The 119116-nt window shown below is 50.4% G+C and overlaps 5 protein-coding genes across 7 annotated transcripts; 3 read left to right on the forward strand and 2 right to left on the reverse strand.

Moving 5' to 3' along the window:
* The first annotated feature begins 17884 nt into the window (after nt 1-17884).
* PAQR4 (progestin and adipoQ receptor family member 4) lies at nt 17885-37542 on the forward strand. 2 transcript variants are annotated; one of them, XM_069984743.1, is made up of 3 exons: nt 17885-20894; nt 36198-36416; nt 36499-37542. In XM_069984743.1, exons 1-3 carry the CDS (start codon nt 20651-20653, stop codon nt 36930-36932), a joined length of 897 nt encoding a protein of 298 aa, XP_069840844.1. In that variant the 5' UTR covers nt 17885-20650; the 3' UTR covers nt 36933-37542. The 2 variants fall into 2 exon arrangements, with proteins under 2 accessions (XP_069840844.1, XP_069840845.1); XM_069984744.1 differs by lacking the exon at nt 17885-20894 and adding an exon at nt 33520-33570.
* A 4818-nt stretch (nt 37543-42360) lies between these two features.
* PKMYT1 (protein kinase, membrane associated tyrosine/threonine 1) lies at nt 42361-69820 on the reverse strand. Of its 2 annotated transcripts, none has more exons than XM_069984746.1 (8): nt 68605-69820; nt 67777-68173; nt 56182-56678; nt 54186-54292; nt 53821-53993; nt 50026-50273; nt 44913-44999; nt 42361-42907 (listed from the first exon to the last, which is right to left on the reverse strand). In XM_069984746.1, the coding sequence occupies exons 2-8, from the start codon at nt 68131-68133 to the stop codon at nt 42727-42729; spliced, it is 1650 nt and encodes a 549-aa protein (XP_069840847.1). In that variant the 5' UTR covers nt 68134-68173; nt 68605-69820; the 3' UTR covers nt 42361-42726. The 2 variants fall into 2 exon arrangements, with proteins under 2 accessions (XP_069840847.1, XP_069840846.1); XM_069984745.1 differs by having other exon boundaries at nt 44913-45002.
* ELOB (elongin B) lies at nt 69414-73162 on the forward strand. The gene is made up of 4 exons (XM_069984749.1): nt 69414-69572; nt 72322-72456; nt 72530-72638; nt 72714-73162. The coding sequence occupies exons 1-4, from the start codon at nt 69570-69572 to the stop codon at nt 72824-72826; spliced, it is 360 nt and encodes a 119-aa protein (XP_069840850.1). The 5' UTR covers nt 69414-69569; the 3' UTR covers nt 72827-73162.
* A 6215-nt stretch (nt 73163-79377) lies between these two features.
* Nucleotides 79378-92590, forward strand: LOC138801685 (cytospin-A-like). The gene is made up of 14 exons (XM_069984750.1): nt 79378-80394; nt 81601-81687; nt 83525-83944; nt 85407-85444; nt 85518-85572; nt 85641-85702; nt 89276-89409; nt 89600-89696; nt 89766-89832; nt 90024-90090; nt 90650-90752; nt 91635-91751; nt 91829-91888; nt 91961-92590. The coding sequence occupies exons 2-14, from the start codon at nt 81645-81647 to the stop codon at nt 92048-92050; spliced, it is 1353 nt and encodes a 450-aa protein (XP_069840851.1). The 5' UTR covers nt 79378-80394; nt 81601-81644; the 3' UTR covers nt 92051-92590.
* Nucleotides 92591-105387: 12797 nt separating this feature from the next.
* CD2BP2 (CD2 cytoplasmic tail binding protein 2) lies at nt 105388-116353 on the reverse strand. Its single transcript, XM_069982419.1, has 6 exons — nt 116162-116353; nt 107470-107605; nt 106702-106859; nt 106069-106609; nt 105893-105987; nt 105388-105780 (listed from the first exon to the last, which is right to left on the reverse strand). The coding sequence occupies exons 1-6, from the start codon at nt 116228-116230 to the stop codon at nt 105670-105672; spliced, it is 1110 nt and encodes a 369-aa protein (XP_069838520.1). The 5' UTR covers nt 116231-116353; the 3' UTR covers nt 105388-105669.
* Between the last annotated feature and the right edge of the window lie 2763 nt (nt 116354-119116).

The raw sequence follows: 119116 nt of genomic DNA on the forward strand, positions 1-119116 counted from the left end.
GTATCTAGGAGTATAGTGATAGTGATTAGTATGTATAGTATCTAGGAGTATAGTGATAGTGATTAGTATGTATAGTATCTAGGAGTATAGTGATAGTGATTAGTATGTATAGTATCTAGGAGTATAGTGATAGTGATTAGTATGTATAGTATCTAGGAGTATAGTGATAGTGATTAGTATGTATAGTATCTAGGAGTATAGTGATAGTGATTAGTATGTATAGTATCTAGGAGTATAGTGATAGTGATTAGTATGTATAGTACATCTAGGAGTATAGTGATAGTGATTAGTATGTAGGTGACATCTAGGAGTATAGTGATAGTGATTAGTATGTATAGTATCTAGGAGTATAGTGATAGTGATTAGTATGTATAGTATCTAGGAGTATAGTGATAGTGATTAGTATGTATAGTATCTAGGAGTATAGTGATAGTGATTAGTATGTATAGTATCTAGGAGTATAGTGATAGTGATTAGTATGTATAGTATCTAGGAGTATAGTGATAGTGATTAGTATGTACAGTATCTAGGAGTATAGTGATAGTGATTAGTATGTATAGTATCTAGGAGTATAGTGATAGTGATTAGTATGTATAGTATCTAGGAGTATAGTGATAGTGATTAGTATGTATAGTATCTAGGAGTATAGTGATAGTGATTAGTATGTGGTGACATCTAGGAGTATAGTGATAGTTAGAGATGAGCGGATACTATTCGATGGAATAGTACGCTATTTGAGGTATTCAACGGTGGTCAAATATTAGAGCCAAAACAGAGTAAAAATTTGATTCGCCCTCCCACATCACCTGGCACTTTTTTCCAGCCAATAAACATGCAGGGGGAGGGACAGGCATTAGGAACAGGCAGGTTATACCAGGTTATACCAAAGATTTTATGTGAAGTTAGGTAGAAAGGGTTCCCCAAAAGCCCTTGTTAGGGCTAAAAGTATTAAAAAACAGAGATTTACAAGCTGTTGTGAGACAGGCAGTGTGTATACACTATATAAGCTGTTGTGAGACAGGCAGTGTGTATACACTATATAAGCTGTTGTGAGACCGGCAGTGTGTATACACTGTATAAGCTGTTGTGAGACAGGCAGTGTGTATACTGTATAAGCTGTTGTGAGACAGGCAGTGTGTATACACTATATAAGCTGTTGTGAGACAGGCAGTGTGTATACACAGTACAAGCTGTTGTGAGACAGGCAGTGTGTATACACTGTATAAGCTGTTGTGAGACAGGCAATGTGTATACACTATATAAGCTGTTGTGAGACAGGCAGTGTGTATACACTATATAAGCTGTTGTGAGACCGGCAGTGTGTATACACTGTATAAGCTGTTGTGAGACAGGCAGTGTGTATACACAGTACAAGCTGTTGTGAGACAGGCAGTGTGTATACACTGTATAAGCTGTTGTGAGACAGGCAGTGTGTATACACTATATAAGCTGTTGTGAGACAGGCAGTGTGTATACACTGTATAAGCTGTTGTGAGACAGGCAGTGTGTATACACTGTATAAGCTGTTGTGAGACCGGCAGTGTGTATACACTGTATAAGCTGTTGTGAGACAGGCAGTGTGTATACACAGTACAAGCTGTTGTGAGACAGGCAGTGTGTATACACTGTATAAGCTGTTGTGAGACAGGCAGTGTGTATACACTATATAAGCTGTTGTGAGACAGGCAGTGTATACACTATATAAGCTGTTGTGAGACCGGCAGTGTGTATACACTATATAAGCTGTTGTGAGACCGGCAGTGTGTATACACAGTACAAGCTGTTGTGAGACAGGCAGTGTGTATACACTATATAAGCTGTTGTGAGACAGGCAGTGTGTATACACTATATAAGCTGTTGTGAGACAGGCAGTGTGTATACACTGTATAAGCTGTTGTGAGACAGGCAGTGTGTATACTGTATAAGCTGTTGTGAGACAGGCAGTGTGTATACTGTATAAGCTGTTGTGAGACAGGCAGTGTGTATACACTGTATAAGCTGTTGTGAGACAGGCAGTGTATACACTGTATAAGCTGTTGTGAGACAGGCAGTGTGTATACACTGTATAAGCTGTTGTGAGACAGGCAGTGTGTATACACTGTATAAGCTGTTGTGAGACAGGCAGTGTGTATACACTGTATAAGCTGTTGTGAGACAGGCAGTGTATACACTGTATAAGCTGTTGTGAGACAGGCAGTGTGTATACACTGTATAAGCTGTTGTGAGACAGGCAGTGTATACACTGTATAAGCAGTTGTGAGACAGGCAGTGTGTATACACTGTATAAGCTGTTGTGAGACAGGCAGTGTGTATACGGCTATTACAATGTGTAACGCAAAGCATTCGCCATGTCCAGTTGATTTTGCTGTTGTGGACCGGCAACCTGAAGTCGTGAGGACTGACGATGTGGAGACCCAATTGCCGTTAAGCCAAACAGTTGACATGCCCAGCGTGCAGGAGGAGAAGCAGAGTGAGGAGATAGAAGAGGAGTGACTGGACGATGAAGTGAACGACCCGACCTGGCAAGGGGTGATGTCCAGTAGGGAAAGTAGTGGAGGTGTGGACTCCCGTGCCGCACCAAAAAAGGCGCAAAGAGGCATAGGGATGTCCAGAGGTAGAGGACAGACGAGTCCATCGAAGGTAGGCAAGAGTCACCAGGGTCTAAGCTTTTCCCCGAAGCAGCCAGTCACGCCAATCACCCCCCTTGAGGTCACGCAGTTCTTTGGTGTGGAGGCTTTTTAAAGTTTGCGCGGATAACAAGCTGAGCGCGGTGTGTACACTATGTTACTGCAAACTAAATAGAGGCTCGGAGAAGAGCAACTTGACCACCTCGGCCATGCGGCGTCACCTGGAAGCAAAGCACTGGGCTCAGTGGGAAAGAGCAAACACAGGAGAACCTGCACCCGGCGTTGCCACTGCTGACTCTTCCCCTGTTCTCTCTACTAGCGCTACAGTCCAGACCACCAACCAGGACACCTTGCCATCTGTCTGTGCTTCGGCCACTTTGGTGCCTTCTTCACCTTTCCCTTTGCCTGCGTCTGCTCCTTTGCCTGCACCATCATGCGCCTCTTCACTGCAATTGTCTATCACTCAGGCATTTGATCACAGGTGTAAGTACGCCTCTACTCACCCCTCTGCCCAAGCCTTAAACTGCCACATCTCCAAATTGCTGGCCATGGAGATGTTGACGTTTAGGCTTGTGGAGACGTAAGCCTTCTGTGACCTTATGGCAGCTGCCGCACCTCGGTATTCCATCCCTAGCTACCACTACTTTTCCAGGTGTGCCGTCCCCGCCTTGCACCAGCACATGTCACGTAACATTGGGCGGGTCCTGAGTTACGCGGTTAGCGTGAAGGTCCACTTGACCACCGACGCGTGGACAAGTGCTTGCGGCCAGGGACGCTATATCTCACTGACGGCACACTGGGTGAATGTTGTGGAGGTGGGTACCGGGTCTCAAGCAAGGACAGCCTCCCCCTGCCCAAGATTGCCACCATGGGTTCTGACAACCCCTCCCTCTCCTCCTCCGTAAAATTGTCCTCAGCGGTGAGCTGAAAACGCTGCAGAACTGGCGTGGGGAGACGTCAGCAAGCCGTGCTTAAGCTTATCAGCCTGGGTGATAAGAAACACAGCGCCCCAGAGGTAAAGGATGCCATCTTGCAGCAGGCAGAAATTTTGGCTGTCACCACTGCAGCTGGGACCAGGCATGGACGTGTGTGATAATGGCCGTAACTTGGTGGCAGCTCTGGAGCTTGGAGAACTCCAACACGCTCCATGCCTGGCCCACGTTTTTAGTTCGGTGGTGCAGTGCTTTTTAAAGACCTACCCCGACCTTCCGGAGCTAGTGGTGAAAGTGTGGCACCTGTGCGCCCACTTTCGGAAGTCCACCGTGGCGGCTGCTAGCCTTAAAAAGTGACAAAAACACCTGCATTTGCCTAAACATCGGCTGTTGTGCGATGTCACCACTCGCTGGAATGCTACATATAATATGTTGTACAGGGTGTGTGAGCAGCAGAGAGCTCTCATGGAATACCAGCTCCAAAATCCACGGGTGCCTTCAACTCAGCTCCCTTAGTTTGCCAACCATGAGTGGCCATGGATGGCAGACTTATGCAAAGTTTTAAGGATATTGGAGGAGTCCACCAAGAGGGTCAGCTTTGATGATGCCATAGTGAGCGTAACCATCCCACTCCTATGCGTTGTTAAAGAATCCCTCATCGCCATCAGGGAGAATGCCTTGCATGCACAGGAGGCCGGGATAGGAGGAGATGTGACGAAACTAGACAGTCAGACTACACTCCTGTCAGCTTCTCAGCGTCGATTCCTGGAGGAAGAAAAGGAGGAGGAGGATGTTGGTCAGTGAGGCTAGCAGTGCAGTTGTGTGCGACCCATTGGTCCAGCAAGGATGGGGTGAAGAGGAGGCAAAGAAGGAAAAGGAGGAGGAAATATTGAGCGATCCTTCTGGTCGCAGTCACATGTTTCAGCTCTAGGTCATTTCCTCCTCCTCCTCCTTCTCCACTACCATAGAAATGGGCCATTTAAAAAAAAATTATCAAGGCTCACTTGAAGGGCCATGTTCATAATTTTTTTAAGGGCTCACCTCATGGGCTTAATTTCATACTGTAGGCCTCTATACAATATTTTGAGGGCTCACCTCATGGGCCTAAGTTCATAGGCCTCTATACAATTTTTTTGAGGGCTCACCTTATGGGCCAAAGTTCATAGGCCTCTATACTATTTTTTTTAAGGGCTCACTTCATAGGCCTCTATACTATTTTTTTTAAGGGCTCACTTCATAGGCCTCTATAAAAAAAAATTTCAGGGCTCCCCTCATGGGCCTCAAGCTAAGTTTTCGAGGGCTAAACTCATGGGCCTCAAGCTAATTTTTCGAGGGCTCACCTTATGGGCCTTGTGAGAAGATAATATTTGTCATTTTAGAGGACAGATACATGTCACCGAGGTGCCTGGCCTTGGTGAAGTAAACTGGTAGCTTTAGACAGTAACTGTAGGTTATTGACACTTTTATTAAATGCATCAGCTGTTTTCACAGCTGATCCGGGTCCGGCTTTACTGGAGCAGTCAAAGCGACGGGTAGGACGACTAAATAGCATGGGGAGAGAGACTCTATTGCCGTGTACAGTAATCCCCACACCAACTTTGCTTTTTGTGATTTAAATGGCTGCATGATAAATTTTCTTTTGCTCAATATTTGGCTTTCTGTCCAAGCTAATGTAGAGGAAATAAGTTGTCCGAGTATTTTTTCCATTATAGAAAGCAGTTATATTGTGTTTGGAGTCTGTAGTTGATAGTCTGTGATAGTGGCGTAATACTGAAAGTAGATATATATATGCAATATATTCATGTGCGCAATTCACATCACTGGCTGGGCAATATATAACTCTGCAAACAATTGTATTTCATAAGTGTACTGAATAAACCAGAAACAAACATACGCTAATATTACGCACCACCTATTAGTAGGCAAGTACCGCTAGACCAAAAGCTCCACTTTACATTCATGTACCCTGGCATGCTCTCCCTGCTGTCCCATATGCATCCAGGGGTGTTGGCATCATTTCCTGAGGTTTCATTGGCACCTCCTGGTGGTCGAATCTTGATTTCCAGGTCCCAAGGATTTTTCTCCCATAGACTATAATGGGATTCGATATTCGTATGAATAGTGGAATATCGGTAGCTATTCAAATCGATTTTCAAATTATCTAATATTTCACTATTTGCTCATCTCTAGTAATGATTAGTCGGTATAAGGGTAATGTATAGGGCTAATGATTAGCTGGTATTGGGGTAATGATCAGTATGTATAGGGGTAATGATTAGTATGTATAGAGGTAATGTATAAGGGTATTTATAGGGGTAATGATCAGTATGTATAGGGGTAATGTATAAGGGTATTTATAGGGGTAATGATCAGTATGTATAGGGGTAATGTATAGGGGTGATGAGTAGTATTTATAGGGGTAATGATCAGTATGTATAGGGGTAATGATTAGTATGTATAGGGGTAATGTATAGGGGTAATGATTAGTATGTATAGGGGCAATGTATAGGGGTAATGATTAGTATGTATAGGGGTAATGTATAGTATGTATAGGGGTAATGATCAGTATGTATAGGGGTAATGTATAGAGGTAATGTATAAGGGTATTTATAGGGGTAATGATCAGTATGTATAGGGGTAATGTATAGGGGTGATGAGTAGTATTTATAGGGGTAATGATCAGTATGTATAGGGGTAATGATTAGTATGTATAGGGGTAATGTATAGGGGTAATGATTAGTATGTATAGGGGTAATGTATATTAAGTATAGGGGTAATGATTAGTATGTATAGGGGTAATGATTAGTATGTATAGGGGTAATGATCACTATGTATAGGGGTAATGATTAGTATGTATAGGGGCAATGATCACTATGTATAGGGGTAATGATTAGTATGTATAGGGGTAATGATTAGTATGTATAGGGGCAATGATTAGTATGTATAGGGGTAATGATCAGTATGTATAGGGGTAATGATTAGTATGTATAGGGGTAATGTATAGTATGTATAGAGGTAATGATCAGTATGTATAGGGGTAATGTATAGTATGTATAGGGGTAATGTATAGGGGTAATGTTTAGTATGTATAGGGGTAATGATCAGTATGTATAGGGGTAATGTATAGGATGTATAGTAGTTATGATTAGTATGTATAGGGGTAATGTATAGTATGTATAGGGGTAATGATCAGTATGTATAGGAGTAATGTACAGTATGTATAGGGGTAATTATCAGTATGTATAGGGGTAATGTTTAGTATGTATAGGGGTAATGATCAGTATGTATAGGGGTAATGTATAGGATGTATAGTAGTTATGATTAGTATGTATAGGGGTTATGATTAGTATGTATAGGGGTAATGTATAGGGGTAATGATCAGTATGTATAGGAGTAATGTACAGTATGTATAGGGGTAATGATCAGTATGTATAGGGGTAATGATCAGTATGTATAGGGATAATGATCAGTATGTATAGGGGTAATTATCAGTATGTATAGGGGTAATGTATAGGGGTAATTATCAGTATGTATAGGGGTAATGATCAGTATGTATAGGGGTAATGTATAGTATGTATAGGGGTAATGTATAGGGGTAATGATCAGTATATATAGGGGTAATGATTAGTATGTATAGGGGTAATGTATAGGGGTAATGATCAGTATGTATAGAGGTAATGATCAGTATGTATAGGGGTAATGTATAGGGGTAATGTATAGTATGTATAGGGGTAATGATCAGTATGTATAGGAGTAATGTATAGTATGTATAGGGGTAATGATTAGTATGTATAGGGGTAATGATCAGTATGTATAGGGGTAATGTATAGGGGTAATGTATAGTATGTATAGGGGTAATGATCAGTATGTATAGGAGTAATGTATAGTATGTATAGGGGTAATGATTAGTATGTATAGGGGTAATGATCAGTATGTATAGGGGTAATGATTAGTATGTATAGAGGTACTGTATAGTATGTATAGGGGTAATGATCAGTATGTATAGGGGTAATGATTAGTATGTATAGGGGTAATGATTAGTATGTATAGGGGTAATGATCAGTATGTATAGGGGTAATGATCAGTATGTATAGGGGTAATGATTAGTATGTATAGGGGTAAAGAATAGTATGTATAGGGGTAATGTATAAGGGTAATGTAAAGTATGTATAGGGGTAATGTATAGGGGTAATGATTAGTATGTATAGGGGTAATGATCAGTATGTATAGGGGTAATGATTAGTATGTATAGAGGTAATGATCAGTATGTATAGAGGTAATGATCAGTATGTATAGGGGTAATGATTAGTATGTATAGGGGTAATGATTAGTATGTATAGAGGTAATGATCAGTATGTATAGGGGTAATGGTTAGTATGTATAGGGGTAATGATTAGTATGTATAGGGGTAATGTATAGGGGTAATGATCAGTTTGTATAGGGGTAATGGTTAGTATGTATAGGGGTAATGATCAGTATGTATAGGGGTAATGTATAGGGGTAATGATCAGTTTGTATAGGGGTAATGGTTAGTATGTATAGGGGGAATGTTTAGTATGTATAGGGGTAATGTATAGGGGTAATGATCAGTATGTATAGGGGTAATGTATAGGATGTATAGTAGTTATGATTAGTATGTATAGGGGTTATGATTAGTATGTATAGGGGTAATGTATAGGGGTAATGATTAGTATGTATAGGGGCAATGATTAGTATGTATAGGGGTAATGATTAGTATGTATAGGGGTAATGTATAGGGGTAATGATCAGTATGTATAGGGGTAATGGTTAGTATGTATAGGGGTAATGATTAGTATGTATAGGGGTAATGGTCAGTATGTATAGGGGTAATGATTAGTATGTATAGGGGTAATGTATAGTATGTATAGGGGTAATGATTAGTATGTATAGGGGTAATGTATAGTATGTATAGGGGTAATGATTAGTATGTATAGGGGTAATGATTAGTATGTATAGGGGTAATGATCAGTATGTATAGGGGTAATGTTTAGTATGTATAGGGGTAATGTATAGGGGTAATGATCAGTATGTATAGGGGTAATGGTTAGTATGTATAGGGGTAATATATAGTATGTATAGGGGTAATGTATAGGGGCAATGATTAGTATGTATAGGGGCAATGATTAGTATGTATAGGGGCAATGATTAGTATGTATAGGGGCAATGATTAGTATGTATAGGGGTAATGATCAGTATGTATAGGGGTAATGTATAGGGGTAATGTATAGTATATATAGGGGCAATGATTAGTATGTATAGGGGTAATGTATAGGGGCAATGATTAGTATGTATAGGGGTAATGATCAGTATGTATAGGGGCAATGATTAGTATGTATAGGGGTAATGTATAGTATGTATAGGGGCAATGATCAGTATGTATAGGGGTAATAATCAGTATGTATAGGGGCAATGATTTGTATGTATAGGGGTAATGATTAATATGTATAGGGGTAATGATTAGTATGTATAGGGGTTATGATTAGTATGTATAGGGGTAATGTATAGGGGTAATGATCAGTATGTATAGGGGTAATGATCAGTATGTATAGGGGTAATGTATAGTATGTATAGGGGTAATGATTAGTATGTATAGGGGTAATGATCAGTATGTATAGGGGTGATGGTTAGTATGTATAGGGGTAATGATTAGTATGTATAGGGGTAATGTATAGGGGTAATAATCATTATGTATAGGGGTAATGATCAGTATGTATAGGGGTAATGATCAGTATGTATAGGGGTAATGTATAGTATGTATAGGGGTAATGTATAGGGGTAATGATCAGTATGTATAGGGGTAATGTATAGGATGTATAGTAGTTATGATTAGTATGTATAGGGGTAATGATCAGTATGTATAGGGGTAATGATTAGTATGTATAGGGGTAATGTATAGGGGAAATGATCAGTATGTATAGGGGTAATGTATAGGGGTAATGATTAGTATGTATAGGGGTAATGTATAGTATGTATAGGGGTAATGATCAGTATGTATAGGGGTAATGTATAAGGGTAATGTATAGTATGTATAGGGGTAATATATAGTATGTTTAGGGGTAATGTATAGTATGTATAGAGGTAATGTATAGTATGTATTGGGGTAATGTATAGTATGTATTGGGGTAAAGATTAGTATGTATAGGGTTAATAATTAGTATGTATAGGGGTAATGATCAGTATGTATAGGGGTAATGTATAGGGGTAATGATCAGTATGTATAGGGGTAATGATTAGTATGTATAGGGGTAATGATTAGTATGTATAGGGGTAATGATTAGTATGTATAGGGGTAATGTATAGTATGTATAGGGGTAATGATCAGTATGTATAGGGGTAATGGTTAGTATGTATAGGGGTAATGTATAGTATGTATAGGGGTAATGATCAGTATGTATAGGGGCAATGATTAGTATGTATAGGGGTAATGTATAGTATGTATAGGGGCAATGATTAGTATGTATAGGGGTAATGTATAGTATGTATTGGGGTAAAGATTAGTATGTATAGGGGTAATGATTAGTATGTATAGGGGTAATGTATAGGGGTAATGATTAGTATGTATAGGGGCAATGATTAGTATGTATAGGGGCAATGATTAGTATGTATAGGGGCAATGATTAGTATGTATAGGGGTAATGTATAGTATGCATAGGGGCAATGATTAGTATGTATAGGGGCAATGATTTGTATGTATAGGGGTAATGATCAGTATGTATAGGGGTAATGATTAGTATGTATAGGGTTAATGATTTGTATGTATAGGGGTAATGTATAGGGGTAATGATTAGTATGTATAGGGGTAATGTATAGGGGTAATGATCAGTATGTATAGGGGTAATGTATAGTATTATAGGGGTAATGTATAGTATGTATAGGGGTAATGATTAGTATGTATAGGGGTAATGATTAGTATGTATAGGGGTAATGTATAGGGGTAATGATTAGTATGTATAGGGGTAATGTATAAGGGTAATGTATAGTATGTATAGGGGTAATGATAAGTATGTATAGGGGTAATGATAAGTATGTATAGGGGTAATGATTTGTATGTATAGGGGTAATGATTAGTATGTATAGGGGTAATGATCAGTATGTATAGGGGTAATGTATAGGGGTAATGATAAGTATGTATAGGGGTAATGATTAGTATGTAAAGGGGTAATAATCAGTAAGTATAGGGGTAATGTATAGTATGTATAGGGGTAATGATCAGTATGTATAGTGGTAATGATTAGTATGTATAGGGGTAATGTATAGTATGTATAGGGGTATTAATTAGTATGTATAGGGGTAATGATTAGTATGTATAGGGGCAATGATTAGTATGTATAGGGGTAATGATCAGTATGTATAGGGGTAATGATCAGTATGTATAGGGGTAATGTATAGTATGTATAGGGGTAATAATTAGTATGTATAGGGGTAATGATTAGTATGTATAGGGGTAATATATAGTATGTTTAGGGGTAATGTATAGTATGTATAGGGGTAATGATTAGTATGTATAGGGGTAATATATAGTATGTTTAGGGGTAATGTATAGTATGCATAGGGGCAATGAATAGTATGTATAGGGGCAATGATTAGTATGTATAGGGGCAATGATCAGTATGTATAGGGGTAATGTATAGGGGTAATGTATAGGGGAAATGATTAGTATGTATAGGGGTAATGATTAGTATGTATAGGGGTAATGATTAGTATGTATAGGAGTAATGTATAGTATGTATAGGGGTAATGTATAGGGGTAATGATTAGTATGTATAGAGGTAATGATCAGTATGTATAGGGGTAATGGTTAGTATGTATAGGGGTAATGATTAGTATGTATAGGGTTAATGTATAGGGGTAATGATCAGTTTGTATAGGGGTAATGGTTAGTATGTATAGGGGTAATGATTAGTATGTATAGGGGTAATGATCAGTATGTATAGGGGGAATGTTTAGTATGTATAGGGGTAATGTATAGGGGTAATGATCAGTATGTATAGGGGTAATGTATAGAATGTATAGTAGTTATGATTAGTATGTATAGGGGTTATGATTAGTATGTATAGGGGTAATGTATAGGGGTAATGATTAGTATGTATAGGGGTAATGTATAGTATGTATAGGGGTAATGATTAGTATGTATAGGGGTAATGTATTGGGGTAAAGATCAGTATGTATAGGGGTAATGGTTAGTATGTATAGGGGTAATGATTAGTATGTATAGGGGTAATGGTTAGTATGTATAGAGGTAATGATTAGTATGTATAGGGGTAATGATCAGTATGTATAGGGGTAACGTATAGTATGTATAGGGGTAATGATTAGTATGTATAGGGGGAATGTTTAGTATGTATAGGGGTAATGTATAGGGGTAATGATCAGTATGTATAGGGGTAATGTATAGGATGTATAGTAGTTATGATTAGTATGTATAGGGGTTATGATTAGTATGTATAGGGGTAATGTATAGTATGTATAGGGGTAATGTATAGTATGTATAGGGGTAATGTATAGGGGTAATGATCAGTATATATAGGGGTAATGTATAGGGGTAATGATTAGTATGTATAGGGGTAATGTATAGTATGTATAGGGGTAATGTATAGGGGTAATGATCAGTATGTATAGGGGTAATGTATAGTAAGTATAGGAGTAATGATCAGTATGTATAGGGGTAATGTATAGGGGTAATGATTAGTATGTATAGGGGTAATGTACAGGGGTAATGATTAGTATGTATAGGGGTAATGATTAGTATGTATAGGGGCAATGATCAGTATGTATAGGGGTAATGATTAGTATGTATAGAGGTAATGATCAGTATGTATAGGGGTAATGGTTAGTATGTATAGGGGTAATGATTAGTATGTATAGGGGTAATGTATAGGGGTAATGATCAGTATGTATAGGGGTAATGGTTAGTATGTATAGGGGTAATGATTAGTATGTATAGGGGTAATGATTAGTATGTATAGGGGTAATGATTTGTATGTATAGGGGTAATGATTTGTATGTATAGGGGTAATGATTAGTATGTATAGGGGTAATGATCAGTATGTATAGGGGTAATGTATAGGGGTAATGATTAGTATGTATAGGGGTTATGATTAGTATGTATAGGGGTAATGATCAGTAAGTATAGGGGTAATGTATAGTATGTATAGGGGTAATGATCAGTATGTATAGTGGTAATGATTAGTATGTATAGGGGTAATGTATAGTATGTATAGGGGTAATGATTAGTATGTATAGGGGTAATGATTAGTATGTATAGGGGTAATATATAGTATGTATAGGGGTAATGTATAGTATGTATAGGGGCAATGATTAGTATGTATAGGGGCAATGATCAGTATATATAGGGGTAATGATAAGTATGTATAGGGGTAATGTATAGTATGTATAGGGGTAATGATCAGTATGTATAGGGGTAATGATCAGTATGTATAGGGGTAATGTATAGTATGTATAGGGGTAATAATTAGTATGTATATGGGTAATGATTAGTATGTATAGGGGTAATATATAGTATGTTTAGGGGTAATGTATAGTATGTATAGGGGTAATGATTAGTATGTATAGAGGTAATATATAGTATGTTTAGGGGTAATGTATAGTATGTATAGGGGTAATGTATAGTATGTATAGGGGTAATGGTTAGTATGTATAGGGGCAATGTATAGTATGTATAGGGGTAATGATTAGTATGTATAGGAGTAATGTATAGGGGTAATGATTAGTATGTATAGGGGTAATGTATAGTATGTATAGGGGTAATGATCAGTATGTATAGGGGTAATGATTAGTATGTATAGGGGTAATGTATAGTATGTATAGGGGTAATGATTAGTATGTATAGGGGCAATGATTAGTATGTATAGGGGTAATGATTAGTATGTATAGGGGCAATGATTTGTATGTATAGGGGGAATGATTAGTATGTATAGGGGTAATGTATAGGGGTAATGTATAGTATGCATAGGGGCAATGAATAGTATGTATAGGGGCAATGATCAGTATGTATAGGGGTAATGATTAGTATGTATAGGGGTAATGATCAGTATGTATAGGGGTAATGTATAGTATGTATAGGGGTAATGTATAGGGGTAATGATCAGTATGTATAGTGGTAATGTATAGGATGTATAGTAGTTATGATTAGTATGTATAGGGGTAATGATCAGTATGTATAGGGGTAATGATTAGTATGTATAGGGGTAATGTATAGGGGAAATGATCAGTATGTATAGGGGTAATGTATAGGGGTAATGATTAGTATGTATAGGGGTAATGATCAGTATGTATAGGGGTAATGTATAAGGGTAATGAATAGTATGTATAGGGGTAATATATAGTATGTATAGGGGTAATGTATAGTATGTATTGGGGTAATGTATAGTATGTATTGGGGTAAAGATTAGTATGTATAGGGTTAATAATTAGTATGTATAGGGGTAATGATCAGTATGTATAGGGGTAATGTATAGTATGTATAGGGGCAATGATTAGTATGTATAGGGGTAATGTATAGTATGTATTGGGGTAAAGATTAGTATGTATAGGGTTAATAATTAGTATGTATAGGGGTAATGATTAGTATGTATAGGGGCAATGATTAGTATGTATAGGGGTAATGTACAGGGGTAATGATTAGTATGTATAGGGGCAATGAATAGTATGTATAGGGGTAATGATCAGTATGTATAGGGGCAATGATTAGTATGTATAGGGGCAATGATTAGTATGTATAGGGGTAATGATCAGTAAGTATAGGGGTAACGTATAGTATGTATAGGGGTAATGATCAGTATGTATAGTGGTAATGATTAGTATGTATAGGGGTAATGTATAGTATGTATAGGGGTATTAATTAGTATGTATAGGGGTAATGATTAGTATGTATAGGGGTAATGATCAGTATGTATAGGGGTAATGATCAGTATGTATAGGGGCAATGATTAGTATGTATAGGGGTAATGATTAGTATGTATAGGGGCAATGATTAGTATGTATAGGGGCAATGATTTGTATGTATAGGGGTAATGATCAGTATGTATAGGGGTAATGTATAGTATGTATAGGGTTAATGATTTGTATGTATAGGGGTAATGTATAAGGGTAATGATTAGTATGTATAGGGGTAATGTATAGTATGTATAGGGGCAATGATTAGTATGTATAGGGGTAATGATCAGTAAGTATATGGGTAATGTATAGTATGTATAGGGGTAATGATCAGTATGTATAGGGGTAATGATTAGTATGTATAGGGGTAATATATAGTATGTATAGGGGTAATGTATAGTATGTATAGGGGCAATGATTAGTATGTATAGGGGCAATGATCAGTATATATAGGGGTAATGATCAGTATGTATAGGGGTAATGTATAGTATGTATAGGGGTAATGATCAGTATGTATAGGGGTAATGTATAGTATGTATAGGGGTAATAATTAGTATGTATATGGGTAATGATTAGTATGTATAGGGGTAATATATAGTATGTTTAGGGGTAATGTATAGTATGTATAGGGGTAATGATTAGTATGTATAGGGGTAATGATTAGTATGTATAGGGGTAATATATAGTATGTATAGGGGTAATGTATAGTATGTATAGGGGCAATGATTAGTATGTATAGGGGCAATGATCAGTATATATAGGGGTAATGATCAGTATGTATAGGGGTAATGATCAGTATGTATAGGGTAATGTATAGTATGTATAGGGGTAATAATTAGTATGTATATGGGTAATGATTAGTATGTATAGGGGTAATATATAGTATGTTTAGGGGTAATGTATAGTATGTATAGGGGCAATGATTAGTATGTATAGGGGCAATGATTAGTATGTATAGGGGTAATGATCAGTATGTATAGGGGTAATGTATAGGGGTAATGATTAGTATGTATAGGGGTAATGATTAGTATGTATAGGGGTAATGATTAGTATGTTTAGGAGTAATGTATAGGGGTAATGATTAGTATGTATAGGGGTAATGATTAGTATGTATAGGAGTAATGCATAGGGTTAATAATTAGTATGTATAGGGGTAATGATCAGTATGTATAGGGGCAATGATTAGTATGTATAGGGGTAATATATAGTATGTATAGGGGTAATGTATAGTATGTATAGGGGGAATGATTAGTATGTATAGGGGTAATGTATAGTATGTATAGGGGTAATGTATAGTATGTATAGGGGTAATGTATAGTATGTATAGGGGTAATGTATAGTATGTATAGGGGCAATGATTAGTATGTATAGGGGCAATGATTAGTATGTATAGGGGTAATGATTAGTATGTATAGGGGCAATGATTAGTATGTATAGGGGTAATATATAGTATGTATAGGGGTAATGTATAGGGGTAATGATTAGTATGTATAGGGGTAATGTATAGTATGTATAGGGGCAATGATTAGTATGTATAGGGGTAATGTATAGTATGTATAGGGGTAATGTATAGTATGTATAGGGGTAATGTATAGTATGTATAGGGGTAATGTATAGTATGTATAGGGGCAATGATTAGTATGTATAGGGGCAATGATTAGTATGTATAGGGGTAATGATTAGTATGTATAGGGGTAATGATTAGTATGTATAGGGGTAATGGTTAGTATGTATAGGGGTAATGTATAGTATGTATAGGGGCAATGATTAGTATGTATAGGGGTAATGATAAGTATGTATAGGGGTAATGATTAGTATGTATAGGGGCAATGTATAAGGGTAATGATCAGTATGTATAGGGGTAATGTATAAGGGTAATGTATAGTATGTATAGGGGTAATGTATAAGGGTAATGTATAGTATGTATAGGGGTAATGATCAGTATGTATAGGGGTAATGTATAAGGGTAATGTATAGTATGTATAGGGGTAATGTATAAGGGTAATGTATAGTATGTATAGGGGCAATGATCAGTATGTATAGGGGTAATGTATAGGGGTAATGATTAGTATGTATAGGGGTAATGTATAGTATGTATAGGGGTAATGATTCGTATGTATAGGGGTAATGATCAGTATGTATAGGGGTAATGATTCGTATAAATAGGGGTAATGATCAGTATGTATAGGGGTAATGATTAGTATGTATAGGGGCAATGATCAGTATGTATAGGGGTAATGATTAGTATGTATAGGGGTAATGATTAGTATGTATAGGGGTAATGATTAGTATGTATAGGGGTAATGATTAGTATGTATAGGGGTAATGATTAGTATGTATAGGGGTAATGGTTAGTATGTATAGGGGTAATGATCAGTATGTATAGGGGTAATGATTAGTATGTATAGGGGCAATGATCAGTATGTATAGGGGTAATGATTAGTATGTATAGGGGTAATGATTAGTATGTATAGGGGTAATGGTTAGTATGTATAGGGGTAATGTATAGTATGTATAGGGGCAATGATTAGTATGTATAGGGGTAATGATAAGTATGTATAGGGGTAATGATTAGTATGTATAGGGGCAATGTATAAGGGTAATGATCAGTATGTATAGGGGTAATGTATAAGGGTAATGTATAGTATGTATAGGGGTAATGTATAAGGGTAATGTATAGTATGTATAGGGGCAATGATCAGTATGTATAGGGGTAATGTATAGGGGTAATGATTAGTATGTATAGGGGTAATGTATAGTATGTATAGGGGTAATGATTAGTATGTATAGGGGTAATGTATAAGGGTAATGATCAGTATGTATAGGGGTAATGATCAGTATGTATAGGGGTAATGATTAGTATGTATAGGGGCAATGATTAGTATGTATAGGGGTGATGTATATTGTCATACAGTATGGAGGTCCCTCCAGTAGACATCGGGTACGGGACCTCCATTTCCTGTCACAGAATCGGGGCGGGGTCTCCTCTGTCATACATATTCGCGGCGGGTTCTTCCACTCCTGTTACAGATGCGGGGGCGGGGTTTTCCTGTCATACATATTTGGGGCGGGCTCTCCTCTGTCATAGATATTTGGGCGGTTTCTTTTCCTGTCATAGATGTGGGGGCGGGGTTTCCTGTCATAGATGTGGGCGGGCCGCTGTATTGTATGAGTCTCTGGTTGGCGTCGCAGCTCTCTTCCCATTGGTTGTCTATCTTTGCTTCCTCTCTTTCCGTGTAGGGCGTGGTTTTTAGTTGCTGGGAAACCTCCGTTTTGCACAGCTTTGGTACAGATAGGCGGAGCTATTCTTCTCATGGGCGGGGTTTTACTTTCGCGCGCCAATCAATCAAGAGGCGGGAAACAATCAACTGAAACGACGAATGAGGGAATGGGCGTGGACTGAGGAGAGGGGGCGTGTCTATCGGCGGCGGGTGAGGGAGTGGGCGGGGCCTTGCACCGCTGTCCTGGAGCGGCCGAGGACTCCGGGAGAGGAGGCCGGAGAGACAACCGAGAGTGCGCCGCTCCTCCCCGAGACCTCCATCAGTAAGAGACCTCCTACCGGGAGAGAACCGAGACCTCTAGCAGTAAGAGACCTCCTACCGGGAGAGAACCGAGACCTCCAGCAGTAAGAGACCTCCTACCGGGAGAGAACCGAGACCTCCAGCAGTAAGAGACCTCCTACCGGGAGAGAACCGAGACCTCCATCAGTAAGAGACCTCCTACCGGGAGAGAACCGAGACCTCCAGCAGTAAGAGACCTCCTACCGGGAGAGAACCGAGACCTCCAGCAGTAAGAGACCTCCTACCGGGAGAGAACCGAGACCTCCAGCAGTAAGAGACCTCCTACCGGGAGAGAACCGAGACCTCCAGCAGTAAGAGACCTCCTACCGGGAGAGAACCGAGACCTCCAGCAGTAAGAGACCTCCTACCGGGAGAGAACCGAGACCTCCAGCAGTAAGAGACCTCCTACCGGGAGAGAACCGAGACCTCCAGCAGTAAGAGACCTCCTACCGGGAGAGAACCGAGACTTCCATCAGTAAGAGACCTCCTACCGGGAGAGAACCGAGACCTCCAGCAGTAAGAGACCTCCTACCGGGAGAGAACCGAGACCTCCAGCAGTAAGAGACCTCCTACCGGGAGAGAACCGAGACCTCCAGCAGTAAGAGACCTCCTACCGGGAGAGAACAGAGTCCTCCAGCAGTAAGAGACCTCCTACCGGGAGAGAACCGAGACCTCCAGCAGTAAGAGACCTCCTACCGGGAGAGAACCGAGACTTCCAGCAGTAAGAGACCTCCTACCGGGAGAGAACCGAGACCTCCAGCAGTAAGAATCCTCCTACCGGGAGAGAACCGAGACCTCCAGCAGTAAGAGACCTCCTACCGGGAGAGAACCGAGACCTCCAGCAGTAAGAGACCTCCTACCGGGAGAGAACCGAGACCTCCAGCAGTAAGAGACATCCTACCGGGAGAAAACCGAGACCTCCTACTGTGAGAGAACCGAGACCTCCATCAGTAAGAGACCTCCTGGGAAATATCCGAGACCTCCATCTGTAAGAGACATCCTACTGCGGGGAGGACCAAGACCTCCAACAGTAAGAGGCCAGGTACCCGGAGATATCTGAGACCTCCATCTATAAGAGACCTATTAGGGGGGGAACCGAGACCTCCATCAGTAAGAGACCTTGTACAGTGAGATATCCTAGACCTCCATCTGTAAGACACATCCTACCGGGAGAGATCCGAGACCTCCATCTGTAACAGATCCCCCACACCGAGACCTTCAAGTATAAGAGCCATCCTCCTGTGAGAGATCCGAGACATTCTATGGGGAGAAATCTGAGACCTCCATATGTAAGAGATCCCCTTACTGAGACCTCCAGGTATAAGAGACATCGTACGGGGAAAGATCTGAGAGCTCCTCACTGAGACCTCAATCTGTAAGAGATATTCTACTGGGAGAGATCTGAGACCTCTATCTATAAACGGCCTCCAGGTATAATGAGACATTGTACTAGGAGAGCACCATCTATAAGAGACATCCTACTGGAAGAGAACCAAGACCTCCATCTTTAAGAGACATCCTACCAGAGGAGAGCCGACACCTTCTGTAAGAGACTTCCTACCAGGACAAAACCGAGACCTCCATCTGTAAGGGACATCCTACCAGTAGAGAACTGAGATATCCTACTGGGAGAAGACTGGGTCCTCAATCTGTAAGAGACATCCTACCGGGAGAACACAGATGTCCATCTGTAAGAGACCACCTCACTGAGACCTCCATGAGTAAGAGACCCCCTCACCGTGACCTCCATCTGTAAGAGACATCCTACCAGGGGAGAACCGAGACCTTCTGTAAGAGACTTCCCATCAGGAGAACACAGAGACCTCCATCTGTAAGAGACATCGTACCAGTAGAAAACCAAGACCTCCATTTGTAATAGACATCCTACTGGGAAAGCCCTCCTCCTCAACCCTCACTGAGGCCTCCATCCTTCTTGAAGAAGACACCTGTTATAGGATTGATGACAGCTGATCTTAGAGAGCGTTTTCTGTGATAGGACCCTCTGAGGTGGGCATAGGTGATGCCAGGACTGTGCGAGGTGCGGCTGGATTGGATTGATCTGGGCAGAAGGTGACGGAGGGGTGAGGGGGTTGACAGAGTTCAGAGACCGAGATAGTTGTTAGGTGTGGAGAGACCTCTGGGGTGTTGTGTGAGATTAGCTGCGGAGAGATCTCCTTGGTCAGGTGGCGTGTGAGATTAGGAGCGGAGAGACCTCCCGGGTCATGTGACGTGTAGGATTAGGAGCGGAGAGACCTCCTTAGTCAGGTGGCCTGTGGGATTAGGAGCGGAGAGACCTCCTGGGTCAGGTGACGTGTGGGATTAGGAGCGAAGAGACCTCCAGGGTCAGGTGACGTGTGGGATTAGGAGCGGAGAGACCTCCCGGGTCAGGCGACGTGTGGGATTAGGAGCAGAGAGACCTCCCGGGTCAGGCGACGTGTGGGATTAGGAGCAGAGAGACCTCCCGGGTCAGGCGACGTGTGGGATTAGGAGCAGAGAGACCTCCTGGGTCAGGTGACGTGTGGGATTAGGATCTGACACTCCCCCTGTCACCTGGGATCTCCAGAGACGCCCTCTGGCCAGTTCCTACTGCTGTCTAGACTTGCTGCTATGCTCCATGCGGGCCCCAAAGAGCTGTCCAGGAGGGGCCCGGTGTGCGGCTGATTTCTATGAGAGGAAGGCACTGTGTGAGCTTATGGCATTCTTAAGTGGCCCCCGGCTCCTGGACTGGGCCAGTTCCCCCCCGCACCTGCAGTTCAACAAGTTTGTACTAACGGGCTACCGGCCAGTGGCCAGCGGAGCAGAGTGTGTACGGAGCCTCTTCTACCTACACAACGAGCTGGGCAACATCTACACCCACGGTGAGGACTGTGTATGCTACTGTACTGTACATATCCCACCACACTGCATGTATCTTCCACCACACTGCATGTATCCCCCCCCACCACACTGCATGTATCCCCCTGTACTGTACATATCCCACCACACTGCATGTATCCCCCCCTGTACTGTACATATCCCACCACACTGCATGTATCCCCCACCATACTGTACATATCCCACCACACTGCATGTATCCCCCTGTACTGTACATATCCCACCACACTGCATGTATCCCCCACCATACTGTACATATCCCACCACACTGCATGTATCCCCCCTGTACTATACATATCCCACCACACTGCATGTATCCTCCCTGTACTGTACATATCCCACCACACTGCATGTATCCCCCCATACTGTACATATCCCACCACACTGCATGTATCCCCCACCATACTGTACATATCCCACCACACTGCATGTATCCCCCACCACACTGCATGTATCCCCCACCATACTGCATGTATCCCCCACCACACTGCATGTATCCCCCACCATACTGTACATATCCCACCACACTGCATGTATCCTCCACCATACTGTACATATCCCACCACACTGCATGTATCCCCCCCGTACTATACATATCCCACCACACTGCATGTATCCTCCCTGTACTGTACATTTCCCACCACACTGCATGTATCCCCCCATACTGTACATATCCCACCACACTGCATGTATCCCCCACCATACTGTACATATCCCACCACACTGCATGTATCCCCCACCACACTGCATGTATCCCACACCATACTGCATGTATCCCCCACCATACTGTACATATCCCACCACACTGCATGTATCCCCCACCATACTGTACATATCCCACCACACTGCATGTATCCCCCCTGTACTGTACATATCCCACCACACTGCATGTATCCCCCCCTGTACTGTACATATCCCACCACACTGCATGTATCCCCCCTGTACTGTACATATCCCACCACACTTCATGTATCCCCTGTACATATCCCACCACACTGCATGTATCCCCCCTGTACTGTACATATCCCACCACACTGCATGTATCCCCCCCTGTACTGTACATATCCCACCACACTGCATGTATCCCACTGTACTGTACATATCCCACCACACTGCATGTATCCCCCTGTACTATACATATCCCACCACACTGCATGTATCCCCCTGTACTATGCATATCCCACCACACTGCATGTATCCCCCTGTACTATACATATCCCACCACACTGCATGTATCCCCCCCCTGTACTGTACATATCCCACCACAATGCATGTATCCCCCTGTACTATACATATCCCACCACACTGCATGTATCCCCCTTGTACTGTACATATCCCACCACACTGCATGTATCCTCCCTGTACTGTACATAACCCACCACACTGCATGTATCCCCCCTGTACTGTACATATCCCACCACACTGCATGTATCCCCCCCATACTGTACATATCCCACCACACTGCATGTATCCCCCTGTACATAACCCACCACACTGCATGTATCCCCCCTGTACTGTACATATCCCACCACACTGCATGTATCCCCCCCATACTGTACATATCCCACCACACTGCATGTATCCCACTGTACTGTACATATCCCACCACACTGCATGTATCCCCCTGTACTGTACATATCCCACCACACTGCATGTATCCCCCTGTATTGTACATATCCCACCACACTGCATGTATCCCCCCTGTACATATCCCACCACACTGCATGTATCCTCCCTGTACTGTACATATCCCACCACACTGCATGTATCCCCCCTCTACACATCCCACCACACTGCATGTATCCTCCCTGTACTGTACATATCCCACCACACTGCATGTATCCTCCCTGTACTGTACATATCCCACCACACTGCATGTATCCCCCCTGTACTGTACATATCCCACCACACTGCATGTATCCCACTGTACTGTACATATCCCACCACACTGCATGTATCCCCCCTCTACATATCCCACCACACTGCATGTATCCCCCTGTACTATGCATATCCCACCACACTGCATGTATCCCCCTGTACTATACATATCCCACCACACTGCATGTATCCCCCCCTGTACTGTACATATCCCACCACAATGCATGTATCCCCCTGTACTATACATATCCCACCACACTGCATGTATCCCCCTTGTACTGTACATATCCCACCACACTGCATGTATCCTCCCTGTACTGTACATAACCCACCACACTGCATGTATCCCCCCTGTACTGTACATATCCCACCACACTGCATGTATCCCCCCCCATACTGTACATATCCCACCACACTGCATGTATCCCCCTGTACATAACCCACCACACTGCATGTATCCCCCCTGTACTGTACATATCCCACCACACTGCATGTATCCCCCTGTACTGTACATATCCCACCACACTGCATGTATCCCCCTTGTACTGTACATATCCCACCACACTGCATGTATCCTCCCTGTACTGTACATAACCCACCACACTGCATGTATCCCCCCTGTACTGTACATATCCCACCACACTGCATGTATCCCCCCCGTACTGTACATATCCCACCACACTGCATGTATCCCCCTGTACATAACCCACCACACTGCATGTATCCCCCCTGTACTGTACATATCCCACCACACTGCATGTATCCCCCTGTACTGTACATATCCCACCACACTGCATGTATCCGCCTGTACTGTACATATCCCACCACACTGCATGTATCCCCCCCATACTGTACATATCCCACCACACTGCATGTATCCCCCTTGTACTGTACATATCCCACCACACTGCATGTATCCCCTCTGTACTGTACATATCCCACCACACTGCATGTATCCCCCCTGTACTGTACATATCCCACCACACTGCATGTATCCTCCCTGTACTGTACATATCCCACCACACTGCATGTATCCTCCCTGTACTGTACATATCCCACCACACTGCATGTATCCTCCCTGTACTGTACATATCCCACCACACTGCGTGTATCCCCCCCCTGTACTGTACATATCCCACCACACTGCATGTATCCCCCCCCCGTACTGTACATATCCCACCACACTGCATGTATCCCTCCTGTACTGTACATATCCCACCACACTGCATGTATCCCCCCCATACTGTACATATCCCACCACACTGCATGTATCCCCCCCCCTATACTGTACATATCCCACCACACTGCATGTATCTCCTCTCCCCCATACTGTACATATCCCACCACACTGCATGTATCCCACCCGTACTGTACATATCCCACCACACTGCATGTATCTCCTCTCCCCCATACTGTACATATCCCACCACACTGCATGTATCCCCCACCATACTGTACATATCCCACCACACTGCATGTATCCCCCCTGTACTGTACATATCCCACCACACTGCATGTATCCCCCCTGTACTGTACATATCCCACCACACTGCATGTATCCCCATTGTACTGTACATATCCCACCACACTGCATGTATCCCCCCTATACTGTACATATCCCACCACACTGCATGTATCTCCTCTCCCCCATACTGTACATATCCCACCACACTGCATGTATCCCCCCCTGTACTGTACATATCCCACCACACTGCATGTATCCCCCCCGTACTGTACATATCCCACCACACTGCATGTATCTCCCCTCCCCCATACTGTACATATCCCACCACACTGCATGTATCTCCCCTCCCCCATACTGTACATATCCCACCACACTGCATGTATCCCCCCCATACTGTACATATCCCACCACACTGCATGTATCTCCTCTCCCCCATACTGTACATATCCCACCACACTGCATGTATCCCCCCCCCTGTACTGTACATATCCCACCACACTGCATGTATCCCCCCTCTACATATCCCACCACACTGCATGTATCCTCCTGTACTGTACATATCCCACCACACTGCATGTATCCCCCCCTGTACTGTACATATCCCACCACACTGCATGTATCCCCCCCGTACTGTACATATCCCACCACACTGCATGTATCTCCCCTCCCCCATACTGTACATATCCCACCACACTGCATGTATCTCCTCTCCCCCATACTGTACATATCCCACCACACTGCATGTATCTCCCCCATACTGTACATATCCCACCACACTGCATGTATCTTTCCTCCCCCATACTGTACATATCCCACCACACTGCATGTATCCCCCCCGTACTGTACATATCCCACCACACTGCATGTATCTCCCCTCCCCCGTACTGTACATATCCCACCACACTGCATGTATCCCCCCGTACTGTACATATCCCCCCCCATACTGTACATATCCCACCACACTGCATGTATCCCCCCCATACTGTACATATCCCACCACACTGCATGTATCTCCTCTCCCCCATACTGTACATATCCCACCACACTGCATGTATCTCCCCTCCCCCGTACTGTACATATCCCACCACACTGCATGTATCCCCCCCGTACTGTACATATCCCACCACACTGCATGTATCTCCCCTCCCCCATACTGTACATATCCCACCACACTGCATGTATCTCCCCTCCCCCATACTGTACATATCCCACCACACTGCATGTATCTCCCCTCCCCCATACTGTACATATCCCACCACACTGCATGTATCTCCTCTCCCCCATACTGTACATATCCCACCACACTGCATGTATCCCCCCCGTACTGTACATATCCCACCACACTGGATGTATCCCCCCCATACTGTACATATCCCACCACACTGCATGTATCCCCCCCATACTGTACATATCCCACCACACTGCATGTATCTCCTCTCCCCCATACTGTACATATCCCACCACACTGCATGTATCTCCCCTCCCCCGTACTGTACATATCCCACCACACTGCATGTATCCCCCCCGTACTGTACATATCCCACCACACTGCATGTATCTCCCCTCCCCCATACTGTACATATCCCACCACACTGCATGTATCTCCCCTCCCCCATACTGTACATATCCCACCACACTGCATGTATCTCCCCTCCCCCATACTGTACATATCCCACCACACTGCATGTATCTCCTCTTCCCCATACTGTAAATATCCCACCACACTGCATGTATCCCCCCCGTACTGTACATATCCCACCACACTGCATGTATCCCCCCCGTACTGTACATATCCCACCACACTGCATGTATCCCCCCGTACTGTACATATCCCACCACACTGCATGTATCTCCTCTCCCCCATACTGTACATATCCCACCACACTGCATGTATCTCCCCTCCCCCGTACTGTACATATCCCACCACACTGCATGTATCCCCCCGTACTGTACATATCCCACCACACTGCATGTATCTCCCCTACCCCATACTGTACATATCCCACCACACTGCATGTATCTCCCCTCCCCCATACTGTACATATCCCACCACACTGCATGTATCTCCCCTCCCCCATACTGTACATATCCCACCACACTGCATGTATCTCCCCTCCCCCATACTGTACATATCCCACCACACTGCATGTATCCCCCCCCATACTGTACATATCCCACCACACTGCATGTATCCCCCCCCATACTGTACATATCCCACCACACTGCATGTATCTCCTCTCCCCCATACTGTACATATCCCACCACACTGCATGTATCTCCTCTCCCACATACTGTACATATCCCACCACACTGCATGTACCCCCCCCGTACTGTACATATCCCACCACACTGCATGTATCCCCCCCCATACTGTACATATCCCACCACACTGCATGTATCCCCCCCGTACTGTACATATCCCACCACACTGCATGTATCCCCCCCCATACTGTACATATCCCACCACACTGCATGTATCCCCCCATACTGTACATATCCCACCACACTGCATGTACCTCCTCTCCCCCGTACTGTACATATCCCACCACACTGCATGTATCCCCCCCGTACTGTACATATCCCACCACACTGCATGTATCTCCCCTCCCCCATACTGTACATATCCCACCACACTGCATGTATCCCCCCCATACTGTACATATCCCACCACACTGCATGTATCCCCCCCCATACTGTACATATCCCACCACACTGCATGTATCTCCTCTCCCCCATACTGTACATATCCCACCACACTGCATGTATCTCCCCTCCCCCGTACTGTACATATCCCACCACACTGCATGTATCCCCCCCGTACTGTACATATCCCACCACACTGCATGTATCCCCCCCGTACTGTACATATCCCACCACACTGCATGTATCTCCCCTCCCCCATACTGTACATATCCCACCACACTGCATGTATCTCCCCTCCCCCATACTGTACATATCCCACCACACTGCATGTATCTCCCCTCCCCCATACTGTACATATCCCACCACACTGCATGTATCTCCTCTCCCCCATACTGTACATATCCCACCACACTGCATGTATCCCCCCCGTACTGTACATATCCCACCACACTGCATGTATCCCCCCCCCATACTGTACATATCCCACCACACTGCATGTATCCCCCCCGTACTGTACATATCCCACCACACTGCATGTATTCCCCCCCATACTGTACATATCCCACCACACTGCATGTATCCCCCCCATACTGTACATATCCCACCACACTGCATGTATCTCCTCTCCCCCGTACTGTACATATCCCACCACACTGCATGTATCCCCCCCGTACTGTACATATCCCACCACACTGCATGTATCTCCCCTCCCCCATACTGTACATATCCCACCACACTGCATGTATCTCCCCTCCCCCATACTGTACATATCCCACCACACTGCATGTATCTCCCCTCCCCCATACTGTACATATCCCACCACACTGCATGTATCTCCTCTCCCCCATACTGTACATATCCCACCACACTGCATGTATCTCCTCTCCCCCATACTGTACATATCCCACCACACTGCATGTATCCCCCCCATACTGTACATATCCCACCACACTGCATGTATCCCCCCCCATACTGTACATATCCCACCACACTGCATGTATCCCCCCCGTACTGTACATATCCCACCACACTGCATGTATCTCCCCTCCCCCATACTGTACATATCCCACCACACTGCATGTATCTCCTCTCCCCCATACTGTACATATCCCACCACACTGCATGTATCTCCCCTCCCCCATACTGTACATATCCCACCACACTGCATGTATCTCCTCTCCCCCATACTGTACATATCCCACCACACTGCATGTATCCCCCCCCATACTGTACATATCCCACCACACTGCATGTATCCCCCCCCCATACTGTACATATCCCACCACACTGCATGTATCCCCCCCGTACTGTACATATCCCACCACACTGCATGTATCCCCCCCGTACTGTACATATCCCACCACACTGCATGTATCCCCCCCCATACTGTACATATCCCACCACACTGCATGTATCCCCCCCGTACTGTACATATCCCACCACACTGCATGTATCTCCCCTCCCCCATACTGTACATATCCCACCACACTGCATGTATCTCCCCTCCCCATACTGTACATATCCCACCACACTGCATGTATCTCCTCTCCCCCATACTGTACATATCCCACCACACTGCATGTATCCCCCCCGTACTGTACATATCCCACCACACTGCATGTATCTCCCCTCCCCCGTACTGTACATATCCCACCACACTGCATGTATCTCCCCTCCCCCGTACTGTACATATCCCACCACACTGCATGTATCTCCTCTCCCCCGTACTGTACATATCCCACCACACTGCATGTATCCCCCCCATACTGTACATATCCCACCACACTGCATGTATCCCCCCCATACTGTACATATCCCACCACACTGCATGTATCCCCCCCCTGTACTGTACATATCCCACCACACTGCATGTATCCCCCCCGTACTGTACATATCCCACCACACTGCATGTATCCCCCCCGTACTGTACATATCCCACCACACTGCATGTATCCCCTCCGTACTGTACATATCCCACCACACTGCATGTATCTCCCCTCCCCCATACTGTACATACACACTGGCTGATTTTTGTGCAATAAATTGTTATATTTTTCATATTTAGGCGATAATTTTCTGGTGCAGGGTTTGGATGTGTGGCAGGGAGTTGTGACTTTTAGTAGCTATGTATCTGTACGTGTACAAGGACCTTTTATCACCAGTGCTTTAATATGGTAATAACACACTGATCCCTGTGAACGGCGACCAGTTCCCAGCGAGTGTGAGGTCAGTGGTGAGTGAAGAGTTTCTGGTTGTGGCATTTCCGCCAGAAGATTCCAGAAGCTTGTAATGACACATGGGTCCATGTAGTCACAGAGACGCCTGCAGCATACATGCCCCGGGGCAGCTACGGAGTCCAGCTGCAGCCAACCGGGGCAGCTTAACAATCTAAAGTCTTTAATAGCTTTGAGGTGAGAGCGAGGAGTCGCCTGTAAGAAGCTCGGAGGACTAATCTCCTTACTAGTGACCTGATTCAGGAGCAGACCCCTCAAAAGGGAACTATGGGAGCCGGGTCCCCTTAACTACACAACAATAGTCGTGTATGTCCAGCATACAGCCGGGGTAGGGGTCTGTGTGTGCGTATGTTATGTATACAGCCAGGTTAAGTGCCTGGCAGGGGTCGGCATGGGTGTGTGTCCATTGTTGGAGGTGTCTGGCAGGGGTCGGCATGGGTGTGTGTCCATTGTTGAAGGTGTCTGGCAGGGGTCACCATGGGTGTGTCCAGTGGTGGAGGTATCTGGCAGGGGTCACCATGGGTGTGTCCAGTGGTGGTGTCTTTCAGGGGTCAGCATGGGTGTGTCCAGTGGTGGAGGTATCTGGCAGGGGTCACCATGGGTGTGTCCAGTGGTGGAGGTGTCTGGCAGGGGTCACCATGGGTGTGTCCAGTGGTGGTGTCTTTCAGGGGTCAGCATGGGTGTGTGTCCATTGTTGGAGGTGTCTGGCAGGGGGTCGGCTGTGACATTCAGGGTGGGTGTGGCTTGGGACTCTTAGTAAAGTCTTGTTAATGTAAATCTCCTAATGTTCTTACACGGCTGCCCTTGGTGTGATGTCACTGCTGACCCCACCGGACAGCGTACACCTTCTCCTAAGAGGATTGAGCCAGGAAGATGGAGAACATTGCTTACTCAGCTGCCCTGTCCCCTTCCCCCAAATCCTGCTGCTAACAGGAGCGCAGCTCTGAGGGAGGTGACACCTGCAGTCTCCGGGGACACAGCCTGCACTGCAGAAAATGGCAGAACCAGGAGCCTTAGCAGAGGCCGAGTACCTGAGTGTCAGCTGCCGGGAACCTCCTTGTGTAAATAATACAGTGATATCAGCTAGAGGGCGCCCTGGACTGTGTATAATACAGTGATATCAGCTAGAGGACGCCCTGGACTGTGTATAATATAGTGATATCAGCTAGAGGGCGCCCTGGACTGTGTATAATATAGTGATATCAGCTAGAGGGCGCCCTGGACTGTGTATAATACAGTATCAGCTAGAGGACGCCCTGGACTGTGTATAATACAGTATCAGCTAGAGGGCGCCCTGGACTGTGTATAATAGTGATATCAGCTAGAGGGCGCCCTGGACTGTGTATAATATAGTGATATCAGCTAGAGGGCGCCCTGGACTGTGTATAATAGTGATATCAGCTAGAGGACGCCCTGGACTGTGTATAATAGTGATATCAGCTAGAGGGCGCCCTGGACTGTGTATAATATAGTGATATCAGCTAGAGGACGCCCTGGACTGTGTATAATATAGTGATATCAGCTAGAGGGCGCCCTGGACTGTGTATAATAGTGATATCAGCTAGAGGGCGCCCTGGACTGTGTATAATACAGTGATATCAGCTAGAGGGCGCCCTGGACTGTGTATAATATAGTGATATCAGCTAGAGGACGCCCTGGACTGTGTATAATAGTGATATCAGCTAGAGGACGCCCTGGACTGTGTATAATAGTGATATCAGCTAGAGGGCGCCCTGGACTGTGTATAATAGTGATATCAGCTAGAGGACGCTCTGGACTGTGTATAATACAGTGATATCAGCTAGAGGACGCCCTGGACTGTGTATAATAGTGATATCAGCTAGAGGACGCCCTGGACTGTGTATAATACAGTAATATCAGCTAGAGGACGCCCTGGACTGTGTATAATATAGTGATATCAGCTAGAGGACGCCCTGGACTGTGTATAATACAGTATCAGCTAGAGGACGCCCTGGACTGTGTATAATAGTGATATCAGCTAGAGGACGCCCTGGACTGTGTATAATACAGTGATATCAGCTAGAGGACGCCCTGGACTGTGTATAATACAGTATCAGCTAGAGGACGCCCTGGACTGTGTATAATATAGTGATATCAGCTAGAGGGCGCCCTGGACTGTGTATAATAGTGATATCAGCTAGAGGGCGCCCTGGACTGTGTATAATATAGTGATATCAGCTAGAGGGTGCCCTGGACTGTGTATAATAGTGATATCAGCTAGAGGGCGCCCTGGACTGTGTATAATATAGTGATATCAGCTAGAGGGCGCCCTGGACTGTGTATAATACAGTGATATCAGCTAGAGGACGCCCTGGACTGTGTATAATACAGTGATATCAGCTAGAGGGCGCCCTGGACTGTGTATAATACAGTGATATCAGCTAGAGGGCGCCCTGGACTGTGTATAATACAGTGATATCAGCTAGAGGGCGCCCTGGACTGTGTATAATATAGTGATATCAGCTAGAGGACGCCCTGGACTGTGTATAATACAGTGATATCAGCTAGAGGACGCCCTGGACTGTGTATAATACAGTGATATCAGCTAGAGGGCGCCCTGGACTGTGTATAATACAGTGATATCAGCTAGAGGACGCCCTGGACTGTGTATAATATAGTGATATCAGCTAGAGGGCGCCCTGAACTGTGTATAATACAGTGATATCAGCTAGAGGACGCCCTGGACTGTGTATAATATAGTGATATCAGCTAGAGGACGCCCTGGACTGTGTATAATATAGTGATATCAGCTAGAGGACGCCCTGGACTGTGTATAATACAGTGATATCGGCTAGAGGGCGCCCTGGACTGTGTATAATACAGTGATATCGGCTAGAGGACGCCCTGGACTGTGTATAATATAGTGATATCGGCTAGAGGGCGCCCTGGACTGTGTATAATAGTGATATCAGCTAGAGGGCGCCCTGGACTGTGTATAATATAGTGATATCAGCTAGAGGGCGCCCTGGACTGTGTATAATATAGTGATATCAGCTAGAGGGCGCCCTGGACTGTGTATAATATAGTGATATCAGCTAGAGGACGCCCTGGACTGTGTATAATACAGTGATATCAGCTAGAGGGCGCCCTGGACTGTGTATAATACAGTGATATCGGCTAGAGGACGCCCTGGACTGTGTATAATATAGTGATATCGGCTAGAGGGCGCCCTGGACTGTGTATAATAGTGATATCAGCTAGAGGGCGCCCTGGACTGTGTATAATAGTGATATCAGCTAGAGGGCGCCCTGGACTGTGTATAATACAGTGATATCAGCTAGAGGGCGCCCTGGACTGTGTATAATACAGTGATATCAGCTAGAGGGCGCCCTGGACTGTGTATAATACAGTGATATCAGCTAGAGGGCGCCCTGGACTGTGTATAATAGTGATATCAGCTAGAGGGCGCCCTGGACTGTGTATAATATAGTGATATCAGCTAGAGGGTGCCCTGGACTGTGTATAATATAGTGATATCAGCTAGAGGGCGCCCTGGACTGTGTATAATATAGTGATATCAGCTAGAGGACGCCCTGGACTGTGTATAATACAGTGATATCAGCTAGAGGACGCCCTGGACTGTGTATAATATAGTGATATCAGCTAGAGGACGCCCTGGACTGTGTATAATATAGTGATATCAGCTAGAGGGCGCCCTGGACTGTGTATAATATAGTGATATCAGCTAGAGGACGCCCTGGACTGTGTATAATATAGTGATATCAGCTAGAGGACGCCCTGGACTGTGTATAATATAGTGATATCAGCTAGAGGACGCCCTGGACTGTGTATAATATAGTGATATCAGCTAGAGGACGCCCTGGACTGTGTATAATACAGTGATATCAGCTAGAGGACGCCCTGGACTGTGTATAATATAGTGATATCAGCTAGAGGACGCCCTGGACTGTGTATAATATAGTGATATCAGCTAGAGGGCGCCCTGGACTGTGTATAATATAGTGATATCAGCTAGAGGGCGCCCTGGACTGTGTATAATACAGTGATATCAGCTAGAGGACGCCCTGGACTGTGTATAATATAGTGATATCAGCTAGAGGGCGCCCTGGACTGTGTATAGTACTATTTTCTTGCCCGGAAATCTGCTGAGAATGAACCCTGAGACATAATAACATGTCTCCTGCCCAGAAGTTTCCTAGGAACAAGTAAAGAGTAAAGGAAGAAGTCTCCTGCCCAGGGATCTGCCAAGACTGAGGGCCGTATTACACACCTCTGCTAGATTGGCGCTCACTTACTGAGCCCATATACAGCTGAATAATCGTACGGCCCTTGTACAATAATAATCTATACATACCTCTCCGCGCTCCCTGATGTCCTGCTAGCTTCACCCAATCACTGGGACAGTGGCCTGTGACTTCAGACACAGCCAGGAGCGGGCAAAGCTAGCAATGCCGCCAGGTATGTATAAGTTTATTCTTTTTTTCTTTGCACGGTTATCAGCTGTCGGCCTTGTTATTACACGTAGCGATGTGCGGTTGGCAGCCAACGATTTTAGGTCAGGACCAAAAGACACTCAGCCAAACCGACCTAATACGGCAGATTATCACTCCATGTAGTAGGGCCTTTAGCCCGTCTCCTGCCGAGACTAAGCACCAAATCAGAGGAAGAAGTTTCCTGCCAGGGAATCTGCCAAGACTCCTTCCTCTGTCTTAGGGCCCTATTCCACAGTAACGATGATCGGCTGGATCGGCCCGATTCGACCAATTATCGTTCGGTGATTGTGATATCTGTAAATAAGGCTGCGGATCAGATGACACGTGATAGGAGTAGTAGTGCTGGAGCCGCTCTGTGATATCTGTAAATAAGGCTGCGGATCAGATGACACATGATAGGAGTAGTAGTGCTGGAGCCGCTCTGTGATATCTGTAAATAAGGCTGCGGATCAGATGACACGTGATAGGAGTAGTAGTGCTGGAGCCGCTCTGTGATATCTGTAAATAAGGCTGCGGATCAGATGACACATGATAGGAGTAGTAGTGCTGGAGCCGCTCTGTGATATCTGTAAATAAGGCTGCGGATCAGATGACACATGATAGGAGTAGTAGTGCTGGAGCTGCTCTGTGATATCTGTAAATAACGCTGCAGATCAGATGACACATGATAGGAGTAGTAGTGCTGGAGCCGCTCTGTGTATTCTGATATCTGTAAATAAGGCTGCGGATCAGATGACACATGATAGGAGTAGTAGTGCTGGAGCTGCTCTGTGATATCTGTAAATAAGGCTGCGGATCAGATGACACATGATAGGAGTAGTAGTGCTGGAGCCGCTCTGTGATATCTGTAAATAACGCTGCAGATCAGATGACACATGATAGGAGTAGTAGTGCTGGAGCCGCTCTGTGATATCTGTAAATAAGGCTGCGGATCAGATGACACGTGATAGGAGTAGTAGTGCTGGAGCCGCTCTGTGATATCTGTAAATAAGGCTGCGGATCAGATGACACGTGATAGGAGTAGTAGTGCTGGAGCCGCTCTGTGATATCTGTAAATAAGGCTGCGGATCAGATGACACGTGATAGGAGTAGTAGTGCTGGAGCCGCTCTGTGATATCTGTAAATAAGGCTGCGGATCAGATGACACGTGATAGGAGTAGTAGTGCTGGAGCCGCTCTGTGATATCTGTAAATAAGGCTGCGGATCAGATGACACGTGATAGGAGTAGTAGTGCTGGAGCCGCTCTGTGATATCTGTAAATAAGGCTGCGGATCAGATGACACATGATAGGAGTAGTAGTGCTGGAGCCGCTCTGTGATATCTGTAAATAAGGCTGCGGATCAGATGACACATGATAGGAGTAGTAGTGCTGGAGCCGCTCTGTGATATCTGTAAATAAGGCTGCGGATCAGATGACACGTGATAGGAGTAGTAGTGCTGGAGCCGCTCTGTGTATTCTGATATCTGTAAATAAGGCTGCGGATCAGATGACACGTGATAGGAGTAGTAGTGCTGGAGCCGCTCCGTGTTCTGTGATATCTGTAAATAAGGCTGCGGATCAGATGACACATGATAGGAGTAGTAGTGCTGGAGCCGCTCTGTGTATTCTGATATCTGTAAATAAGGCTGCGGATCAGATGACACGTGATAGGAGTAGTAGTGCTGGAGCCGCTCCGTGTTCTGTGATATCTGTAAATAAGGCTGCGGATCAGATGACACGTGATAGGAGTAGTAGTGCTGGAGCCGCTCCGTGTTCTGTGATATCTGTAAATAAGGCTGCGGATCAGATGACACGTGATAGGAGTAGTAGTGCTGGAGCCGCTCTGTGATATCTGTAAATAAGGCTGCGGATCAGATGACACATGATAGGAGTAGTAGTGCTGGAGCCGCTCTGTGTATTCTGATATCTGTAAATAACGCTGCAGATCAGATGACACGTGATAGGAGTAGTAGTGCTGGAGCCGCTCCGTGTTCTGTGATATCTGTAAATAAGGCTGCGGATCAGATGACACGTGATAGGAGTAGTAGTGCTGGAGCCGCTCTGTGATATCTGTAAATAAGGCTGCGGATCAGATGACACGTGATAGGAGTAGTAGTGCTGGAGCTGCTCTGTGTACTGTGATATCTGTAAATAAGGCTGCGGATCAGATGACACGTGATAGGAGTAGTAGTGCTGGAGCCGCTCCGTGTTCTGTGATATCTGTAAATAAGGCTGCGGATCAGATGACACGTGATAGGAGTAGTAGTGCTGGAGCCGCTCTGTGTATTCTGATATCTGTAAATAACGCTGCAGATCAGATGACACGTGATAGGAGTAGTAGTGCTGGAGCTGCTCCGTGTTCTGTGATATCTGTAAATAAGGCTGCGGATCAGATGACACGTGATAGGAGTAGTAGTGCTGGAGCCGCTCCGTGTTCTGTGATATCTGTAAATAAGGCTGCGGATCAGATGACACGTGATAGCAGACGCACACTTAGCAGGATCATGTTGGACGCGGCTCGGGCTGCTCACATGTCAGCTGTAGTCTTGACAGGTGGGTTTGGATGCAGGTTGGCGACTGTGTGTAACCAGGACATGTCTTTTCTCTTTCAGGGATCCCGCTTCTCGGCTTCCTCTTCCTGCTCCCTCTCCAGATCCCGTGGCGTCATCTATCTGTTCCTTGGCTCGGTGTGGTCCATTACCTGGCCTGTGTCAGTCCCCAGCTGGGCAGCGTGCTATATCATCTCTTCATGAACCACCATGGCGGGGCACCAGTCTACCACAAGCTCCTCACTCTTGACATGTGCGGCATCTGTCTCGTCAATACTTTGGGTAAGTGTCTTGTGTTTGGCCGCAGTAGATTTGCTTTGGAGAGGTCCATCAGTACTGATCGCTCATCTCTCTCCCCCCACAGGTGCTCTCCCGATCATCTACTGCACCCTCCTGTGCCATCCCTACACGCGGAGCCTGGCCCTCCTGGCATACACTGGCTTGTCTAGTTATGTGATTTTCTGCGCGGTCAGTGCTCACAGTAATGTCAGCCGCCTCTGCTCCTTTGCCTGGCAGGCCGCCTTCCGCTTTTTCTTCTTCTATCTGCGCTGGGCAGGCCTGGGCTCTGGCCATCCATCCTCACTACGCTGCTACCTCCTTATGGATAGCCTGGCCCTCCTTGGAGGCATTATAAACATTTCCCGCCTTCCTGAACGTTTACGGCCTGGAAACTTTGACTACTGGTGCAACAGTCACCAGATTATGCACGTCCTGGTAGTGATCAGCATCCTATACTTGCACTGGGGTGTAACCTCTGACCTCATATGGATAAGCAGTTATCCGTGCCCACTGGAGTGAAGCACTGACCTCCACCATGGTTTACTCGAACAGGAGACGACGATGTAGCCAGATACAGGTGCAACCAGCAACCCCACACTTGAAATAGAACTTTAACCTAGATGTATTTAATAAGATTGTGACGGTATTTATTACTACTGTAAGGACCATATCAGTATTACGCCTCAGACAGGCTGGAGATCCCCGCTCTGTCATACAATACTGATGACACATGGCTACAGCCTCCTCCATCTATGGTCTCTTACATGCATATGCTCCAGTCACAGGCAGGGGGCAGTATATACACAACATGTTAGACAGTGTTAAAGGGGGTCACTCAGCACCCCCTAATTCAGGGACAGTCAGACACCGAGATCAGGCGATGGCCATGAGGACCCTCAGTGTCCATACTGATCATTCCTCTGTTAGATTCCCGTCATCAGCTTCCTGACAGAAGCCCCTAGCATCAGACCAGCCTGTAGTTCCCTTGTGAGCCCAGGAGGAATAGTTGCCTTATGCCTCTTCTAGATTCAGGAGCCTTTAGCTGCTCCTCCTGGGGTGGCTGGAGCATACACACAGGGCTTTGCACGAGGCCAGTATTACTAATGCAATAATAAACCAATGAAAACTGGATTGTGTGCCATAAATCTATAGAGCCTCACAAAAGCATGGAGGCCAGGCGTGCGGTCACTCAGACACAGAAGAGAATAGTGCTTACTCAGGTACAGAGTCACTGACACAGAAGAGACGTGCTTACTCAGGTACAGAGTCACTCAGACACAGAAGAGAATAGTGCTTACTCAGGTACAGAGTCACTGACACAGAAGAGACGTGCTTACTCAGGTACAGAGTCACTGACACAGAAGAGAATAGTGCTTACTCAGGTACAGAGTCACTGACACAGAAGAGACGTGCTTACTCAGGTACGGAGTCACTCTGACACAGAAGAGACGTGCTTACTCAGGTACAGAGTCACTGACACAGAAGAGACGTGCTTACTCAGGTACGGAGTCACTGACACAGAAGAGACGTGCTTACTCAGGTACAGAGTCACTGACACAGAAGAGAATAGTGCTTACTCAGGTACGGAGTCACTGACACAGAAGAGACGTGCTTACTCAGGTACAGAGTCACTGACACAGAAGAGACGTGCTTACTCAGGTACAGAGTCACTGACACAGAAGAGAATAGTGCTTACTCAGGTACAGAGTCACTGACACAGAAGAGACGTGCTTACTCAGGTACAGAGTCACTGACACAGAAGAGACGTGCTTACTCAGGTACAGAGTCACTCTGACACAGAAGAGACGTGCTTACTCAGGTACGGAGTCACTGACACAGAAGAGACGTGCTTACTCAGGTACGGAGTCACTGACACAGAAGAGACGTGCTTACTCAGGTACAGAGTCACTGACACAGAAGAGAATAGTGCTTACTCAGGTACAGAGTCACTGACACAGAAGAGACGTGCTTACTCAGGTACAGAGTCACTGACACAGAAGAGACGTGCTTACTCAGGTACGGAGTCACTGACACAGAAGAGACGTGCTTACTCAGGTACAGAGTCACTCTGACACAGAAGAGACGTGCTTACTCAGGTACGGAGTCACTCTGACACAGAAGAGACGTGCTTACTCAGGTACAGAGTCACTGACACAGAAGAGACGTGCTTACTCAGGTACGGAGTCACTCTGACACAGAAGAGACGTGCTTACTCAGGTACAGAGTCACTGACACAGAAGAGACGTGCTTACTCAGGTACGGAGTCACTGACACAGAAGAGACGTGCTTACTCAGGTACAGAGTCACTGACACAGAAGAGACGTGCTTACTCAGGTACAGAGTCACTGACACAGAAGAGAATAGTGCTTACTCAGGTACAGAGTCACTGACACAGAAGAGACGTGCTTACTCAGGTACAGAGTCACTGACACAGAAGAGAATAGTGCTTACTCAGGTACGGAGTCACTGACACAGAAGAGACGTGCTTACTCAGGTACGGAGTCACTGACACAGAAGAGACGTGCTTACTCAGGTACAGAGTCACTGACACAGAAGAGAATAGTGCTTACTCAGGTACAGAGTCACTGACACAGAAGAGACGTGCTTACTCAGGTACAGAGTCACTGACACAGAAGAGACGTGCTTACTCAGGTACAGAGTCACTGACACAGAAGAGAATAGTGCTTACTCAGGTACAGAGTCACTGACACAGAAGAGACGTGCTTACTCAGGTACAGAGTCACTGACACAGAAGAGACGTGCTTACTCAGGTACAGAGTCACTGACACAGAAGACAATAGTGCTTACTCAGGTACGGAGTCACTGACACAGAAGAGACGTGCTTACTCAGGTACAGAGTCACTGACACAGAAGACAATAGTGCTTACTCAGGTACAGAGTCACTGACACAGAAGAGACGTGCTTACTCAGGTACAGAGTCACTGACACAGAAGAGACGTGCTTACTCAGGTACAGAGTCACTGACACAGAAGAGACGTGCTTACTCAGGTACGGAGTCACTCAGACACAGAAGAGACGTGCTTACTCAGGTACGGAGTCACTCTGACACAGAAGAGACGTGCTTACTCAGGTACAGAGTCACTCTGACACAGAAGAGACGTGCTTACTCAGGTACGGAGTCACTCTGACACAGAAGAGACGTGCTTACTCAGGTACAGAGTCACTGACACAGAAGAGACGTGCTTACTCAGGTACAGAGTCACTGACACAGAAGAGACATGCTTACTCAGGTACGGAGTCACTCTGACACAGAAGAGAATAGTGCTTACTCAGGTACAGAGTCACTCTGACACAGAAGAGAATAGTGCTTACTCAGGTACAGAGTCACTCTGACACAGAAGAGACGTGCTTACTCAGGTACAGAGTCACTCTGACACAGAAGAGACGTGCTTACTCAGGTACGGAGTCACTCTGACACAGAAGAGAATAGTGCTTACTCAGGTACGGAGTCACTGACACAGAAGAGAATAGTGCTTACTCAGGTACGGAGTCACTGACACAGAAGAGACGTGCTTACTCAGGTACGGAGTCACTCTGACACAGAAGAGACGTGCTTACTCAGGTACGGAGTCACTCTGACACAGAAGAGAATAGTGCTTACTCAGGTACAGAGTCACTCTGACACAGAAGAGACGTGCTTACTCAGGTACAGAGTCACTCTGACACAGAAGAGACGTGCTTACTCAGGTACGGAGTCACTCTGACACAGAAGAGACGTGCTTACTCAGGTACAGAGTCACTGACACAGAAGAGAATAGTGCTTACTCAGGTACAGAGTCACTCTGACACAGAAGAGACGTGCTTACTCAGGTACAGAGTCACTCTGACACAGAAGAGACGTGCTTACTCAGGTACAGAGTCACTGACACAGAAGAGAATAGTGCTTACTCAGGTACAGAGTCACTCTGACACAGAAGAGAATAGTGCTTACTCAGGTACGGAGTCACTCTGACACAGAAGAGACGTGCTTACTCAGGTACAGAGTCACTGACACAGAAGAGACGTGCTTACTCAGGTACAGAGTCACTCTGACACAGAAGAGAATAGTGCTTACTCAGGTACGGAGTCACTCTGACACAGAAGAGAATAGTGCTTACTCAGGTACAGAGTCACTCTGACACAGAAGAGAATAGTGCTTACTCAGGTACAGAGTCACTCTGACACAGAAGAGAATAGTGCTTACTCAGGTAATGAGTCATTCAGACACAGAAGAGACGTGCTTACTCAGATATGGAGTCACTCAGACACAGAAGAGAATAGTGCTTACTCAGGTATGGAGTCACTCAGACACAAGAGAATAGTGCTTACTCAGGTACGGAGTCACTCTGACACAGAAGAGACGTGCTTACTCAGGTACAGAGTCACTGACACAGAAGAGACGTGCTTACTCAGGTACAGAGTCACTCTGACACAGAAGAGAATAGTGCTTACTCAGGTACGGAGTCACTCTGACACAGAAGAGAATAGTGCTTACTCAGGTACAGAGTCACTCTGACACAGAAGAGAATAGTGCTTACTCAGGTACAGAGTCACTCTGACACAGAAGAGAATAGTGCTTACTCAGGTAATGAGTCATTCAGACACAGAAGAGACGTGCTTACTCAGATATGGAGTCACTCAGACACAGAAGAGACGTGCTTACTCAGGTATGGAGTCACTCAGACACAAGAGAATAGTGCTTACTCAGGTACGGAGTCACTCAGACACAGAAGAGACGTGCTTACTCAGGTACGGAGTCACTGACACAGAAGAGACGTGCTTACTCAGGTACAGAGTCACTCAGACACAAGAGAATAGTGCTTACTCAGGTATGGAGTCACTCAGACACAGAAGAGAATAGTGCTTACTCAGGTACAGAGTCACTCTGACACAGAAGAGACGTGCTTACTCAGGTACGGAGTCACTCTGACACAGAAGAGACGTGCTTACTCAGGTACAGAGTCACTCTGACACAGAAGAGACGTGCTTACTCAGGTACAGAGTCACTCTGACACAGAAGAGACGTGCTTACTCAGGTACAGAGTCACTCTGACACAGAAGAGACGTGCTTACTCAGGTATGGAGTCACTCAGACACAAGAGAATAGTGCTTACTCAGGTACGGAGTCACTCAGACACAGAAGAGACGTGCTTACTCAGGTACGGAGTCACTGACACAGAAGAGACGTGCTTACTCAGGTACAGAGTCACTCAGACACAGAAGAGACGTGCTTACTCAGGTACGGAGTCACTGACACAGAAGAGACGTGCTTACTCAGGTACAGAGTCACTCAGACACAGAAGAGAATAGTGCTTACTCAGGTACAGAGTCACTCAGACACAGAAGAGACGTGCTTACTCAGGTATGGAGTCACTCAGACACAGAAGAGAATAGTGCTTACTCAGGTATGGAGTCACTCTGTCTCAGGCGGGGCGTGTGGTCACTTGGGCACAGAAGAGAATAGTGCTTACTCAGGTATGGAGTCACTCTGTCTCAGAGGCGGGGCGTGTGGTCACTTGGGCACAGAAGAGAATAGTGCTCACTCAGGTACGGAGTCACTTGGGCACAGAGGCCAGGCACGCTCACTTGGGACACAGAGAAGACATACTCACGCACAGAGGCGGGGTGCAGTTGCTCAGACACAGTCACTCAGGTACGGAGGAGAGAGACAGTCCCTTGGGGGCAGAGGTGGCTCAGTCATGCTCAACACAGGGACCAGTGGAGACACTCAGGCACAGAGGGGTCAGGTGCGCAATTTCTCGAGCACAGGTGGGAAGATGTCATTCAGGTATAGAGTGACTTGGGCACAGAAAAAAAACACATGCTTAGACACAAAGGCAGGGGTGCAGTCACTCGGGCACAGAAGAGAAGCGCTTACTGAAGTATAGAGTCATACGGTCACAGGTGAGACACCTGGACGTTTAGACACAGAGGCAAGATGCAGTCATTCAGGCATGAAGGCGTTTAATGTCCTTAAGATGCTGCTATAATACATTCAACACAAACCCAGCCATAATTTCAAAATAAACGTAGTATATCCTCACACCAAGGAACAGACAGACAAAAGTCGTTGGAGCGATCGATAATGAAACCTTCACCTTTCTTCTCAGGACAGAAGTGAGGTCATCATCGGATATTATAATTGGCAACGCATCACGGCCAGCCGTACAGAAGAAAGCTCAACGGGAACAACGACACCTGTAATATGGTATGGCTGCTAGGACGCCATCCAGAGGAGGCTGGAGGATTAATAAGGGCCCCAGCCCTCAATCACCCAAGTCTGGTGCGGAGCGGCAGAATGTAATGAAGGTCTCTACTGCTCAGACGCCTCATCAAACATACTGAGAAGGTTCCGGGGTAGAAAAGAAGAGCGAGGAGCCTCGGCGTCCACAAACCCAGAAGAGCTGCCGCTGCTGTCCGGGCTCACCGACTTCACGCTGCACGGAGAGTCCTGGCTAATGCGGCTCACATTGGGTGTCAGAGGCAGAGCCGATCTGGCAAGAAGAGGAAGAGAAATGTCAGCAAAGCAGAAGACCTGAAACGGCACTGCCCAAAACATGGAGAAACCGCCGTACTAGATAAATAACCAGCAAAGGTGTCCACCTGTCTATTCTACCTCCTGGAGGTCACCAGCGTTATGCCAATGTGTCATGGCCGAACCTTCCTCATATGCCAGAGATCATTATGTCCCAGGCCAATGTCTTTCCAGATCAGGGAGGGAAGAACATTCTGGAATCACCTTGTAAATTACATTTCTAGAAGAAATCCCATGAAAAGTCTAAGGTGGTCAATGATTCTACCGGTACAAGGGAAGGCGCTTCACACCTGACTGGGCTCATCGATAGAACGAGACGTATCCATAGGAAATATCATACAGCTCCACGCTAGCTGCGGCTATGATGACATCATTGTGGGGAAGATGATGCGTCTTGTCACTGAGTGCAGGAGGATTCAGGAAGGATAGATCATGTGATAGAGCAAACATCGGCCAATACACAGTGATCTCTGGGGTGAGGGACAGCTCCGGGGCCCAAGGTGCAGCCACTAACCATCGGCCAATACACAGTGATCTCCTCTGGGGTGAGGGACAGCTCCGGGGCCCAAGGTGCAGCCACTAACCATCAGCCAATACACAGTGATCTCCTCTGGGGTGAGGGATAGCTCCGGGGCCCAAGGTGCAGCCACTAACCATCGGCCAATACACAGTGATCTCCTCTGGGGTGAGGGATAGCTCCGGGGCCCAAGGTGCAGCCACTAACCATCGGCCAATACACAATGATCTCCTCTGGGGTGAGGGACAGCTCCGGGGCCCAAGGTGCAGCCACTAACCATCGGCCAATACACAATGATCTCCTCTGGGGTGAGGGACAGCTCCGGGGCCCAAGGTGCAGCCACTAACCATCTGCCAATACACAATGATCTCCTCTGGGGTGAGGGACAGCTCCGGGGCCCAAGGTGCAGCCACTAACCATCGGCCAATACACAATGATCTCCTCTGGGGTGAGGGACAGCTCCGGGGCCCAAGGTGCAGCCACTAACCATCGGCCAATACACAATGATCTCCTCTGGGGTGAGGGACAGCTCCGGGGCCCAAGGTGCAGCCACTAACCATCGGCCAATACACAGTGATCACCTCTGGGGTGAGGGACAGCTCCGGGGCCCAAGGTGCAGCCACTAACCATCGGCCAATACACAATGATCTCCTCTGGGGTGAGGGACAGCTCCGGGGCCCAAGGTGCAGCCACTAACCATCAGCCAATACACAGTGATCTCCTCTGGGGTGAGGGACAGCTCCGGGGCCCAAGGTGCAGCCACTAACCATCGGCCAATACACAGTGATCTCCTCTGGGGTGAGGGACAGCTCCGGGGCCCAAGGTGCAGCCACTAACCATCGGCCAATACACAGTGATCTCCTCTGGGGTGAGGGACAGCTCCGGGGCCCAAGGTGCAGCCACTAACCATCGGCCAATACACAGTGACCTCTGGGGTGAGGGACAGCTCCGGGGCCCAAGGTGCAGCCACTAACCATCGGCCAATACACAGTGATCTCCTCTGGGGTGAAGGACAGCTCCGGGGGCCCAAGGTGCAGCCACTAACCATCGGCCAATACACAATGATCTCCTCTGGGGTGAAGGACAGCTCCGGGGGCCCAAGGTGCAGCCACTAACCATCGGCCAATACACAATGATCTCCTCTGGGGTGAGGGACAGCTCCGGGGGCCCAAGGTGCAGCCACTAAACATAGGTCGATGTCTTATGGAGCTTATTTTATCACACAATCATATACCCCCCCCCCCCCACACACACACACACACACGACACGTTGGATGAAGCTCCAGCACCATGAAGCTCCTCTCGCCGCCTTTGCTCCCCGCTTCACCCGATAGATGTCCCCATGTGGCTGAGATGAGCCGTCATGTGATGTGTGACGGGGGTGATAGGGTCCTTAGGGTTTCCGGCACCTCCGGGCCTCCTGTCAGGCACAATAAAGGTGACTTACCTCTGCCTGAGGCTGTAGTCTGGAGACAGATTGCGGGGAGTGGACGTGCTGCCCATCGACGGCCGTGACATCAGATCTGGAGAACGTCTGCTACGACAAAGAAGAGGAGAAGAAAAGCGTCAGAGAGCTGAACCCGGAGTCCTTCACTGAGCGGCGGTGCAGCACGTAGACTACTCCAAAGCAGTAAGGACCACCAACAGTGTGACTCCAGTATGACACCCCCCTGCCCCATTACACTCCAGTATGACACCCCCCTGCCCCAGTACACTCCAGTATGACACCCCCCTGCCCCAGTATGACACCACTGCCCCAGTACACTCCAGTATGACATCACCCTGCCCCATTACACTCCAGTATGACACCCCCCTGCCCCAGTACACTCCAGTATAGGGATGCACGATGCACCGAAAAATCGATACTACTATCGATTTTCGGGGCAAAAAAACGGTTCGGTACCAGGATTTCCTGGTATCGATACTTTGTTAAACTACAAAATAGCGTAGTTTAACAGAGTATAGTGCAGAGAACATGACAGGCGGCTACCTGAGCGCCTGTCATGTTCTCTATGTGCCACCCCTGCAAACACAGACCTGGGACCCCGTTCTTCCGCGCACCATGCTGCTGCCGCCGGCCGTTCCTGCCTCTCACATCGCCGCGGGGTCCCGGGTCAGTATAGCATTACAGAGCAGCGTCGGCGGCAGGAGAGGGAAGAGAGAGGCTGAGAGCTGCACCGTCCGGGGGAGAAGGCTGGAGGTGGGGGAGGCGAGGAGGAGATCTGACAGGAGGTGGGTGGCTGTGAGGTGGGGGAGGCGAGGAGGAGATCTGACAGGAGGTGGGTGGCTGTGAGGTGGGGGAGGCGAGGAGGAGATCTGACAGGAGGTGGGTGGCTGTGAGGTGGGGGCCGTCAGGACACTCCCGGGGCCGGCATCAGCAATGTGGGGGGTGAGCAAAAGGTCGGCCTGGCTGCAACTGGGAAGGGGGGAGGGGGGCGGTAGCCTGCACATTACTCTGCCGCCCGAATTCAGCTGGAATAGTGCAACTACAACCCCCATCATCCCTGATAGCTGAAGTGTATTACATGACTACAGCCCCCATCATCCTTGATAGCTGAAGTGTATTACATGCCTACAACCCCCATCATCCCTGATAGCTGAAGTGTGTGTTACATGTATACAACCCCCATCATCCTTGATAGCTGAAGTGTATTACATGACTACAGCCCCCATCATCCCTGATAGCTGAAGTGTGTGTTACATGTATACAACCCCCATCATCCTTGATAGCTGAAGTGTATTACATGACTACAGCCCCCATCATCCCTGATAGCTGAAGTGTGTTACATGACTACAGCCCCCATCATCCCTGATAGCTGAAGTGTGTTACATGACTACAGCCCCCATCATCCCTGATAGCTGAAGTGTGTTACATGACTACAGCCCCCATCCCCCCTGATAGCTGAAGTGTTATTGTGCATATTATAAGATTATCACCTTCCTGATGACGCACGGTAAATGGTGCAAGCGGAGAAACCACCAAATTCTCTCCCACATAAAAACGTGCTACTAAATAAACTACAGATCGCCCCACAGCCATGCAGGCTAAGAGATAAAGTGTTAGGACTGAGAATAGGGAAATTTTTTAAAGAACATTTATTTTAAATAAGGCAAACTTTAGTTTTAAAATAATATGGTCCGTACGGGCGCATCTCTATTCTTGTGGGGTTTTTAAATAAAATTTATTAAGTATCGAATTGGTATCGAGCACTGGAAAAAAAAAGTTGGTATTGGTATCGAACTCAAAATTCTGGTATCGTGACAACACTACTCCAGTATGACACCCCCCTGCCCCAGTACACTCCAGTATGACACCACTGCCCCAGTACACTCCAGTATGACACCCCCCTGCCCCAGTACACTCCAGTATGACCCCCCCCTGCCCCAGTACACTCCAGTATGACACCCCCCTGCCCCAGTACACTCCAGTATGACACCCCCCTGCCCCAGTACACTCCAGTATGACACCACTGCCCCAGTACACTCCAGTATGACACCACTGCCCCAGTACACTCCAGTATGACACTCCCCTGCCCCAGTACACTCCAGTATGACACCCCCCTGCCCCAGTACACTCCAGTATGACACCCCCCTGCCCCAGTACACTCCAGTATGACACCCCCCTGCCCCATTACACTCCAGTATGACACCACTGCCCCAGTACACTCCAGTATGACACCACTGCCCCAGTACACTCCAGTATGACACTCCCCTGCCCCAGTACACTCCAGTATGACACCCCCCTGCCCCAGTACACTCCAGTATGACACCACCCTGCCCCAGTACACTCCAGTATGACACCACTGCCCCAGTACACTCCAGTATGACACTCCCCTGCCCCAGTACACTCCAGTATGACACCCCCCTGCCCCAGTACACTCCAGTATGACACCCCCCTGCCCCAGTACACTCCAGTATGACACCACTGCCCCAGTACACTCCAGTATGACACCACTGCCCCAGTACACTCCAGTATGACACTCCCCTGCCCCAGTACACTCCAGTATGACACCCCCCTGCCCCATTACACTCCAGTATGACACCCCCCTGCCCCAGTACACTCCAGTATGACACCCCCCTGCCCCATTACACTCCAGTATGACACCCCCCTGCCCCAGTACACTCCAGTATGACACCCCCCTGCCCCAGTACACTCCAGTATGACACCACTGCCCCAGTACACTCCAGTATGACACCACTGCCCCAGTACACTCCAGTATGACACCCCCCCTGCCCCAGTACACTCCAGTATGACACCCCCCTGCCCCAGTACACTCCAGTATGACACCCCCCTGCCCCAGTACACTCCAGTATGACACCACTGCCCCAGTACACTCCAGTATGACACCACTGCCCCAGTACACTCCAGTATGACACTCCCCTGCCCCAGTACACTCCAGTATGACACCCCCCTGCCCCAGTACACTCCAGTATGACACCCCCCCGGCCCAGTACACTCCAGTATGACACCACCCTGCCCCAGTACACTCCAGTATGACACCACTGCCCCAGTACACTCCAGTATGACACCCCCCTGCCCCAGTACACTCCAGTATGACACCCCCCTGCCCCATTACACTCCAGTATGACACCCCCCTGCCCCAGTACACTCCAGTATGACACCCCCCTGCCCCAGTACACTCCAGTATGACACCACTGCCCCAGTACACTCCAGTATGACACCACTGCCCCAGTACACTCCAGTATGACACCACTGCCCCAGTACACTCCAGTATGACACCCCCCTGCCCCAGTACACTCCAGTATGACACCCCCTGCCCCAGTACACTCCAGTATGACACCCCCCTGCCCCAGTACACTCCAGTATGACACTCCCCTGCCCCAGTACACTCCAGTATGACACCCCCCTGCCCCAGTACACTCCAGTATGACACCCCCCTGCCCCAGTACACTCCAGTATGACACCCCCCTGCCCCAGTACACTCCAGTATGACACCACTGCCCCAGTACACTCCAGTATGACACCACTGCCCCAGTACACTCCAGTATGACACCACTGCCCCAGTACACTCCAGTATGACACCCCCCTGCCCCAGTACACTCCAGTATGACACCCCCCTGCCCCAGTACACTCCAGTATGACACTCCCCTGCCCCAGTACACTCCAGTATGACACCCCCCTGCCCCATTACACTCCAGTATGACACCCCCTGCCCCAGTACACTCCAGTATGACACCCCCCTGCCCCAGTACACTCCAGTATGACACCACTGCCCCAGTACACTCCAGTATGACACCACTGCCCCAGTACACTCCAGTATGACACCCCCCTGCCCCATTACACTCCAGTATGACACCCCCCTGCCCCAGTACACTCCAGTATGACACCACTGCCCCAGTACACTCCAGTATGACACCACTGCCCCAGTACACTCCAGTATGACACCCCCCTGCCCCAGTACACTCCAGTATGACACCCCCCTGCCCCATTACACTCCAGTATGACACCCCCCCCTGCCCCAGTACACTCCAGTATGACACCACTGCCCCATTACACTCCAGTATGACACCCCCCTGCCCCAGTACACTCCAGTATGACACCCCCCTGCCCCATTACACTCCAGTATGACACCACTGCCCCATTACACTCCAGTATGACACCCCCCTGCCCCAGTACACTCCAGTATGACACCCCCCTGCCCCATTACACTCCAGTATGACACCCCCCTGCCCCAGTACACTCCAGTATGACACCACTGCCCCAGTACACTCCAGTATGACACCACCCTGCCCCAGTACACTCCAGTATGACACCCCCCTGCCCCAGTATGACACCCCCCTGCCCCAGTACACTCCAGTATGACACCACTGCCCCAGTACACTCCAGTATGACACCACTGCCCCAGTACACTCCAGTATGACACCACTGCCCCAGTACACTCCAGTATGACACCACCCTGCCCCAGTACACTCCAGTATGACACCCCCCTGCCCCAGTACACTCCAGTATGACACCCCCCTGCCCCATTACACTCCAGTATGACACCCCCCTGCCCCAGTACACTCCAGTATGACACCCCCCTGCCCCAGTACACTCCAGTATGACACCACTGCCCCAGTACACTCCAGTATGACACCACCCTGCCCCAGTATGACACCACTGCCCCAGTACACTCCAGTATGACACCACCCTGCCCCAGTACACTCCAGTATGACACCACTGCCCCAGTACACTCCAGTATGACACCACTGCCCCAGTACACTCCAGTATGACACCCCCCTGCCCCATTACACTCCAGTATGACACCCCCCTGCCCCAGTACACTCCAGTATGACACCCCCCTGCCCCAGTACACTCCAGGATGACACCACTGCCCCAGTACACTCCAGTATGACACCCCCCTGCCCCAGTATGACACCCCCCTGCCCCAGTACACTCCAGTATGACACCCCCCTGCCCCAGTACACTCCAGGATGACACCACTGCCCCAGTACACTCCAGTATGACACCACCCTGCCCCAGTATGACACCACCCTGCCCCAGTATGACACCACTGCCCCAGTACACTCCAGGATGACACCATGTGCGGTACACGTACCTGAGAGGGAAGTCCTGTCCATGGTAGGTGATATTTCGGGGGAGGCCTAAAGGACTTGGTGGCACTTCAAAGACGTCATCCCCCAGACTCTCGTCCTCCCAGTCACTGGAGAAGCTGCTCTCTAATCCCCGCTGCTGGGCTGGAGACGAGGGTGGAGAGTGCGGAGCCGCACCTGACCGCCAGCATAGGAGCCGCATCACTGGCCGCCTCAGGATACAGAACACCAGGGTGACCAGCCATAGGAGGAACTGCCACACACAGAGGGTTACAGGAGGTACAGGAGACCCCGCCCACAGGAGGAACTGCCACACACAGAGGGTTACAGGAGACCCCGCCCACAGGAGGAACTGCCACACACAGAGGGTTACAGGAGGAACAGGAGACCCCGCCCACAGGAGGAACTGCCACACACAGAGGGTTACAGGAGGAACAGGAGACCCCGCCCACAGGAGGAACTGCCACACACAGAGGGTTACAGGGGGTACAGGAGACCCCGCCCACAGGAGGAACTGCCACACACAGAGGGTTACAGGAGGAACAGGAGACCCCGCCCACAGGAGGAACTGCCACACACAGAGGGTTACAGGAGACCCCGCCCACAGGAGGAACTGCCACACACAGAGGGTTACAGGAGACCCCGCCCACAGGAGGAACTGCCACACACAGAGGGTTACAGGAGACCCCGCCCACAGGAGGAACTGCCACACACAGAGGGTTACAGGAGACCCCGCCCACAGGAGGAACTGCCACACACAGAGGGTTACAGGAGACCCCGCCCACAGGAGGAACTGCCACACACAGAGGGTTACAGGAGAAACAGGAGACCCCGCCCACAGGAGGAACTGCCACACACAGAGGGTTACAGGAGACCCCGCCCACAGGAGGAACTGCCACACACAGAGGGTTACAGGAGACCCCGCCCACAGGAGGAACTGCCACACACAGAGGGTTACAGGAGACCCCGCCCACAGGAGGAACTGCCACACACAGAGGGTTACAGGAGACCCCGCCCACAGGAGGAACTGCCACACACAGAGGGTTACAGGAGGTACAGGAGACCCCGCCCACAGGAGGAACTGCCACACACAGAGGGTTACAGGAGACCCCGCCCACAGGAGACCGCGCCCACAGGAGGAACTGCCACACACAGAGGGTTACAGGAGGTTAACCCTTTAAGGACGGGGCCCATTTTCGTTTTTACGTTTTCGGTTTTTCCTCCTTGTGTTTAAAAGGTCATAGCACTTGCATTTTTCCACCTAGAAACCCACATGACCCCTTATTTTTTGCGTCACTACTTGTACTTTGCAATGACAGGCTGAATTTTTGCATAAAGTACACTGCGAAACCAGAAAAAAATTCAAAGTGTGGTGAAATTGAAAAAAAAAACGCATTTCTTTTATTTGGGGGGTATGTGTTTTTACGCCATTCGCCCTGGGGTAAAACTGACTTGTTATGCATGTTCCTCAACTCGTTACGATTAAAACGATATATAACATGTATAACTTATATTGTATCTGATGGCCTGTAAAAAATTCAAACCGTTGTTAACCAATATACATTCCTTAAAATCGCTCCATTCCCGGCTTATAGCGCTTTTATCCTTTGGTCTATGGGGCTGTGTGAGGGGTCATTTTTTGCGCCATGATGTGTTCTTTCTATCGGTACCTTGATTGCGCATATACGACTTTTTGATCGCTTTTTATTAAATTTTTTCTGGATTTGATGCGACCAAAAATGCGCAATTTTGCACTTTGGGATTTTTTTGCGCTGACGCCGTTTACCGTACGAGATCAGGAATGTGATTAATTAATAGTTTGGGCGATTACGCACGCGGCGATAGCAAACATGTTTATTTATTTATATTTATAACCTGGGAAAAGGGGGTGATTCAGACTTTTATTAGGGGAGGGGGATTTTTACTAATAACAACACTTTATTTTTTTTTTTACACATATACTAGAAGCCCCCCTGGGGTTAGGGTTATTCCCCCTGGGGTTAGGGTTATTCTCCCCTGGGGTTAGGGTTATTTCCCCCTGGGGTTAGGGTTATTCCCCCTGGGGGACTTCTAGTATATACACTTGGATCTCTCATTGAGATCTCTGCAGCATAGATATGCTGCAGAGATCCATGAGATCGGCACTCGTTTGCTTTCGGCTGCTGCAGCCGAAAACGAACGAGTGCCGAGCCGAGGACGGCGCCATCTTGGACGCGTCCCCCGGCCGGCATCAGTAACGGAGATCGCTCCTCCGGGACAAGGTCCCGGAGGAGCGATCTCCCCCGCTAGACCCCAGGGAAACGTTGCCTCCGGTAATCGGAGGCAGCTGTCAACTTTGACAGCTGCCTCCGATTAGCTAATTAGCGGGCACGGCGATCAGACCGTGCCCGCTAATAGCAGCGGTCCCGGGCTACTCGCGGCACCCGGGATCGCGGCACTTCAAAGCGGGGCCGCCGCGCGGCCCCGCTTTGAAGTGCAAGTGAGGACATATGACGTAGGGGTACGTCATATGTCCTTAAGAGGTTAAGGAGACCCCGCCCACAGGAGGAACTGCCACACACAGAGGGTTACAGGAGACCCCGCCCACAGGAGGAACTGCCACACACAGAGGGTTACAGGAGACCCCGCCCACAGGAGGAACTTCCACACACAGAGGGTTACAGGAGACCCCGCCCACAGGAGGAACTGCCACATACAGAGGGTTACAGGAGACCCCCGCCCACAGGAGACCGCGCCCACAGGAGGAACTGCCACACACAGAGGGTTACAGGAGACCCCGCCCACAGGAGGAACTGCCACACACAGAGGGTTACAGGAGACCCCCGCCCACAGGAGACCGCGCCCACAGGAGGAACTGCCACACATAGAGGGTTACAGGAGACCCCCGCCCAGAGGAGACCGCGCCCACAGGAGGAACTGCCACACACAGAGGGTTACAGGGGGTACAGGAGACCCCTGCCGACAAGAGGAACTGCCACACACAGAGGGTTACAGGAGGTAAAGGAGACCCCCGCCCACAGGAGGAACTGCCACACACAGAGGGTTACAGGAGGTACAGGAGACCCCCACCAACAGGAGGAACTGTCCCACACAGAGGGTTACAGGGGGTACAGGAGACCCCGCCCACAGGAGGAACTGCCACACACAGAGGGTTACAGGAGACCCCGCCCACAGGAGACCGCACCCACAGGAGGAACTGCCACACACACACAGGGTTACAGGGGGTACAGGAGACCCCCGACCACAGGAGAGAGACCACCCCCCGCCCACAGGAGGAACTGCCACACACAGAGGGTTACAGGAGGTACAGGAGACAGACACCCCCCCCGTGCACAGGAGACCCCGTCCATAGGAGAGAGACCACCCCCCGCCCACAGGAGGAACTGCCACACACAGAGGGTTACAGGAGACCCCCGCCCACAGGAGGAACTGCCACACAGAGGGTTACAGGAGACCCCGCCCACAGGAGAGAGACCACCCCCCGCCCACAGGAGGAACTGCCACACACAGAGGGTTACAGAAGACCCCGGCCCACAGGGGAAACTGCCACACACAGAGGGTTACAGGAGACCCCCGCTCACAAGAGGTACTGCCACACACAGAGGGTTACAGGAGACCCCCGCTCACAAGGGGGAAATACACGACCCCTCCCCCCATCACTGGCCGCCTCAGGAAGCAGAACACCAGGGTGACCACCCACAGGAGGAACTGCCACACACAGGGGGTTACAGGGGGTACAGGAGACCCCGCCCACAGGAGAGAGACCCGCCCACTGCCCACAACAGCACATGACCTCTCACCCGGCACAGGCGCAGTGTCTTGTTGAGGACTCCTCTTGTAGTCAGGCTCACCGTCCTCCATCTTTCCGCCTTACATATAACAGGAAGAGACAGCAGCCAGTCCACAGAGGCACGACAGCGATAATCTGCCTCCAGCATCCCCGACAGCACCCGCAGGAAATCCTGGGGCAATTCTACAGGTGGGGGGGCAGATAGGAACTACACAAAATTACTATGGGAGGCACCAACACATACAGGAGCATAGTACACACCTCACCACATGGGAGCAGTGTATATACACACACACACCTCACCACATGGGGCGCCCAACATGAATGCCCGGCAGTGTTAGGGAATAAATATGTATAAGGGAGGACAGCACCCACCTGAGGTGAACTCTGTGGGGAGGTGCCCCTGCCGAAGCTGCTGCCAGCCTTCCCCGCCCTTAGGGAGCTCCATGTTACAGGCAACTTCTAGCAGCGTCATCCCGAGGCTGAGACATGAGAGAAGACATTAGGGGGGTCTCCGGGCTCAGCGATGAGACGGCACATAGACATTGGGGGGGGGGGGGGGGGGGGCTCCGGGCTCAGCGATGAGACGGCACAGAGACATTAGGGGGGGTCTCCGGGCTCAGCGATGAGACGGCACAGAGACATTAGGGGGGTCTCCGGGCTCAGCGATGAGACGGCACATAGACATTGGGGGGGGGGGGGGGGGGGGGGGCTCCGGGCTCAGCGATGAGACGGCACAGAGACATTAGGGGGGTCTCCGGGCTCAGCGATGAGACGGCACAGAGACATTAGGGGGGTCTCCGGGCTCAGCGATGAGACGGCACAGAGACATTAGGGGGGGCTCCGGGCTCAGCGATGAGACTGCACAGAGACATTAGGGGGGTCTCCGGGCTCAGCGATGAGACGGCACAGACACATAAGGGGGGGGCTCCGGGGTCAGCCATGAGACGGCACAGAGACATTAGGGGGGGCTCCGGGCTCAGCGATGAGACGGCACAGAGACATTAGGGGGGGCTCCGGGCTCAGCGATGAGACGGCACAGACACATAAGGGGGGTCTCCGGGCTCAGCGATGAGACGGCACAGACACATAAGGGGGGGCTCCGGGGTCAGCCATGAGACGGCACAGAGACATTAGGGGGGGCTCCGGGCTCAGCGATGAGACGGCACAGAGACATTAGGGGAGTCTCCAGGCTCAGCGATGAGACGGCACATAAACATTGGGGGGGGGCTCCGAGGTCAGCGATGAGACGGAACAGAGACATTAGGGGGGGCTCCGGGCTCAACGATGAGACGGCAGAGACATTAGGGGGGTCTCCGGGCTCAGCGATGAGACGGCACAGACACATAAGGGGGGGCTCCGGGGTCAGCCATGAGACGGCACAGAGACATTAGGGGGGGCTCCGGGGTCAGCCATGAGACGGCACAGAGACATTAGGGGGGGCTCCGGGCTCAGCGATGAGACGGCACAGACACATAAGGGGGGTCTCCGGGCTCAGCGATGAGACGGCACAGACACATAAGGGGGGGGCTCCGGGGTCAGCCATGAGACGGCACAGAGACATTAGGGGGGGCTCCAGGCTCAGCGATGAGACAGCACAGACACATAAGGGGGGGGCTCCGGGGTCAGCCATGAGACGGCAGAGACATTAGGGGGGGCTCCAGGCTCAGCGATGAGACGGCACATAAACATTGGGGGGGGGCTTCGGGGTCAGTGATGAGACGGCACAGAGACTTTAGGGGGGTCTCAGGGGTCAGCGATGAGACGGCACAGAGACATTAGGGGGGGCTCTGGGGTCAGCCATGAGACGGCACAGACATTAGGGGGGTGCTCCGGGGTCAGCCATGAGACGGCAGAGACATTAGGGGGGGCTCCGGGGTCAGCCATGAGACGGCACAGACATTAGGGGGGGCTCCAGGCTTAGCGATGAGACGGCACATAAACATTGGGGGGGGGCTCCGGGGTCAGCGATGAGACGGCACAGAGACATTAGGGGGGGCTTCGGGGTCAGTGATGAGACGGCACAGAGACTTTAGGGGGGGCTCCGGGCTCAGCGATGAGACGGAACAGAGACATTAGGGGGGTCTCCGGGGTCAGCCATGAGACGGCACATAAACATTGGGGGGGGGGGGGCTCTGCGGTCAGCGAGGAGACGGCACAGAGACATTAGGGGGGGGCTCCGGGGTCAGCGAGGAGACGGCACAGAGACATTAGGGGGGGCTCCGGGGTCAGCGAGGAGACGGCACAGAGACATTAGGGGGGGCTCCGGGGTCAGCGATGAGACGGCACAGAGACATTGGGGGGGGCTCCGGGGTCAGCGATGAGACGGCACAGAGACATTGGAGGGGGCAGAGGAGAGGACAGCTCTTACCTGAACACATCTGCGGCTTTTGTGAACACCCCATCCAGCAGCTCCGGAGCCATATAGCGAGGGTCTCCCTCCTGGGCCTCAGCACTTCCATCTGGACCATCCAGCTCCACCATCAGACCAAAGTCCCCCAGCTTGTAGACCCCGGAAAAGGAGATGAAGACGTTTGCCGGCTTGATGTCCAGATGCAGCAGATTACGGTCATGGAGATGTTTGAGGCCCCGGAGAAGGTCACAGGTTATATTCCAGATTTGTTGTGGTGGAAGGGGTTCCCCCAGCTCCTCAGCATGCTGCTGCAGGCTACAGACACACAGCTCCGTCTGCAGGTACAGCATCCGCCTCTCCTCCCAGGCCCGGATTAAGCGCAGGCAGTTTGGGTGCCACCCTACACGTTCATGTTTTCTCACCTCCTGCAGCTTGTGGAGTCGGTCAGATTCACCGCGGAACGGAGAGACCGATCGCTTCACTGCATACACAGCACCATCCTCACGACTCCGCACCTACAAAACACAACGTCCTAGAGTCACTACATGACCCCCATCACTGCATACACAGCACCATCCTCACCTCCACCAGCTGACTACATGACCCCCATCACTGCATACACAGCACCATCCTTACCTCCACCAGCTGACTACATGACCCCCATCACTGCATACACAGCACCATCCTTACCTCCAACAGCTGACTACATGACCCCCATCACTGCATACACAGCACCATCCTTACCTCCAACAGCTGACTACATGACCCCCATCACTGCATACACAGCACCATCCTCACCTCCACCAGCTGACTACATGACCCCCATCACTGCATACACAGCACCATCCTCACCTCCACCAGCTGACTACATGACCCCCATCACTACATACACAGCACCATCCTCACCTCCAACAGCTGACTACATGACCCCCATCACTACATACACAGCACCATCCTCACCTCCAACAGCTGACTACATGACCCCCATCCTCACCTCCACCAGCTGACTACATGACCCCCATCACTGCATACACAGCACCATCCTCACCTCCACCAGCTGACTACATGACCCCCATCACTGCATACACAGCACCATCCTCACCTCCACCAGCTGACTACACGACCCCCATCACTGCATACACAGCACCATCCTCACCTCCACCAGCTGACTACATGACCCCCATCACTACATACACAGCACCATCCTCACCTCCACCAGCTGACTACACGACCCCCATCCTCACCTCCAGTAGCTGACTACATGACCCCCATCACTACATACACAGCACCATCCTCACCTCCACCAGCTGACTACATGACCCCCATCACTACATACACAGCACCATCCTCACCTCCAGTAGCTGACTACACGACCCCCATCCTCACCTCCAGTAGCTGACTACACGACCCCCATCCTCACCTCCAATAGCTGACTACATGACCCCCATCCTCACCTCCACCAGCTGACTACACGACCCCCATCCTCACCTCCACCAGCTGACTACACGACCCCCATCCTCACCTCCACCAGCTGACTACACGACCCCCATCCTCACCTCCAGTAGCTGACTACATGACCCCCCATCACTACTAATTCTGGGTGTGGTGGTGACATCGATATAAATATCTTTTCTCAGCACACCTGAGGAGGAGGAGGTGCTAGCACACCTGTCAGCTGGCTTTACAGCATGCTGCTTTGCATTGGTGGAGAGGAAGAAGTCAGGTGACGTCCACACCTTACTCCTCTTGATAAAAGTCAGCCTGTCAGCATTCTCAGCTGACAGGTCGGTACACTTATCGGTGGTAATGGCCCCAGCAGCGTTATACCCTGTCTGACACAACGTTAGAAGCACGGCAGTCCAGCATCTCCAGGGTGTACAGTACCAACTCAGGCTACGTGACACACAATAGGTAACTGGTTCAGCGTGATGTCTGAGGACGAGGGTGTGGTCGTCTACGTACTCTCTCACCATCTTCCAGAACCTGTCTCTCTAGGACATCCTAGCATGCGTAGCAGTGAATTTATCCTGGTTGAGTGTCAAACCTTGGATAGTGTCCCTCATGCCAGTGTCTGCCATGCTGCCTCTCCCCTCCTCGATGGCCCACTGCAGATAGCATCGTCACATGGGAAAGCTTTGAGTAATTTCTCTGCCCCCCTCCCGGTAATCTATAATCTGCGATAAGAAATTGGGGGTGGTCTGGATATCATCCATCGTCTCGCTCTATCTCCTGGCTCCCGTGCAAAGCATCGTCTTTAATGAACTGCAGCAGGTGTTAGAGACAGCGGTGTTATGGTTAATTGGACACCCAGCTTGTATCTTCACATAGTTGCTTTTAATCTAAGATCTAATATGCAAAAGAACACTTCAGAGACACCATCAAGTGTCTCGACAGCAGTGAACTAGCCAGACAGTCCTCCGGGAAGGAACAACCAAGCCAAGGAATGTCTCCAATCAAGGAAACCACCCAAGCAAGGTATCTATCCATAGACCGCTGTTTCGGGGGTTTTGCCCCTCAGTGTGGAGTAGGAACCCCAAAACAGGTGTCTGGCTAGTTCACCGACGTCGAGACACGTGATGGTGTCTCTGCAGTGTGCTTTTGCATATTTGATTTCCCAGGGGGCAATGTTCTGGAATACATGAGAAACCATGACCATGGTAGGTCCCCCACGTCCACAGTGTAGAGTCATGCATCTGGATACCTCGGTCTATATACACCCAGGTCACCTGACGCAGCCAGCCAATCACTACTCTGCCAGCAGCCAAAACAGCTTCGGTGTAGCAGGATCTCTCAAGGTCCATTTACACAGAAAGATTATCTGCCAAAGACTTGAAGCCAAAGCCAGAAATAGACTACATACAGATAACAGGTAAATAAGGAAAGTCTGAGATTTCCCCTATTTTCAAATCCATTGCTGGCTTTGGCTTCAAATCTTTGGTAGATAATCTGTTGGATAAGATTTCTGTGTAAATGGACCCTTGGTTCCTTCCTCACATGTTTATTGGCCGATTAAAGCCGCCAAAAATGCAGGAAGGAGACTATGAATTTTATACGATCCCCATGTGGTATTCCTCCAAGTATCGAGTGCAGAACGAGTGTGTTCTCATCTCTACACATCGGTACTAGAGTCACCTCAACTAGCTTACTACATGACCCTCATCACTGCATACACACCAATACTAAATATCATCACTACTTCCCTCCAGAAATATAAAGGTTTCCATCATGTCCTCCCTTTCCCTTCTTCCTCCTGTAACATATATAAAGGTTTCCATCATGTCCTCCCTTTCCCTTCTTCCTCCTGTAACATATATATAGGTTTCCATCATGTCCTCCCTTTCCCTTCTTCCCTCCTGTAACATATATAAAGGTTTCCATCATGTCCTCCTTTCCCTTCTTCCTCCTGTAACATATATAAAGGTTTCCATCATGTCCTCCCTTTCCCTTCTTCCCTCCTGTAACATATATAAAGGTTTCCATCATGTCCTCCTTTCCCTTCTTCCTCCTGTAACATATATATAAAGGTTTCCATCATGTCCCCCCTTTCCCTTCTTCCCCCTGTAACATATATAAAGGTTTCCATCATGTCCCTCCTTTCCCTTCTTCCTCCTGTAACATATATAAAGGTTCCATCATGTCCTCCCTTTCCCTTCTTCCTCCTGTAACATATATAAAGGTTTCCATCATGTCCTCCTTTCCCTTCTTCCCTCCTGTAACATATATAAAGGTTTCCATCATGTCCTCCTTTCCCTTCTTCCTCCTGTAACATATATATAAAGGTTTCCATCATGTCCCCCCTTTCCCTTCTTCCTCCTATAATATATAAAGGTTTCCATCATGTCCCCCCTTTCCCTTCTTCCTCCTGTAACATATATAAAGGTTTCCATCTTGTCCTCCCTTTCCCTTCTTCCTCCTGTAACATATATAAAGGGGTTTCCATCATGTCCCCCCTTTCCCTTCTTCCCTCCTGTAACATATATAAAGGTTTCCATCATGTCCCCCCTTTCCCTTCTTCCTCCTGTAACATATATAAAGGTTTCCATCATGTCCTCCTTTCCCTTCTTCCCTCCTGTAACATATATAAAGGTTTCCATCATGTCCCCCCTTTCCCTTCTTCCTCCTGTAACATATATAAAGGTTTCCATCATGTCCCCCCTTTCCCTTCTTCCTCCTGTAACATATATAAAGGTTTCCATCATGTCCCTCCTTTCCCTTCTTTCTCCTGTAACATATATAAATGTTCCCATCATGTTCTCCCTTTCCCTTCTTCCTCCTGTAACATATATAAAGGTTTCCATCATGTCCTCCTTTCCCTTCTTCCTCCTGTAACATATATAAAGGTTTCCATCATGTCCTCCCTTACCCTTCTTCCTCCTGTAACATATATAAAGGTTTCCATCATGTCCCCCCTTTCCCTTCTTCCTCCTGTAACATATATAAAGGTTTCCATCATGTCCCCCCTTTCCCTTCTTCCTCCTGTAACATATATAAAGGTTTCCATCATGTCCTCCCTTTCCCTTCTTCCTCCTGTAATATATAAAGGGGTTTCCATCATGTCCTCCCTTTCCCTTCTTCTTTCTGTACCATATACAGTGGATTATACTCACTGATAATTCTCTTTGTACAAAGTCTCCACAACAGCACACCTGAGATTGCCTCCTCCTGATCAGGACAGGAAAAACACCAGAGAGGTTAACACCCCACTCCCTTCCTCCCATCACCAGTGTATTATAACAAAGAAACACAGAAGAATAAAGTTAAACATCAAATTAGGAAAAAACTTAAACGAAGAATAAAGGGTGGGATATAAGGGTGCTGACTTTGTAGAAAGAGAATTATCGGTGAGTATAATCCACCGTTTCCCCCTCGTCTCCATGACAGCACAGGAACAGAGAACTGGGGGCCAGACCCAAGTTTAAGCCATCCTGTAAGACGCCAAGAATAAGTGGTACCTCAGGACAGTCCAGAGAGAATTTGGAACCACACCAGGATACAATCTTCTTCCAGACTTTCAAATAGATCTTAGAGGTAGAATCTTTTCGGCTAAGATGCAGAGTGTCAATGACCTTTTTGGATAAACCTTTTTTCAGCATCCATGCTGACTGATGTAATCTTTGTATGTTTGGATGATGAACCGGGCCTTGCATTAGCAAGACCTGAGACAGAGGAAATAAGATTAGTTCTTCTAAGGACATCTTTTTTAGTAGCGGATACCATGCCCTTTTCAGTCAGCATGGAACTACAAGTACTAGAGTGCAGTTTTGGGTTATGAACTTTCCCAGGACTATCAGCAGAATTGGAGGAAACGCATATAGCAGACCCTGAGGCCACTGATGTGCTAGGACGTCTGTCCCCACAGGAGAGTCTCTTGGGTTGAGAGAGAAGAACGTTTTTACTTTTGCATTCTTCTTTGTTGCAAACAGGTTCATTACTGGCAGACCCCACTTTTGTTTTAGGAGGTTGAATGCCCATGGAGCCAGAGATCACTCTCCTGGACCTAGGGTCTGGCGACTCAGTAAGGCTGCTTTTAGGTTCCAGGCTCCCTTTAGATGTACTGCTCTGAGCGATATTACGGTCTTTTCTGTCCAGGAGAAGATTCTGTTTGCTAGATCCTGAAGAGGTCTGTGTCTTGAACCCCCCATGATGTTGCAGAAACGCTACTGCTGTCATTGTGTATTAGGACATGTCTGTTTTTTAGTAGATGTTCCAGTCTTTTTAGAGCTTCCCAAACTACCTGAAGTTCCCGGTAGTTTGATGATCTTTGCTGGACTGTTCGACTCCATCTCCCCTGAAGGGAGAAGCCTAGAAGAGGAGCTTCACAACCTGATGCGCTTGGGTCAGTTGTGATCTCCATTAGGTTTATCTGGTGGACCCCTGTCCCTAGGTTATTCTTTTGAAGCCACAATAAAAGGGATTATTCTGTTTTGTTTAGAAGAATTCTTTGGTCTAGTGATGTTGGCTTCTTGTCCCACTGAGAGAGGACTCATTTCTAGAGCACTCTCGAGTGGAACTGGGCCCATGCAAGTGACTAAGTGCCGGCTGTCAGCTGGCCCAGGACGGACATGGCTGTGCAGATTGAGCAGGACCGTAGACCCATAAAAGATTTTATCTGGGCTTGCAGAGTCAGTATTTTCTCTGTGGGTAGAAATGACATTTGGCTAGGGGAATCTAAAAGATTCCCCAGAAACACCTTCCTTTGACCAGGAACTAAATCCGATTTTTCAAGGTTTAGGATCCACCCAAGGGATCTTAGAAGATGGATGGCTTTCTGGAGAAGAACTTCCAATAAGTATTCCGAGACTACACGACTACAATGTCGTCCAGGTATGGAACTGTAAGTATTGTCTCTTCTCTCAGGATTGCCATAACCTCTATCATCACTTTTGAGAAGATCTGAGGGGCAGAGAAGAGGCCGAACGGAAGACATACAAATTGATAGTGAAGGATCTGGCCATTGTTTACCACTGCAAACTGAAGGAGCTGCTGAGACTGTGGGAGGATTGGAAGATGATAATAGGCATATTTTAAATCTATTGTGGCCATAGCTGCCTTTTTTTCTTTTAACTGGGGTGCAGATTTGACTGTTTCCATTTTGAACTTTCTGTAGGTGACGTATTTGTTTAACAGCTTTAAGTTGATATTTGTGAAATTTCCTGTTCGGTTTCTTTACCAAAAATAAACAGGAGTAGTGACCAAGAACCTTCTGATGACCAGGCACTGGACAAATCGCTCCTAGACATAATAAATCCCGAATTCCCTTAAAATCTCTTTTTGAGTCTGAAGGTTGTGGGTCATGATCACAAATAGAGAGAGGGGAGGAAAGTTGAACTCTATCTGGTAGCCCTGAGATATCACCTGAACTATCCAAGAATTGGAAATTAAAGAGTCCCAGACAGAACTGAAGGTTTTTAGTCTCCCCCCCCCCCTCCTTCCTGACATTGTTTGGAATGTCCTGGTTAGGGTTTAAAATTAAATCCCTTCCCTCCTTCTATAAGACCAGCGTCTTTGCTTCTCCCATTCTGACTTTATAATAGAAAGGATATTTTAATGCACCAGAAAAGAGATAGGGTGTCGGGAGGCTAATCCCTGAAATATCGCGTCCTGAATAGACCTGGGATTCTCTTCCACAGATATATTGATGGTAGCTCTAATAGCTTTAACTAGTTTGAGTATCTTCAGGACTAAATAGATATTTTTTTGGGGGGGGATGAGTACAATCTTCCTCATCTAAAGAAAGAGTAACACACTTACTCTCCTCCACTTCAGACGTAGAATTCTTATTATCAGAATTTACAGGTTTAGCACATCTCTTCATAAGAGTGGAAAATGGTACAGCAGTAGATGGCGAAGGTCTAGAAGATAAGGCTGCATGAATTTCATTGCGAATTATAAGTTTGATGTCCTGCATAAGGCTAGGAAATTAAGTTTTGACAACGGAAACTGCACATTACACAAAGGCGTGACTCCGCCAAATCCTAACTGGAACTACATACAGCACACCTTCTAGGCCTTTGCTTATTGTTATAGTTGAATCCTTGTCTCCCTAGGAAAAAAATAGGAGAAGGATAAACACGTACACTACTGTATCCGCACGGAAAACCCGTTGCGGATTCCGTCGCTCATCCCTGCTTGCATCTCGTCTGTGCCATAGGCTCTGTTCTAGGCACAGATAGATTCAGCAGCCGCCAAAAAGAATTGACATGTCAATTCTTTTTGGTGGACCCAGTCTGTGCCTAGAATGGAGTCTATGGCACAGACTGAGATGCACGCCGCCGCGAGCGGGGATGAGCAACAAAATCCACAACAGGTTTTCCATGCGGATTTCGTAGTGTGCATGCACTCTAAAGTAGGAAACAGCAGTAAGGCATGCTGAGGCCATACTCATGGACTCTGCTGAATCACTGTCAGGGGATGATCTGGCAGGAGCACTCACTGTAATGATACTGCTCTTGCTCAGAAAAACGCACACCAACCAGGCACGAAATCACACGAGGCCTCAACCACAGTGGAAGATAGGCCACAGGCGCCAAATTGGCCCAAAATCGCATGAAGCGGCAGTCAACCTTCCGAATCAGCACAAGGCCACATGGGGAGGGGAAGGCAGAGCCAGGGAACAGCAAATCTGGACCTGGGCCGTAGTGGTGACACAGCCAGGGGAAGGGCTCCAGACCCAGACACCTCTCGGATTCCTGCTCTTGAATGGGACAGGAAAAACACTGGTGATGTGAGGAAGGGGTGGGATTTAAACCTCTCTGGTGTTATTCCATGTCCTGATCAGAAGAAGGCACTCAGGTGTGCTGTCATGGAGACGAGGGGGGAAATAAAGATTTCCATCATGTCCTCCCTTTCCATTCTTCCTCCTGTAACATATATAAATGTTCCCATCATGTTCTCCCTTTCCCTTCTTCCTCCTGTAACATAAATAAAGGTTTCCATCATGTCCTCCCTTTCCATTCTTCCTCCTGTAACATATATAAAGGTTTCCATCATGTCCCCCCTTTCCCTTCTTCCTCCTGTAACATATATAAAGGTTTCCATCATGTCCTCCTTTCCCTTCTTCCTCCTGTAACATATATAAAGGTTTCCATCATGTCCTCCCTTTCCCTTCTTCCTCCTGTAACATATATAAAGGTTTCCATCATGTCCCCTCCTTTCCCTTCTTTCTCCTGTAACATATATAAATGTTCCCATCATGTTCTCCCTTTCCCTTCTTCCTCCTGTAATATATAAAGGGGTTTCCATCATGTCCTCCCTTTCCCTTCTTCCTCCTGTAACATATATAAAGGTTTCCATCATGTCCTCCTTTCCCTTCTTCCCTCCTGTAACATATATAAAGATTTCCATCATGTCCTCCCTTTCCATTCTTCCTCCTGTAACATATATAAATGTTCCCATCATGTTCTCCCTTTCCCTTCTTCCTCCTGTAACATATATAAAGGTTTCCATCATGTCCTCCCTTTCCCTTCTTCCTCCTGTAACATATATAAAGATTTCCATCATGTCCTCCCTTTCCATTCTTCCTCCTGTAACATATATAAATGTTCCCATCATGTTCTCCCTTTCCCTTCTTCCTCCTGTAACATATATAAAGGTTTTCATCATGTCCTCCCTTTCCCTTCTTCCTCCTGTAACATATATAAAAGGTTTCCATCATGTCCTCCCTTTCCATTCTTCCTCATGTAACATATATAAAAGGTTTCCATCATGTCCTCCCTTTCCATTCTTCCTCCTGTAACATATATAAAGGTTTCCATCATGTCCTCCCTTTCCATTCTTCCTCCTGTAACATATATAAAGGTTTCCATCATGTCCTCCCTTTCCATTCTTCCTCCTGTAACATATATAAAGGTTTCCATCATGTCCTCCCTTTCTCTTCTACCATATAGACTATACAGATTTAGATCCTTAAAGTGTAACTGTCATTTAAATGTCACTTTTTAGGAATCAATAAGTATGATTAGTTCAAGCAATCTATCTGTCCATTATACTCTATGGAGAGGGGAGGGTTCAGGGGGGATAAGTGAGCACAGAGAGGAGAAAAGTCATGCCTGCACAAAAAAACATCATGCAATCTTCTCTAACCAAGATTCTTGATAAGCACTTTATCTACCCAGTCTCCAAACAGCAAGGCTGCTTGTTGCTCTTTCTGCTCACTCATCCCCCTAGGCTCCTCCCTCTATAGGTTATAATGGGGGGGGGGGGGGAGGCTACAAAACAGCTTTAAATAAAGAAGGTTTTTGCCTAATAAAACCTATTACAGAGCTTCATAAAATCGTTTGTACTATCGATTCATGCAAAATAAATAAATTAGTGACAAATACCCTTTAAGTCTTTACTGATGGGTGCAAAGACTGTCTACAAAAATGGTGGATGGTCTGAAGCATGAAACTTGTTCTATTTTATCAATATCTTTCTACAGGGGAGGTCTACTGAACTGACCCCCAGTATTCCAGATGTCACTAGAGCTCTATACAGCGGGATCACAATCTCCTCTTTCTACTGGTTATACCTCAAGCTATAAAGCCCAGCATACCATAATATATATACAGCCCAGCATACCATAATATATATACAGCCCAGCATACAGTAGGTAACAGGTGTGAAGTCCCCGGCCTCTACTACAGATGTCAGGTAACTGGGGTGTAGTCCCCGGCCTCTACTACAGATGTCAGGTAACTGGGGTGTAGTCCGAGGATTGAAGGCCAAGGAAGCAAGAGAAAAATAAAATTGCTGGAATGTTTCTAGAGCCAATCACTTAAAGTATAGGGTCAATGCAGATGGTGCAAAGTCTCCTCTTCCTATAGGGGAAACAGCCACCATGGAGGTAGGAACTTAGGCTCCTATTACACAGAGCAATTTTTAAAGATTAACAATAGCAAACGAGATTGTGTATGGTTACCCTGAAATCGTTCACCATATTACAAAGAACGATGGTTGTTGGTTACGATCATTACTATGATCGTTTACTCCGTCTGATCCCAGCAAAACAATGAACCATGTGCAATTACACAGAACGATTAGTGAACGATAAACAATAATTTTAGGTTCAGATCTAATTCAACTTTATACGAACGATTTATCGATTGTTGCCTGCAATTACACAGAACGATTATTGTTTAAATTCAAACAATGATTTTTCGCACAATAATCGTCCCGTGTAATAGGGCCCTTAGTTGCAACAATGGTTAGATAAGCCCTACTGTATAAACTTCCATCAATGGGAATCAGAAGTCAAAACATCCTCCCCACCAGGCAGAACTGTTCCATACCTGACAAGAATGACTCACTGACTCAGCCCCAGCTAGTCCAGACCCAATAAGTAAGTCTGATCAGAGGATTTTCCATCTAATGTGGACTAACAATGAAACTGATCACTGAATGTCATGCTGCACTCCAGGGTCAGTGGCCAGATCTCTATACGGGGAGATCCAATAGGGTAGCAGACTCTAATAAAGAGGACAGTTAGTATATAGTATAGCTGGCTTATGTCTGCTATTAAATTACAATACTCCCCTAGTTGCTCTAAAGGCTCTATAACATGAATCGATTATCATTTACAAATTTGCTATAGCGACCAAAAATGAACGATTATCTGCTCGTGTAATAACACCCAACGATTAAATGACAAGCTAAAAATCTTTAACCGTTGTCTTTCAACATATCAAAAATTTATCATTGGTAGTTTGCTGATAATCGTTTACAGATAAAACGTGCTTTGTGGGTTGTCCCGAGGGACAACTGTAAAGATGATTGTTTATAACAGCAATGGGTGAATGTAATAAGATCAGAATTGTTCTCTACTAAACCGCTAGTTACCACTATCGATCGTTATAGCGAATCTTTACACAATAATCATTACGTGTAATAGGGCCTTAATACTGTAAACAATCCAAGTCTGCTTTTACATCAACCCATAAACAGTGGTGGCCATAAAGTCCCCTAGGATATATGATGCTGCAGGTTAGTACTCCCCCCAGCACAAAATAGCCCCCACCTTCCATAATATTCCTGGGAGACAGAAATCCCACCCATCATAATTTCCACAATAATCCACCATGCGTCCCCCCCAATTCCACATAAATCTGGGGGTCCACATTCTCCTGATTCTTGTACCTTATACACTTCCCCAAAGGAACCCCTCCCCAGCTTGCAGAGAATCTGGAAACATTGCTTGAAAAGAGTCTCCTCCTTGCTGTGGTCGTAGAGTTGGCTGACCGGCTGCTTGTGTTGGGGGCTTCGGAATGAGACACTCTGGGGTCGCGGCTGGCTCCAGGACCGCTGCTTATTGGGAAAGATGCGGCTGACTGGTGGCAGGCTCTTCACTGGTGGCTGTGGGGGTAGTGTGTAGCAGAGCGCACGGCCCCTTTTCTTGTGCGAGAAGCTTCGCTCTGCTTGGCTAAAATATGCTGGGACAGGAATGGGTGTTCTCGTAACCAGAGCCTCTCCCATCTCATCGCCTGGCACCGGCATGACTTGTGCCCACCGCCAGAGACCACCAGGAGGACCAAATCTGAGAAGAAGCAAATGTATGAGCCACAGACTTTAGCATATAACCCATGGGGGACCCCAAACTACACCCACAAGGGGGGACCCCAAACTACACCAAGCAGGGAAGACCCCAGGAAACAGAGCCTAAGCAAGGGAAGACCCCAAACAACACCAAGCAGGGAAGACCCCAGGAAACAGCGCCTAAACAAAGAGAGGACCCTAAACTACACCAAGCAGGGAAGACCCCAGGAGACAGCATCTAACCAAGTGAAGACTCCAGGAAACAGCGCCTAACCAAGGGGAGACCCCAAACTACAAGAATGGAAGACCCCAGGAAACAGCGCCTAATCAAGGGGAGACCCCGAAATAAACCTAGGAGGAGGATCCCAAAAAGAGGAAGTGAGGCGGCATCTCCAAGGATGCACAGTGTGAATGCTGTCCTGTGTGTCTCACCATGGGGGGGGGTCATTCACTAGAGACGGTCAGCTCCATCTATAAGGTGTAACAGTCCCAGCTGCTGTCTCTCCCTGTGTAGTCTCAGTGAGTGCTGCTCTCTCCAGTTCAGAGCCTGTCTCTTCCTGTGTAGTCTCACTGAGTGCCGCTCTCTCCAGTTCAGAGCCTGTCTCTTCCTGTGTAGTCTCACTGAGTGCCGCTCTCTCCAGTTCAGAGCCTGTCTCTTCCTGTGTAGTCTCAGTGAGTGCCGCTCTCTCCAGTTCAGAGCCTGTCTCTTCCTGTGTAGTCTGTGAGTGCCGCTCTCTCCAGCTCAGAGCCTGTCTCTCTTCTCTGTGACCATCTCTTTCCTCAGAGCGCTCTCTTTCTCAGCGCCTGTCTCTTTCCTTGAGGCTTGCTCTGTCCCTCAGGGGCTGTCTCTTCCTCAGGACTGTCTCTCTCTTGGTTTTGTCTCTGTCTTCTCACACTCTCTAGTGTTGCCTCTCTGTTCCAATGTCTGTCACTTTCCTCCCAGCTGTCCTCTCTCTGCTTGCGGCTCTTGGTGACGTCTCTCAGCTCAGGGCTCTGTCTCTCTCAGTGACGTGTCTCGCTGCTCACAGCTCTGTTTCTCTTAGTAACGTCTCTGTGCTCCCGGCTTTCTCTTAGTGATGTCTCTCCTCACACGGTACTGTCTCTCTGTGACGTGTCTCTCCTCACAACTGTCTCTCTGCTCAGAGCTCCGTTTCTAGTTTACCTCAGTAGCGGTTTCGCGCCAGAAGGTTTCAGCCGTCCCTATGGTGACGTCACTCCCCGCCCCCTTCGGCGTCACGAGGCCGCCACACACAAGATGGCGCTAGCGGAGTGATCTGCGGCTGCGCGGCGCGTTGCACGCTGGGAGGGAGGTCAGAGGATCCTCGGAGCGCGGTGTCGGGCGCTGGCTCTTTGTCTGCTCATAGTCTCCCCGGGACGGACGGGCGGACACGGCCGGGATGGTGAGTGCGGGCGGAGCGGGCAGGGGTCCGGGCGGTGGGGGAGCCTGGTGACCGGGGCTGTGTGCGCCCTGTGGAGGCTTAGGCCGCTCCTGGCCTGACCTTCTCAACATGGCGGAATGGGGCCGAAAGCCAAACACCGGGAGCACACCGGACTCATTCCGCTGCCGGCCTCAACGTTATCTGGTGTGAGACACCCGGGCCGACCCCGACAACATGGCGCCCCCACCCCGGCTCCCTGGTAACGGCAACTACTGCCCCGCACAAGATGGCCGCCAAACCGGTGCCTTACCGGCCCCGCCCCCAGGGTGTATGGTGCGGCGTGTGTCTCCTCCCCTCCCCCCCCCCTATAATGTGTAGTGTCCCCTCCCCCCCCTATAATGTGTGTAGTGTCCCCTCCCCCCCCCCCTATAATGTGTGGAGTGTCCCCCCCCCCTATAATGTGTGTCCCCTCCCCCCCCCTATAATGTGTGGAGTGTCCCCTCCCCCCCCCCCTATAATGTGTGGAGTGTCCCCTCCCCCCCCCCCCCTATAATGTGTAGTGTCCCCTCCCCCCCCTATAATGTGTGGAGTGTCCCCTCCCCCCCCCCCATAATGTGTGGAGTGTCCCCCCCCCCTATAATGTGTGTCCCCTCCCCCCCCCCTATAATGTGTGGAGTGTCCCCTCCCCCCCCCTATAATGTGTGGAGTGTCCCCCCCCCCCCCCTATAATGTGTGGAGTGTCCCCCCCCCCCCCCCTATAATGTGTGGAGTGTCCCCTCCCCCCCCCCCCCCCTCCCCTCCCCTATAATGTGTGGAGTGTCCCCTCCCCTCCCCCCCCCTATAATGTGTGATGTGTGGAGTGTCCCCTCCCCTCCCCCCCCCCCTATAATGTGTGGAGTGTCCCCTCCCCCCCCCCTATAATGTGTGGAGTGTCCCTCCCCCCCCCTATAATGTGTGGAGTGTCCCCTCCCCCCCCCTAATAATGTGTGGAGTGTCTCCTTCCCCCCACCCAACCCCTGGGTGTATTAAGTTGACATCCTGTGGCCCCTCCCTGGTGTGTGCTGTGGGCCCCTCCCTGGTGTGTGCTGTGGGCCCCTGTGGCCCCTCCCTGGTGTGTGCTGTGGGCCCCTCCCTGGTGTGTGCTGTGGGCCCCTGTGGCCCCTCCCTGGTGTGTGCTGTGGGCCCCTCCCTGGTGTGTGCTGTGGGCCCCTGTGGCCCCTCCCTGGTGTGTGCTGTGGGCCCCTCCCTGGTGTGTGCTGTGGGCCCCTCCCTGGTGTGTGCTGTGGGCCCCTGTGGCCCCTCCCTGGTGTGTGCTGTGGGCCCCTGTGGCCCCTCCCTGGTGTGTGCTGTGGGCCCCTGTGGCCCCTCCCTGGTGTGTTCTGTGATGGCTCCCTGTGGCCCCTCCTTGGTGTGTGCTGTGATGGCTCCCTGGTGGTGTGGGCCCCTGTGGCCCCTCCCTGGTGTGTGCTGTGGGCCCCTGTGGCCCCTCCCTGGTGTGTGCTGTGATGGCTCCCTGGTGGTGTGGGCCCCTGTGGCCCCTCCCTGGTGGTGTGGCCCCTCCCTGGTGGTGTGGGCCCCTGTGGCCCCTCCCTGGTGTGTGCTGTGGTGGCTCCCTGGTGGTGTGGGCCCCTGTGGCCCCTCCCTGGTGTGTGCTGTGGTGGCTCCCTGGTGGTGTGGGCCCCTGTGGCCCATCCCTGGTGTGTGCTGTGGTGACTCCCTGGTGGTGTGGGCCCCTGTGGCCCCTCCCTGGTGTGTGCTGTGGTGGCTCCCTGGTGGTGTGGGCCCCTGTGGCCCCTCCCTGGTGTGTGCTGTGGTGGCTCCCTGCTGGTTTGTGCCCCTGTTGCCTCTCCCTGGTGTGTGCTGTGGTGGCTCCCTGGTGGTGTGGGCCCCTGTTGCCCCTCCCTGGTGTGTGCTGTGGTGGCTCCCTGGTGGTGTGGGCCCCTGTGGCCCCTCCCTGGTGTGTGGTGTGGTGGCTCCCTGGTGGTGTGGGCCCCTGTGGCCCCTCCCTGGTGTGTGGTGTGATGGCTCCCTGTGGCCCCTCCCTGGTGTGTGCTGTGATGGCTCCCTGTGGCCCCTCCTTGGTGTGTGCTGTGATGGCTCCCTGTGGCCCCTCCCTGGTGTGTGCTGTGGTGGCTCCCTGCTGGTTTGTGCCCCTGTTGCCTCTCCCTGGTGTGTGCTGTGGTGGCTCCCTGGTGGTGTGAGCCCCTGTGGCCCCTCCCTGGTGTGTGGTGTGGTGGCTCCCTGGTGGTGTGGGCCCCTGTGGCCCCTCCCTGGTGTGTGCTGTGGTGGCTCCCTGGTGGTGTGGGCCCCTGTGGCCCCTCCCTGGTGTGTGCTGTGGTGACTCCCTGGTGGTTTGGGCCCCTGTGGCCCCTCCCTGGTGTGTGGTGTGGTGGCTCCCTGGTGGTGTGGGCCCCTGTGGCCCCTCCCTGGTGTGTGCTGTGGTGGCTCCCTGGTGGTGTGGCCCCTCCCTGGTGTGTGCTGTGGTGGCTCCCTGGTGGTGTGGGCCCCTGTGGCCCCTCCCTGGTGTGTGGTGTGGTGGCTCCCTGGTGGTGTGGGCCCCTGTGGCCCCTCCCTGGTGGTGTGGCCCCTCCCTGGTGGTGTGGGCCCCTGTGGCCCCTCCCTGGTGTGTGCTGTGGTGGCTCCCTGGTGGTGTGGGCCCCTGTGGCCCCTCCCTGGTGTGTGCTGTGGTGACTCCCTGGTGGTTTGGGCCCCTGTTGCCCGGCTTGTTTCTTGCCCACCATGTGACAGGCTCCTCCTCCGCTTCCCTCAGGACGTGTTTTTGATGATCCGCCGTAATAAAACCACAATCTTCACGGACGCTAAAGAGAACACGACCGTGTATGAGCTGAAGAGGATTGTGGAGGGGATTCTGAAGAGACCCCCGGAGGAGCAGCGACTGTACAAGGTGAGTTGTGGTCCCTCCCCCACTCCTCGTTCCTCCGTTTCCGGACACTTCTGACCACCAACCTCTCTTCCAGGACGACCAGTTATTAGATGACAACAAAACCCTAGGTGACTGCGGCTTCACCAGCCAGACCGCGCGGCCCCAGGCACCCGCCACAGTGGGCCTGGCTTTCCGCTGCTCAGGTGAGTGTGGTGGGTATTGCTGTGTGGCCTTGCTGGCACCTGTGCCGCTATGTCGCTGACTCTTCTGTCTTTCAGGCGACTCCTTTGAACCTCTGCGAGTGGACCCCTTCTCCAGCCCCCCCGAACTTCCTGATGTCATGAAACCACAGGAGACAAGTGGCAGTGCCAATGAGCAGGCGGTGCAGTGAGACGGGAGAGATGCCACTGCTGCGCCCGTTCCCTGAACCTCCCCGTCATTACCCCCCCGCCCCCGTGGAACAACACTGCAGCTTATGTCTGGCCGGGCATCTGTCGCTATCGTCCTGTTTCACCTCCGTGTACAAAGTGACCGCTGTCTCCCAATGAGATGGGAATAGGCTTGTGCAAGATCTTTCTGTCCACGTGGGGGAAGCCCCCAGGCCCATCCCGTCATGGCCCCGCACCCCTGCCCCCGCCCATTCTTTCTGGTTTTGGGGTTTGGGACGCTCTGGTTTTGGTTATGTTCTATTTTATTTTTTAAACACAATAAATTTTGTTTGCCTGTGTGAGTGCTTGTGTGTGTTGTAATTTCATTGGGGTAACAAACACCCCTCCAAGCAGGATGCCCATATGAGTGCCAGCACCCTGCTGGGTAATCTGATCTGGGTATATGGGGCTCTGTGGGTAAAGCTTACCCTGTTGTTGGATATCTGAGCTTTACTGGGGGCTCGTGGCTGGGGGTTTTCCTGATAGTGGGGATATGTGCTGTCCTGGGGGGCTTGTGGGTAGTCTCCCTCCTGACGGTGGAGGTCTGTGATGTATTATGGGGGGAGGGGGGTTATCCTGACGGTGGAGGTCTGTGATGTATTATGGGGGGAGGGGGGTTATCCTGACGGTGGAGGTCTGTGATGTATTATGGGGGGAGGGGGGTTATCCTGACGGTGGAGGTCTGTGATGTATTATGGGGGGAGGGGGTTATCCTGACGGTGGAGGTCTGTGATGTATTATGGGGGGAGGGGGGTTATCCTGACGGTGGAGGTCTGTGATGTATTATGGGGGGGGGTTATCCTGACGGTGGAGGTCTGTAATGTATGAGGGGAGGAGGGGGTTTATCCTGATGGAGGTCTGTAATGTATGGTGGGTTATCCTGATGGTGGAGGTCTGTGATGTATGAGGGGAGGAGGGGGTTTATCCTGATGGAGGTCTGTAATGTATGGTGGGTTATCCTGATGGTGGAGGTCTGTGATGTATTATGGAGGGGGGGTTATCCTGATGGTGGAGGTCTGTAATGTATGGGGGGTATCCTGATGGTGGAGGTCTGTAATGTATGGGGGGAGGGGGGGGTCATCCTGATGGTGGAGGTTTGTGATGTACGGGGGGGGGGGGTTATCCTTTATGGCGGAGGTCTGTGATGTAAGGGGGGAGGGGGGGTATTCTGATGGTGGAGGTCTGATGTATGGGGGGGGGGGGGGTTATCCTGGTGGTGGAGGTCTGTGATGTACGGGGGAGGGGTTATCCTGATGGTGGAGGGCTGTGATGTACAGGGGGGTGATCCTGATGGTGGAGGCCTGTGATGTACGGGGGTTATCCTGATGGTGGAGGCCTGTGATGTACGGGGGTTATCCTGATGGTGGAGGCCTGTGATGTACGGGGGTTATCCTGATGGTGGAGGTCTGTAATGTATGGGGGGTTATCCTGATGGTGGAGGTCTGTAATGTATGGGGGGGGAGGGAGGTTATCCTGATGGTGGAGGCCTGTGATGTACGGGGGGGGAGGGAGGTTATCCTGATGGTGGAGGCCTGTGATGTACGGGGGGGTGATCCTGATGGTGGAGGTCTGTGATGTACGGGGGTTATCCTGATGTTGGAGGTCTGTGATGTACGGGGGTTATCCTGATGGTGGAGGTCTGTGATGTACGGGGGTTATCCTGATGGTGGAGGTCTGTGATGTACGGGGGTTATCCTGATGGTGGAGGTCTGTGATGTACGGGGGTTATCCTGATGGTGGAGGTCTGTGATGTACGGGGGTTATCCTGATGGTGGAGGTCTGTAATGTATGGGGGGGGAGGGAGGTTATCCTGATGGTGGAGGCCTGTGATGTACGGGGGGGTGATCCTGATGGTGGAGGTCTGTGATGTACGGGGGTTATCCTGATGGTGGAGGTCTGTGATGTACGGGGGTTATCCTGATGGTGGAGGTCTGTGATGTACGGGGGTTATCCTGATGGTGGAGGCCTGTGATGTACGGGGGTTATCCTGATGGTGGAGGCCTGTGATGTACGGGGGTTATCCTGATGGTGGAGGCCTGTGATGTACGGGGGTTATCCTGATGGTGGAGGTCTGTGATGTACGGGGGTTATCCTGATGGTGGAGGTCTGTGATGTACGGGGGGGTTATCCTGATGGTGGAGGCCTGTGATGTACGGGGGTTATCCTGATGGTGGAGGTCTGTGATGTATGAGGGGAGTACGGGGGTTATCCTGCTGGTGGAGGTCTGTCATGTACGGGGGTTATCCTGATGGTGGAGGACTGTGATGTACGGGGGTTATCCTGATGGTGGAGGTCTGTGATGTACGGGGGTTATCCTGATGGTGGAGGTCTGTGATGTACGGGGGTTATCCTGATGGTGGAGGCCTGTGATGTACGGGGGTTATCCTGATGGTGGAGGTCTGTGATGTACGGTGGTTATCCTGATGGTGGAGGACTGTGATGTATGAGGGGAGTACGGGGGTTATCCTGATGGTGGAGGACTGTGATGTACGGGGGTTATCCTGATGGTGGAGGACTGTGATGTACGGGGGTTATCCTGATGGTGGAGGTCTGTGATGTACGGGGGTTATCCTGATGGTGGAGGCCTGTGATGTACGGGGGGGTGATCCTGATGGTGGAGGTCTGTGATGTACGGGGGGGTGATCCTGATGGTGGAGGTCTGTGATGTACGGGGGGGTGATCCTGATGGTGGAGGCCTGTGATGTACGGGGGTTATCCTGATGGTGGAGGACTGTGCTGTACGGGGGTTATCCTGATGGTGGAGGCCTGTGATGTATGGGGGGTTATCCTGATGGTGGAGGTCTGTGATGTACGGGGGTTATCCTGATGGTGGAGGCCTGTCTGATGTCTACAGTGTTGTATCACAGACCAGATGAGGATGGATACTGCAGACAAGGTAACGAGGGCTGAACCTGTGGGCTCCATGTACCATATCTAGAGGGGGCCATGCGAGGGTGAGGGTGCTGCCCGATGTGGTACGTGTCTAAGGTTCCCATAGTAAGAGGTGTAAATGGCGCAGACCTCAGTGGGATGAAACGTGTCCGATACGGCGTGCTGGTCTGCGGAGGGCACATGGGACGAGGAACTGTCTGCTTAGAATTTCCTTTTCTTCAGCTCTGGCAGAATTTGAGTGGAACCTGAAAGACCCAATGACTTCTATGGGATTCCTCCCACGGAATCTGCCCATGCTGGTGGGTCAAGTCTTTGGGCAGACGGCGGATCAGAGGTGGAGCATTCCACGTGTATATTCCGCTGTGTGCACAACAGAGCCAATATCCCGTTCAACACAATAGTACACTGCTCTGTTCGTATTGTACAAGCGTAATTCTGTGGACTCCTCAGTGGGAACATATCTGAATGTAGCAGAGACCATAGAAAAGGTTCCTGATTCCAGAAGACCAGAGGAGCGCCTGGGTAGCGGCAGTGGCTTACGTATAGTCTGGTATCGGCTGAGGCGCCCCTCATCCACACTGGAGGGGTGTTATTCGTGTTGGATGTCCCAGTCTGCAGTAAGCGATTCCTTGGGAGCATTGAACCCTGGGGTCCCAGTTGCACATGGGGTGGCGGTTTTGATGCACAGACGGCTCTAACTTGGTTCTACAGATATTGTGAAAGTGAGAAATCTTTGCTGTCATGTTCTTGTAGCCAATCCAGCGCATATTCATACAGTTTCCCCGCTCCCAGCATCTTAGCACAGATGCTGCCCAGGCGGGGGGAAGACTCCGTTACAGGCATTCATGCAGAAAACGGAGCGTGTGAATGCGGCCTAAATCCATCTAACCAGGCCATGTTTTTCTATAGAGATCTGGATCCATGTGACCGGCCGTGTTTCTCCATAGAGATTTGGATCCATGTGACCGGCCTTGTTTCTCTACAGAGATCTGAATCCATGTGACCGGCCATGTTTCTCTACAGAGATCTGGATCCATGTGACCGGCCATGTTTCTCTACAGAGATCTGGATCCATGTGACCGGCCATGTTTCTCTACAGAGATCTGGATCCATGTGACCGGCCATGTTTCTCTACAGAGATCTGGATCCATGTGACCGGCCATGTTTCTCTACAGAGATCTGGATCCATGTGACCGGCCATGTTTCTCTACAGACATCTGGATCCATGTGACGGCCATGTTTCTCTATAGGGATCTGGATCCATGTGACCGGCCATGTTTCTCTACAGAGATCTGGATCCATGTGACCGGTCATGTTTCTTTGCAGAGATCTGGATCCATGTGACCGGCCATGTTTCTCCATAGAGATCTGGATCCATGTGACCGGCCATGTTTCTCTATAGGGATCTGGATCCATGTGACCAGTCATGTTTCTCTACAGAGATCTGGATCCATGTGACCGGCCATGTTTCTCTATAGGGATCTGGATCCATGTGACCGGTCATGTTTCTCTGCAGAGATCTGGATCCATCTGACCGGCCATGTTTCTCTATAGGGATCTGGATCCATGTGACCGGTCATGTTTCTCTGCAGAGATCTGGATCCATCTGACCGGTCATGTTTCTTTGCAGAGATCTGGATCCATCTGACCGGTCATGTTTCTTTGCAGAGATCTGGATCCATCTGACCGGTCATGTTTCTCCACAGAGTTCTGGATCCATCTGACCGGCTATGTCTCTCTGTAGAGATCTGGATCCATCTGACCGGTCATGTTTCTCCACAGAGATCTGGATCCATCTGACCGGTCATGTTTCTCCACAGAGATCTGGATCCATCTGACTGGCTATGTCTCTCTGTAGAGATCTGGATCCATCTGGCCGGTCATGTTTCTTTGCAGAGATCTGGATCCATCTGACCAGCCATGTTTCTCTATAGAGATCTGGATCCATCTGACCGGCTATGTCTCTCTATAGAGATCTGGATCCATCTGACCGGTCCTGTTTCTTCACAGAGATCTGGATCCATCTGGCCGGTCATGTTTCTTTGCAGAGATCTGGATCCATCTGACCAGCCATGTTTCTCTATAGAGATCTGGATCCATCTGACCGGCTATGTCTCTCTATAGAGATCTGGATCCATCTGACCGGTCATGTTTCTTCACAGAGATCTGGATCCATCTGACCGGTCATGTTTCTCCACAGTGATCTGGATCCATCTGACCGGTCCTGTTTCTTCACAGAGATCTGGATCCATCTGACCGGTCATGTTTCTCCACAGAGATCTGGATCCATCTTGACCGGTCCTGTTTCTTCACAGATATCTGGATCCATCTGACCGGCTATGTCTCTCTATAGAGATCTGGATCCATCTGACCGGTCATGTTTCTCCACAGAGATCTGGATCCATCTTGACCGGTCCTGTTTCTTCACAGATATCTGGATCCATCTGACCGGTCATGTTTCTCCACAGTGATCTGGATCCATCTTGACCGGTCCTGTTTCTTCACTGCTTAGTGATACAATTTTCCCTCTTTTGCCCCCTAGAGGTTTATCTGTTTCTCTTAGTAGGGTGCTGCTGTAGCTGGTCGTCTTCAGTTAGTTTCAGCTCTGAGTGGTGGGTATGGAAAGACGTATTTGGCTGCAGTTTCCTGACTCTTCTCCTGTTTCTCAGAACGATCCCCGACCTCCTTCTCTGACTCTCTTAAGGAATGAGTTACTGCCCATACCTTTCCCTCCCGCTGGATGTTTTTCCTCAGTTGCACCATTCTTTTCATTGCTCTCTGTATATTCTCTGTACCAGTCTGCTAAAGAGCCCATAAGGCTGGCGGTGAGAACCTTGCCTCCTTGCTCTTCCTTAAATGCATATTTGCCAAAAAATCTGGCGCCTGGTAAAACTCCATGCCCCTAGCTGCTGATCACCGGACCCCAAAAAGAACCTGGATACATCACTACAGATTTTTCTGCTCTAGTCTATAGTCGTCTGGGGTTCACGACATGAACATATAAAAAGGTGACAGTGGCCGCTGTCAATGGCTGCACCCATAGTGGCTGCAATGATACAAAATACTTAAAAATAAGCACCTTGAGATGGTCAAGCAGAGGCAGGAAGTGTAATGAAGGGCCCGCTTGTGTCTGGACATCTGGAGCAGGTGTAGGTGACGTCACCGTAAGACAGCTGGGGGTGAGTGCTGCTGTGAGACAGCTGGAGCTGGTGGAGGTGAGCATCGCCGTGAGACATCTGGAGCAGGTGTAGGTGAGCGTCGCCGTGAGACATCTGGAGCAGGTGTAGGTGACGTCACCGTAAGACAGCTGGGGGTGAGTGCTGCTGTGAGACAGCTGGAGCTGGTGGAGGTGAGCATCGCCGTGAGACATCTGGAGCAGGTGTAGGTGAGCGTCGCCGTGAGACATCTGGAGCAGGTGTAGGTGAGCGTCGCCGTGAGACATCTGAAACAGGTGGAGGTGACGTCACCGTAAGACAGCTGGGGGTGAGACAGCTGGAGCTGGTGGAGGTGAGCATCGCTGTGAGACATCTGGAGGAGATAGAGGTGAGTGTCACTGTGAGACAGCTGCAGCAGATGGGGGCGAGTGCTGCTGTGAGTCACCTACCACTTGTATGCAGAGTGTTCTTGATGCCAGTGGTGCAGCTGCTGTCAGTCACCCGTTTGGCTGCACACAGGTCAGGGCATGTGTCAGGGAGTGGTTCCGATGTGCTCATTGTGTGCAGGGTGTGGAGTTTGTGTCGTGGCTGTCACACTGTGTGTGCCAGGGTGTCTGGGTGTGCACAATAATGCAGTCATACAGGATTCTATCAGAAAGAACGAGAGGAACTTGGATGAGAGAGAAAGCTAGAAGTGCGAAAGAAAAGACTGCTGTCCAGGCCACAGAAGTGTGGCCCCCTCAAGGCTCATTTTTAAGATCTGCAAGAATTGAATCTATGCTTTTCCAAGGACATAAATAATACCAAGACTGCTCTTAGGATCACCTCCTCTCTCCTCTGGAATCTCTGTGTTTCTACAAGCACTACTACCTGACTTCTGAAACCTCCATCCTTCTAGGATTTCCACCAGTCTCCTGGAACCTCCATCATTCTCCTAGACTTACCACCTGCTTCCTGGAACTTCATCCTTCTCTGAGGGCTACCACTTGCCTTCTGGAACCTCGATCCTTCTTCTAGGACTACCACCTGTCTCCTGGAACCTCGATCCTTCTTCTAGGACTACCACCTTTCTTCTGGAACTTCATCCTTCTCTGAGGGCTACCACTTGTCTTCTGGAACCTCGATCCGCCTTCTAGGACTACCACCTGTCTCCTGGAACCTCCATCCTTCTTCTAGGACTACAACCTGTCTCCTGGAACTTCAATTTATCTCCTAGGACTACTACCAGTCTCCTAAAACCTCCATCCTTCTCCAATGAATACCCCTGTCTCCTCAAAACCCCATCCTACTTGACGGACTCACACCTGTCTCCTGGAACATCTATCTTCCCAGGACTAGTGCTTGTCTCCTACAGCCTCCTGTGAAAACTACCATTTTTCTCCTGAAACCTCCGACCTCCCGTGAGGACTACCACCTGTCTTCTGGAACCTCTAGCCTCCTGTGAGGGCTACCACCTATCTCTTGGAAGTTCCACATTAATTCTAGTAGGTCTTCCTAATGATTTGTGTTTCTTGAAGCCTCTTTTGCTCTCTCTTGCCTGGTATTTGTATGTTCTTTCCTGCTTATCAGGGCTCGACCACTCCTGGATCCTCCCTTGTACACTATGCGGGAGACTTATCAAAGGGTGTAAAATTTAGACTGGTGCAAACTGGCCACAGCAACAAATCACAGCTCCTCTTTCCTTTCACCAGAGCTGGACGCTGAGCTGTGATTGGTTGCTGTGGGCAGTTTGCACCAGTCTAAATTTTACACCCTTTGATAAATCTCCCCCTATGACTTGGCTTTCTGCATGAATCCTCTTCACAGGAGCAACCCTGGTGTCTATCCTCCTCGCAGAAGTAACCTCCAGTGTCTGTCTACCTCGCGGCAGTGACCCACAGTGTCTTTCCTCTTCGCGGCAGTGATCCCCAGTGTCTTTCCTCCTCGCGGCCGTAACCCCTAGTGTCTTTCATCCTCGCGGCAGTGACCCCCAGTGTCTGTCCTCCTTGCGGCAGTGACCCCCAGTGTCTGTCCTCCTTGCGGCAGTGACCCACAGTGCCTGTCCTCGCAGCAGTGACCCCAGTGTCTTTCCTCCTCGCAGCCGTGACCCCCAGCGTCTTTCCTCCTCGCAGCCGTGACCCCCAGCGTCTTTCCTCCTCGCAGCCGTGACACCCAGTGTCTTTACTCCTCGCAGCCGTGACCCCCAGTGTCTTTACTCCTCGCAGCAGTGACCCCCAGTGTCTTTACTCCTCGCAGCAGTGACCCCCAGTGTCTTTACTCCTCGCAGCAGTGACCCCCAGTGTCTTTACTCCTCGCAGCAGTGACTCCCAGAGTCTCTCCTCCTCGCAGCAGTGACTCCCAGTGTCTTTCCTCCTCGCAGCAGTGACCCCCAGTGTCTTTCCTCCTCTCAGCAGTGACCTTGTTCTCTATCCTCGCAGCAGTGACCTTGTTCTCTATCCTCCTCGCAGCAGTGACCCCCAGTGTCTATCCTCCTCGCAGCAATGACCTTGTTCTCTATCCTCCTCGCAGCAGTGACCTTGTTCTCTATCCTCCTCGCAGCAGTGACCCCCAGTGTCTTTCCTCCTCGCAGCAGTGACCTTGTTCTCTATCCTCCTCGCAGCAGTGACCTTGTTCTCTATCCTCCTCGCAGCAGTGACCCCCAGTGTCTTTCCTCCTCGCAGCAGTGACCTTGTTCTCTATCCTCCTCACAGGAACATCCTCGGTCTTGTATTCTTTTACCCTTGTGTCGTCTGTGATGGGTGGTAACAGTGTGAAGAATGCCCCTGATGTTCAGAGCGGTAAATATCCCAGCATGCAGCCTCCCTCTACCCTGTAAATTATTATAGTACACAATACACAGGAAAGAGACAGTCATAGTAATACTGTATTAGAAGTAAAGTACAGCCACTCTTGTTGCCTACAATGTGTTCTGTAGTTGTCTTTAGTGACATGAAGTTGTTTTCGGATATATTGGCGTTATTGTCTTGTTGGTTTATAGGGGTGACTACAGCTTTGGAGCTGACTGGAGGACTTGATTTAAAGGAGAAATCTGGCGAAAATTTTTATTAAAGTATTGTATTGTTTCCAAAGAGTTACACAAATCCCCAATATACGGGAAATGCTTATAGAGTGCTTTTTTTCCCTGCACTTACTACTACATCAAGGATTCACTTCCTGGATAACATGGTGATGTCACTTCCTGGATAACACGGGGATGTCACTTCCTGGATGACACGGTGATGTCACTTCCTGGATAACACGGGGATGTCACTTCCTGGATGACACTGTGATGTCACTTCCTGGATAACGTGGGGATGTCACTTCCTGGATAACGTGGGGATGTCACTTCCTGGATAACGCGGGGATGTCACTTCCTGGATAACGCGGGGATGTCACTTCCTGGATAACGCGGGGATGTCACTTCCTGGATAATGTGGGGATGTCACTTCCTTGATAACGTGGTGATGTCACTTCCTGGATAACGTGGCCAGGTCACGACTCCCAGAGCTGTGCGGCTGTGGCTGCTGGAGAGGATGATGGCAGGGGGATGCTGTGTCCCTCCACTGTCCTGTGTCCCTCAGTGTCCCCCTGCCATCATCCTCTCTAGCAGCCACAGCCGCACAGCTCTGGGAGTCGTGACTTCGCCACGTTATCCAGGAAGTGACATCACCACGTTATCCAGGAAGTGACATCACCATGTTATCCAGGAAGTGACATCACCATGTTATCCAGGAAGTGACATCACCATGTTATCCAGGAAGTGAAGCCTTGATGCAGTAGTAAGTGCAGGGGTAAAATACACTTTATGTGCATTTACCATAATAAGTGTATATTGAGGATTTGTATAACTTTTGGGGAGCAATACAATACTTTAATAAAAAATTTTGCCAGACTTCTCCTTTAAGCAGAATAGTGAGTGCAGCTCTGGAGGAGGATGAGACATGATGTAATAGCAGAATAGTGAGTGCAGCTCTGGAGGATGATGAGACATGATGTAACAGCAGAAAAGTGAGGAGGATGAGACATGATGTAACAGCAGAAAAGTGAGGAGGATGAGACATGATGTAACAGTAGAAAAGTAAGTGCAGCTCTGAAGGATGAGACAGGATGTATTGGCAGAATAGTGAGTGCAGCTCTGGAGGATGAGACAGGATGTATTGGCAGAATAGTGAGTGCAGCTCTGGAGGTAAAGACATGATGTAACGGCAGAATAGTGAGTGCAGCTCTGGAGGATGAGACAGAATATAACAGCAGAATAGTGAATGCAGCTCTGGAGGATGAGACAGAATGTAACAGCAGAATAGTGAATGCAGCTCTGGAGGATGAGACAGAATGTAACACAGAATAGTGAGTGCAGCTCTGGAGGATGAGACAGGATGTAACACAGAATAGGGAGTGCAGCTCTGGAGGTGACTAGAGGATATGACATGATGTAACATTAAATGCATCATCCACTTAACTAAGAAATGTGACTGCTTTCTCCTAGAAGGAAAACGACATCATGGGTTGTGTCGGGTTGTGTCTGGTTTTGCAGCTAAGTTCCCTTGGAGTGGCCTGCAGTACCATATACAACCTGTTGGCAGGTGTGGCGATGTTCTTTGAAGAAACCAGACATAAGTGTTGTGTCTCCCACAGATCCCGCCATGGGCCTGGCATCACCGTCAGTCTACAAGTCTCACCAGTCTCCCCCAACCTCCCCCACACCAGACACGTTCTACACACCCATGGGCAGCCCTGACACTAGGCCCATTCCCATGGACACCGGACCCTCCCCTGAAGAACTAAGCTCCCTCCAAGATGAGCCCGAAAGCCTGGAGGGCTGGGGGGCTCCTTTTGGTCGGGCAATGAAAAGGATCCAAAAGACATCATATACTTTGGATGAGATGCATAGTCAGCTGCGGGGTCTTCTGACTCCTGGAAGCAGCTCGGAGGGTCACCGGATCTTGGAGTCCGCACTAGGTTGGGAGGCTCGACTTACAGAAGTGCGGAGAGACCTGAAGAGCGGCCTGCGAGAACTGAGTGACCTGAGGAGACAGTACGAGTCACTGAGTGCAGGTACAATGTGTCACCCCCATATACCGAGTGCAGGTACAATGTGTCACCCCCATATACCGAGTGCAGGTACAATGTGTCACCCCCCATATACCGAGTGCAGGTACAATGTGTCACCCCCATATACCGAGTGCAGGTACAATGTGTCACCCCCATATACCGAGTGCAGGTACAATGTGTCACCCCCATATACCGAGTGCAGGTACAATGTGTCACCCCCATATACCGAGTGCAGGTACAATGTGTCACCCCCATATACCGAGTGCAGGAACAATGTGTCACCCCCCATATACCGAGTGCAGGTACAATGTGTCACCCCCATATACCGAGTGCAGGTACAATGTGTCACCCCCATATACCGAGTGCAGGTACAATGTGTCACCCCCATATACCGAGTGCAGGTACAATGTGTCACCCCCATATACCGAGTGCAGGTACAATGTGTCACCCCCATATACCGAGTGCAGGAACAATGTGTCACCCCCATATACCGAGTGCAGGTACAATGTGTCACCCCCATATACCGAGTGCAGGTACAATGTGTCACCCCCATATACCGAGTGCAGGTACAATGTGTCACCCCCATATACCGAGTGCAGGTACAATGTGTCACCCCCATATACCGAGTGCAGGTACAATGTGTCACCCCCATATACCGAGTGCAGGTACAATGTGTCACCCCCATATACCGAGTGCAGGTACAATGTGTCACCCCCATATACCGAGTGCAGGTACAATGTGTCACCCCCATATACCGAGTGCAGGTACAATGTGTCACCCCCATATACCGAGTGCAGGTACAATGTGTCACCCCCATATACCGAGTGCAGGTACAATGTGTCACCCCCATATACCGAGTGCAGGTACAATGTGTCACCCCCATATACCGAGTGCAGGTACAATGTGTCACCCCCATATACCGAGTGCAGGTACAATGTGTCACCCCCATATACCGAGTGCAGGTACAATGTGTCACCCCCATATACCGAGTGCAGGTACAATGTGTCACCCCCATATACCGAGTGCAGGTACAATGTGTCACCCCCATATACCGAGTGCAGGTACAATGTGTCACCCCCATATACCGAGTGCAGGTACAATGTGTCACCCCCATATACCGAGTGCAGGTACAATGTGTCACCCCCATATACCGAGTGCAGGTACAATGTGTCACCCCCATATACCGAGTGCAGGTACAATGTGTCACCCCCATATACCGAGTGCAGGTACAATGTGTCACCCCCATATACCGAGTGCAGGTACAATGTGTCACCCCCATATACCGAGTGCAGGAACAATGTGTCACCCCCATATACCGAGTGCAGGAACAATGTGTCACCCCCATATACCGAGTGCAGGAACAATGTGTCACCCCCATATACCGAGTGCAGGTACAATGTGTCACCCCCTTACACTGAGCGCCCCATTGTTCTGTCCTGTCCTCACGTCAGTCTCTATCTTACAGGTCCAGGAATGGAGAGCAGGAAGCCTTCAGAACTTCAGGTGAGACTATCAGGATACCCAACATGAATGTGGACAGACGGAATAATGTACATGTCTGATTTCTTACTGATAGGAACATATAAGAGCCCTGGAATCTGAGGACCGGATAGAGCGGGAGCGGCTGCGGGGTAGGTACAGATGGAGGGATGCTCTGCAGAGCTGCCCCTATACTCACTGCTCCTATTCACCCTCACAGATCGTGTCTATCACTTAGAGAAGGAAAATGGGAAGTTAACAGAGAGAGTCCTTGAGCTGCAGGTGAGAGCACTCGTCTTTTATCTGGTCCTTGTATATATCTCCTCCTGGTGGATTACCTCCTTGTCTACGTCCTTCTTATATATCTCCTGTTGTGTATCTCCTCCTTGTTTATTAACTCCTCCTCATGTATCCCCTCCATCTGCTCCCTGTGTATCTTCCTATATTCTCCTTGTGTATCTCCTCCTCATGTATCTCCATCTGATGTATCTCCTCCTCATGTATCTCCATCTGATGTATCTCCTCCTCATGTATCTCCATCTGATGTATCTCCTCCTCATGTATCTCCATCTGATGTATCTCCTCCTCATGTATCTCCATCTGATGTATCTCCTCCTCATGTATCTCCATCTGATGTATCTCCTCCTCATGTATCTCCTCTTCATGTATCTCCTCCTCATGTATCTCCTCCTCATGTATCCCCTCCAGCTGCTCCCTGTGTATCTTCCTATATTCTCCTTGTGTATCTCCTCCTCATGTATCTCCATCTGATGTATCTCCTCCTCATGTATCTCCATCTGATGTATCTCCTCCTCATGTATCTCCATCTGATGTATCTCCTCCTCATGTATCTCCATCTGATGTATCTCCTCCTCATGTATCTCCTCTTCATGTATCTCCTCCTCATGTATCTCGATCTGATGTATCTCCTCCTCATGTATCTCGATCTGATGTATCTCCTCCTCATGTATCTCCTCCTCATGTATCTCAATCTGATGTATCTCCTTTTTCATGTATCTCCATCTGATGTATCTCCTCCTCATGTATCTCCATCTGATGTATCTCCTCCTCATGTATCTCCTCTTCATGTATCTCCTCCTCATGTATCTCCATCTGATGTATCTCCTCCTCATGTATCTCCATCTGATGTATCTCCTCTTCATGTATCTCCTCCTCATGTATCTCCATCTGATGTATCTCCTCCTCATGTATCTCCATCTGATGTATCTCCTCCTCATGTATCTCCTCCTCATGTATCTCCATCTGATGTATCTCCTCCTCATGTATCTCCTCTTCATGTATCTCCTCCTCATGTATCTCCATCTGATGTATCTCCTCCTCATGTATCTCCATCTGATGTATCTCCTCCTCATGTATCTCCATCTGATGTATCTCCTCCTCATGTATCTCCTCTTCATGTATCTCCTCCTCATGTATCTCCATCTGATGTATCTCCTCCTCATGTATCTCCATCTGATGTATCTCCTCCTCATGTATCTCCATCTGATGTATCTCCTCCTCATGTATCTCCATCTGATGTATCTCCTCCTCATGTATCTCCATCTGATGTATCTCCTCCTCATGTATCTCCTCCTCATGTATCTCAATCTGATGTATCTCCTTTTTCATGTATCTCCATCTGATGTATCTCCTCCTCATGTATCTCCATCTGATGTATCTCCTCCTCATGTATCTCCTCTTCATGTATCTCCTCCTCATGTATCTCCATCTGATGTATCTCCTCCTCATGTATCTCCATCTGATGTATCTCCTCCTCATGTATCTCCATCTGATGTATCTCCTCTTCATGTATCTCCTCCTCATGTATCTCCATCTGATGTATTTCCTCCTCATGTATCTCCATCTGATGTATCTCCTCCTCATGTATCTCCATCTGATGTATCTCCTCCTCATGTATCTCCTCTTCATGTATCTCCTCCTCATGTATCTCCATCTGATGTATCTCCTCCTCATGTATCTCCATCTGATGTATCTCCTCCTCATGTATCTCCATCTGATGTATCTCCTCTTCATGTATCTCCTCCTCATGTATCTCCATCTGATGTATTTCCTCCTCATGTATCTCCATCTGATGTATCTCCTCCTCATGTATCTCCTCCTCATGTATCTCCATCTGATGTATCTCCTCCTCATGTATCTCCTCTTCATGTATCTCCTCCTCATGTATCTCCATCTGATGTATCTCCTCCTCATGTATCTCCATCTGATGTATCTCCTCCTCATGTATCTCCATCTGATGTATCTCCTCCTCATGTATCTCCTCTTCATGTATCTCCTCCTCATGTATCTCCATCTGATGTATCTCCTCCTCATGTATCTCCATCTGATGTATCTCCTCCTCATGTATCTCCATCTGATGTATCTCCTCCTCATGTATCTCCATCTGATGTATCTCCTCCTCATGTATCTCCATCTGATGTATCTCCTCCTCATGTATCTCCATCTGATGTATCTCCTCCTCATGTATCTCCTCTTCATGTATCTCCATCTGATGTATCTCCTCCTCATGTATCTCCTCCTCATGTATCTCCATCTGATGTATCTCCTCCTCATGTATCTCCATCTGATGTATCTCCTCCTCATGTATCTCCTCCTCATGTATCTCCATCTGATGTATCTCCTTTTTCATGTATCTCCATCTGATGTATCTCCTCCTCATGTATCTCCATCTGATGTATCTCCTCCTCATGTATCTCCATCTGATGTATCTCCTCCTCATGTATCTCCATCTGATGTATCTCCTCCTCATGTATCTCCTCTTCATGTATCTCCTCCTCATGTATCTCCATCTGATGTATCTCCTCCTCATGTATCTCCATCTGATGTATCTCCTCCTCATGTATCTCCTCTTCATGTATCTCCTCCTCATGTATCTCCATCTGATGTATCTCCTCCTCATGTATCTCCATCTGATGTATCTCCTCCTCATGTATCTCCTCTTCATGTATCTCCTCCTCATGTATCTCCATCTGATGTATCTCCTCTTCATGTATCTCCATCTGATGTATCTCCTCTTCATGTATCTCCTCTTCATGTATCTCCTCCTCATGTATCTCCATCTGATGTATCTCCTCTTCATGTATCTCCATCTGATGTATCTCCTCTTCATGTATCTCCATCTGATGTATCTCCTCCTCATGTATCTCCTCTTCATGTATCTCCTCCTCATGTATCTCCATCTGATGTATCTCCTCTTCATGTATCTCCTCCTCATGTATCTCCATCTGATGTATCTCCTCCTCATGTATCTCCATCTGATGTATCTCCTCCTCATGTATCTCCATCTGATGTATCTCCTCCTCATGTATCTCCATCTGATGTATCTCCTCCTCATGTATCTCCATCTGATGTATCTCCTCCTCATGTATCTCCTCTTCATGTATCTCCTCCTCATGTATCTCCATCTGATGTATCTCCTCTTTATGTATCTCCATCTGATGTATCTGCTCCTCATGTATCTCCTCTTCATGTATCTCCATCTGATGTATCTGCTCCTCATGTATCTCCATCTGATGTATCTCCTCCTCATGTATCTCCATCTGATGTATCTCCTCCTCATGTATCTCCTCCTCATGTATCTCCATCTGATGTATCTCTTCTTCATGTATCTCCATCTGATGTATCTCTTCTTCATGTATCTCCATCTGATGTATCTCCTCCTCATGTATCTCCATCTGATGTATCTCCTCCTTGTGTATCTCCACTTCATATAACTCCATCTGATGTATCTCCTCTTCATGTATCTTATATTTCTCCAACTTGTATATCGCCACCATGTATATATCTCCAGTTGATGTATTTCCCCTATTCCTCATGGCTGTATCGTTCTCACAGGGTGAAGTGCAGGACCTCAACCTGCTGCAGTCAGATCTCCGCACAGCTGTGGCTGTAGCTGAGAGATTCAGAGAAGAGGCCCAAGAAAAGTTGGAGATTAGTGAGCGCGAAAACCAAAGGTTAAGGGGCAAGGGGTAAGAGGCATCTGAAGCCATAACCATTTAGATGGTTGTACAAGGATTGGATTATTTGAAGTATTTTCAGATAAAAGGAAGTAGCTGAACAGGTGAGGGCTGAAGATGTGTGGAGACTGTTGCGGTGAGGGCTGAAGATGTGTGGAGACTGTTAAGGGGGCAGTTAAGGACTCATTGTGGTCTCGTGTAGGTCTGACACTGTGGATTGGGCAGACACCTCCCCCATCAATGGTTCCCTCCAGGGATATCGAAGCCTGCCCCGTGGCGTCATCCTTTCCTCTATGCGGGTAAGTAGAGCAGTCTCTTAATATCCTAGTGATTGTGACCACTCTTCTTTACCTGAACTCTCATTGCAGGAGCCCATTCTGAAGTCCAGCAGTCTCATGAGCGTCCCCCCGGGCAGCTCACTGTTGCCGCACACAGGTGAGTCCAGATATGGCAAATCTATGTAAGATGGAAGCAGCTCAGGATTCTCCTCCCTCAGTAAAACGTCTTTATAGCTGAGGCCTGCGACCCCCTTTATTGTTTCCATTCACACTGTGGTCTATGCGGCCTGGTACTGACTGAGCAGTGCCAGTCCTTAAACCATTATCTGAACTTCCTTTTATTCTTAGAAGCCACATCATCCTGCAAAGAGAGAAGAGGAAGCCTGGAAACCTTATTAAACCAGTCGAAAGCCACGTGAGTGACGTATAATATAATCCCCGCCCAATCGCCTCTACGCCTAATCCCCGCCCTGTCATCTCTACACGCAATCCCTGCCCCGTCGCGTTCATCTCCACGCGCAATCCCTGCCCCGTCGCGGTCATCTTGACGTGCAATCCCTGCCCCGTCGCGGTCATCTCGACGCGCAATCCCTGCCCCGTCGCGGTCATCTCGACGCGCAATCCCTGCCCCGTCGCGGTCATCTCGACGCGCAATCCCTGCCCCGTCGCGGTCATCTCGACGCGCAATCCCTGCCCCGTCGCGGTCATCTCGACGCGCAATCCCTGCCCCGTCGCGGTCATCTCGACGCGCAATCCCTGCCCCGTCGCGGTCATCTCGACGCGCAATCCCTGCCCCGTCGCGGTCATCTCGACGCGCAATCCCTGCCCCGTCGCGGTCATCTCGACGCGCAATCCCTGCCCCGTCGCGGTCATCTCGACGCGCAATCCCTGCCCCGTCGCGGTCATCTCCACACGCAATCCCTGCCCCGTCACCTCTACATGTATATTCCCCACACTGACAACTGTTTACACAGGGAGAATCTGACTGAAGACTCCGGCTCCTTTTTCCGTCGTTATGGAGGTTCAAAAAGAGGCGTCTTCCTGCGGTGGGCTCAGGACCGCACCTGCGGGTACAAGGTGAGTGCAGTGAGGAACATCTACGCCCACAGTTTATGTACCCAACAATCCAGAGGAGAAGTCACATGACTGTCAATCAGAGACAATATGCAAAAGAACCCTGTGAATAGCCTAACCATCAATGAGTTATACAGCCCCAACACCAAAAAGGATGGAGTCCAGATCCTGTGACAATGAGAATCTCCACCTGCAGAGATCGCCTGTCCACCACACCAGCTACAGGGATCGCCCATCCACCACACCAGCTGTAGGGATTACTCGTCTACCACAGCAACAGCAGTGATTGCACATTCGGCACAAAAGCAGCAGCAGCTTGCCCTACCACCACACCAGCTGAAGAGATTGCCCTACCACCACACCAGCTGAAGAGATTGCCCTACCACCACACCAGCTGAAGAGATTGCCCTACCACCACACCAGCTGAAGAGATTGCCCTACCACCACACCAGCTGAAGAGATTGCCCTACCACCACACCAGCTGAAGAGATTGCCCTACCACCACACCAGCTGAAGAGTTTGCCCTACCACCACACCAGCTGAAGAGTTTGCCCTACCACCACACCAGCTGAAGAGTTTGCCCTACCACCACACCAGCTGAAGAGATTGCCCTACCACCACACCAGCTGAAGAGATTGCCCATTCACCACACCAGCTGAAGAGATTGCCCTACCACCACACCAGCTGAAGAGATTGCCCTACCACCACACCATCTGTAGGGATTGGCCATCCACCACATCAGCGGTAGGGATCACCTATTTACCACATCAGCTGTATGGATTGACCAACCACCACACCAACTGCAGGGATCCCCAGTCCATCATGTGAGCTGTAGGGATCAGTTGTTAGTCACTTTAGACATAGATGTTGATGTTTATCTTGCAGCACGTGGTTATCACCAACTTTAGCACCTCGTGGGTGGACGGCATGGCTCTGTGTGCCCTCCTGCACTCCTACCTACCACAGAGTATCCCGTATTCACAGCTTCGCCCTCTGGAGAAGGTAGGCCGCCATTACTGTGCTGTGACAGGGTTAGGGCAGGCTCCTCATGGTCACTGACACTCAGCTCTATCTTACAGAGGAAGAACCTCCAGTTGGCTTTCCAAGTGGCTGAGAGTGTGGGGATCCCCCCTTTGCTGGTAATCCTTGTACTATGTCCCCCTGTATGTTTCATCCACTGTTCGTTGCTAATTCTTACTTCCTCCTTGTAGACCATTGACCATCTGCTCCAGACACAAGGTCCAGACTGGCAGAAAGTTCTTCTCTACGTTGAGTCCATTTACCAAAAATTTGAGGCCTGACCGTGCCTCTTGTATTACCACTGTTGACAGGTGACAACCTCTTCTCGCTGATCCGTGGAGTCCATGACCGCCATACCCAGTCTGTTACATAGATTCTACGAGAAGATGCCTCACGCTAATGGAGTCACGGTCTTGAAGAATCAGACGATATGTGGACGACCAATGGACCAGACTTTAAAATCGGACTGATGCTTCTAATGGAGTCGCTGAGGGATGCGGAATAGAATCCATTCGTATTTATGCTGATCTCTACTGTTGATCTATAAAGTGCTGTACTGGAAGCCTGACCTGTAGTCAGAGACCCTGCAGGGGCAGAACCATGGTGGTGGTGGCAGCCCTTGTTCTGTAGACCCCCAGATTATGAGAGCCGTGTGTGGAGGTGGCTGGAGAAGGGAGATCGCTGTAGTAACTGATAACATGGCTCCATGTTCTGTGAGGAGCCCGAGTCTTCTGATGACATCACATCCACAGTGTTACTGGGATTAGGATTCCATGTGTAAATTGTTACTTTTAGAAATAAATAAACATATAGACAAACTAGGTCTGGGAAGTGGTGGGACGCCGGTCACACCGCAAGTCGTTGATCCAGCACCAAAAAAAATTAGCTTGGAATTTTCCGGAAGTTTTGCCAAAATTCGAAACTTTTGGAATTGTTTTGGACACATTGGGGGGATTAATCAAACTGGTGTAAAGGAGAATTGTCTTAGCAACCGATCAGATTCCACCTTTCATTCCTCACAGATTCTTTGAAAAATAAAAGGTGGAGTCTGGTTGCTAGGGGCAGCTGAGAACTCTACTTTACACAAGTTTGATAAATCTCCCCCATTGTCTTAAATAGCAACTCCAACCATTACTACCCCTGTTATCACCACCACTACTACTCCACTTACACATCTCCATCATGTTCTATACTGTACTACTACTACACCGTCGCACATCTCCATCATGTTCTATACTGTACTACTACACAGCTGCACATCTCCATCATGTTCTATACTGTAATACTACACCGTCGCACATCTCCTACACATTCTATACTGTACTACTACACAGCTGCACATCTCCATCATGTTCTATACTGTACTACTACTACTACACAGCTGCACATCTCCATCATGTTCTATACTGTACTACTACACAGCTGCACATCTCCATCATGTTCTATACTGTAATACTACACAGCTGCACATCTCCATCATGTTCTATACTGTAATACTACACAGCTGCACATCTCCATCATGTTCTATACTGTACTACTACACAGCTGCATGGGATGTTTGGACTTTGCAGCCTCCTCACATGTTGGTGGGCCTCTTGATGCTTAGCTTGGAATGGACTCTGCAGCCTCCTCACATGTTGGTGGTCCTCTTGATGCTTAGCTTGGAATGGACTCTGCAGCCTCCTCACATGTTGGTGGGCCTCTTGATGCTTAGCTTGGGATGGACTCTGCAGCTTCCTCACATGTTGGTGGGCCTCTTGATGCTTAGCTTGGAATGGACTCTGCAGCCTCCTCACATGTTGGTGGGCCTCTTGATGCTTAGCTTGGGATGGACTCTGCAGCCTCCTCACATGTTGGTGGGCCTCTTGATGCTTAGCTTGGGATGGACTCTGCAGCCTCCTCACATGTTGGTGGGCCTCTTGATGCTTAGCTTGGGATGGACTCTGCAGCTTCCTCACATGTTGGTGGGCCTCTTGATGCTTAGCTTGGAATGGACTCTGCAGCCTCCTCACATGTTGGTGGGCCTCTTGATGCTTAGCTTGGGATGGACTCTGCAGCCTCCTCACATGTTGGTGGGCCTCTTGATGCTTAGCTTGGGATGGACTCTGCAGCCTCCTCACATGTTGGTGGGCCTCTTGATGCTTAGCTTGGAATAGTCTCTGCAGCCTCCTCACATGTTGGTGGGCCTCTTGATGCTTAGCTTGGAATGGACTCTGCAGCCTCCTCACATGTTGGTGGGCCTCTTGATGCTTAGCTTGGAATAGTCTCTGCAGCTTCCTCACATGTTGGTGGGCCTCTTGATGCTTAGCTTGGGATGGACTCTGCAGCCTCCTCACATGTTGGTGGGCCTCTTGATGCTTAGCTTGGAATAGTCTCTGCAGCCTCCTCACATGTTGGTGGGCCTCTTGATGCTTAGCTTGGGATGGACTCTGCAGCTTCCTCACATGTTGGTGGGCCTCTTGATGCTTAGCTTGGGATGGACTCTGCAGCTTCCTCACATGTTGGTGGGCCTCTTGATGCTTAGCTTGGAATGGACTCTGCAGCCTCCTCACATGTTGGTGGGCCTCTTGATGCTTAGCTTGGAATAGTCTCTGCAGCCTCCTCACATGTTGGTGGGCCTCTTGATGCTTAGCTTGGGATGGACTCTGCAGCCTCCTCACATGTTGGTGGGCCTCTTGATGCTTAGCTTGGGATGGACTCTGCAGCCTCCTCACATGTTGGTGGGCCTCTTGATGCTTAGCTTGGGATGGACTCTGCAGCCTCCTCACATGTTGGTGGGCCTCTTGATGCTTAGCTTGGAATAGTCTCTGCAGCCTCCTCACATGTTGGTGGGCCTCTTGATGCTGAGCTTGGGATGGACTCTGCAGCCTCCTCACATGTTGGTGGGCCTCTTGATGCTTAGCTTGGAATAGTCTCTGCAGCCTCCTCACATGTTGGTGGGCCTCTTGATGCTGAGCTTGGGATGGACTCTGCAGCCTCCTCACATGTTGGTGGGCCTCTTGATGCTTAGCTTGGGATGGACTCTGCAGCCTCCTCACATGTTGGTGGGCCTCTTGATGCTTAGCTTGGAATAGTCTCTGCAGCCTCCTCCCATGTTGGTGGGCCTCTTGATGCTTAGCTTGGGATGGACTCTGCAGCCTCCTCACATGTTGGTGGGCCTCTTGATGCTTAGCTTGGGATGGACTCTGCAGCCTCCTCACATGTTGGTGGGCCTCTTGATGCTTAGCTTGGAATAGTCTCTGCAGCCTCCTCCCATGTTGGTGGGCCTCTTGATGCTTAGCTTGGGATGGACACTGTGGCCTTCTTGAACATCGTGATGGACAGCCAGATGCTAAACTCGGGAAGGTCGCTACAGTTTCCTCAAAAATCTCAGAGCATGGTTGAATATTCAGCTTGACATAGAGGCTGCAGCCTCCTCCCATCTCGGTGGGCGGCTTGGTCTTTAGCTTAGGATAGTCATTTTGTTGTTGCACATTTAAAGCTATTGCTGAGCCAGCTGGATCTAGTGCACGAGTGGAGTTAATGTCACTCTCCACAGTCTCTTGCTGTTTTTGGGCCTCCACCTACTTTATCATACAGCAGATTGTTCAGCCAACAACTCTACACCTTGTACCACATGTACTACAAGTGCCAGCAGGTCACTACAGGCAACATAGGGGACAGTGAAGTTCTCCCACAGTTAGTTGTAGGTGTAGTGCCTGAAATGTAGCAGAGCTGTCAGCAGCCCAGAGCCACCCCAGAATGGAGGATGGCCCAGGTGAGATGTGGAAGGAGCGGCTCAGTGTGAACATTGCTCATATACATCCCCTGTACAGGGCCTAATTAGTGCTGACCTCGGCCATCACCACAACACCACCCCAAGAAGACCTGAAGGCACAGCTCCAAGCTGTATGGCGTCATCCTGAGACAACAGATAAGAGTTGCTGAGATCTTCACCGAACTGGTTATTCCTGTCAGTAATGGAGAAGTGCCAGCTCAAGCAGATCCAGGTCAGATCAGATGCCACCCATGGGCCCCACACGCTACACCACCCATGGGCCCCACACGCTACACCACCCATGGGCCCCACACGCTACACCATCCATGGGCCCCACACGCTACACCACCCATGGGCCCCACACGCTACACCATCCATGGGCCCCACACGCTACACCATCCATGGGCCCCACACGCTACACCATCCATGGGCCCCACACGCTACACCATCCATGGGCCCCACAAGCTACACCATCCCAGGGATACAGCCCAACATCCTCTGAACATTCTGTCCCCTCCTGCACCTCTTTAATCCTGAGCCCCAGCGAGAAGCAGCCTCCCGGCGTCAACAGGAACGGCTCCCCTCTAATAGAAGGCCTCTCCTGAAGCCAAGGATATTAGAAAGAATCAATGACTTATATTGACTTGGAATCGGACCTTAAGAAACTGCAACAAAACATGTTGCAGGACTCAAGAATCCTCAGACTTTAGTTGACACAAGTTGCCAGAGGGAAGTGGGGCGCCACATGAGCGTCACTCTACGCTCAGACCCATCATACTCACAGTTTCTCTCACACTCAGACTTCCTGTACTTGCGTACTCAGTCACTCCTGCACTCAGACCTGTAGTCGCCACTTCTGTTCTTCTCACACTCAGACCTCATGAACTCGCTACTCCTGTTCCTCCTAAACTCAGACCCCCTGTTCCTCCCACACTCAAATCTTCTGTACCCACTCCTGCTCCTCCCACACTCAGACTTCCCGTACACGCCACTCCTGCTCCTCCCACACTCAGACTTCCCGTACACGCCACTCCTGCTCCTCCCACACTCAGACTTCCCGTACACACCACTCCTGCTCCTCCCACACTCAGACTTCCCGTACACGCCACTCCTGCTCCTCCCACACTCAGACTTCCCGTACACGCCAATCCTGCTCCTCCCACACTCAGACTTCCCGTACACGCCACTCCTGCTCCTCCCACACTCAGACTTCCCGTACACGCCACTCCTGCTCCTCCCACACTCAGACTTCCCGTACACGCCACTCCTGCTCCTCCCACACTCAGACTTCCCGTACACGCCACTCCTGCTCCTCCCACACTCAGACTTCCCGTACACGCCACTCCTGCTCCTCCCACACTCAGACTTCTCGTACACGCCACTCCTGCTCCTCCCACACTCAGACTTCTCGTACACGCCACTCCTGCTCCTCCCACACTCAGACTTCTCGTACACGCCACTCCTGCTCCTCCCACACTCAGATCATCTGTACTCACAGCTCCTCCCACACTCGGATCATCTGTACTCACAGCTCCTCCCACACTCAGATCATCTGTACTCACAGCTCCTCCCACACTCGGATCATCTGTACTCACAGCTCCTCCCACACTCGGATCATCTGTACTCACAGCTCCTCCCACACTCGGATCATCTGTACTCACAGCTCCTCCCACACTCAGATCATCTGTACTCACAGCTCCTCCCACACTCGGATCATCTGTACTCACAGCTCCTCCCACACTCGGATCATCTGTACTCACAGCTCCTCCCACACTCGGATCATCTGTACTCACAGTGCTGCATGAAAAGACCTGAATGGGGAAAGAACCCGGTCACAAGTGAGAACCTTCCCTGCCTTCAGGCCACAGAGTCACAAGCCTCCGATTGTAGCTGCATCATTAGGGCTCTTCCATTCAACTTAAAGGGGTTATCCAGCGCTACAAAAACATGGCCACTTCCCACCCTCTCTTGTCTCCAGCTTGGGCGGGGTTTTGTGGCTCAGCTCCATTGAAGTGATTGAAGCTTAATTGCAAACAGCGCCTGAGCTGGAGACAAGAGTCATGTTGTCTCTGAAAGAAAGTGGCCATGTTTTTGTAGCACTGGAGAACCCCTTTAAGGGCTTAAAGAAGTCTGTCCAAATTAATAATTCCAGGCCGGCAGAGGGTGGGCATAATACACAACCTATACTTACTGGTCTCCATGCCTTTGCATCTCGGCGCTCTGCTCCCGACCCCCTGCCGGGATTCTCCATCTCTCCCCTGCTGATGGACAGACACCACTGCAGTCAGACTGGCTGAGATCTCCCACCTGTTCCTGCTGCATTCTGACATAGTAAGAAATGGAGAGATAATCCGGCAGGGTCCAGGAGCTCTACCAATCAGTGCTGCAAGGGCACAGGGAGCGGTCAGTTTAGTTTTTTTTATTATGCCCCCCACCCCCATCGTTATGAATTTGGCCAAACCTCTCCTTTAAAGGGGAACTCCAGATAGAGGTTAAAAAATGAAACTTCTGCAGAAGCATAAAGCATTACTTACCTGTCTATCTATTCCAGTTTTGAAACTACCAAAAATCTATTTGTTTGGGGGGTTTTGTTCTGTTTTGTGTTTCTGTACTTCCTGGTTTATCAGTTGTACATAGGACTACAGGTTCCAGAATGCAATGCTTTCCCTCATCTGTTCATCCTCCACCCTGCACATTCCCCACCCAAAGCTGTTGCAGAAGATCTAGACTGTGTTCACACATTGCAGTTTAATTGTGTTACTATTATTATTATATTTAATATTATTTATTCATAAAGCGCACTTAATTCCAGAGCGCTATACAGGCGACAAGGGTAACAAACAAGAACATTACAAGATCAAAACACATTACATGAAGGCAGATGGCCGACTGATACATGGGGAAGAGGACCCTGCCCGCGGGGGCTTACAATCTATAAGGTACGGGGAGAGAAACAGGAGGTAAAGTGCAGCCGGTCACAGTGTGACGCAGAGTTATTGTAGGTTGTAGCCTTGTTTGAAGAGATGGGTTTTCAGGTTACTTTTGAAGGACTGGATGGTGGATGAGAGACGGATGTGTCGGGGGAGCAAGTTCTGGAGTATTTGCAGTAATTTATGATTTCATTGTGGTCCCACCCACACAGCACTGTATTCTCTACCTGTAACACCACACAGCACGCTGTATTCTCTACCTGTAACACCACACAGCACGCTGTATTCTCTATCTAACATCACACAGCGCTGTATTCTCTACCTGTAACACCACACAGCACTGTATTCTCTACCTGTAACACCACACAGCACGCTGTATTCTCTACCTGTAACACCACACAGCACTGTATTCTCTACCTGTAACACCACACAGCGCTGTATTCTCTACCTGTAACACCACACAGCACACTGTATTCTCTACCTGTAACACCACACAGCACGCTGTATTCTCTACCTGTAACACCACACAGCACGCTGTATTCTCTACCTGTAACACCACACAGCACACTGTATTCTCTACCTGTAACACCACACAGCACTGTATTCTCTACCTGTAACACCACACAGCACTGTGTTCTCTACCTGTAACACCACACAGCACACTGTATTCTCTACCTGTAACACCACACAGCACGCTGTATTCTCTACCTGTAACACCACACAGCACTGTATTCTCTACCTGTAACACCACACAGCACTGTATTCTCTACCTGTAACATCACACAGCACGCTGTATTCTCTACCTGTAACACCACACAGCACGCTGTATTCTCTACCTGTAACACCACACAGCACGCTGTATTCTCTACCTGTAACACCACACAGCACGCTGTATTCTCTACCTGTAACACCACACAGCGCCCTGTATTCTCTACCTGTAACACCACACTGTATTCTCTACCTGTAACACCACACAGCACACTGTATTCTCTACCGGTAACACCACACAGCACTGTATTCTCTATCTGTAACACCACACAGCACTGTATTCTATACCTGTAACACCACACAGCACACTGTATTCTCTACCTGTAACACCACACAGCACAGCGCTGTATTCTCTACCTGTAACACCACACAGCACACTGTATTCTCTACCTGTAACACCACACAGCACTGTATTCTCTACCTGTAACACCACACAGCACACTGTATTCTCTACCTGTAACACCACACAGCACACTGTATTCTTTACCTGTAACACCACACAGCACGCTGTATTCTCTACCTGTAACACCACACAGCACACTGTATTCTTTACCTGTAACACCACACAGCGCTGTATTCTCTACCTGTAACACCACACAGCACACTGTATTCTCTACCTGTAACACCACACACCACGCTGTATTCTCTACCTGTAACACCACACAGCACACTGTATTCTCTACCTGTAACATCACACAGCACGCTGTATTTTCTACCTCTAACACCACACAGCACACTGTATTCTCTATCTGTAACACCACACAGCACGCTGTATTCTCTACCTGTAACACCACACAGCACTGTATTCTCTACCTGTAACACCACACAGCACGCTGTATTCTCTACCTGTAACACCACACAGCACTGTATTCTCTACCTGTAACACCACACACCACACTGTATTCTCTACCTGTAACACCACACAGCACGCTGTATTCTCTACCTGTAACACCACACAGCACTGTATTCTCTACCTGTAACACCACACAGCACTGTATTCTCTACCTGTAACACCACACAGCACGCTGTATTCTCTACCTGTAACACCACACAGCACTGTATTCTCTACCTGTAACACCACACAGCACTGTATTCTCTACCTGTAACACCACACAGCACCCTGTATTCTCTACCTGTAACACCACACAGCACACTGTATTCTCTACCTGTAACACCACACAGCACTGTATTCCCTACCTGTAACACCACACAGCGCGCTGTATTCTCTATCTGTAACACCACACAGCACACTGTATTCTCTACATGTAACACCATACAGCACTGTATTCTCTATCTGTAACACCACACAGCGCTGTATTCTCTACCTGTAACACCACACTGTATTCTCTACCTGTAACACCACACAGCACACTGTATTCTCTACCTGTAACACCACACAGCACACTGTATTCTCTACCTGTAACACCACACAGCACTGTATTCTCTACCTGTAACACCACACAGCACGCTGTATTTTCTACCTCTAACACCACACAGCACACTGTATTCTCTACCTGTAACACCACACAGCACTGTATTCTCTACCTGTAACACCACACACCACACTGTATTCTCTACCTGTAACACCACACAGCACGCTGTATTCTCTACCTGTAACACCACACAGCACTGTATTCTCTACCTGTAACACCACACAGCACTGTATTCTCTACCTGTAACACCACACAGCACGCTGTATTCTCTACCTGTAACACCACACAGCACTGTATTCTCTACCTGTAACACCACACAGCACTGTATTCTCTACCTGTAACACCACACAGCACCCTGTATTCTCTACCTGTAACACCACACAGCACACTGTATTCTCTACCTGTAACACCACACAGCACTGTATTCCCTACCTGTAACACCACACAGCGCGCTGTATTCTCTATCTGTAACACCACACAGCACACTGTATTCTCTACATGTAACACCATACAGCACTGTATTCTCTATCTGTAACACCACACAGCGCTGTATTCTCTACCTGTAACACCACACACCACGCTGTATTCTCTACCTGTAACACCACACAGCACACTGTATTCTCTACCTGTAACACCACAGCACGCTGTATTCTCTACCTGTAACACCACACCGCACACTGTATTCTCTACCTGTAACACCACAGCGCGGTGTATTCTCTACCTGTAACACCACACAGCACTGTATTCTCTACCTGTAACACCACACAGCACGCTGTATTCTCTACCTGTAACACCACACAGCACGCTGTATTCTCTACCTGTAACACCACACAGCACTGTATTCTCTACCTGTAACACCACACAGCACTGTATTCTCTACCTGTAACACCACACAGCACTGTATTCTCTACCTGTAACACCACACAGCACGCTGTATTCTCTACCTGTAACACCACACAGCACGCTGTATTCTCTACCTGTAACACCACACAGCACTGTATTCTCTACCTGTAACACCACACAGCACTGTATTCCCTACCTGTAACACCACACAGCACTGTATTCTCTACCTGTAACACCACACAGCACTGTATTCCCTACCTGTAACACCACACAGCACTGTATTCTCTACCTGTAACACCACACAGCACGCTGTATTCTCTACCTGTAACACCACACAGCACGCTGTATTCTCTACCTGTAACACCACACAGCACGCTGTATTCTCTACCTGTAACACCACACAGCACTGTATTCTCTACCTGTAACACCACACAGCACTGTATTCTCTACCTGTAACACCACACAGCACTGTATTCTCTACCTGTAACACCACACAGCACGCTGTATTCTCTACCTGTAACACCACACAGCACACTGTATTCTCTACCTGTAACACCACACAGCACGCTGTATTCTCTATCTGTAACACCACACAGCACACTGTATTCTCTACCTGTAACACCACACAGCATGCTGTATTCTCTACCTGTAACACCACACAGCACTGTATTCTCTACCTGTAACACCACACAGCACACTGTATTCTCTACCTGTAACACCACACAGCACACTGTATTCTCTACCTGTAACACCACACAGCACACTGTATTCTCTACCTGTAACATCACACAGCACGCTGTATTCTCTACCTGTAACACCACACAGCGCGCTGTATTCTCTACCTGTAACACCACACAGCACTGTATTCTCTACCTGTAACACCACACAGCACTGTATTCTCTACCTGTAACACCACACAGCGCTGTATTCTCTACCTGTAACACCACACAGCGCTGTATTCTCTACCTGTAACACCACACAGCACTGTATTCTCTACCTGTAACACCACACAGCACGCTGTATTCTCTACCTGTAACACCACACAGCACCCTGTATTCTCTACCTGTAACACCACACAGCACTGTATTCTCTACCTGTAACACCACACAGCACTGTATTCTCTACCTGTAACACCACACTGTATTCTCTACCTGTAACACCACACAGCACTGTATTCTCTACCTGTAACACCACACAGCACACTGTATTCTCTACCTGTAACACCACACAGCACGCTGTATTCTCTACCTGTAACACCACACAGCACGCTGTATTCTCTACCTGTAACACCACACAGTACACTGTATTCTCTACCTGTAACACCACACAGCGCTGTATTCTCTACCTGTAACACCACACAGCACTGTATTCTCTACCTGTAACACCACACAGCACACTGTATTCTCTACCTGTAACACCACACATCACTGTATTCTCTACCTGTAACACCACACAGCGCTGTATTCTCTACCTGTAACACCACACAGCACTGTATTCTCTACCTGTAACACCACACAGCGCTGTATTCTCTATCTGTAACACCACACAGCACACTGTATTCTCTACCTGTAACACCACACAGCACACTGTACTTTCTACCTGTAACACCACACAGCACACTGTATTCTCTACCTGTAACACCACACAGCACGCTGTATTCTCTACCTGTAACAGCACGCTGTATTCTCTACCTGTAACACCACACAGCACACTGTATTCTCTACCTGTAACACCACACAGCACGCTTTATTCTCTACCTGTAACACCACACAGCACACTGTATTCTCTACCTGTAACACCACACAGCACACTGTACTTTCTACCTGTAACACCACACAGCACCCTGTATTCTCTACCTGTAACACCACACAGCACACTGTATTCTCTACCTGTAACACCACACAGCGCTGTATTCTCTACCTGTAACACCACACAGCACGCTGTATTCTCTACCTGTAACACCACACAGCACGCTGTATTCTCTATCTGTAACACCACACAGCGCTGTATTCTCTACCTGTAACACCACACAGCACGCTGTATTCTCTACCTGTAACACCACACAGCACTGTATTCTCTACCTGTAACACCACACAGCACCCTGTATTCTCTACCTGTAAAACCACACAGCACACTGTATTCTCTATCTGTAACACCACACAGCACACTGTATTCTCTACCTGTAACACCACACAGCACCCTGTATTCTCTACCTGTAAAACCACACAGCACACTGTATTCTCTATCTGTAACACCACAAAGCACACTGTATTCTCTACCTGTAACACCACACAGCACTGTATTCTCTACCTGTAACACCACACAGCACGCAGTATTCTCTACCTGTAACACCACACAGCACTGTATTCTCTACCTGTAACACCACACAGCGCTGTATTCTCTACCTGTAACACCACACAGCACGCAGTATTCTCTACCTGTAACACCACACAGCACTGTATTCTCTACCTGTAACACCACACAGCGCTGTATTCTCTACCTGTAACACCACACAGCACGCTGTATTCTCTACCTGTAACACCACACAGCACGCTGTATTCTCTACCTGTAACACCACACAGCACTGTATTCTCTACCTGTAACACCACACAGCACTGTATTCTCTACCTGTAACACCACACTGTATTCTCTACCTGTAACAGCACACAGCACACTGTATTCTCTACCTGTAACACCACACAGCACGCTGTATTCTCTACCTGTAACACCACACAGCACACTGTATTCTTTATCTGTAACACCACACAGCACTGTATTCTCTACCTGTAACACCACACAGCGCGCTCTATTCTCTACCTGTAACACCACACAGCACGCTGTATTCTCTACCTGTAACACCACACAGCACACTGTACTTTCTACCTGTAACACCACACAGCACAATATTTCCTACCCACAATAGGCTCTGATCCTCTCTGCCGTTTAGCATCATTTACTTGTGTTAATGCATCATTTTTGTGAATATGCTGCAGTACTGCAATGACACTCCAACATGTGTGAACACAGCCCTAATTTCACTGCACATTTCTGCACAATTAGAGAAATCAGTGCAGCAGCTGCTTCTGGCTGATCAGAGATGGTGAATCACTCAGGGGATTGGGGATCCAGCCCCGCCTCCTGTGACATCACACCCTGCCCCCTTTCTGCATCATCAGCCTGTGCTCAGCAAACACACAATGTGAGACAGAGGCATGTAAGATTTGTCTCCTAAAGGGGGGAGAGCAGAAAGCGCAGGAGACAATGTGGATTGGCACAGGGGCCATTATTCTTCACTTTCTTGATTTCTATCAGTTATCAGTGTGGCAGAACAGTACAGATACAGTAATACATTACAGACACATTATTTAACTTTTAATAGAAAACAAGTTTTTCTTATCCAGAGTTCCCCTTCAAATCAGAGACTCCAGGAGTCTCAAGTGGGCGAGACATGGGCCACACACAAAGTGGGACTGCACCCCTGGTGGACGCCATTTTTGCGCTGAAATCAGTGTGCAAACCATGGCAGGAATCCTTCCAAGCTCGGAGCAGGTAAAGATCTCTGCACTAGACGTGCGGCAGGTGCAGGTTCCACCGCCGGGACTTTACTTAAGACTGGGTACTCATCTTGATAAATGTCCCCCAAAAGGCACTGACCATCCGCCAGTAAAAGGGGCAAACCAGTAACCAGCAATGAAGGGGGCAGTGAACCACTAAGGAGACAACACACTACCGTACACGCTCTACTAGCTTTTCTAAAATACTTCTGATTTTTGGGTGCTGTAGGCTCAGAAACGGGGGGAGGTAGACAGAAGGTGTAGGCTCAGAAACGGGGGGGGGGGGGGATGGGTAGGTAGACAGAAGGTGTAGACTCAGAAACGCCACAAAAATTAGTAAAAGTCCTTTATTACAAACATCTCACTCAGCACACCACACGGGGCAGCATCTGTACAACACAGCCGTCACAGCACCTGGTGGGGGGGGGGGGGCACCTTTACGAGTCCCAGGCATCCCACCATGAGTCAGCCTGGTGCAGACGACATCAGGCCAACCTGCCGCTTTCATACATAGAGAAAGGGGGGCAGGAAGAGGGTGTAGGCTCAAAAATCGGGGGTGGGGTGGGGTAGACAGAAGGTGTAGGCTCAAAAAAAGGGGGGGCCAGCCTGCCGTTTTCATACATAGAGATCAAAGTCTAATCTCAGAGAGTTGTAGAACTGTCCGCTGGAGCTGTCCACCCGCCGGCAGTACACACCTTCAGAGAAGTATCCGCTGTCCACCCATTCCTGTAATGAAAGCCAACACACATCCATAAGGCGCGGTCCAGACACAAGGCACGGCACATAGATGGCCTATCCAGGTGAGGGGAGGAAATTAGATACAAGGTGCCGCTCCTACCTGCATCTGGGCGCTGGTGAAGGGGCCGTACAGCTCTGCACCCGCCTCATTCTCCCATTTATACTCCCAGAGAACTTCATCTGCTGCCGGTGTCGCTGCAGAGAGTACAGAGCGTCATTGACACAGTGACAGGTCGCCCACCAATACCCCCCAGTGCCCAACCCCCTCCACCTTACTTTCTCTGGTCGCCAGCTTCTCATCTTCCACTTCATCTGCGAACATGTCGAGGGTGGGTGCAGGTGAGGGCTCCAGGGAGCGCAGCTTATAGGCCAGCTTCTCAAACGAGTCTTGGTACACCTCATACACACCGAGGGCCACCATCTGATCTGCCAGGGAGATGAGTCTATCCAGAGGTGCCATCCTCCTGTCTGGCGAGGCTGTGCCCTCCGGCTGTGGATCGGCAGCCTCATCCGTCAGGGCAGCTATCCTGTCCTCCGCAGCACCCATCCCATCCCCCGCACCACTCGGCCTATCCTCTGCTGTATCGGTCAGTGCTCCGCTCTGCTTGAGCCTCTGTGCCCCGCCCCCTCTCTTCCGGGATGCCCCCCCCACCCCCAGGCGCTGAATGCCTTTGGCCACCGTCTCCCCCGGCTGTAAGACTTTTAGAATTTCCTCCAGTAAGATTTTCATCTCCATGGGAGCGCGCCCTTCGTCTGAATCAGACTCCTCATCTGCCCCCGAGGAAGGGGGTGGAGCTTCCCGCTCCTTGATACGAACCTGAAGGACAGAGAAAGTAAGTGGAAAGCAACTGAGGGGGGTGACCAGTCGGGGCTCCGCTCTCGCGCACAGCCGGGGCTCCGCTCTCTTACCCAGTCAATGTTCTCCAGCCAGTGATCCCGGATCTGGGCCTCCTTCCGTAAGAAATAATTTCCCTCCGAGTCAAAGTGGCCTTCCTCCATCTCCTCGTTCAAGTTGAAGGGTGTGATCTGTACCCCACCCTCCGACTCCAGGGTGGCGTTCTCCTGCCCTGTGTCACACAGCAAGATATAAGGGACACCGTAAGACACCCCCGTACACAACATATGGACCAATCCATTGGCCACAAGCCCCGGCCCCCCAGACCTCAGAGGGCCACAAGCCCCGGCCCCCCAGACCTCAGAGGGCCACAAGCCCCGGCCCCCCAGACCTCAGAGGGCCACAAGCCCCGGCCCCCCAGACCTCAGAGGGCCACAAGCCCCGGCCCCCGAGACCTCAGAGGGCCACAAGCCCCGGCCCCCGAGACCTCAGAGGGCCACAAGCCCCGGCCCCCAGAGGGCCACAAGCCCCGGCCCCCCAGACCTCAGAGGGCCACAAGCCCCGGCCCCCGAGACCTCAGAGGGCCACAAGCCCCGGCCCCCAGACCTCAGAGGGCCACAAGCCCCGGCCCCCCAGACCTCAGAGGGCCACAAGCCCCGGCCCCCAGACCTGAGGGCCACAAGCCCCGGCCCCCCAGACCTCAGAGGGCCACAAGCCCCGGCCCCCCAGACCTCAGAGGGCCACAAGCCCCGGCCCCCAGACCTCAGAGGGCCACAAGCCCCGGCCCCCCAGACCTCAGAGGGCCACAAGCCCCGGCCCCCAGACCTCAGAGGGCCATTCACCTTCAACATCCTCTGGAGCCAGCATGTTATACTTGGAGGATTCTCCAGACTCCCCCTCTTCATCGTCTTCCTCATCGCTGTCCAGAGAATGTTTTCCTTTAAAACGGCTTCCAGGACCCCCAACCGTTTCTGGAAACTGAGAGAACAAAGACCCAAAATAATATACTCCACCCACATGTATATATACACCCCACCTGTACACTCAGTTCTCCCCTACACTCCCAGCACTTACACCTCACCCTCCTCGTGCCCCTCTCCTCCTCCGCCACACTCCCCTTGCCCCTCTCCCCACGCAACTCTCCTCACCCTCCTCTTGCCCCTCTCCTCCTCCTCCTCACCCTCCTCTTGCCCCTCTCCTTCTCCTCCTCACCCTCCTCTTGCCCCTCTCCTCCTCCCCACACTCCCCTTGCCCCTCTCCCCACGCAACTCTCCTCACCCTCCTCTTGCCCCTCTCCTTCTCCTCCTCACCCTCCTCTTGCCCCTCTCCTCCTCCTCACCCTCCCCTTGCCCCTCTCCTCCTCCTCCTCCCCACCCTCCCCTTGCCCCTCTCCTCCTCCTCCTCCCCACCCTCCCCTTGCCCCTCTCCTCCTCCTCCTCCCCACCCTCCTCTTGCCCCTCTCCTCCTCCTCCCCACCCTCCTCTTGCCCCTCTCCTCCTCCTCCCCACCCTCCTTCTGCCCCTCTCCTCCTCCTCCCCACCCTCCTCTTGCCCCTCTCCTCCTCCTCCCCACCCTCCTCTTGCCCCTCTCCTCCTCCTCCCCACCCTCCTCTTGCCCCTCTCCTCCTCCTCACCCTCCTCTTGCCCCTCTCCTCCTCCTCTTGCCCCGCTCCTCCTCCTCACCTCCTCACCCTCCTCTTGCCCCTCTCCTCACCCTCCTCTTGCCCCTCTCCTCACCCTCCTCCTCCTGCCCCTCTCCTCCTCCTCACCCTCCTCTTGCCCCTCTCCTCCTCCTCACCCTCTCTTGCCCCTCTCCTCCTCCTCCTCCTCAGCCTCCTCTTGCCCCTCTCCTCCTCCTCCTCCCCCTCCTCTCCTCCTCCCCCTCCTCTTGCCCCTCTCCTCCTCCTCCTCACCCTCCTCTTGCCCCTCTCCTGCCCCTCTCCTCCTCCTCCCCACCCTCCTCTTGCCCCTCTCCTCCTCCTCCCCACCCTCCTCTTGCCCCTCTCCTCCTCCTCCCACCCTCCTCTTGCCCCTCATCCTCCTCCTCCCACCCTCCTCTTGCCCCTCTCCTCCTCCTGCCCCACCCTCCTCTTGCCCCTCTCCTCCTCCTCCCCACCCTCCTCTTGCCCCTCTCCTCCTCCTCCCCCACCCTCCTCTTGCCCCTCTCCTCCTCCTCACCCTCCTCTTGCCCCTCTCCTCCTCCTCAACCCTCCTCCTGCCCCTCTCCTCCTCGCCTCTTTGCCCCTCTCCTCCTCCTCTTGCCCTCTCCTCCTCCTCTTGCCCCTCTCCTCCTCCTCCCCACCCTCCTCTTGCCCCTCTCTCCTCCTCCTCCCCACCCTCCTCTTGCCCCTCTCCTCCTCCTCACCCTCCCTCGTGCCCCTCTCCTCCTCTTGCCCCTCTCCTCCTCCTACTCACCCTCTCCTCCTCCTCTTTGCCCCTCTCCTCCTCCTCTTGCCCCTCTCCTCCTCCTCTTGCCCCTCTCCTCCTCCTCTTGCCCCTCTCCTCCTCCTCCTCCTCCTGCCCCTCTCCTCCTCCTCCTCTTGCCCCTCTCCTCCTCCTCTTTGCCCCTCTCCTCCTCCTCTTTGCCCTCTCCTCCTCCTCTTTGCCCCTCTCCTCCTCCTCACCCTCCTCTTTGCCCCTCTCCTCCTCCTCACCCTCCTCTTGCCCCTCTCCTCCTCCTCCTCCTCACCCTCCTCTTCCCCTCCTCCTCACCCTCCTCTTGCCCCTCTCCTCCTCCTCTTGCCCCTCTCCTCCTCCTCCTCTTGCCCCTCTCCTCCTCCTCTTGCCCCTCTCCTCCTCCTCCTGCCCTCTCCTCCTCCTCCCACCCTCCTCTTGCCCCTCTCCTCCTCCTCCTCCTGCCCTCTCCTCCTCCTCCCCACCCTCCTCTTGCCCCTCTCCTCCTCCTCCTCTTCCTCCTCTTTGCCCCTCTCCTCCTCCTCTTGCCCCTCTCCTCCTCCTCTTTGCCCCTCTCCTCCTCCTCCTCTTGCCCCTCTCCTCCTCCTCCTCCTCTTGCCCCTCTCCTCCTCCTCTTGCCCCTCTCCTCCTCCTCTTTGCCCTCTCCTCCTCCTCCTCTTGCCCCTCTCCTCCTCCTCCTCCTCTTGCCCCTCTCCTCCTCCTCTTGCCCCTCTCCTCCTCCTCTTTGCCCCTCTCCTCCTCCTCCTCTTGCCCCTCTCCTCCTCCTCCTCCTCTTGCCCCTCTCCTCCTCCTCTTGCCCCTCTCCTCCTCCTCTTGCCCCTCTCCTCCTCCTCCTCTTGCCCCTCTCCTCCTCTTGCCCCTCTCCTCCTCCTCCTCTTGCCCCTCTCCTCCTCCTCCTCTTGCCCCTCTCCTCCTCCTCCTCTTGCCCCTCTCCTCACCCTCCTCTTGCCCCTCTCCTCCTCCTCACCCTCCTCTTGCCCCTCTCCTCCTCCTCACCCTCCTCTTGCCCCTCTCCTCCTCCTCACCCTCCTCTTGCCCCTCTCCTCCTCCTCACCCTCCTCTTGCCCCTCTCCTCCCTCCTCACCCTCCTCTTGCCCCTCTCCTCCTCCTCACCCTCCTCTTGCCCCTCTCCTCCTCCTCACCCTCCTCTTGCCCTCTCCTCCTCCTCACCCTCCTCTTGCCCCTCCTCCTCCTCCTCCATCACCCTCCTCTGGCCCCTCTCCTCCTCCTCACCCTCCTCTTGCCCCTCTCCTCCTCCTCAGACCCTCCTCTTGCCCTCTCCTCCTCCTCACCCTCCTCTTGCCCCTCTCCTCCTCCTCACACCTCCTCTTGCCCCTCTCCTCCGCCTCACACCTCCCTTGCACCTCTCCCCCCTCTTGCCCCTCTCCTCCTCCTCACCCTCCTTCTTAGCCCCTCTCTCCTCCTCACCCTCCTCTTGCCCTCTCCTCCTCCTCCTCACCCTCCTCTTGCCCCCTCTCCTCCTCCCCACCCTCCTCTTGCCCCTCTCCTCCTCCTCCCCACCCTCCTCTTGCCCCTCTCCTCCTCCTCCCCACCCTCCTCTTGCCCCTCTCCTCCTCCTCCCCACCCTCCTCTTGCCCCTCTCCTCCTCCTCCCCACCCTCCTCTTGCCCCTCTCCTCCTCCTCCCCACCCTCCTCTTGCCCCTCTCCTCCCCTCCCCACCCTCCTCTTGCCCCTCTCCTCCTCCTCCCCACCCTCCTCTTGCCCCTCTCCTCCTCCTCCCCACCCTCCTCTTGCCCCTCTCCTCCTCCTCACCCTCCTCTTGCCCCTCTCCTCCTCCTCACCCTCCTCCTGCCCCCTCTCCTCCTCCTCTTTGCCCCTCTCCTCCTCCTCTGCCCCTCTCCTCCTCCTCTTGCCCCTCTCCTCCTCCTCCCCACCCTCCTCTTGCCCCTCTCCTCCTCCTCCCCACCCTCCTCTTGCCCCTCTCCTCCTCCTCTTGCCCCTCTCCTCCTCTTGCCCCTCTCCTCCTCCTACTCACCCTCTCCTCCTCCTCTTTGCCCCTCTCCTCCTCCTCTTGCCCTCTCCTCCTCCTCTTGCCCTCTCCTCCTCCTCTTGCCCTCTCCTCCTCCTCCTCCCTCCTGCCCCTCTCCTCTCCTCCTCGCCACCCTCCTCTTGCCCCTCTCCTCCTCCTCTTGCCCCTCTCCTCCTCCTCTTTGCCCCTCTCCTCCTCCTCTTTGCCCCTCTCCTCCTCCTCACCCTCCTCTTGCCCCTCTCCTCCTCCTCACCCTCCTCTTGCCCCTCTCCTCCTCCTCCTCCTCACCCTCCTCTTGCCCCTCTCCTCCTCCTCCTCCTCACCCTCCTCTTGCCCCTCTCCTCCTCCTCCTCTTGCCCCTCTCCTCCTCCTCCTCTTGCCCCTCTCCTCCTCCTCTTGCCCCTCTCCTCCTCCCCTGCCCTCTCCTCCTCCTCCCCACCCTCCTCTTGCCCCTCTCCTCCTCCTCCTGCCCCTCTCCTCCTCCTCCCCACCCTCCTCTTGCCCCTCTCCTCCTCCTCCCCACCCTCCTCTTGCCCTCTCCTCCTCCTCCCCACCTCCTCTTGCCCCTCTCCTCCTCCTCCCCACCCTCCTCTTGCCCCTCTCCTCCTCCTCCCCACCCTCCTCTTGCCCCTCTCCTCCTCCTCCCCACCCTCCTCTTGCCCCTCTCCTCCTCCTCACCCTCCTCTTGCCCCTCTCCTCCTCCTCACCCTCCTCCTGCCCCTCTCCTCCTCCTCTTTGCCCCTCTCCTCCTCCTCTTGCCCCTCTCCTCCTCCTCTTGCCCCTCTCCTCCTCCTCCCCACCCTCCTCTTGCCCCTCTCCTCCTCCTCCCCACCCTCCTCTTGCCCCTCTCCTCCTCCTCACCCTCCTCTTGCCCCTCTCCTCCTCTTGCCCCTCTCCTCCTCCTACTCACCCTCTCCTCCTCCTCTTTGCCCCTCTCCTCCTCCTCTTGCCCCTCTCCTCCTCCTCTTGCCCCTCTCCTCCTCCTCTTGCCCCTCTCCTCCTCCTCCTCCTCCTGCCCCTCTCCTCCTCCTCCCCACCCTCCTCTTGCCCCTCTCCTCCTCCTCTTTGCCCCTCTCCTCCTCCTCTTTGCCCCTCTCCTCCTCCTCTTTGCCCCTCTCCTCCTCCTCACCCTCCTCTTGCCCCTCTCCTCCTCCTCACCCTCCTCTGCCCCTCTCCCTCCTCCTCCTCACCCTCCTCTTGCCCCTCTCCTCCTCCTCCTCCTCACCCTCCTCTTGCCCCTCTCCTCCTCCTCCTCTTGCCCCTCTCCTCCTCCTCCTCTTGCCCCTCTCCTCCTCCTCTTGCCCCTCTCCTCCTCCTCCTGCCCCTCTCCTCCTCCTCCCCACCCTCCTCTTGCCCCTCTCCTCCTCCTCCTCCTGCCCCTCTCCTCCTCCTCCCCACCCTCCTCTTGCCCCTCTCCTCCTCCTCCTCTTCCTCCTCTTTGCCCCTCTCCTCCTCCTCTTGCCCCTCTCCTCCTCCTCTTGCCCCTCTCCTCCTCCTCCTCTTGCCCCTCTCCTCCTCCTCCTCCTCTTGCCCCTCTCCTCCTCCTCTTGCCCCTCTCCTCCTCCTCTTTGCCCCTCTCCTCCTCCTCCTCTTGCCCCTCTCCTCCTCCTCTTGCCCCTCTCCTCCTCCTCTTGCCCCTCTCCTCCTCCTCTTTGCCCCTCTCCTCCTCCTCCTCTTGCCCCTCTCCTCCTCCTCCTCCTCTTGCCCCTCTCCTCCTCCTCTTGCCCCTCTCCTCCTCCTCTTGCCCTCTCCTCCTCCTCCTCTTGCCCCTCTCCTCCTCTTGCCCCTCTCCTCCTCCTCCTCTTGCCCCTCTCCTCCTCCTCCTCTTGCCCCTCTCCTCCTCCTCCTCTTGCCCCTCTCCTCCTCCTCCCCACCCTCCTCTTGCCCCTCTCCTCCTCCTCACCCTCCTCTTGGCCCTCTCCTCCTCCTCACCCTCCTCTTGCCCCTCTCCTCCTCCTCACCCTCCTCTTGCCCCTCTCCTCCTCCTCACCCTCCTCTTGCCCCTCTCCTCCTCCTCACCCTCCTCTTGCCCCTCTCCTCCTCCTCCCCTCCTCTTGCCCCTCTCCTCCTCCTCACCCTCCTCTTGCCCCTCTCCTCCTCCTCACCCTCCTCTTGCCCCTCTCCTCCTCCTCACCCTCCTCTTGCCCCTCTCCTCCTCCTCACCCTCCTCTTGCCCCTCTCCTCCTCCTCACCCTCCTCTTGCCCCTCTCCTCCTCACCCTCCTCTTGCCCCTCTCCTCCTCCTCCTCACCCTCCTCTTGCCCCTCTCCTCCTCCTCCTCACCCTCCTCTTGCCCCTCTCCTCCTCCTCCCCACCCTCCTCTTGCCCCTCTCCTCCTCCTCCTCACCCTCCTCTTGCCCCTCTCCTCCTCCTCCTCACCCTCCTCTTGCCCCTCTCCTCCTCCTCACCCTCCTCTTGCCCCTCTCCTCCTCCTCACCCTCCTCTTGCCCCTCTCCTCCTCCTCCTCCTCACCCTCCTCTTGCCCCTCTCCTCCTCCTCACCCTCCTCTTGCCCCTCTCCTCCTCCTCCTCCTCACCCTCCTCTTGCCCCTCTCCTCCTCCTCACCCTCCTCTTGCCCCTCTCCTCCTCCTCACCCTCCTCTTGCCCCTCTCCTCCTCCTCACCCTCCTCTTGCCCCTCTCCTCCTCCTCTTGCCCCTCTCCTCCTCCTCACCCTCCTCTTGCCCCTCTCCTCCTCCTCACCCTCCTCTTGCCCCTCTCCTCCTCCTCACCCTCCTCTTGCCCCTCTCCTCCTCCTCCCCACCCTCCTCTTGCCCCTCTCCTCCTCCTCACCCTCCTCTTGCCCCTCTCCTCATCCTCCTCTTGCCCCTCTCCTCCTCCTCACCCTCCTCTTGCCCCTCTCCTCATCCTCCTCTTGCCCCTCTCCTCCTCCTCCTCCTCCTCTTGCCCCGCTCCTCCTCCTCTTGCCCCCTCCTCCTCCTCCTCACCCTCCTCTTGCCCCTCTCCTCCTCTCCTCACCCTCCTCTTGCCCCTTCCTCCTCCTCACCCTCCTCTTGCCCCTCTCCTCCTCCTCCCCACCCTCCTCTTGCCCCTCTCCTCCTCCTCCCCACCCTCCTCTTGCCCCTCTCCTCCTCCTCCCCACCCTCCTCTTGCCCCTCTCCTCCTCCTCCCCACCCTCCTCTTGCCCTCTCCTCCTCCTCCCCACCCTCCTCTGCCCCTCTCCATCCTCCTCAACCATCCTCTTGCCCCTCTCCTCATCCTCCTCTTGCCCCCCTCCTCCTCCTCACCCTCCTCTCCCCCTCCTCCTCACCCTCCTCTTCCCCTCCTCCTCACCCTCCTCTTGCCCCTCTCCTCCTCTCCTCACCCTCCTCTTGCCCCTCTCCTCCTCCTCTTGCCCCTCTCCTCCTCCTCACCCTCCTCTGCCCCTCTCCTCCTCCTCTCACCCTCCTCTTGCCCCTCCTCCTCCTCCTCCCCACCCTCCTCTTGCCCCTCTCCTCCTCCTCCCCACCCTCCTCTTGCCCCTCTCCTCCTCCTCCCCACCCTCCTCTTGCCCCTCTCCTCCTCCTCCCCACCCTCCTCTTGCCCCTCTCCTCCTCCTCCCCACCCTCCTCTTGCCCCTCTCCTCCTCCTCCCCACCCTCCTCTTGCCCCTCTCCTCCTCCTCCCCACCCTCCTCTTGCCCCTCTCCTCCTCCTCCCCACCCTCCTCTTGCCCCTCTCCTCCTCCTCCCCACCCTCCTCTTGCCCCTCTCCTCCTCCTCCCCACCCTCCTCTTGCCCCTCTCCTCCTCCTCACCCTCCTCTTGCCCCTCTCCTCATCCTCCTCTTGCCCCTCTCCTCCTCCTCCTCACCCTCCTCTTGCCCCTCTCCTCCTCCTCTTGCCCCTCTCCTCCTCCTCACCCTCCTCTTGCCCCTCTCCTCCTCCCCACCCTCCTCTTGCCCCTCTCCTCCTTCTCACCCTCCTCTTGCCCCTCTCCTCCTCACCCTCCTCTTGCCCCTCTCCTCCTCCCCACCCTCCTCTTGCCCCTCTCCTCCTCCTCCTCACCCTCCTCTTGCCCCTCTCCTCCTCCCCACCCTCCTCTTGCCCCTCTCCTCCTCCTCCTCCTCTTGCCCCTCTCCTCCTCCTCACCCTCCTCTTGCCCCTCTCCTCCTCCTCCTCACCCTCCTCTTGCCCTCTCCTCCTCCCTCACCCTCCTCTTGCCCCTCTCCTCATCCTCCTCTTGCCCCTCTCCTCCTCCTCACCCTCCTCTTGCCCCTCTCCTCCTCCTCTTGCCCCTCTCCTCCTCCTCACCCTCCTCTTGCCCCTCTCCTCCTCCTCACCCTCCTCTTGCCCCTCTCCTCCTCCTCTTGCTCCTCCTCACCCTCCTCTTGCCCCTCTCCTCCTCCTCCTCACCCTCCTCTTGCCCCTCTCCTCCTCCTCCTCACCCTCCTCTTGCCCCTCTCCTCCTCACCCTCCTCTTGCCCCTCTCCTCCTCCTCCTCACCCTCCTCTTGCCCCTCTCCTCCTCCTCCTCACCCTCCTCCTCACCCTCCTCTTGCCCCTCTCCTCCTCACCCTCCTCCTCACCCTCCTCTTGCCCCTCTCCTCCTCCTCACCCTCCTCTTGCCCCTCTCCTCCTCCTCCTCACCCTCCTCTTGCCCCTCTCCTCCTCTTGCCCCTCTCCTCCTCCTCCTCCTCCTCTTGCCCCTCTCCTCCTCCTCACCCTCCTCTTGCCCCTCTCCTCCTCCTCCTCACCCTCCTCTTGCCCCTCTCCTCCTCCTCACCCTCCTCTTGCCCCTCTCCTCCTCCTCTTGCTCCTCCTCACCCTCCTCTTGCCCCTCTCCTCCTCCTCCTCACCCTCCTCTTGCCCCTCTCCTCCTCCTCCTCACCCTCCTCTTGCCCCTCTCCTCCTCACCCTCCTCTTGCCCCTCTCCTCCTCCTCCTCACCCTCCTCTTGCCCCTCTCCTCCTCCTCCTCACCCTCCTCTTGCCCCTCTCCTCCTCACCCTCCTCCTCACCCTCCTCTTGCCCCTCTCCTCCTCCTCACCCTCCTCTTGCCCCTCTCCTCCTCCTCCTCACCCTCCTCTTGCCCCTCTCCTCCTCCTCCTCCTCCTCTTGCCCCTCTCCTCCTCCTCACCCTCCTCTTGCCCCTCTCCTCCTCCTCCTCACCCTCCTCTTGCCCCTCTCCTCCTCCTCACCCTCCTCTTGCCCCTCTCCTCCTCCTCCTCCTCGGGCAGATCCTGGAATGTGACCTTCCTCTTGGCCATGCTGGGAGGCGGCGGGGCCCGGGACTCTGCATACACACCGCGGCACCACCGCTCTCGCGCTCCGATGATTTTTACTCATGTAGATGACGTCAGGCGCAAAGGAAATACGTCACCAGACACCGCCTTCTTCTCAGGTCACATGACTCATGGTCGCTACGCTCCTTCCTCCTGTTCTGCGCAAGAGACAACTGAGAAGCCGACGTCACTGACCCCGCCCATAACGCTGTTATCGCCCCTCCCCCTTCTTTGAGGCAGCGGCGTGATGTCATCTATGTGTGATGTCGGGGCTGTGTGCGATGTCTGTGTGTGATGTCGGGGCTGTGTGCGATGTCTGTGTGCGATGTCTATGTGTGATGTCTGTGTGCCATGTCTATGTGTGATGTCTATGTGTGATGTCTGTGTGCCATGTCTATGTGTGATGTCTGTGTGCCATGTCTATGTGTGATGTCTGTGTGCCATGTCTATGTGTGATGTCTGTGTGCCATGTCTATGTGTGATGTCTATGTGTGATGTCTGTGTGCCATGTCTATGTGTGATGTCTGTGTGCCATGTCTATGTGTGATGTCGGGGCTGTGTGCGATGTCTATGTGTGATGTCGGGGCTGTGTGCGATGTCTATGTGTGATGTCGGGGCTGTGTGCGATGTCTATGTGTGATGTCGGGGCTGTGTGCGATGTCTATGTGTGATGTCGGGGCTGTGTGTGATGTCTATGTGCGATGTCTGTGTGTGATGTCTGTGTGCGATGTCTATGTGTGATGTCGGGGCTGTGTGCGATGTCTATGTGTGATGTCGGGGCTGTGTGCGATGTCTATGTGTGATGTCGGGGCTGTGTGCGATGTCTATGTGTGATGTCGGGGCTGTGTGTGATGTCGGGGCTGTGTGCGATGTCTATGTGTGATGTCGGGGCTGTGTGCGATGTCTATGTGTGATGTCGGGGCTGTGTGTGATGTCGGGGCTGTGTGTGATGTCGGGGCTGTGTGCGATGTCTGTGTGCGATGTCTATGTGCGATGTCGGGGCTGTGTGATGTCTATGTGCGATGTCTGTGTGCGATGTCTATGTGTGATGTCGGGGCTGTGTGCGATGTCTATGTGTGATGTCGGGGCTGTGTGTGATGTCGGGGCTGTGTGCGATGTCTATGTGCGATGTCTATGTGTGATGTCGGGGCTGTGTGCGATGTCTATGTGTGATGTCGGGGCTGTGTGCGATGTCTATGTGTGATGTCGGGGCTCTGTGTGATGTCGGGGCTGTGTGCGATGTCTGTGTGCGATGTCGGGGCTGTGTGCCATGTCTATGTGTGATGTCGGGGCTGTGTGCGATGTCTGTGTGCGATGTCTATGTGTGATGTCAGGGCTGTGTGCGATGTCTATGTGTGATGTCGGGGCTCTGTGCGATGTCTATGTGTGATGTCTGTGTGCCATGTCTATGTGTGATGTCGGGGCTGTGTGCGATGTCTATGTGTGATGTCGGGGCTGTGTGCCATGTCTATGTGTGATGTCGGGGCTGTGTGCCATGTCTATGTGTGATGTCGGGGCTGTGTGCGATGTCTATGTGTGATGTCTGTGTGCGATGCCTATGTGTGATGTCGGGGCTGTGTGCCATGTCTATGTGTGATGTCTATGTGTGATGTCTGTGTGTGATGTCTGTGTGCGATGTCTGTGTGCGATGTCGGGGCTGTGTGCGATGCCTATGTGTGATGTCTGTGTGCCATGTCTATGTGTGATGTCTATGTGTGATGTCTGTGTGTGATGTCTGTGTGCGATGTCTGTGTGCCATGTCTGTGTGCGATGTCTGTGTGCGATGTCGGGGCTGTGTGCGATGTCTATGTGTGATGTCGGGGCTGTGTGCGATGTCTATGTGTGATGTCGGGGCTGTGTGCCATGTCTATGTGTGATGTCGGGGCTGTGTGCGATGTCTGTGTGCGATGTCTATGTGCGATGTCGGGGCTGTGTGCGATGTCTATGTGCGATGTCTGTGTGCGATGTCTGTGTGCGATGTCTGTGTGATGTCGGGGCTGTGTGCGATGTCGGGGCTGTGTGCGATGTCTATGTGTGATGTCGGGGCTGTGTGCGATGTCTATGTGTGATGTCGGGGCTGTGTGCTATGTCTATGTGCGATGTCTATGTGTGATGTCGGGGCTGTGTGCTATGTCTGTGTGTGATGTCGGGGCTGTGTGCCATGTCTATGTGTGATGTCGGGGCTGTGTGCGATGTCTATGTGTGATGTCGGGGCTGTGTGCCATGTCTATGTGTGATGTCGGGGCTGTGTGCCATGTCTATGTGTGATGTCGGGGCTGTGTGCGATGTCTATGTGTGATGTCGGGGCTGTGTGCCATGTCTATGTGTGATGTCGGGGCTGTGTGCCATGTCTATGTGTGATGTCGGGGCTGTGTGCTATGTCTATGTGCGATGTCTATGTGTGATGTGGGGGCTGTGTGCTATGTCTATGTGTGATGTCGGGGCTGTGTGCCATGTCTATGTGTGATGTCGGGGCTGTGTGCCATGTCTATGTGTGATGTCTGTGTGCGAAATATAAGTAAAGACCCGGCTGATCTGACTACAGAGAATGAGGTCAGGACCTTAGAGCAAGAGGCGGCTGATCAGATGGGACCACCCGCTGGCCACACCCCACCTGCTGGCCACACCACACCCCACCCCACCCGCTGGCCACACCCCACCCCACCCGCTGGCCACACCCCACCCCACCCACTAAGATCTGTGCACAGGTAAAGTGAGAGCTCAGGTGAACAAGATGACCCATCCCCTCCCCCAGTAGCGTCCATGTGACTGCCACAATGAGGAAGTGACACACCACACAGGGAAATGCAGAACTAGACAGCTAGAGAGAAGCCAGAGGAGAGACTGCAATACAAGAGACAGCTAGAGAGG

Source organism: Dendropsophus ebraccatus, chromosome 9 (genome assembly GCF_027789765.1).
Source record: "Dendropsophus ebraccatus isolate aDenEbr1 chromosome 9, aDenEbr1.pat, whole genome shotgun sequence".
NCBI lineage: Eukaryota > Metazoa > Chordata > Amphibia > Anura > Hylidae > Dendropsophus > Dendropsophus ebraccatus.

What these genes read in the sequence shown, in the direction of transcription:
- ELOB (XM_069984749.1), top strand. An exon ending in AGGAGCAGCGACTGTACAAG is followed by an intron (nt 72,457 to 72,529) that starts GTGAGTTGTGGT and finishes CCTCTCTTCCAG; the next exon opens with GACGACCAGTTATTAGATGA. An exon ending in CCTGGCTTTCCGCTGCTCAG is followed by an intron (nt 72,639 to 72,713) that starts GTGAGTGTGGTG and finishes TCTGTCTTTCAG; the next exon opens with GCGACTCCTTTGAACCTCTG.
- LOC138801685 (XM_069984750.1), top strand. Translation starts at nt 81,645, where the DNA reads ATGGGTGGTAACAGTGTGAAGAATGCCCCTGATGTTCAGAGCG. An exon ending in GGAAGCCTTCAGAACTTCAG is followed by an intron (nt 85,445 to 85,517) that starts GTGAGACTATCA and finishes TCTTACTGATAG; the next exon opens with GAACATATAAGAGCCCTGGA. An exon ending in TCATCCTTTCCTCTATGCGG is followed by an intron (nt 89,697 to 89,765) that starts GTAAGTAGAGCA and finishes CTCTCATTGCAG; the next exon opens with GAGCCCATTCTGAAGTCCAG.
- PKMYT1 (XM_069984745.1), bottom strand. Translation starts at nt 68,133, where the DNA reads ATGCCGGTGCCAGGCGATGAGATGGGAGAGGCTCTGGTTACGAGAACA. An exon ending in CCTTTGGGGAAGTGTATAAG is followed by an intron (nt 56,679 to 67,776) that starts GTACAAGAATCA and finishes TGTGTTTTGTAG; the next exon opens with GTGCGGAGTCGTGAGGATGG. An exon ending in AAAGCCGCAGATGTGTTCAG is followed by an intron (nt 54,293 to 56,181) that starts GTAAGAGCTGTC and finishes CTCATGTCTCAG; the next exon opens with CCTCGGGATGACGCTGCTAG.
- CD2BP2 (XM_069982419.1), bottom strand. Translation starts at nt 116,230, where the DNA reads ATGGCCAAGAGGAAGGTCACATTCCAGGATCTGCCCGAGGAGGAGGAG. An exon ending in GGCTCCAGAGGATGTTGAAG is followed by an intron (nt 106,860 to 107,469) that starts GTGAATGGCCCT and finishes TGTGTGACACAG; the next exon opens with GGCAGGAGAACGCCACCCTG. An exon ending in GGCTGGAGAACATTGACTGG is followed by an intron (nt 106,610 to 106,701) that starts GTAAGAGAGCGG and finishes TCTGTCCTTCAG; the next exon opens with GTTCGTATCAAGGAGCGGGA.
- PAQR4 (XM_069984743.1), top strand. Translation starts at nt 20,651, where the DNA reads ATGCGGGCCCCAAAGAGCTGTCCAGGAGGGGCCCGGTGTGCGGCTGAT. An exon ending in GGGCAACATCTACACCCACG is followed by an intron (nt 20,895 to 36,197) that starts GTGAGGACTGTG and finishes TTTCTCTTTCAG; the next exon opens with GGATCCCGCTTCTCGGCTTC. An exon ending in CTGTCTCGTCAATACTTTGG is followed by an intron (nt 36,417 to 36,498) that starts GTAAGTGTCTTG and finishes CTCCCCCCACAG; the next exon opens with GTGCTCTCCCGATCATCTAC.